Genomic DNA, 122,917 nt, shown 5'->3' with positions numbered 1-122,917 from the left:
ATGATGGAGTAAATGCTCATTTTTAATCCTTTAACCCTGATCTAGAACATTAAACTCACATAACACCTGATTTTGATCTGTTAAACATGCCGTGAAACAATCTAATGGGATTCCAAACGGTTTTTAGTAAACACAGACATCTGGAAAGCGCATAAATATGCAGCGACAACATGCACACGCCTGCAGTTTTATCAAAGGCTGTGGACGGAGACAGATGGCTTTGAGCGGGACGCGTGCGCGCGCGCGCCGCTGATAAGACGAGAGCTCTAAATCAGCGGTTATCTCGCGCGGACCGCAGCAGCGTGCTAATGGTCATCACAGCGCGCTCACGGCGAGCTGACAGCAAACCTTTAGCTGCGCTCAAACACGCTCCAGGGAGAAGAAACGGCCAGAGAACCAGAGCCTAGATTTCACAAATCCATACAGTTTAGGCTTATGTAATCAGGCAATTACTGGTAAATCACAGGGTGGTTAACCAGCGTAATTTGCATCAGTTAAAGACCTGAGTACTAGCATTATTTTAAATGTAGGGTACAACGGGGCTAAAGGCCCCCCGGGGTAAAAGCCGCCTTTGATATTATTTCCTCTAAACCACTAGATGGCACAAAAACGTGGCACTTTCCAAAACATTTGCTTTTTAAGATGCACGTGCAAATTTGTCTGATCCTTGACGCGATCGCGGGCAGTAGTGCAAAGTTGATTCTGTGCTTACTTGATCTAATATTTGATGCTTTAAAAAATGTTGTAGATTTAAGTAGCAAATTAGAATCGCTAACAATGAATGCATATATTTTGAGAAAAATGTCTTCTTATTGATTTTCAGTTTTGTTTAAGATAATTAAAGCAACAGTTTTAGTTTTAATTTTAATACTTTTAGTTTTAAGTATGTTATTTGAGGTAAAAAGCACCCCTGCTTTTGGGGCTAAAAGGCACAATAAGTAAGATGATAATTAATAGATAGCTGATTTTTCCATTTGCTGACATTGTATTCAGATGGTAAATATCATATATTATGTTGGGTGTCCATCTTAGAGACATTCACAATGTTTAGAATGAAACCATCATATTTAAAAAAAAAAAAATGATATTATTCATATCATATAATATATTTGTTGCTACTACTATAAATCTATGTTAAATTATTATGGGATCTCCTTCAATAATTTCAGAATCTTTACTTTTTAAAATCATTTTGTTTCTGCACTTTAAAATATATTTTTTATATTAACATATTTTAATGACAATATATTTATTGAACAAAAACTAATTCTTTTATTTTTCAAAATAAGCAGAAAATAGTATAAACTTTGCTGAAGTGGTTGTTTTGAACAAGTATTAACTTAGACATGATTTAAAACAAACAAACAAACAAACAAACAAACAAAACAAAAAATAATTTAAAAAAAGTATTAGTTATATTAGTTATACATCAATATTGTGTGCCCTTTTACCCCATGTATGGGGTAAAAGGCCACCCTTGCCACCTAATACATTTATAAAACAAATTAAACAACTTCTGTTGCTCCTTAAATGTGCAATACAAACATATATATTTTTTGCAATTATTTAGGCGCAGTGAACAGCACATTTTTTCTTAAGGTGTGCCTTTAGCCCTGTTGTACCCTACAGTTTAGTCAAAGTTTGTAGTTGACCAAAAATGAATTGTCATCATTTATTCACCCATATATCATTACAAGTGCCTGAATTTTCTTCCAATGAACACAAAAATTATTTTTTTGCTCCGATCTCATTTGTGACCCTGGGCAACAAAACCAGTCATAAAGGTCAGTTATTTTAAATTGAGATTTATACATCATCTGAAAGCTGGTTTGTTAGGATAGGACAATATTTGGCTGAGATACAACTATTTGAAAATCTGTAATCTTAGGTTGCAAAAAAATTGAAATATTGAGAAAATCGCATTTAAAGTTGTCCAAATGAAGTTCTTAGCAATGCAAAGTTTTGATATATTTAGAGTAGGAAATGTACAAAATATCTTAATGGAACATGATCTTAATATCCTAATGGTTTTTAGCATAAAAGAAAAAACAATAATTTTGACCCATACAATGTATTTTTGGCTATTGCTACAAATATACCCGTGCTACTTACAACTGGTTTTGTGGTCCAGGGTCAGATTTGTGGGTAAATGATTCGGTTTGATTCATTCATGTGAATCAGATCAAACTGAATTAATTCAAAACTCTGATTCAATGCTTAATTTGTATAATGTCCTAGAGAAATGTCCATTGTGTAGGATTACTTATGTTAAAATGACTTAGTAAAACATATTTAGATATTGCTGTTTATTAATATGTAGTTTCATACTGATGCATATACATGAAAAATATGTTGCTTCATTGAATTCATTTAGCTGTAAAAAGCTGTAAAAAAAAAAAAAAAAAAAAAAAAAAAAAAAAAAAAAAAATCATGCTTTGATTTTTTGATTTTTTGATTTTATTATTTTTTTTAAATGTAGATTTTATTGTTTGGTTGAAATTATGGTTCCACTGACTGAAAAAAAAAAAACAAAAAAAACAAAAAACAAAACAAACATCAATAAACATTTTGACTCATATTTCAAAGTAAATATATAAATATAATAGCCTATGTGACCCTGGACCACAAAACTAGTCATAAGGGTCAATATATATATATTTTTTAAATTAAGATTTGGAGACTGAGATATAACTATTTGAAAAATTTGTGAAAAATCCAAATATTGAGAAAATCGCCTTTAAAGATATTATTCATCAAAAATTAAGTTTTGATATATTTACGGTAGGAAATTTACAAAATATCTTTATGGAACATGATCTTTATGTAATATCCTAATGATTTTTGGCATAAAAGAAAAAAAATGCTCATTTTGAACCATACAATGTATTGTTGGCCATTGTTACAAACATTCCTGTGCTACTTAAGACTGGTTTTTTGGTCCAGGGTCACATATTGTCAAAAGATCGATAAAATAAACTTTAAGTGAATGGAAAACAGCTGCGTGTATATTCTGCATTACACCTCCTTTTGTATTTGGTGTAAGGAAACTCTATCTATGGATTTGGAATATGAGGCTTAGTAAATGATGACAGAATTATTGCATGAACTTTTCCTGTAATACTGTAACGAGTATCTGTCAGCTCTGAGCTCTCTGATCAGCTCTGATCCTCTGGACTGTCTCTCATAATGCTGAAACAGCTCAGGCTCTAAATAAACGGATGGAGCGACACAGACAAAAATAAATCTGAACACTAGACGCTAGGGACTGGTGGCCAATTAACAGAATAATTAACTGAACTAAGGTCTGTTCAGAAAAAAAGGTCACAGGGCAGCACACTCACATTAAGTGGCTTATAATCGAAGGACCCTCAGATAACAGAGAAAAACGCTGAGGGTTATCGCTCGTTTAATCACTGCATAAGTGCTTTTTCAAGGATTTTTCCAAGTTCAATACAGGCCAAGCTCTGTGGACAGCATCTGTGATGAGCATAAAATCAAATAAAAACATGTTTACAGTAAAATACACACACTGAAATTTGTGGAATTGTTTGAAAACATAACATGAGACTGCTGTGACAGAATCATTTACCAATTCTGTTTGTGCAGTCATAATCCAATAAAAGCATAAACCTAGGATGAATTATAGACAATGGGACCTGGAAACAAGGCACTGGAAATGAAAAAAATGTATTAGTGGAATAGTTCAACCAAAAACGAACATTTGCTGAAACTTAACTCACCCCTCAGGCCATCCAAGATGTAGATGAGGTTGTTTCTTCATAAGATTTGGAGAAATGTAGGATTACATCACTCGCTCAGCAATGGAGTGAACGGGTGCAGTCAGAACTGCTGATAAAACATCACAATAATCCACAATGCACACCATTCCAGTCCATCAATTAATGTCTTCTGAAACCAAAAGCTCAGCGTTTGTAAGAAACAAATCCATCATTTAGGCGTTTTAACTTTAATTGTCACTTCCAGCCAAAACACAAGTCCATAATCTATGATATGCACCAACATATTTGTTAAGAGGTGTTTTGGACTGTTTTTGCATTTAAGTGGTTACTGACCTGTGTCGATTTGTCTCCTGATTCAGACTAGATGACTTTTTCACTGAAGGAAGCTTTATTTTGAATTATGGACTTGTACTTTAGCTAGTAGCAATAAAAAAATCTTAATGATGGACTTGTTTCTTACAAACCCGCAGCTTTTGGCTTCACAAGATATTAACTGATAGACTGGAGTGGTGTGGATTACTTGTGCATTATTGTGATGTTTTTATCAGCTGTTTGGATTCTCATTCTGATGGCACCCATTCACTGCAGAGGCTCCATTGGTGAGCAAGGGATGGAATGCTACATTTCTCCAAGTTGCACAATTAAACAATCCGGTTGGAAAAGAGTTACCTGCTAGAGATTGGTCACGAAGCACCGGTCTGAGGGATTCATATCATGCAGATGCATTTAACCTGAACTCTGATGAAAGGAAACATTGATGAATGCAGTGTAAAAGCCTGCACACCCATAACCATCCAAAAGAACACAACAGCCATCAGATTTCTCCACTTTAATCGATCAGTGGGTTTATATAAGACAAAACCCTAAAACAAAACAAGTGAAAAACATCTCGCAGACAAAGTGAACATTATTTGTCTTCATTACAAAAGAAAGTTAAACTCCGAGTTCATTTCAGAGTCGAAAGCAGCAAATAAACAGACAAATCATGTCAATAAAATAAAGCAACAAAGAAAGCTGAAAGAACTGTTGGGTTTGCCTTCAGCTTCATTCGGGAACCATTTCTAAAGAGAATTTCATCATTTTTAAACACAACAACAAACGCCTTAAACCTACAGTGAGATTTCAATCACATCCATTTCTCCATATGATTCAAAAACACAATTAATTCCTGGGGTTCATAGTCTCATTATCAAAGAAAAGATGCTTAATGAACATTAAAACAAAAATGATTATGAAAATTATATGATTTAATTAATTCCACTTTTAAATCTAGAGTGATCTCATTAGTTTTCATAGGTATTTGTATGTAAAGTACATTTGCAATTTTTACCTTTTAACTAAAATGATGTTAAATAAATGCATTTAATGCATTTTTATCCAAAGCAACTTGTATTGCATTCAATATGCACATTATATCAGTTCATGCATGAAAACATTTACGTGTAATGTTGTAATTTATGTATCTGTGCAATTGTAAAAAATATGTACTAGAGCACTTTACATAACAATACTTAAGAATCTCTAATGAGATCATGTTTATAAATCATAACATCTACTATTTTACTATAAATCTAATGCTTTAAAGTATTAATGTTTTTTTCCGTTAATTTGTAAAATTGCCAAATGCATTAGGGTTCACTAACAATGAATAATTTGATAATGCTTGTAAAATGTAAAGTTCCACCTATTTATTTAGTTCTTTTTTATAGATATATTAAAGTTCTGCAATGCTTCGTCCTTTCATTTCAGGCACCGCTTTGGATGCACAATAAATAATTGCACAAACAATCTTTGTGAACACACACATAAACACACACATACAGACTGAAGACAGATAAAGAACTTAAGAGCACAGCGTGATGAGTGAAGTCTGACAAGCAAGAATCAGATTTCACCAATAAATCAAAAGAAAGTAATAAGAAATTACATTTTGCATGAACAGCATGAGGCCTGATTTAGTACCATTTATTATGTTTTTGTATTTTGACATTATTTTAAGAACAATTAAGCACATTTTCACTACAATTCGCATTACTGCCATGTGCATGAACATTTTTTTATTTAAATCAGCAAAAATCAAAAGCAGTATCAAATACTACCATAACGTAAAAATAATATCATATAATTATAAATAAATCAATCAAAAACATAATTATGAATTTGTACACAATTATAAATAAATAAACAATAAATAAACACATTCACATTAATGTCTAAATTTTTTTTTCAATTTGTAATTTATTTCTTCAAGTCAAGTAAAAGGCAATATAAAACAAATAAAAAAATAAAAAAAAAAACTTTAAAAATATAAATCACATATAAACCTAACACAAATGTAATAATAAATGAATTATAAATAAATATATTAAAAATAAATTACAAAATAATATGAAAATAAGATTAAAATAAGAAATTTTTGACTTTATGAAAATAAATGTCAATGCAAAATATTCAAACAGGCTCCATTTTCTTCATGCAAAATATAATTTCTTACTTTTTCTGTTGATTTTGTGGGTGAAATGTGACCTGAATTTATGCTTGACAGCCTCTGTGAGATTCACTCCAGTTTGAGGACAGAGAAAGTGACAAAGAAGGCAAGAGAATATTTAAAAAACATTAAAACAATTAAAAAAATGTTTTTGTCATTTGCTTCTGCTGATCTGAGTGCCGTTAGAAAAGCTCTCAATGTCCACAGCAGTTTATGAGATCCTTATGCAATTTATACAAACCTAAAAGGTGCGTTCATCCTATAAATACACACACACGCCTCTTTGAGTGTTTGTTAGCCAGTGCATGGCAAGTTCAGCCGTCCATGCGTTAATTATTAATGTGTGTTGTTCTATAAGCTCAGTAGCTTGTCTGCTTCGGGGTAAGTGGGGTACTTCACCGTCTCGATCTTCTCTTTGACTTTATAGGACGGATAGAGGCCGGTGCGTCCCAGTTTGCGGTTGACCCCTTTCGAGTATCCGTCCCAGTGGTTTCCGGCCACTCCGATGACGTCTCCGGGCTCCAGTGGGATGTCCTCTGCAGTGCGCGCCTGGTGCGGGTAGATGGCGATTTGGTTGTGTGCGTTCTGCCCACCGAAGTAGTAGATGTCATCCAAAGAGCGGAAGAAAGCCGAAGCGTCCGGATGAAGAGTCTGCATGATTTCATATGCAACACGACACACCTGATAAAACCAGAAGTACAATGTCACAAAACTGTTGGGCGGGAAAAATGAAGTATACACTGCTATTCAAAAGTTTGGGATCAGGAAGATTTTTCATGTTTTTTAAATACATTTGTTATGCTCATCAAGTGTGCATTTTATTTGATTGAAAATTCAGAAAAAAAACTGTAATACTGTAAAATATTATTGCAATTTAAAATAACAGTCTTCTGTTTTAATATACTTTAAAATATAATTTACTTCTGTGATGCAAAGCTGAATTTTCATCAGCCATTACTCCAGTCTTTAGTGTCACATGATTCTTCAGAAATCATTTTAATATGCTAATTTATTATCAATGTTAGAAGCTGTTGTGCTGCTTAATATTTTTTATGAAAACTGTGATATTTTTTCAGGATTTTTTGATAAATAAAACATTTAAAAGAAGAGCATTTATTTAAAATAGAAATCTTTTGTAACAATATATACTACCGTTCAAAGTTTGGTGTCAGTAATTTATTTTTTTTCTGAAAGAAATAAATACTTTTATTCAGCAAGGATGTTTTAAAGACTTAAATTGTTAGAAAAATAAATAAATGCTGTTCTTTTAACTTTATTCATTTAAAAATACTGAAAAGCATGTCACAGGTTCCAAACTAAATATTAAGCAGCAACAGTTTCCAACACTGATAATAAATCAGCATTTTAGAATGATTTCTGAAGGATCATTTGACACTGAAGACTGGAGTAATGATGCTGAAAATTCAGTTTTGCATCACATAAATAAATTACATTTTAAAGTATATTAAAAAAGAACAATGTTATTTAAAATTAAATTCAATTTTTCTTCTGTATTTTTGTACAAATAAATGCAACCTTTATGAGCATAAGAGACTCGATAGAAAAAAAACATCAAAATTCATACAGATCCCAAACTTTTGAATGGCAGTGTATATATATATATATATATATATATATATATATATATATTTAAAATTAATAATTCCTTTTCTCATTTTAGTTAATCATTGTCATTTAGAACTAGTTTGTCCCTTTGTTTTAATTATTTTTTAATTACATTTGTTGGACGTGGCCACGATTTACTAAAAGAAGGATTTATCACCACAATGAATATATTTTTGTATGTATGTCATGTGCAGGGCTCCGTTAATATGAACTAGCAATAGCAATATATTTTTTTACAGCATTTATTAATTATGTTGTTGTGTTAGTAACATTAATTTTCTGCCACTGCTCTGATTGCAAAACACTGATTTTAAATTGACAAAATGTTCTTTATAAATGAACCTGAGGTCTGTTAAGACCATTAATTCTTTTTGCATTTTGACATTATTGGAATAATAATTAAGCATATTTTCTCAGCAGATTGCATCACTGTAATGTGCCTGTAATGTCTTTTTATGGTTATTAAAAACTAAAACTGAAATTAAAACTATAAAAAAATGTAACTTGAAATATATTTGTATACAATAAATGTTAACTGGAATGAAATTAAAAAACTTTTTATTTCAGCTATGGGAGCCATTTCAGCATTTGTAGTTTTTATTTAGTTTAACTTGAAGTAAAGAAATAAACTGAAACTGACATACTATATGTATGTGTGTGTGTACTTTATTTCAGTTTTTGTTTATTTCAGTACATCAAGTTTTTAGTTTAAAAAAAAACTGATTCAATACTTTAATAAAAACATAACAGTATCTCAATCCTGATACAGAAATAACACCGCATCAACATTTAATTCAAAGTCAAAAAACCTGAAAACATATGTTCATTTTTGTTAGTTACTTCATAAAAATACAATTCTTCATTGTTTGTTCATGTTAGCTCAAGTGATTTTTAAAAATGTATTAGGTAATGTTGAAAGTAACATTTAGATGAACAAAAATGTGTAGTAAAATTGTTCATTGTTTATTCATGTTTACTAATGTACTTACTGTTAACAAATAAAAACTTATTGTGTAAATTGTTACTGATAAAATGAACAGTTATGAATGCACCTGTGAGGAGAAGGTGCAAACCAGGAAGTCAGTCTGGGACAGGAAGTGGATGTCCAGGATGACGCCTCTGAGTGAATTCTCAGTGTATCGGTTATGTAAACTCGCTGACCAAGAGATGGAGTTATCACTGATGAACTCATAGTCTGAGTACCTGAAAAACACACACAAAAAAAAAACCATGTAAATACTAGATGAGGCCAATTTAAGATGTGATTTTTTCCGGTTGATGAGAATTACGATATGTCGAAAAACTCCCATCTCATGTTCTCCCCCAACTTCAAAATCGTCCTATATCACTGTTTTACCTTTTTTGTTAAGGGTGTTTGATCTTCTTTGCATGTTCACTTTGCAAAGACTGTGTCGGTACGTCTGGAGCGATGTAGGATGATTTTGAAATGATTTTTTAAGTTGATGGAGAAAATATGATTAAAGTTTTTCGACATACCCTAACTGTCTTGAACCAGAATACACAGAGTTCAGGGAGAGCAAGACAAGACAAGCATTCGAGATTAAAAAGTATTTAAATTGATTTTTTTTTAATGAAAATAAAATGTTTTCCTTAAAACATAATTTCTTTACGACTAAAGAAAGACAGATACAAACATCTTGGATGACAAGGGGGTGAGTACATTATCTGTACATTTTTTGTTCTGGAAGTGGACTTCTCCTTTAACATCCATAATTTTAATTATAGGGAAAAACTGGTACATTCTGAGTTATTTGCCCAACTATTTTCATTTTTTCACATTTAAAATATTTATTGTGTCTTTGACATTGACAATTAGATTTTAAAGCTTGTGAATTTAAAAATGTATATTTGTGTAATGCAAAGTGAGCTTATGAAATCATGCAAAATATTGATTTTTTTTCATTTTGCTGCATGCAGTGGTAAATTGCAGAGTGCATTTGTGAAAACCTTTGATGCTCTTCGCACTGTTTTTTCAAAACGGTTGTTACATGACCGTTAAAGTACTCATAACTCACTTGGTTTTTGCCTCCTGCAACAGCGAGGGGTCATCGGTGGCCAGATACACTCGTTTTTTATCCACATGGCCGCGTTGAGCCATGTACTGGAACTGTTCCTCCACATGGACCATGTACTCCTCTATGGGGTGAAATGCAGCCTCCGTCCCAACTTTATCTGTCCGCCTGACATGGACACTGTAAGACAGAGACACAAACTGGATTTATCTGCTTCTGTCTAGTGAAACAATTGTGATCACCCCCTCATTTGTTAGGTTATATAGTTTTCTTTAATGCAGTTTTTAGCAGCCATGCAGGTTTTACTCATTTGCATTTTAGTAAAGTGTGAAGGACAGTGTGAATAGTTTAACCAGCTTTGCATGCTCTATTTGGTGCCTCAATGGAAATTGACCTGTAATGCAAACATTTAAGTACAGTGCTAGCAATGTCAAGGTCATGGGTTCGATTACCAGGGAATGCATGAACTGATGAAATGAATACTTTAAATGCAATATAAGTCACTTTGAATAAAAGCATCTGCCAAATATATTGATGATTTATACATTTATCCACTTAAATAAAGTGATGAAGTACCTTTATGCATTTATTTATCATCAAATGCATTATGCATTCACTATTTATGCATTGATCAAACTCAAAAATATATTGCATTCAAGTTGGAAATTTTATCAGTTCATGCATTCCCTGGGGGAAACAAACCCATGACCTCGGCGTTGCTAGCACCTGTCATGTAATGCAACCAAAGGAACAAATGGTAAAAATAAACACTTCTCTTGCAATAAAGAAACTCTGTCTTCTGCTCGACAAGCTCCAAAAAAGCATCAAAAGTTATAAAAACATTTAAATTTTAGACAAGAAGTTTTGTTTTATTTTATTTCTACTTCTGCTGATTGCATTTAGGCTTCAAAATTCATAAAAGCTGAGTTTGTGAAGATTATAACAATGAACAAAACATTTACAAAAAATGAACTTTTGTTGGTGACAGATCTTATTTTCTGCAATGAGCCAAAAGTTTTAAAAACAGGTGCAAAAACAGCAGAAATCAAGTACTTATATAGCAAACTCATTAGTATTTGTCTAATTCTCTCTTTTCAGCTGATCTCTATGCTTCACTATAGATTCACTCTATTATATTATTTAGGTTATTACATTTCACAGTGCTGTCAAGAGACAATGGTGCTTCCTATGGGGCCACAATCATTTCATTCTCATTTATTCTCATTAATTTCATCATGATTGTGAGTCATGTTCATTCTCGTTATCGTGTGTCATCTTTATCTCGCAGTGTTTTATCAGCGTAACACCCACCCATACGCATCCGCCACAGGCACAGATAAAAACAAATACGCACACACGCACGCACGCACACGCAGACAGATGGAAAGAAAGAAATGTAAGACGACAAATAGGACAAGAGATATACCCACCCAATGATGGGGTGTTTAAAGCCCAGTTTGACACAGGTCTCCTGGATCTCCTTCTCTAGCCAGGCCTGAGGACGGACCAGGTATTTGACGAACTGAGACACCCACCAGACGGACGGGTCACCGTGGAGACGCTGCAGTCGGGGGCGCAAGGTCTTCTGGGATAGCGAGCGGGAGGTACGGAGGTCTGGGGTGAAGACTATCCACGATGGGCAACTCCACCACCTGAACGTCCCGGTCGTGAGCCTCACCTGTAAAGAAACGCACAGCAGCATTTTAACGGTTAATACAATATGCAACATGTTGACTTTGTTTCAAACCTTTTCCAGCATCCTAACCAGCACACAAATACAATCACTAATGGTTAAAAGTAATTTTTTAAAAGTCTTTTCTTCAGAAAGCCACAGTTAATTTTCTTAAGGAATTTGTATTTGTGCATACCTTCTTTCTATTTTCTGCCTTAATGGTTTGATGTTTTCTAGTGCATCATAATTTAAAAAAAAAAGAAAAGACTTGCATACCCGTTTCGAAATTTTAATTTGAAACGATTCGCAATACGGAAAGTTCTGCAAAAGATTCCCGCTCCAAAGTCCCAATCTGAATAATGATTCGCGAACCCGCATTTTAGATCAGGACTCGGAGCGCGGATCGAGAATCACTCAATTTGCTAAATTATTACAAAGTTCCGATGTATATCTCAAGTGATTAGCGATACACGAAGTTCCAATCTAAATCAAATGATTCACGAACACTGCTCCAAAGTCTCGCCTTGCGTCCCAACGTGCATACTATCCACCCTATTTGCCCTAAATAGTATTGAAAATTACTACTTTCACATAGAATTTAGGATGGAGGTGTATGAACATTGGGACGCAGGCCCAATCTAAACCAAATGATACGCAATTTGAAGTCCGGATATTAATCAAATGATTCGCAAAACGCGATCCGATTGGAATTCGAAAATGAATGGCTCTTTTAATATGACCTGGTTTTTGCTAGTGAATCGCTTATAATGAATGATTGAAGTCACGAGTTTGAATTAATCGGAGCGGTTCCAGCGTAAATGACTCACTTAATTGATTCGGTTCATCTGTTGCTCTTTTCACATCTTCAGCCATGGTTTTCCAGGCCTTAAATTTTAAAAAGTTAAATTCAAGTACTTCAAGCACTAACTGACTTTTACCTCACAATTCTTACTTTTTGCAGTTCTAATGTTATATCTTATATCTTTTTTTATTATATTAAAAAAAAAGTCAGAATCGTGAGACAAAAGTCAATTACCTTTTGTATTTTTTTTATCCCATGGCAGAAACAGGCTTTCATATAAGGGCGAGTAAATGATGACAACATGTTCATTTTGTCAGCAGGGTGAAAGAACACTGGGTGAAATGATAAATACTCAGTGAAACGGTTCTTTTTTAATTGGATGAAGCATTTTTGTGTATCAAACCTTTGTTGAATAATATACTGAGCTGATTACAATGCATCCCAGGATTGCAGATACATGCAGCACTGCCAAAATGGCCAAAACAAAGCATTTAGCTGCCTACTATGTGGAATGCTGCATTGCCAATGATGCTTTCAAGGTAGAAAGCTCAACAGAATTTGGATGAAAGCCGCAGCATTAGCATCAAGTAGCTCACCCTGGCACTGCTCACTCAACCCATTTATCACCATTTCAAGATGCATGCAAATGTCTGTACACACAACAAACCATCTTTTAAAGCACAACCAATTCGCAATGCATCTAGCCGAGGTGAAAACAAAAAAAAAATGTCCAATTTGCATGAGAAAACTCATGTTTTTTAACAAGAAGGCAGCGGCCGCACCTGAAGACAATCGCTCACTCTTATCAGCATCTGTCTGCATGCACCTGTGTGCTCAAAACAACACCAGCACTGCTGCTAAATGATGAAATATAGAGTCACAAACATGCTTCAGTGCTAAATTATTCTGCATGTGACATAGTTTATTAGCCAGTAACTGTAGGTTGTTTGTGCTAGACAAAAGTGGTAACTTTTGTCCTTTTATTACAATTATAAAAGAGTTCACTGCACAAAATACTTGTTTTTTTAACCTAGTCTGTCCAGTACAAATATCGAAATATTCTTAAATCAACATACATTTATCAAAACTAAGCAAATTTTGCTAATTTTTTCTTGTTTTAATCATAAACTCACTTAATTTTGATACATTTTTCAGAAACGAGATTTAGATCTTCTGTCTGGTTCAGGTTTTTTTTATTAATTTTTAGGGATTTTTTTTCTTGTTTTAAGCATAAAGTAATTTAATTTTGGTAAGGTTTTTCAGAAAACAAGACAGAAACTAACATAAGAGTCATTTTATTTCTTCGTTAAAAATATCTTGATTCAATCATATTAGGATATATATTCTGTACAAATATCTAAAAATTTTTAAATGAAGAGAAATGTACTTGAGAAGCAAAATGACTTAAGATATTACTTCATGTTTTCCTTAAAAGGTGTCTAAATTAAGTGGAAAAAAAATATTTGTCAGTGAGAATAATCTTGTTTTACCACTGAATTTATTTAATTTAATTAATTAATTAATTAATTAATTAATTAATTTATTTCTTATATGTTTAACCACACTAAGAGACATTTTTTTCTTGTATTCAGCTCATGTAATTATGGTAGATTTTTTTTTTTTTTTTAAACAATACTTAATATCTAGTAGACACAGCAGTAATTTTATATCTTAAGTGTATATGATATAGGAATGTAAAGACATTTTTACTGAGAAACAAGACAAAAGTATACATTTTTGATTAAAACAAGAAAAAATTATCTGTCAAAGGGGTCAGAAAAATAATTTTGTTTCCACTTTGAATTAAGTAAATTTTTGTGACCTCACTGCCAGATATTTTTTTTTCTTGTTTTAAGCATAAAGCCATTTAATTTTGGTAAGATTTTTCAGAAAACAAGACATGAAAACATAACAGTCATTTTATTTCTTCATTAAAAATATCTTGATTCAATCATGTAAGGATATATAATCTATACCCAAATATCCAAATATTATTAAATGAATAGAAATTTACTTGAGAAGCAAAACGACTTAAGATACTACTTAATGTTTTCTTTAAAAGGTGTCTAAATTAAGCGGAAAAAAAATATTTGTCAGTGAGAAAAATGTTTACCACTGAATTTATTTTATTTATTTTTATTTATTTTTTAACCACACTAAGAGACATTTTTTTCTTGTTTTAAGCACATGTAATTATGGTAGATTTAAAACAAACAAAACAAACAAACAAAAAAAACAGTACTTAATATCTAGTAGACAAAACAGTAATTTTATATGTATATGATATAGGAATGTAAAGATATTTTTACTGAAAAACAAGACAAAAGTATACATTTTTTATTAAAACAAGAAGAAATATCTGCCAAAGGAGTCGTTGTTTCCACTTTGAATTAAGTTTATTTTTCTGACCTTACTGCCAGATATTTTTTCTTGTTTTAATCATAAACTCACATAATTAAAAAAAGAAAAAATCATAAAACAAGACTAAATATCTCAAGTTATTTTGCTTCCCAAATAAATGTATCTTGATTTAAGAAAGTTTAGACATTTGTACTAGAAAGCAAGACAAAAATGCTACATTTCCAGCTTGAGTTCACTGAATCTTAGTGGATTTTCATGCACTGACGGTAAAAAACACGCTCGACCTGTCACAGGTTTCTCATAAATGTTTGATGCAGATGTCTCCTGTAGCGTTTAACTGCATTAAAGCGTTGCAATCTTTATGTGTGACGATACAAAGTCACCCCTGAGAAATAAAGGCTGATTCGATTTAATGGTGCAGTTTGCGTTACGCGGGGCAGAGGAAGGACGAGAGCGCGAGAGGACGATGGCGAGAGGAAACCAGAGAGACTTTGATCTGCAGAAATATTCCCAAAGCGTTCCGCAGGCGAGTTTCTTCAAAAGTCGCCGGGTTTCGAGTGCCAAGGTGACCCGTTTCAGCGCTCGCACGCAAACAAACCGCTTGTCCCTGGTGCTGGAATGACTGGCTCTGGTCTCGGGGCAGAAGTCTGGACACGTCAGATTAAACAGGTCACTTACCCACAGTCCTTTCACAAACACCCTCCAGAGAAGCACAGAGAGACAAAAAGACACAGTCCAAGAGAAAGAGCTGGAGCAGCAGGAGCTGAGGATGTTTATTCAGTAGATAAACAGTTTTTAGAGGGAGAGCTAAGCTCACAAAAATACAAATCATTCACTCACCCTCAGGCTGCAGTTTTATTTTAAAATCACTTTAAAAGTTCGTTAAAATTCAGTTAAAATATAGATATTTTTCTATTTTACTTTTTATTCTATTTATCCCCTCCCCGGCTTTAAATGCATCGTGCTTTCTGCTGGAGCATCAGTGAATGTTTGAACCTTTTTTAATAGTTGTGTTTGAGTCTCTTAATTGTCCTCAGTGTGAAAAGATGGATCTCAAAATCATACAGTCACTGCTGCACAGGGTTCAAATATGCAAAAGATGCTGGAAAACTAAAGAATCTGCAGGACCTTGAGGATTTTTTTGAAGAGCAGTGCTCAGTTTAACTGTTCAGAATAAACAAGGGACTCACGAACAACCATCACAAAACAAAAAAGTCATAGATCATCCAAGTAACAACACACAGTATTAAGAACCAAGGGTTCCCAAACTTTTGAAAGGGGGTTATTTTAATAATTTTTCAGCTATTTTTTTGTCTTGTGAACTATATGTAAACATCTTTTATGAAAAATATATTTAGGACTACTAAATAGGACAGTACTACATAAAAAATAACATTTTAACAATATCTTTTAACAATAACAATGTCTCTCTTATTTTGTTAAAATTATTCACATTTTCACAGATTCTGCAAGGGGTTCCCAAACTTTTGCATACCATATATATATATATTTGAACACAACTATATATTTATATATTTTTATTATATTATGAATATTATATTTATCATATTTTTTTAATATTAATTTATTTCATTTATTTATATTTTGAATATTTATATTCAGCTGTAATTTATTTAAATTCTTTAAAAATAGTTTATTAATTTTGTTGTGTGTTTGTCATTTTTAGGTTATATATTAGTATTTAGCCATTTTTATTTCAGTTTTATTCATTTTAGGACATTAAGTTTAGTACAACAACTAAATTAAAATGAGAAATGTTTGGCTTTGGCAACTACAATGACATTTTTTTATATTTAATTTTATTTAATTTTATTTCAGTGTTTATATTATTTTAAGTAACTAATATATATATATATATATATATATATATATATATGTGTATATATGTGTATATATGTATATATATATATATATATATATATATATATATATATATATATATATATGTATATATATGTATATATATATATATATATATATATATATATATATATATATGTGTATATATGTATATATATATATATATATATATATATATATATATATACGTATATATATATATATATATATATATATATATAAAAAAATCAATTTTAGTTTTAGTTTTTATCAATCAATCAATCAAATTTTATTTATATAGCGCCTTACAACAACCAAAAAGGTGCCCAGGGCGCTTTCCAGGAGAAAAACAAGACTCACAGTAGACAACAATAAATAGAAACACCAATGTACATAAAACAGCAATCGAGTCAGTGACTATGTATCGAAAGCTTGTCTAAAAAGATGTGTCTTCAACTGTGATTTAAAAACACACAAATCAGTGTTGTTTCGAAGCTGTTCCGGAAGTGCGCTCCACAGCTTTTAGTTTTAGTTAACCTTAATAATCCTGTCACGTTGTTCCAAACCTGTTTTTTTTCCCATTGAAATTAAAAGTAGAAATTTTGAAAAACTAAATGCAGCAATTTTCTTTAAAAAATTAAATATATTAATTAATATTAAAAATATTAAAATATATAATATTAAAAAATATTATATAATATATTATAAATATAATATTTATAATATTATAAAAATATATAAAAATTATAATATTAAAAATATTTACATTTTAGTCTATAAGCTTTTTGAATATTTGTTGTCAATTATAAAATGATTTTCATAAAGTTACAACATGAAGATACAACAGAAAAACAGTAAATAAAACAGAATATTTGAGTACATTTTACAAAATAACCAAATAACTAAATAAATACAAAAAAATTCTGTTTCTACGCTGATTTTTCCCTAGTGTAGTCTTTTGAAGCCATGCAATAGCTTTTGTGTGATGAACAAGCCTAAAAGTCTAAAAGTCAAATATGATTTAAGTTGCACAACTGACAATGAAAGTGTGTTCCTCATATAAACTTAAAATATGAGCTGAAAACAAAATACAGAGGACAAAATTCATATAGACCACTTTTAGTCACTTCTACAACACTTTTCTGGTGTTTTTTTTTAAAAAGAATCTGTCCACATTCACTTTAATTGTTCAGAAAACAGCAGTGTGAACATTGTTAAACATCTTTTTTTGAGTTCTGCAGAATAAATAACGTTTAAAACAACATACGAGCACGTAAATAATGCCACCCTGTTCATTTTTGACTAAACTTTTCTCTCACTTTTTTCTGTCACTTTATTAGAGAAACGAAATGGTTCTGATTAACCTACGAGAACTTGAACCGAGTTTAGAAACACACAAACCGCAAGTTAACCAAGCCCGAACGTGTTGCATAGAAACAGCGGCTTTGTTTTAATCGTTTGTTAAAAAAACAAGTTACGGCGGGTCTGCTAATTACGAGCGTCACAGCTGCAGAACGCGGCTTTGACGTTCTCGACCGCAAACCAACTGACAAGCAGCTCGTTAAAACTCTCCCTAACAATTAGCCCACAACAACAGCGGCCCGCCGGCGGCTGCTCTACGGCCTTTCCACCAGCAAGTGCACATGTGATCGGAGTATGCTTGAAATTTTAATTAGCTAAAGCATGAAATATTTAAGAAAAAAAAAAACTCCCAAGCTGTTCCCAGGCTTATGTAAGAGCACTCGCAGCTCTTTTTTACACTTCTTTCTGGCGGCTGGAAATGGGTTTAGAGGAGAATCCTCAGATAATCTATTCCCTCAACAGATCCTCGCCTGTAATAATTAGGACACAAAGAAGAGAGGAAATTTTCACACGTCCTCATTACACTTAAACATCCGTCTTTTACTAGAGCTTCACACTTTGTCCATTTAGCATTAAGAGCTTTATAGAAGTGGACTCCAGTTCACACAAAGTTTTACAGCAGAAAATGCTGATGCACAAATTAAAAATACAAGCCCTACATACAGCGAATTTCATACACAGTGGTGCTTAATTAACTTAAAAAGGTATACAAATTACATTATAAAAATGCATTGAATACAAGAATACATTTAAAGAAAAGAATGATGTTACTGCAAAGCTAAACTAGCAAAATCTAATGTCACTTTTTTGGTTTCTATATTCAACAATCATTATTTAGATTATGTAGTAAATTAAAAGAAAAATAAAAATTAAATGCAATACTGTTCAAAATGCTTTTTAAAAAAAAAAAAAAAAAAAAAAAAAAAAAAAAAAGACATTAATAGTTTTATTCAACAAGGATGCATTAAATTAACCAAAAATTAACCAAAAGTTACATTAAGAATCCTGAAAAATTTCTACAAAAGCAGCACAACTATTTTCAACATTGCTAGTAATCAGAAATGTTTCTTGAGCAGCAAATCAGCATATTAGACTGGAGTAATGATGCTGAAATTCAGCTTTGATTGCAAGAATAAATTAAATTTTTTTTATATATATTCGCATAGAAAACAATAATTTGAAATGGTAATAATATTTCACAATATTACTGTTTTTACTGCATTTTTAATCAAATAAATGTAGTCTTAGTAAGCAAAATAAACTTTTAAGTAATAATTTAGAAATAGCCAAAATTATATCTATATATATTATTATATGATATTATATGACCTTAAAATACAAATAAAAAATAATACAACAAAAAACAACAAATAAAAATTTAATTAAATTAAAAAAGTATTTAAAAAAACATTACACACTCAGCATGATCAAAACTAACCAAACCAAAACACAAAACATACAACAAAATAAAATAACTAAAAAAGTATGACCTTAAATTGTAAATTACATGTATATACATTAAATTGTAAATTGTAAATTACATATATATATATATTAACGTTTTGTTACTTTAAATAAAATAAATAATAATTGAAAGAAAATAAAAACTAAACAAATGAAACTTAAAATTTAATTTTAGCTAGTTGCTGACATTGTCAGTCTCATTCATAATTTTTTACATTTATTTTAACTTGAAGTACTAAAATAAAAAAAATAAAAAAAAGTTTAAAAAACTTCAAGTGAAAAAACTAAAACTAATAAATAAAAAAATAATAAAACCATATTGACATATTTAAGAAAAATAAGTAAAAATGACAAAAACAGGAAAATTACTAAAACCTAAACTAAAATTAAAGTGATATAGACTTTATTTTTTTTTGTTTTCTTTGGAATAACACACACTTATGAGTAACACATAATGTTACTTCAACAGAAATTAAACAGTCCAATTTAAGGTCATATTGACTTAAGGGTATAAGAAATATTTTCATGTTGAGACCTGCTCATTTCATGCAGAACTGATGCTCACCTGACCAGTGTCCGGTCGTGGCTCCGGATCGATCCGTACAGGTGTCGCTAACGGGCCGGAAGACCGTCTCCCAGCCTTTAGGAGCGTAACGCCAGTTGTGGGACTCGAGGATCAGAACTCTCTGCGTGCCGTAAGCGATCATGAAGCAGTAAACCACGTGATGGAGCTGACAGCCGTATCCACAGCCCTTATTGATGTTACACACCAGCTTACGGGCTTTACTGCAGTCCTGCGGGTTCTGATCCACAAATGAGATACGCAATCACAATTAGGACTGCATTAAGTTGTATCAGTATAGCATGTGCATGTAAAATAAAATTAAATAAATATAAAAAAATATATAAAATAAAATAATCAATTCCTACCAATATAGCATGTGTATCCAAAATAAATAAAAAAAAATAAATAAATACATTTAAAGAAATGAAACAACTTATACATTTAAAAGGACTGCATTTTAGAGTAAGTTAATTTGTACAAATATAGCATGTGCAAAAATAAAATTAAATAAAAATTTAAAAAAAAAAAAATACATTTTAAAATAAATATTAAAAATTATTACACACTCAGCAAGATCTAAATAAAATTTGGGGTTTTGGGTCAGTAAGAATTCAATCTTTAAATTGCATTAACGTGACAATAAATACAGTACTAACAATAACTGTAGTTATCTGGCCAGTAATTATGGTTATCATAATAGATATTTGTGAGAGATGAAGTGATTCTGTGTGTCCAGCAGTGGAAGATTGTAGTTGTTTCCCCTCAGAAACGTTTTTTTTTTTCATTTTTATTGTGCCATTAGAGGAAATGAGCTACGATAATCGAATTGTCTGGCAGCTCTTTCACATTGGTGTTTTTTTTTTGAGTGAAGGCTATATAGATTTTACTCTTAATCCAAATTCAATAGTGTTGGCAGAGAGTTTGCTATGGCAGCAGATAAAGCACTCTCATCTCAAAAAGCCCTCAAACTGCTGCCTGAGCATAAAACAGCAGCAGCATACGCTTACAAAAATATACTGTGATGGTACTATGGTATAGTGATGCTATGAAAATCAGCCATCAGAGAATATTTGATATATACATGCTACTAAATGATAACCAGATTCATAAAATAATATTGTATATATTCAATGCAATATTTCATAAAAAGTTAAAATAAATAAAATAAGATTTATAAAATAAAATGTTAAAAAAATTCAGATAAAATCAAATCAAATAAAATAAAAATTCAGAAAATAAGGTAAAATAAAATCAAATAAATTAAGAAAATAAAATGTGCAGCACTATGGTACAGTAATGGTATGGAAACCAGTGATAAGAGAGTATTTTTTATATACCATGGTACTGAATGATAGCCAGATGCATTAAATAATTTTAAATAAATTCAATTAAATATTTAATAAAAATTCAATAAATTCAGATAAAATAACTTATTTCTTGAACTGCATATCAGCATATTAGACAGGAGTAATGATGCTGAAAATCCAGCTTTGATTACAGGAATAAATTTCATTTTTTTTAAATATTCCCATAGAAAACAGTTATTTGAAATGGTAATAATATTTCACAATATTACTGTTTTTACTGTATTTTTAATCAAATAAATGCAGCCTTAGTGAGCCAAATAGACTTTTAAGTAATGAGTTAGAATTAGCCAAAATCTTATTACAGTTAATTAATAGTCAACTAAACATGTACAGCACGTACAAAAGAAAAACAAACAAAAAACATAACATAACATAAAAATAAAATAAATAAATAAATAAAAAATAAAATATGCAATTTCCCTGGAACAGCAATGACACTGACAAACAAACAAACAAACAAACAAATAAATACATAAATAAAATACTATGGTATATATGGCTTAATATACCATGGTACTGAATGATAACAAAATTCATTTAAATAATATTAAATACATTAAATAAAATATTTAATAAAATAAATTAAAAGTTAAAATAGGATTAAATAAAATTTAAATACTAAAAAAATAAATGAAATAAAGTAAAATAAGTGACAGCATAGAAATGTATTGTGTTACAGAAGACTTTTATGTCAAATAAATTATTGCTGTGAAAAACAGTCTAGTTTAGTCAGGTTAACTCATGAGTTACCATCTAAATCAACTGAAAATTAGTTTGAACAAGCTGCGAGACCAGCTAAACCATCTTAAACTGGCTACTTACACCACATAATCCATAATGAGAAGCTATGTTGTTCTGTTAAATAAAGTGGGATATCTGATGATTCCTTTTGGATTCATTTGATAAAAACAAATTATGCATGATTGAGGTATCAGAGTTGAGATTCACACAAGTTTTTGTGACATAACTTTGAATATATAGACGAAAATGGTTGAATAAATCAACAAAAGTCTGACTTCACTTAATCATACACTCTGATTCATTAGCGGTGGTTGGTAAAGAAAACTCACAAACAACATCAATATTTTCTTTTAGCAGGCTTTTAGTGCGATTAGACTGGCATAAAGTCACAGATCTCAGTATAAAGAGAATGGAGGAAAAAGGGAAACAGCCCTGGAGAGGGACGGCAGATATTTTGCGCTGAGACAAACATATTTATTGCCATTGCTCATTATTTAGGGTTAAACATTCAGTATTAGTTTGTGCTTCAGATATGAACAATTTCCTAAATCAACAAGTGTTGTTGAGGAGAGTGCTGGTACTTTATTAAGTGATCACATGCACAATTTTCAGAAGATTGACACCCTAGTAAAAAGTAATTACATTTATAGTTATAGCAAGTATAGTTCAAGTCTATTAACATATTTACTAACATATCGCTCAAGACTTAATGCTATTGTAATTAAACTTTATTTGGAGTACTACTTGTGCACAATGCATATTTTTTAATATTAAGCCTAAAATATGTTTTAATGTCACTCTTGATAAAGAATGTATGATCTTTAAATAATTTCGGTCTTTAAATGCAAAATATTGTCTAGTGTCTAAAGTATACTTGCAATAGTTTCACTTTAGCACAATATACTTAAGTATATCTTTAGTTGGACTTCAGCAACTTCCACAGAATTAAAGTGCATTAAGTGCAAAATTAGTTGTTTCAATTTAGCAGACTTTATGCCACTTTTTAGTATATTAAAAGTACAAATGCAGGGTATTTTTGTGAAGTACATGATATGTACATGTATTTATAGTATACTTAGCACTAAATAAACGTATTTTAAATACATTTTAGTATATTTATTTTTCACTAGGGCAATTATGTAAAATTATAAAAATTATGTAAAATGCATCAGAAAAAATGCTTTTTAATTCCCAGGGTTTTTTTTTGCGTGATTTTTAAAATAATTATCAGCCAAATCTATTTCACTTTCAAGAAATATTTTCTTGAATTACTCTGTAAAACATTTAATGAATATATTAATAATTCTGAAAAATGTTCACGGTTTTTTGATGTTGGTCAAATAACACGCAGATTAAAATAAATATATTTTTTGATTGTTTTTATTTAAAATTATTTTAGAAAATTATTTACATTTTTTATGATTTAATTATTAAGAAAAGGATAATATTAAGGATTACCCTGTATTGTTTTACCCATATTTTGAATTACACATTGCATTGTGTTTTAGGGTTAAAGGAAATGTTCGAAAACTTAACCAATATTGCACTGGCAAGAAGATTTTTTTTCAATTTTTCTGCATTTTTTCCCCTTCTGGATCAAACCTAATATTTACTATTAATAATTCTACAGCAAGCCTAAAACTACACAGTGCACACAAATATTGGGGAAAAAAAATGAATTTTTTATTGACTATTTTCAGTACTGAATGAAAGAGCTCACTATATATTTATATTTAATAATTGAGATTTTTAGATTGTTTAGACTAGATTTTCATAGTTAGTCAAAAAGACTTCCTCTCAACAAACCATATGATTTGATGACTTCATTTCTGGAGCACAAAGTGTGAGAGAGGAAAAATGTATCATTAATGAATGTTTCCATTAAATATTAAGCAGCCAAAACGGTTTTTAACATTGATAATAAGAAGAATCATTATTAATATTTGAGCACCAAATAAATCAAGGATCATGTGACACTGAAGGCTGGAATAATGATGCTGAAAATTCAGCTTTGCATCAAAAGAATAAATTACATTTTAACATATATTCAAATAAAAAATAGATATTTTGAATTGTAATAATATTTCACAATTTTACATTATTTACTGTATTTTCGGAGGAGTAACAACAGGTGACAGGATTGTGCTGTACCTGCAGGTAGGAGATCCTATTCTGCACCAGGTTGGAGAGATCTCTGGCCTCCTTCTCTCTCCAGTCTCCTGCTCCGTCTGCCTGACTGAGATCGTGCAGGTCTGTCATGATGGTCCTAAAAGAAACACACGGGAGAAGAGTCCTCTATTATCTGACAAAGCACTAATTACAACTGCTGGGTAGTAACTGGTTACCTTTCATATTAATATTTTTGTTAAATTATTTATTTGTGTATTTATTTTTCTTCTTCTTCTGATTTTGGTGTGTCAGAGAAATCCACACCGTGCTGGAAGCACTTAAAATAAATAATATACTTCAAATAAATATATTGGGTGGAAAGTTCTGTTAATATAAATAGTACTGTTAATATAAAAAAGTAAAGTATGTTAAGCAGCATAAACTGTTTGAGGCATCATTTTGAAAAGAACTAACAAACTGAACAAATACTATAATAAATCATAATATCATATAAAAAACATTAAGCTTTTCCATTTGATTTGTCCGCTCTTCGGCCTCCAGTGAGGACTGTGGGATTGAACGGGCAGATCTAAAATCTGATTATTGCTCTAATTTGGCTGTAATTACCAGTCGTTTACAATTACACAATAAATTCACTGCCAGAGAGAGAAAGAGGCAAAGAAAGTGCTGCATCCTTCCGTTTAGCCTTTTATTTTGCAGCATTTTAATGAGGAAAAGAGCAGTGTGGACATTCAGCTCAACATCTCCTTTTGTGTTTCACTCAAGAAATGAAGTAATACAGGTTTGAAATGAGTAACTGATGACTTCATTTGTAGTATTCCTTTAATAAATCAAATAAAATCTCAAAAAGACCAAAACACAATTGAGTTTTAGAGACCAGTAATGAGTTCTGTTAAACCGTCATTTGCTAACTCAAACAGACGAGCATATGCTGAGTTTATGAGGAGTTTAATTATTACTTCATCAATGAGAGACTCCTCAGGGAGCCGTTCGCTGGAAAACAGCACCGCGTTAAATGTGTATCGAACGCTTCTCTTTGTCAAAATGGATAAACAGGTGTGAATGTGCTGATGGAGCGTCTCAGAGACACTGAGATAATGAGATATTGACAGCGTCCCTGTCCGTAATTAGTCTAGCGGGTGATAACTCAAAATTAAGTGCTGCTATATTTCTATTATGCTGCTATTAGTGTCTGGAGCTGCTTCATTATGATGAAACTAGAGACGCACGTCAATTCTTCATCATCCAACTCACCAAAAACAATCCTGAATGTTATTAAAGTCGTCGAGAACATGCTTAACTCATAATTTAGAAGAATGCATAAATAAAGTAGGTTTTGTTTTAAGAACATTAAGATTTTTGACAATTAATTATATATATTTCCAAAAAAATATGAAGCAGTACAACTGTTATCAACATTGATAATAATCAGAAATGTTTCTTGAGCAGCAAATCAGCATATTAGAATGATTTCTGAAGGATCTTGTGACACTAAAGACTGGAGTAATTGTGCTGGAAATTCAGCTTTACATCTCAGAAATAAATTACACTTGACAATATATTCAAAAAGAAAACAGCAATTTTAAATTTTATTAATATTTTGAAATATTACTGTATTTTTAAAATCTAAAATTAATTTTCTATTTCTTTACTTCATTTAAAAGCCTTGTTGCTCAAAAGGCAGAATTATAATAATTTTTATAATGTAAAATAAATTTATAAAAGTATAAATTATAATGTATTATATAATATATATATATATATATATATATATATATATATATATATAAATAATTTTATTGTACATTTTTTTTTAATAATATTTAAAATATTATTATGTATTATTTTACATTATCTATCTAACCATCTATACATAATATACATAGTGAAGTTTTATATACACTGCCGCTTAAAAGTTTGGGATCAGTAAGATTTGTTTTTTTTAAATAAGTCTATTATGCTCATCAAGACTGCATTTATTTGATCAAAAATACAGAAAAAAAACATTAATACTGCAAAATGTTATTACAATATAAAACAATGTTTTTTATTTTAATATACTTTAAAATATAATTTATTCCTGAGATGCAAATCTGAAAGTGTCACATGATCCTTCAGAAATCATTCTAATATGCTGATTGATTATTAGAATTATCAATGTTGGAAACAGTTGTGCTTCCAAATATTTTTTGGAACCTGTGATTCTTTTTTCAGCATTCTTTGATAAATAAGTTAAAAAGAACATTTATTTATTTCTATTTTGAATAAATGCTGTTCTTTTTTAATTTTAATTTAATCTTACTGATCCCAAACTTTTGACCAGCAGTATATATATATATATATATACATACATACAACTTTATAATAATAACTATATAAGAATAACTTCTATATACTATTACTATATGCTATCCTATTTGTTAACTATTATATATATTAAAGTATAGTCAAATAACACCATACTGTATTCTTCAATCTTTAATAAAATAAATATTTACATGGTTGATTAACACTTATCTTATCTTATTTTACATTATTTTTTTTCTTTTTTAAACATTTTTTCTTATTACATTAAAATAATTTAGAGGCAATCAGTGCTATTTTCACAATACAATAAATCTTAATACTTAATAATGCGTCTCGTCTTAGAGCCCAATTTTCTAACTTCATGTCTCATTTGTATTTATTTAGCTTTCTTTAAAAGAATTAAAGACAAATCTTGAATGACACCAGTCAGTCCCCTGAGCAATAAAAGAGCATCGGTGAGCAATGGCATGTTCATACTGTACGTATCTGACCTCTGTTGATGACCGAGGTCCTGCAGCAGCACCTCAGAGTGTTTCTGTCTGTCCGACGGGTCGACGTGACTCAGTTTCTGTATCTCGCTGCGAATAAAATACCATAGCTCTTTCACTCCGTTCTCCACTTTCCTCCGCAGTTCCTCCTGTTCTCGACCCGGACCAACTGACAAAGAGAAGAGAGATACAAAAGTGCTCTAATTAAGCTATAATGTCTGAGCGGCAGCGAAGATAATCACAACTAAACGGCCTCAGTACACAATGCTTCTAGTTGACTTAACAGCTATTACTGTTGACACATGTGTGTTATATAAAAAGGCAGCAGGTAGACTTGTAATAGTCTGTGAGTTTCGAAAGAAAATGTAAAAGGCTGCAATTGCTGTCAGTCTTGCCGAAAGATTTGGACTGTCCTCTTTTTGATTCTGCTTTCATTCGTTTCTCGCTCTACTCTTCTCTTTTTCTGCTCTTATGTAATACGTTCAATTCAGTGCTTTTCAAGAAACTCCTCCTGGGTATAATCTCTCCGGGACGGGTGACCCTGAAGAGGAGCTCTGCTCCAAACTCTAGTGAGCTGTCCTGCTGTATACCACCCACATAGGCAGCATCCTAACTGAGACCGAACCTCATAAGTGACTCATTTAGATGTTTCACAAAAAGTAGGACTCACAATACACATAAAAATACTTAAAATCTAAAATAAAAATATTTATACATAGGATTATTTTAAATTATTTTATATTTTAAATAATTTATATATTTTTTAATTAAATATTTTATTTACTTTTATATATATATATATATATATATATATATATATATAATTTATAAATTGATAAATATAGAAATAATATAAATAACACATTTAATTACCGTTTTATTTTTTCAGCATGTTGAATGAAATGTTAGTATATTTGTAGTTGTATAATTTAGACATATAAAGACATATAAAGACACATATATATATATATATATATATATATATATATGTGTGTGTGTGTGTGTGTGTGTGTGTGTGTGTGTGCGTGTATGTATGTATGTATATAGTTTTCCCTCATTTTTAATTCAGTTTTAGGTTTAGTATTTTAGTACATCAAGTTTAACTAAATAAAAATGAGAAATGTTGCTTTGGCGATTAGCTAGAAAAAAAAAAGTTGAACTATAATTAACTTTTTTATTACAGTTTTTATTACAGTTATATTCAGAACTAAATTATAATACTACAAATCAGGCTTTTATTATAGTTAACTACAGTTAATTATAGTTAATTATAGTTAAACATTTTTTCTAGCTAATTGCCAAAGCAACACTTCTCATTTTTATTTACTCTGACTTGATGTACTAAAATATTAAAACTAAAACTGAGTTAAAAATGAAAATAAGTAATTAAGTAAATAAATAAATAAATAAATGTATAGACATAAAAAATACCAAAAAAATGACAAAAACAGAAAATGTAGCATGAAATAATAATAATAATAATAATAATAATAATAATAATAATAATAATAAATAATAATAATAATAATAATAATAATAATAATTATTATTATTATTATTATTAAAAATAGTAAGAAAATCTATTTTAGGAGCTGTTACAATAACTATTAAAAAATTACTATATTACTTACTATTATTTACTTTGTTTTACTATTGAATTAAGTATTTTAAAAAGTGTCAAGAAAGAAATACCATAGAAAGTATAATAAAAATGTTGCTTTAGTAATTTAAAAGTATTGCAAATAAGGGTTATTAAAGTTATATTCAGATCTATATTATATTACAAATCAGGCTCTTATTATAGTTAACTAAAACCAAAACCACGAAAAACAAAATGAAAATATATTAACTTAAAATAAAATATAAAAATCTTTTTTTTTTCTAGCTATTTGCCAAAGCAATATTTCTATTTTTACTTAGTTTAACTTGATGTACTAAAATACTAAAACTAAAACTGAATGAAAATGAATAAAACTGTATAGACATAAAAAAATGTATAAAAAATGTATAAAGATTTTTTTTTTATAAAAACAGGAAATGTAACATGGAAAAAAATAATTATTCACAATATTAATAAAATCAATTTTAGGAGCTCAATGTTAATAAAATTACTATTAAAATAACTACTAAAATATTCATTTAATACTCAAACATACTGATGAAATTTTTAAATTAGAATTAAAATATTTGAAAATGATACATGCACACACACACACACACACACACACACACACACAGACATGCATACATACTGTAGATACAAATACAATATAGCTAATGCAAGTGCAGTTCTAGTCTAGTGAAGAACCATTTATATAAGTATGGCTATGACTGTGAGGCTTTGTCTTCAGGTGCTGTAGGTGAGCAGCTCACTAGGGTTTTGAGCAGAGCTGCTTTCTCCTCTAATCCTGCTCTCATTACAGCAGAGGTGACCCGAGTGAGACACACAGCATCTCTCTGTCTTTTTATAGGGGTCAGAACACGACGTGAGGCAGCACGATGAGAGACAGGCTCTTTAAGGATGATTCTTATACATCTGTGACCTGTGCTCTTCTGGCCCGGGGTGACGATGATGCTGCTGCTGATGCTGATGATGATGTTGGTAGTTATTTCTGGCTGATCCTGCAGCAAGGAAATTTCCCCCGACCTTGACCCGTTCCCTACCCATGATTATGCATGCAAAGACTTGAATACACACACAAACATCTACCTACACAATGACTCATTCTGTTGTGCATCTACATGGGTGTCGATCTGCAAGTCTAAACCAGAATATAAACAGCTAATTTTTTCAATGCTAAAATACATTATTATATCACAGTTTCATATGCAGCTGTAAGTAAGACATAGGCGGATTTCCCCGAAAAGCATGTCATATACTTGCCAGCACTAAACAGCGCATCTGCAGGGGACTGGAGAGCAGTTTACACATTTTGTGAATTATATTTGAATGAAAGCATTCCAGGCTAATTTGAGGAAACAAAAAGCTATTGATGATGCATCGTTTGTTATTTCTGTCACATAATATTCCAAAGATTAATGTAAAATGCTTACTGGCTGACAAAGCAAATTAAATTGTTGCTAGAAATGTGGGCACAAAAACATGACTCGGTTGCTTAAAAGGCTTAAACTGTTCTGATGGAAGCATATTTATACTCAGAATGCATCAATAATTGTGATAGTTTATTACATTTTTGTCTAATTAATTGCATTACATTAATAAACATACATAACAGCTGTTATAAAAATGCTTAAAATGTAAGAAAATGTGAAACATCCAAATAAAGCATTGCTTTTATTTTATTGCCATTTTTTTTAAAATGGGTTTTTAAATGTTGTAGTTTGTTTCCCAGTAAAATATCTACAAATCTTTGAAATCGGATAAACTTTCCAGAGAAGCAACACTGCATAAAATAAGATTTTTATTATTCTTTTTTAAAATCATGAAAGTGTTTTTTTTCTTGCATTGCATCTAATTGCATATTAGAATGATTTCTGAAGGATCATGTGATGCTGAAGACTTTTGCAACATAGGAATAAATTACATTTTAAAATATATTCAAATAGAAAACATTTGTTTTAAATTGTAAAAATATTTCACAACATTATTGTTTTCACTGTATTTTTAAGGCGAGACACTGCTGGTGATTAGGGTAAAAAAATGAACTAATAGTTATTGCCTTACTTATCCAGTTGATTGATTACATTGATAATTGCAAACATTTTTTTGCATTACAAGTTTTCTAAAATGTTATGTTTAAATATGCAAATGAGACATTATTTACTGAAATGTGCGCTAATTTGCCTACATTTGTCAGTTGCAAAATTCTTGTTTAAGTTTTCTGACATATTAGGGTCAAATATTTTCACAGAAGTAATTTTGGGTATCTCATTTTTGTCACTCCATAATTTAGAAAATACAGAGAACAATATATTTTCACATATTTGGGGGATTTAAAATATTGTATATAATCCCTCTGTAAAAACCTTCAGGATATAGGCAGGAATAAAAAATTAAGGTTTGGTGTGTGTAAGTGCTACTGAAGTTGAGATTTAGGAGAAAGTGTAGGAGAAAAAGCTCATTTTGAGAAAACGGCCTTTAAAAACATGGACTGTAATGTAAATCTGTTGACACAAATAGATAAAGCGCTATAAAAGAAACACATAACAATGGTTTTTGGCTGAAAAAACGAAAAGCCCAAAATATCAAACTTGACAGGTGTATGAAAAAACAGTGTTTTCGCCTGCAGTGCAAAATGACTAACCACAAACCTTTGAACTGCACTGTATCTACAAATCTTTGAAATCAGTCAAATTCAGACAAAAGTCATTAGACTCAGTTTTGTAGAATGTATTGTGAATATAAGTGTATTTATATTTTATTCCACTGGCAGATTCTTCATTAAATTTTTTACTGAAAGTAAAAAAAAAAAAAAGAATTCTACAAAACATGACAAAATGTTCATATTAAAGGAGAAGTCTACTTCCAAAACAAAGATGCACATATAATGTACTCACCCCCTTGTCACCCAAGATGTTCATGTTCTTCGTTCTTCAGTCATAAAGAAATTATTTTTTTTGAGGAAAACATTTCAGGAATTTTCTCCATATAATGGAGAAGACGACATGAACATCTTGGATGGCAAGGGGGTGAGTACATTATATGTGATTCTTTGTTTTGGAAGTGGACTTCTCCTTTAGAGATGCATTCTCTAAAAACAGCTCTTGAAATCATTTACTTAGTGTTTATCCATCCAATGGAAGGCTATGAGTGTTTGGGTTAGGTGTATGGGTGTTAATATATATGGACTCAGTTCGGATGATCTCCGCTCTTACCATCTCCAGATAATCTCTGAAAACTGTGGATCTTCTGTTTGGCTCGGCTTAGCTGTTCCTCGAGAGAGCGCAGTCTTCCTGATGATACCGGCCCATCCGACTGTCCTTCCGGAATCCTGCAAAACACACACGGTTTGTTAGCGAACTCTTTCCACAGCTTAGAGCGTTTGCAAACTCGCGGCGTCCATGAAGAAAGCAATCAGACCGCCAACGCTGTGTAAACAAGCGCAAAACTACAGGCTCCAAATGTTGATTCACTGGAGCCTGATTACCAATTGGCCATGAATAAAATAATCATAAATGTCTGCTGCGATGTTCAATAGCGTTTAGCGCGGTGCATAAATTTGCTGCTTACATTCGTCTAAAGCGTAATTGCTAATTACAGTTTGACTGTTCGTTTCTATTCAGCTGATTTAGATGAAATCACCCCTTAACTAATGAGCCTTTGGGAAACTCTGCATGACACCACCAACTGCTCATTTAACATCACATATTATCATATTGGCCTTATTTTATAACTGAATGTTTACTGAATATTTCCATTTGTTTTCATACGGCAGTAAACGGGTCGATATCTGAAACCACTGAGTAGATTGGATATATTACACATTAATATGGTAATCGTGCATTAATATTAATACTGCTGTTGCATGCATATGCATGAGGGCATATATGCAAAGGAACAAAGATTAGCGTGGAGAAATCAATAGAGCATGTTAGCACAATTTGCAAAAGTGGAGGAGGGAATACTAATTGATTCAAAAGATGCAAAAGAGGCTTTAATTTTAAAGCAAATAACAAAAACAGCCACTGAGGAAACCAAAAGCAAGACATAGGAAAGAAATGACCTAGACTTTTCTATTTAAGAAAGGATTCTGGAAAAAAAAAATGCATCACAGATTACAAATTTATAAAGCAGCACAACTGTTTTCAACAGTGATAATTGCTATGATAATAATACTGAACAGTGATAATAATAATATTTTCTTGAGCAGCAATTCAGTATATTAGAACTAAAGGATCATGTGAAGTAATGATGCTTAAAATATATTTTTACAGTATATAAAACTTTATTTTAAATTGGAATAATATTTCACAATATTACAGTTTTTACTGCATTTTTTGGTTAGCGCTATTGTGAAATAGACAACATTTTAAAAGTATGGCCAAAAGAACTTACTGATCATCCAAAGTGAGCAACATTGGTAGTTTGAAGAGAAAAATCATCTGAAAAAAGTTATGTGGCATGAAATACAATCTGTGCAGAGAGCTATAATGAATAATTAGATTAAGGTTTCTCGAGGCTGCAGCAATATTACGCCAAACAACCTTCCAATTAGATTCACATTACAAAAGTTCCAGGTCTTTAATGCAATAAACCTCCAATTAAGACTTGATAGGAACATTCTAATATTTTACCACATCATTTGGATGCCTTCATGAAGGCGAACGGAGAGCCGTTTCGCTTTAAGCGAAGCACATAACTGTAAGTAAAAGAAAAATGAAAACTCTGGAAGATTAAATTGGCCTTTCAGGTCCTCAAATGTACGAATAAATCCACATTTCATAACATCTGAATTATGTCTCTCTTACTGCAGTTTGCAAAAGAAGTAGGTCGGCCCCCTAAGCAGCTTTGCATCATGATAAATGCGATCTAAAATCCAGTTCACTTTATAAACACCTGCAGATACTAATGAGATCACGTTAGCCATTTACTGTATGTTATGACTGTATAGAGACAAAGTGACAGTTCACTGAAAACTCACCCTCAGGTTGTTCCAAACCCGTGGTAATTTCTTTCGGATGTTGAACACAAAATAAGACATTTTGAAGAATATTGATAACTAAAGAGTTGATAGTCTCCATTGACCTTCATACTAATTTTTCCATACTATGTAAGTCAACGGGGACCATAAACTCCAATATGGTCCAATATGGGACCATAACTAAAAGTTATTAATACTCTTGAAAATAGCTTTTGAAACATCTTTTGAGGAATATATGAATTTCTTTCTTCTGTTGAACACAAAAGAACATATCTTGAAGCATGTGGGTAACTGAACAGTTGATGGTCCCCACTGACTCCATACTATGAAAGTAAATCGTCAACCTCTCAGTTACCAACATTCTTCAAAACATCTTCTTTGGTGTTTAGCACCAGAAACAAACTAACACAAATTTGGAACTTGAGAGTGAGTAAATGACACAATTTAAATTTTTATGTGCGCTATCCCTTTAAATATCTAGGAAACCAGCAGAGAGGAAATTACTCAGACTGCACAGCAAGAGCGGAAAAAAGAGAGAGAAATCAGGAAGTCTGTGGCCCTCAGGTGTTTGCAGTGAAGCTCTTTTCCCTTCGGCCCCTGAACGTTCCTCTAAAGATTACACAAGGACCCTATCAGCCCCCGTCTGGTACCAACTGCTAGATACTCGAAACACACTTCAAAGAGTGCAGATGGTTCAGCGTTCAAGGCTGCAAATATATATCTGCAATATATGCAAATGGCAACTATATATATATATATATATATATATATATACATACATACATACGCAAATGAAAAGTGCCTGAGGACTATTGAATTTAAGTAGAAATGAAACGTTATTAGAGAGCAGAAAAGCTCGGTTCAATTCCATCTAACAAGTGTGAGACACGAGCATCAGAGGAGCAGAACTTCAGAACTGCTGATGGAGAGCAAAACAGAGTCTGATACAGGAGTGAACGGCGGCCAAATGACATTACGGCCAGTGAATTACTGTCAGTCACTGCCACATACAGCGCTCCGAGAGGTAATTACGAGGGTCGCAAGATTAGTCAGGAGGAGAAGATGGAGACCGAAGCCTGAAGATCACACAGATATGACGATGAAAACGAGGCAAGAAGATCTGAATACTGCAAAATGATTAGTGAATATGAACAAACTTCTAATCCTACAGTAAGTGTGCTGTTACTTAAGCAATCAGTCTGAAGGTTTTCACCTGCTGGATGATGAAATAGGTGGAAAAATCCCACAGGCTTGCATTGAAAGAGGAACTACAGCCATATCTACAGACCAGAATACCACAGAGACTTGAGCAGGGACTCTTTTCAATTGAACCAGTAAGAAACCACTCTGAATACCATAGTAACTGCATAACAACATGTTAAAATCATGCAAAACACGCAAGCAAAAGCATTGCAACATGTGACAACCATCCAGAACACCCTAGGAACTGCATAGCAACATATTACAACCATTCAAAACACCCAAGCATTTGTATAGCAATGCTACAACCATCCAGAACACCCTACCAACTGCATAACGTTACAACCACCCAGAACACCCTAGCAATTGCATAACATTACAAATATCCAGAACACCCTAGAAAATGCATAACATTACAACCATCCTTAGCAACTGCATAGCAACATGTTACAACAATCCAGAAAACCCAAGCAACTGTGTAGCCACAAGTTACAACCAGAACACCCCAGCATCTATATAGAAATGTTACAACCATCCCGAACACCCTGGCAGCTGCACAGCTACATTACAACCATCCAAAACACCCAAACAATTGTACAGTGATGCTACAACCTTCCAGAATACCTTAGCAACTGCACAGCAGCATGTTACAACAATCCAGAACACCCTAGCAACTGCACACGTAGCAACAAGTTACACTCATCCAGAACACCACAGTAACTGCACAGCAATGTTACATCCATTCAGAACGCCCTACCAACTGCACAGTAACGTTACAACCATTCAGAACACCCTAGAAACGATGTAGAAACAAGTTACACCCATCCAGAACATCATAGCAACTGCACAACAATGTTGCAACCATTCAGAACACCCTAGCAACTACACAATGTTACTACCATTCAGAACACCCAAGAAACTATGTAGCAACAAGTTACACCCATCCAGAACACCATAGCAACTGCACATCAATGTTACAACCATCCAGAACACCAAAGCTAATGCACAGCAATGTTACAACCATTCAGAACACCCTAGAAACTATGCAGCAACAAGTTACACCCATCCAGAACACCATAGCAACTGCACAGCAATGTTACAACCATCCAGAACACCCTATAACTACGTAGCAACAGGTTACACCCATCCAGAACACCATAGCAACTGCACAGCAATATTACAACCATCCAGAACACCCTAGAAACTACGTAACAAGTTACACCCATCCAAAACACCATAGCAACTGCACAGTAATGTTACAACCATTCAGAACACCCTAGAAACTACGTAGCAACAAGTTACACTCAACCAGAACACCATAGCAATTGCACAGTAAAGTCACAACCAGCCAAAACACCTTAGAAACTACGTAGCAACATGTTACACCCATCCAGAACACCAAAGCAACTGCACAGCAATGTTACAACCATTCAGAACACCCTAGAAACTATGTAGCACAAAGTTACACCCATCCAGACACCACAGCAACTGCACAGCAATGTTACATCCATTCAGAACACCCTACCAACTGCGCAGTAACATTACAACCATTCAGAACACCCAAGCAACTGCACAATAATGTTACAACCATTCAGAACACCCTAGAAACAATGTAGCAACAAGTTACACCCATCCAGAACACCATAGCAACTGCACAGCAATGTTACAACCATTCAGAACACCCTAGAAACTACGTAGCAACAAGTTACACCCATCCAGAACACCACAGCAACTGCAGAGCAATGTTACAACCATTCAGAACACCTTAGCAACTGCATAACAACGTTACAACCATTCAAAACAAACAAATACCTGTATAGCAATGCTAAACTCATCCAGAACACCCAAGCCACAACCATCCCAAAATGTTGTGTCAACACAAAACACAATGAGCTGCAATGAGGATGAACTTTTCTGCTGATAGTCAAAGTCTGGCTGTGCATACTAAGTGCATTGGGCAATATTCTTAATCATAAGAAAGCTTTCAGTGAAGAGAAGCTATTTTATTTTCTCTGTTTATTGTGTGTATTTTTGACGAATTGCTGTGGATGAATGTTTTCCAAAGCTCGGTGGCAATTTTAATTGCACATATAATGATATTGACAGAAAGCACACATATCCTCAGCCAGCCTGAGGGTGTGGAGCGCCGCGTCTCTATGAAACAAATCAACGTTATGATGTGTGGAGGGTGCTTCATAATAATGCACAACACAGACACACACACATGGGCCGTTGTCAGAGACCATTCCATTTCACATCAGCAAAGGCTGGAAACATTTTATTGCTTTAAGCTTCAATTCCCATGTTAATATATCTATCCAGTAGGTTTTTATCATCACTTTATGATAGTAGTATGTGCATGTATAAATTACATAAAACACTATGTGTACCTTCAGGCACTTGGACAGTGCTTTGTTGAGGATATTCCTTTAAGAAAATGTTTTGTTATTTTTAGGAGAAATGGAGGCTCTCAACAACAACATGGGTGCAGTAATACTTAGACTTTATTATTATTATTTTTTTAATAATATAAAAAAAAAAATATATATATATATATATATATATATAATTATTGGTACTATGATAATTCTTTAAAATAGATATACAATAAAATATAAAAAAAAACATATATAGACACATAACAGAAAATAGCAATTATATTTCATAAAATACAACATAAAAATCATAAAATAATATAAATTATTTAATAAATTATATATGTTCTCATAATAATATACAGCACTTATGGTTTTATATTTTTAATGTCTATTTGTATAATATAATAAAATCATACTTATTATCAATAATATAAATATAATTATATCAATATACAAATCATTAATAATATAAAATACAATAAATTTACATGCATAGTCACACACACACATACATATATAATGCATATAATTACTTAATTTGTCACAAAAGCACAAATGCTGCAGGACTGTATGAGCACTAGTCCTAGTGAATCTTTCCTTAGTAAATCTCACTAAATACAGCTGTTTTATAATCAATATTTCTCCAGTCCCATAGGCCAAGGACACTGCTGGATCTATCAGAGATCTGGGGATTGATATTGTGGACCTCCAGGTTTAGAACGGATCAATGGGAGACTGAGACCCGACACGCAACAGCCACGATGGACGATCTGTTTGGAATTAAAGCACAGAAGACATTGATCAGACCGAGATTTATATCTGAAATAGATGCCGCTCCATCAGCCCGACAAAGACAAATGACCAAAGTGGCTCTATTCACTGCTTACGGGCCATAGATTGGCTCTCTGGAGCTGTTTTTGAGGAACGACATGCTACAGACTATCAAATGTAGATTCACGCTTCTCTTACAAAACAGCACTGTGCTGTAATCAACACTTTGCACAATCAGTTAATTGTGGCAGCTGTAATCTGCAATTATTTCTTCAATTACTTTTGGAGTCCTACTTCACTGATGATCCTTTTAAGAAAAACAGCATTTTCTCCAGGTCCTCTGCAAAAACACTTTTTCTCAAACATGTTGCACAATCCTCTGACATTTACTGTGCACCCAACGAAACCGTGAGAGAGCCAAATTTTCCTCAGTCTTCTCTCCTCAGTATAAGCTCTTTATAAACCTTGACTTTTTCCATCAGAACTTCAGAAAACCTTCCTAACGTCTCTCCAGAACATCCTGCAAAACTCCTCACACGCCGTCCTGCCTCAGTCGAGCTCTGAGTCACGCGTCACAAATCTGCTCACCGTCTGCACTGCAAGAACTCGCTGTGCTTCAATAAAAATAGTTACTGAGGGGAAAAGAAATATGATTTCTTATTTTAGCATTTTAATTAAGGTAGGTGAAGTATTAATTAAAATAAGTAAAAATTAAAATAATATTACACTTATTTATGCATTTAGCAGACGCTTTTATCCAAAGCAACGTACAAAAAAAATTAAATAATAACATAATTAAATTAATTATTAAATGTAAAAAATATATAATATTAATTATATATTAAATTAATTATAATATATATTAAATTACTATATCAATAATAATAGTATATGTAATTTTAAGCCTTTGTTGGGAACTACTGACTATTTGGAGGAACATTTATGAACATGGGATTTTTTTTTTTTCTACGGAAGCTTATGTGTTTCCATTTCTCTTGTTCTTTTAGGAGTACAACAGCTGACATTGTATCCAGGGTACTGAACTCACATCAGACAGAATCGGGTCAAACACTGCAAATGCTAGAAAGGCTCTTCGGTGGCAAAACTCACAGCCTTGACACCACAAACCAAACTGTGTCTTAAATATAGTATTCACAAAGAGTACACAATGCATCTTCATGCCAAATGCTTTTGCTAAGACTGTCAGTTGATTAAAAATGTAAATACTTCTATACATCAATATTTACTGAGAAAAAAAATCCCCCAGATGAAGGTAATTTGACAGCATTTCACAATTACAGCAGAGCAAAGCACTGCATAAGATGCTGGGTCAAATTAAAAGTAATTCACACTTAAAAAATGTCTTGAGAACCTTTGTTTTGTTCAATACTGTCAAGCTGCTTTTGAACGCAGGAACATGTCCTGTGAAAATGACTGCGTGTGCTTGTTTCACACTCTAATTTTATATTAAATAAACCATGCAATATTCCTAATAAGCAACACAATGGATTACCTGCAACAAAAGCATCAAACCAGCACTAACCAGCATAAAACAACCCGGTCTCAGCTGGTCTTTCTAGCACAAATGCCAACGTTACAGTTGAGGTCAAAAGTTTACATTCCCCTTTCAGAATCTTCAAAATGTTTATTATTTTACCAAAATAAGAGGGATCATACAAAATGCATGTTATTGTTTATTTAGTACTGACCTGAATAAGATACTTCACATAAAAGATGTCTACATACAGTCCACAAGAGAAAATAATAGTGAATTTATAAAAATGACCCTGGTCAAAAGGTTACATCCCTTTGATTCTTAATATTGTGCTGTTACCAGAATGATCCACAGCTGTGTTTTTTGTTTTGTGATAGTTGTTACGAGTTGCAGTTAAACTGCCTGCTATTCTTCCAAAAAATCCTTCAGGTTCCACAAATTCTTTGGTTTTCCAGCATTTTTGTGTATTTGAACCCATTCCAACAATGACTGTATGATTTTGAGATCCATCTTTTCACACTGAGGACAACTGAGGGACTCATATGCAACCATTAGAGAAGGTTCAAATGCTCACTGATGCTCCAGAAGGAAAAAACATGTATTAAGAGCTAGGGGGTGAAAACTTTTGAAAAGAATGGAGGCACATTTTTCTTATTTTGCCCTGATATCATATTTTTTCATTTAGTACTGCCCTTCACAGACTACAGAAGATAGTTACATGTTTCCCAGAAGACAAAATAAGTTAAATTTACCCTAATCTTCAAAAAAAAAAAACTGTGCTTTGTGTGCATTGTGTTTCCTTCTGGAGTGTTCAAACCTTCTGTTGGATCTCAAAATCATACAGTCATTGTGCACTATATGTAAACATCTTTTATATAAAATATCTTATTTAGGTCAGTACTAAATAAACAATAACATGCATTTTGTATGATCTCTCTTATTTTGGTTACATAATAACATTTTGGAAATATAAACTTTTGACGTCAACTGTAAAAGAATAATTCAGCCAAAAATGAAAATCCTGTTATTATTTTCTAATTCTCATTCTGTTGCAAATAAGTATGCAAATAAGTTATTTTTTTAATCTGTGGATTACAAAAAGAGAATTTTGATGGTGAGAAAATAAAGAAATTGTGACAGAAGCTGTAACAATGGATCATGGCACTTAGAAATTCAGATGATTGAAAAAAAAAACAAAAAAAAACAATATTACCTTTGATGATGCTGTGCTCAAAAAAAAAAAAAAAAAAATATATATATATAAAAAAAAAACTTTACTACATTCACTTCACAAGATTAGGCTTAAATTAATGTCTTGAGAATCATTCAAATGTGAAAATGAGATGAGAATTAAACAGAATTAAACAAATCTGGCTCAGAGGAAGACAGGAATCATGTCTTTGTGGCAGTTTTTCTGCTGATTAAAGGATAATACAAGACTTCTTCACTGTTGTTGAAAGCACAAGTGCTATGAAATCCAACATACTTATATTTTGTGAGAAACTGTGACATGCTACAGCAAAACAGACGCTATTTTTGGAATCAGCACCTATTATTAATATGAATAACATATTTAATTCAGTAAATTAGATGTAAATTGGTGTTATTTGACTGTAAGCGAGCCAGTTTACCGTAGTGACTGAGCCATGCGCCGCAGGTCTTCATTCTGCTGTTTCAGTCGCTCCAACTTGGTGAGGATCTTCGCCAGCTCACGGCTGGAGCGTGGCGCATGTTCGTTGTCTCTCACCAGATGTCCCCCGATATAGAAGAGCAACGTCCCCCAGGCCAGCAGGACCAGCGCTATCCAGCGCCAGGAGCCCGCCCATGGACGCATGCTGCCGCCAAACTCCAGTCACAACTGATGGAAGGCGAGCATGTTGAGTCTGCCGATTAAAGTCGAGGTTAAAAGTGGGGCGTCCAAATGTGGAAGGTCAAAAGAAGCGGTTTGCATCTACGTAGGCACGTCAACACACCGTGGATATTCATGCATCGTGACTCGTCAAGAAGGCAGATCTTCCATTGTGCTTTTGTAGTAGATGAATGTGGCGTTTCTGGCTTTGTTTCACTGGCGTCTCATTGGCTTTGGCGTCTCAGTCCTAAAGTTGGATTCTCTGAATGCATTACGGCTCTAAACAAAGAAAGAGAAAAATATGTTACAGAAAAGTGGTTAGACAGCAGAGAAAAAGCGATCCTGACTGCAAATAATAAAGTGTCACCATATAATTATAGATAGTTAAACTAAGCTAAACTATCATCTTTTAAAAGTGAAGACGAAGGAACAGTTCTGTCATTGACAATAAAGATTAAACATGGTCAAGCAAAATGTGTCTCATTCACTGACATGTTTACATGTATTTATGTGCAGAAAAGGTTTTGATTTCTGTAAAATTCACAACAGGTGCATAATATATATGCACATACATGTTTATAACTTTGTTCTAACATTGATGAATCAGAATTATTATATAAACATTTTGGCTTAAAACACTCTGTTTTCCCAAGGCCAAAAGGAGCCATGATTATATGCAGCTGAAGTATTTAAAACATTTTATCTAAAATAAAATTCAAAATAAAGTTGAGGATCTTTGCTTACGTTTGTATGGCAAACAGTGCAGGTGAGAAATGTAACAAAGCTAAAATGTAATTGCAAACCTTTAAGCAAAGTAGAACAGAAGCACAACTCTCCTTCAATAATAAATGAAGTTGTCTACACTGCAAATGCATAAGCCTGCAACACTGCAAATGTGCAGTGCAACAGAACTAGAATGTTCCTGTTTAAAATCAGCAAAGCTGACTACACTGCAAGAGAGAAATACAACACAAACATGCATCTATGCAACAGTTCAAGTGAATGCAAAAAAACCTAGAATGGTCCCATTCAAATCAGTTAAGTTGCCAACACTGCAACTGATATGCAAAACTACAAGGGAAGCTAGAATGCTGCAGGTGTGTGATCCTGCAACAATGCAACTTTACTAAAATGTTCCTGTTATAATCAAAGCCGTGTACTGCAAACGCTGCAAGAGACTTGGCAAAACTAGAATGTTCCTTTTATAATCAATGAAGCTGTCTACACTTCAGCTGCATAACTGTACAACGCTGCAAGCATGCATTGCAACAAAACTGTCTACATTGTAAATGTGTGATGTCTGCAACACTGCAAATGAGAAATGCAACAAAACTAAAATGTTCCTGTTATAATCAACAAACCTGTGTACACTGCATGCATGCAAATCTGCAACATTGCAAGAAAACATAAATAGAATGTTATAATGACAAGTGTATGTTGACTTGAAACTTGAAATGTTCCTTTTATAAACAATGAAGCTGTCCAAGTTTGATTTTCAGGCTCTTTGTTTATGATGAACAATGCTGTGTTTAGACAACACTTCAAATCCATTGTGAAATCCGAGCCCTAAATCCAAACAATTGTCACAGAGAACAGTGCACACAATGAAGATGAATTGAAAGCATCCAAATACACCTAAAACACACACATAAAAGTGCAGCTCCTCACACCCCTGCCTCAGCACCCAAAAAGATTGATCAAAATGACAATCTCACGACGGTGCAATCTTATGACAGATGTGCGGAGACTCTTAAAACGTCTGGACGCGGCGTTGGTTTGGGAAGCGCTGTCGCTCCTCGCCGCGTACATCTGTCCTGCACTCATTCTCACGTCTGAACTCTTTCATTCTCACAGATTCAGACTCTGACAGGAATGACACATGTGAGACATGCTGTCAAACTTGTGCACTCTAGAAAACCCAGTGTCATCAGTTTCCCTCCAGGAATGAGTGAGTGACACGCTGACAGCGATTTGCTGCAATATTAGCATCAGCAACCACAGGAGATGCAATGCTGCTGAGGAGAGTTTAACTTTATGCAAATTAACAGCGAGTGATGTGGTGGCTACCAGTGGGAATAAGAGGAGCTTTAGGATAAACAAATACGTTCGTGATGCAACATAACTAGAACACTCTCATTATAATGAATAAAGCTGTCTTCTCTGCAACACTGCAAATGCAACAAATCTAGAATTATGCCTTTATAATCAGTGACGCTAATAATAAAGATATCATGTTATTGTTTTATAAAGTGATCTTAGAAAGCATTGCCTGCAAACAGAACTAGGATGTTCCTGCTTTAAACAAGCTGACTACACTGCAAGTGAGAAATGCAATGAAGCTAGAACATTGCTGGTAGAATCAACAAGGCTATCTACACTGCAAGCATTAAACAATACAAAGAAACAACTAGAATGTTAAATTTATAATGCTGTTTTGAATTTCATTGCTCCTTCTACATCAGTGAAGCTGTCTATACTGCAAATGCATGACCCTGCAACACTGCAAACATGCAACTCTGCAACACTGCAAGTGAACAACAAAACTTTTCCTGTTAATTAATTAATAAAGTTGTCTATGCTGAAATTGCATTATTGTGCAGCACTGCAATCATGCAATGCAACAGAACTAGAATGATCCTTTTTAAATCAATGAAGTTTCTAGACTACAAGCATGCACTTGTGCAAACTACAAAACTACAATGTTCCTGTTATCATCAACAATGCACGTATGAAACACTTCGACAATGCAAGATAACAACTGGAGTGTTTCAATTATATTCAGTATCTCTTACTGCAAGCAATGTGAGAGAACTAAAATATTCCTTTCATAATTAGTGAGACTATCTACACTGCAAATGCATGAACCTGCAGCACTGCAATCGGGCAACAAACGCAACTAAATTAGAATGATCCCATTTTAATTAATGAAGTTTCTACACTGCAAGCATGCACCTCCGCAGCACTGCAAGCAAACACAACTAGAATGTTTCTGTTATCAACAGCACTCACCGCAAGTGCATACATTTCAAGCAATTGACAACAAGAATACTCCTTTTATAATCAACTACAAACACAACCATCTACAAACCAATGACACTGCAACAATGCAAGTGTACAATGCAACAAAACCAGACCATTCCTGTTAATCACCAAACGCCGTTTACACTGAGAGCATGCAAACACTTCAAGAGAACACAACAAAACTGAAAGCTGCATGCACTGCAATTGCACAACCATGCAACACTTGCATTCACAAGTGCACAACCATTCACAAGTGCATGACATTGCAACACTGCAAGCAATGCAACAAAACTACAATGCACCCGTTACATTAACATGTCTATACTGCAAGCATGCAGCTGCAATACTGTAAGCCAATGATGCAACAAAACCATTTTACTTTTATAACCAACAACACTTCACAGAGTGATGTGAAAAACGACTAGAATGCTACTTTATAATTAGTAACGCTTTCTACGCTGTATACAATGTACGATGTATGCAAAGCACAGATAGTTCTGTTGATCGTAAAGGGATCATTCTAGTTTTGTTGCATCTCACTTTCAGTGCAAACGGAGCATTAAAGAGAAATATTACAGAGCAGCTGTTAATGCATCTTCACTGAACATTAACAGGACATCAGTTTTCATTAAGAGAGAGAGAAAGACAGAGATGGAGCGAGAGAACACAGTGTGTGGGCACTGAGGGATGATACGTCTGCACAGAGTGAAGTTAAAGGAAGGAACTTGTGTCATCATTTTATCTCCTAATTCCCCTGCAGAAACATCACAGGTGAGTAATTGTGTTTAGTTATATGATCTTTCAGCCACACTGTGCGCTGATCTGAAAGTGAAGTCACATCCGATTTTACTGCCATTTCTCTGATTAGAGACTGGAGGGATTCATTACACCTGCTGATGATAGCATTGTGTTTTCTTCACAGATAATACAAGCCAAACTATGGAAGCCTGTTTCTGGTACAGAATTATGAAAACAAAAAAAAAAGTAATAATAATAATAATAATAATAATAATGATAACTTCCATCTCACAATGCAGAATTTGTTTCTCTGCAAGATAAACTCATAAACAAGCATGCAATGCAACAATACTAAAATCTTTGTTATAATCAACAAAGCTGTCCACACTGCAAGCATGCAATTCTGCAAGTAAACAGAACAAAACTTTTCCTGTTTTAAATAATGAAGTTGTCTATGCTATAGTAGAATGTTTCTGTTATAATCATCGACACTCATTGCAATCATTGAGCAAGGCACCGAACCCCCAACTGCTCCCCAGGCACCGCAGCAATAGCAAAATGGCTGCGCACTGCTCCGGGTGTGTGTTCACGGTGTGTGTGTGTTCACTAATGTGTGTGTGCACTTGGATGGGTTAAATGCAGAGCACAAATTCCGAGTATGGGTCACCATACTTGGCCTCATGTCATGTCCTTTCCTTTTTCCTTTCCTGCAAGATCATGTTATTGCAAGCAATGTGACAGAACTAGAATTCTCCTTTAATAATGAATGACGCTGTCTACATTGCAAACACATGGCACTGTGACAATGCAACAGAACTAGAATGTTATAAATCAACAAAAATTTTACAGTGCAAGCATGAAACTCTGACAAAGTGGTGATGATAGCATTGTGTTTTCTTCACAAATAATACAAACCAAACTATGGAAGCCTGTTTCTACAGAAAATAAATCAATAAATTAATTAATTAATAAATAATAACTTCCATCTCACAATTGGATTTTTTTTTTCTAAAAGATATTAACTATAATGTTTTTTTTTTCAAGCAATTGCAAGTTTATGTATTAGGATTTCACAATTTTCAGAAGTTTACATGTCACAATTCTGTTTTTTGTTTCTGACATGGAATTAAGAATAAAAAAAGGAAATTTTGACTGTCACAGTTGCAAGTTTATCTCTCACAATTTTTACTTTTCTTTTCAGCACTGAGTTTATATCCTGCAATTTAAATTTATATCTTGGATTTATGAGTTTATATCTCAGAATTCTGACCTTGTTTCACAATTGCAGTCATAATTGTAAGGTAAAAGTTGCAATTACATTTTTATTTAATTTTTTTTATCCTGTGGCATAAACAAACATCCAATTTAAACTTCAAGACATAAAATCAAAAAAATCTAAATTGTTAAATAACATCTCTGGTATTATTATTCATTATTCATCAGCCAATGTTATTCTAAAAAGACAAAATGATCATAATCTTTCAAAAATGAATAACATCCTTTAGCTCTGAAATGACTACTTTGCTGACATAATATAAAATTAACTTATAATCAGCCAAATTTCACAAACTAATCAAATCCTGGTGGACAAACTCAACTCTTAACCCTATTAAATATTCTGTTTTACTCTGAAATGCATTACATATTGGAAGCTGAATATGTTGCAAACATCATCTTATGCCGTTTAAACTTAAAACTCACTAAAAAGTGCTTCAAAAGCACCCTGTGAACATCATCCTCTACTCAGGATCGACTGTTTCAGGGTTCTGACAGGAGGAAATGACACAGCAGACTTCAGGAGCTCGAGATGTGCTGAGCTGTGCTTTAGAGCCAAACTGTCAAGTGATCATCTTCCGGATTTTTAGCATCAGGGCTGCAGGTTTATGGAGTCTGATGGGGTTTTATGTTTCCTCAATAAAAAAAAAGGCTAATGAGGACAGAGGAGCAACAGCAGAAACACTTTTCCAGCTTTTACATTTCTGTCAACAGCAGAGCTTTTTGTTCTGCAGGGCCTTGAGATGAGCATAATCTCTTTAAACATGCACATCATTTAAGATTAAGATGCATTTATCAGTGCATTTTTTTTAAAAAAAAAAGCCTCTTCTGGGCACATTTACTTGGCCAAAAATAAAGCTAAAATAGTAATATTGTGAAATATTATTTCAATTTAAAATAACTGTTTTCTAATGTAATATGTGTTAAAATGTCATTTATTCCTTTGATCAAAGCAAAATTTTCAGCATCATTACTCCAGTCTTCAGTGTCACATGATCCTTTAGAAATCTAATATGATTATATGCTGATTAATTAAACATTTCTGATTATTATTAATGTTGAAAACAGGAAACTGTGACATATTTTATTTTTCAGAATTCTTTGATGAATAGAAAGTTCAAAAGAACAGCATTTATTTGAAATAGAACTCTTTTGTAACATTATAAATGTCTTTACTGTCACTTTTGATCAATTTAATGCATCCTTGCTGAATAAAAGTATGAATCCTTTGAATAATAAAACCCCTCATGCAATTTAAACCCAAAAGACTTTAAAAACACTAAAGTCTAATGCACTAATACTTAAATTAAACATTAAAACCATCTCAGCCCATAAAGCTTCAGAAACCTTCAGGCCATGAGACGTTAGAGAAGCTCCTGTTCAGCGGACCCTGTGCATTCTGCCCTCTGTTCCCATCATGCTTTGCTTCCTCAGTAACGCCTCCTCTGACCTTTCAGACTCAAAGCTTCATCATCTTTATAGCACTGCGAAACTGTCATTTACCTGTCAATCACTCATAGGAAAGGTCAATCCAAATGACCTGCTCGAACCACAGCAACGTACGGCTCCCACTGCTGCGGCCCCGAAACCCCACAGAGCCTCGTACATCACACAGCAGTACCTGCCCAGCAACAAACTTCCCAATAAGTGGCAAATGATGCATGCGTGACCTCACCATGAATTACACTTAAGGTCAAAGGTTTGACGGATTACAACAGGAGGAGCGCATCTTTGATGTACAATGTAATGGTGTGTGTGCGCGCGTGTGTGTGTGTGGGTGAGCTACAACGGTCCAGCAAAGGGGAGTGACAATCTAGGACAGGATTCATAAGGGAAATGCTGGACGCTGTTAATCAAACCAGGACATGGGCGCAGGGATCTGCCAGAACCACATTAAAACAAGAACACAAACTCTGTGCTTTTCCTCACAAAACTGGGATAGACTGTAACACTTATACTGTATTGTGAGTTTTCTCCATGAGATCAGGATAGGCTATTAACCTGTTATAGACAATAGAGATTGTCATCAAAACAGCAACTCCAGCTAAATCCTGCTAAACAAAGTCAAACTCTACACTTTTGTCTCATCTTTTCTAATTATAATGCTGATATTTAATCAATATATCTATTATATATAATTTGTAAGTTTTGAAAAGTGTGAATTATCAACAAGACGACAATACGTTTTGACTTACATTAATATTAATTTATTAGTACTACTAATAATACTAGTATCATGAAATTTACACATATGAGCATGTATTTACACATGTATTTATTGAATAATAATAATAATAATAATAATAATAATAATTTTGACAAATTTATTTATTTTTGGTATAAATACTAGTATAAATACTCCTAATAATAACAATAATAACAACAACAAAGTATAATAACAGCAGTTCTGAACATACACATAATTTATATAAAACTTGCATAATATATGACTAATAATAATAATATTGATTATTTACACTCTTGAAATTAATAATAATAATAATAATAATTCACATTTTTAAAGCTAATAATAATATACTGACTTAAATATACTATTTTAAAAAGTATTTACCATTATTACTACTAATAACAATATTAACAATTAAGTATAACAACAGTTTACATTTTTGAACTTAACATGTATTTACCTGCATAATAATAATAATAATAATAATAATAATAATAATGATAACATATTTAATTATTCTTATTACGACTACTTCTATTATTACATTATTGAAAAGCATGTCAGTAAATAATATCAGAATATCAGTTAAAAAAAAAAAAAAAGATAAAAATGTGACATCTTGATGAAATAGAAGAAGAGAAATAGAGATTGAAAGCTACAACAAATTAGAAGATTCTGAGTGAATTTAAAGGGGTCATCGGATGCCCATTTTCCACCAGCTAATATGATTCTTTAGGGTCTTATTGAGAAAACTATAATATACTTTGATTACAATTTGTCAGTGTTTTTTTAAACCTTTTTTTTTTTTTTTTTTTTTCTTTAGAGCGAGCCATTCTGTTGCATGTTCCTTTAAATGCAAATCGGGAGTAAATGATGACGACACAGTGGCGGTCAGACTGTTCTCAGCTCCCTCATTTAGGGCGGGACTAAGGTAAGACGGTCATGTCAATCAACTACTGTGGGAGCAGAAGTTGCGCTAGACTTTAACATTGTCCGTAATTTTGACAGACGGGGTCGTAAAAATTCCATCATAATCTATTATTACCCGTCATTTTAATTTTCATATTTTAATTATAATAACACATTTAAGTGCTTTTATTTTTGTTCACATTTTCATTTTTAATCATGAACCTACAGGGCGACAGTGCAGTGTTTAAAAACAACAAAATATGCAAGGGCTGGGTAAAAACAAACAAACAAACAAACAAACAAACAAAAACAACTGATTTCTCTCGTTTTTTTTATAGATTCTCATTTTAATGAATCACTATCGAATCTTATATCACAGTCGATCTTTTGGTCAGTGCTGTTTTCAGCTGATGAATGAGCAGTACATTGTGCGTCTTCCTTCCAATAAATAGCAAATAGCTAAGTTTTGTGTTACTTTTGATATAAAACAAAGTTTCAGATTTCAAATTCTATTTCATTAGGAAATTTAAGCAATACATGCCGTTTTGGCACTCTTTAATGTGGTGTGATAGATCGTTGTAGCTTCTGTGTACTCGCCTGTGCATAATCAAACGCATAGTAAAACATTCGTGACAGTTTCGTTTTTGTTCTGGATCCAGCGCTCTACTGCTACACTGGAGCGCACTCGCCACCAACTGGACAGGGGTGGGAATTATAGCTACAATTTTACAATAGATCACCCTCAGTGTAATCTGTCAAAATGACAGACGGCCTTCAGATTGTTCCGTCACTGATGAAAAAAAAATTCAGTCAATGACGGACAATTTTCGGTTAACGCAACCTCTGGGTGAGAGTGTCCTTGGTCGGTGTGATGTCACATCCACAAGAAGCTGAGAATGGGCTCATTTGAAAAAGAGGATATTACTTATAAAAAATACCGCTGGGTGGATTTTTACCATTACAGGGTGGTTGTGTACACACACTGCCAACACACATTATTGTTCAAACAACATGTAAAAGTGTGTTGTGCATCTGATGACCCCTTTAAAGAACAATATCAAAGAACAGCTTGCTTTTAAAGGTATGGCATCTTTAAGATTAAAACATTTCAACAGATGCCAAGAAGAAGAAGCCAGAAGCCAAGATGAAAAAGAGAAATATAGAAATCTTTAATTTCCTTTTTACAATGTATATAAAGGCTGAAAACTATTTTTGATAGTTTATGATCACGTTCACACTGACTGTTTTTCTATTTCTTGGAAACCTGCTGCTGACAAGACACAAGGTCTTCTTCTGAAATCACTGATCATCATACAAGATCTCCAGACGATGCTGTTGTACTGTATGATCACACAATCTTAAGCAGATTACAAGATTAAACTCCAGCCTTAAAGTACTGGCAGAGGCGCTGATTCTTCTGGAGAATAATAACGTGAGCCCTGATCTCCATCATGTCCCTAAATGAGACACTTAACATTTGCTCCAGGGTAAACGTCCCTGCAGTAAGAGACTGTCAGTCATGTTAGAAAAGACACCATCAGCTAAATGTCAGAATAACTTGTGTAGCATGACACATAAATCTATAAACTTACTGCCCAGAACTGTGCTGACTCTCAGCACTGCAGTAATGTGAGATAGACTCAAAACATCAAAGTTGAGGATCATTTAGAAATGACTTTAAAATTTGTATTTAAATTTAAATTCTGAACAGTAAGCAGAACTGCAATTTGAAATTGAATATAAGGGAGTAGAATTAAAATAAATGGACATTTAAAAGTAAAAAGAATCTAAAGAATCAAGCTTTTAAACATGTAGAAAAGTTCTATAGGTTCTGTATAAGTTCTATAGAATGATCCACAGAATCATAGAATAATAGAACTAACAATTAACAAACAAATAGACAGATTGATGGATGAATGGATGGATAGATAGATGCGCACACACACACACACACACACACACACACACACACACTCTGTTGCTCTGACTTCTCTAGTGTTGGAAATATGTTGTTTAAGTAACTTAAATATGTTGTTTGCAAACAAGACTCTTAATTAGGACACCAGAGCAAATAATGAGCAGTCAGATGTCTTGTCTTTCATGTCTCACTGTCTCTCGTTCATTAGCATCGTCCAAACATTAGGAAGGCGGAATGCAGCTCCACCTGCTAAGGCCAGATGGGCCCTACAGAACAATGCAGTCAAGGTCAGAAAGCCCAGCACATATCGATCCCGTTCTCAGAGCGCTCAAGCAACAGTTCAGTCGGGTCACACTACCACACCGTGTGCTTTCATCTGTTCTCTGAGCTGAAGGGATTTACACTTACAGGGGCTGGATTTATAAAAAAGAATGGAACAAATCCAAAAAAAGAAAAAAAAAATCCAACAGGAAAGAAAAGTCACAAATGGAATCACTTGCTATTAGAGTTGTTTCTCCAACACAGAAATGAGATGAAACATGAAGGATCCAAAGGAGAAAAATCTGAGAACTAAAATATTTTACTGGGGTTTCATTCATTTGACCATTCATGGACTTATAATGGCATATATAACAAGAGTAATTCATCAAGTTCTTATTCAAAAGTTGAGCTCATCTGGTTGTTTATTGTGAGAGTGACTATCAAACACACAGATCTGCAGTGAAAGGTCACCCGTGGAGAGCAGTAATTTGACATGCTGTCTTTTTTTAATTATCAGAAATGGACTGCAGGGGACAAACTTGACCTTTACTACCTGTGGTACGTAAAGCTCAAGCGCGGCGCTGCGGCGTGTCGTTCTGCGCGTCTCTGCTGTAATGAGCCGCGGTGACAGCTGACCTTTAGCGCTCCGCAGGCTGCCATCACAAAACTCCCAGCAGTCATTTAGTTAAAACAACACATGGGAGTTACATGCTGGAGTGCATTTATGTAGCTGGAGAAATACATGACAGAACCACAAAGTCGGATATTTGTACAGTACTTCACATCTCTGTCTTCAAACCACTAAAGTGTTAAGGTCAGCCACTAGATGTAGGTGAATGAACTGCCTGATATACCTAACTTTATCACAAAATGTAGCGATATTATCAATCCTAAAATGTACGATTTCAGAGAAACATTTCCTCCTAAATGGTGGATAAGTTCAGATAAAATAGCGATTACAAAAAGCATTAATAAAAAATACTTAATGTGCAAAAAATAAATAAAATTCAAATAGTATAAATGTGTTTTCTTGAAATATTACACATTTTATTTATTTAAAAACTTCTACTCTATCTTTCAAAAGTTTGGGGTCCGTAAGATGTTTTTAAAAGAAGCTGTGAAATATTACTTCAATTTAAAATTTAAAACAGTTTTCTATTAGAATATATTTTAAAACATTATTTATTACTGTGGTGGCAAAGTTGAATTCTTAACAGCCACTGCTTAATGTTTTTTTGTGGAAATCATAATACCACAAATTTGTAGGATTCTTTCTTGGATCAATAGAAAGTCTAAACAGCATTTATTTGTAGTATTATTAATGTCTTTACTTTAATGAATTTAATGAATCTTTGCTTAAAAAAAGCATTAATTTCTTATAAAAATTATTAAATATTTAATAATTATTAAAATATTTTTGCTGATAATGTCAGCAGCTATTTTCAGTCATGCAAACTCATATTTCAACAACTATATTTATAATAATAAATATTTTTTTTTTGTATAATTGGCATAATTTTTCCTTATATTTTTAAAGTTTTAGTATTTCTGTTTTCGTTTTATTATATATATATATATATATATATTTTATTTTATATTTTTTTTTTTTTTTTCATTAATTTTTACTTCAGTTTTAGTTATTTAACACATAACACTAAAATGCTAAATGTTCCCTTGGCAACTAGCTGAAATTAAAACTTCGTTTAAAATATTTTATTTGATTTCAGTTCGTGTTTTCCATCTAATTTCAAGTAACAAACACTTTCTTATTTTCATTTTATTTGACTACTATAACTCTGATGCCAGTACCATAAGCTTTGTTTCTTGACCTCAAGTGATACAAAAATCTGTACATTTCAGGCAGCAGAGCAAAACCCGAGAGCAACATTAAACACATGGCTTTAAGCTTAGAATCATAAAGACTAAACACTGACTTTTGTGTAACTGCTTTTTTGTTTGAGAGGCATTTGTCAATTTCTCCCATTCATGTTAATACAAGTGTCCCATCTCACAGATGTACTGCGCCTGCTGTGTCTCGATCTCTTATGAATCACTCAAATCAGAGACATTATAATGAAATAAGACAGTCCTCTCGTACGAACGAGAACAGGAGAAACTGCACCCAGTTTCATAATGTAAAACGGATGAGTTGAAGGAGGCAATCTCCTGTTTGTTTACTCTTGAATGCATGTGAGCTTCAGATGAAACACTTTTCAAAATAACGTCCCATTGACAAACGGCTTCAGAAATTTCACTCTTTCCACATTGAAGATGTGAGCTATATTTTTAAAGGTTGCTTGTTTTTGTATGATTATTTCATTTCATTCTGCCATAGAAACATATGATGTAGACAAGCATAAAATATCATCCAGCACATAAAAACACATACTGTACTAAATGTTTTCCTGAGCACACAGTATCTTTCTTAAGGTCTGTAATGATGAGATGAACGTATTGCAGATTTGCATCTCTGAGCAACTGCAAAAAACGTTAGCACTTTCACACATCAACTTCTTTGCATTGTTTTGAGCAAAGAGTGTCAGAGTAGCAGACTATAAGTACGAAGACATAATCTTATTCTCTGACGTGTTATTAAGACAGAGAGAGACAGAGACCCTTATTTCCCCTTATAATCCTCTTAAAAAGTCTTCTGATTTGACTCTAATATCCTGACCTGTGTGAATACAGCCATTCAGTCCAAATCCAAATCCAAAGACGTCGTGCTTCATTTGCAGCCCTCTAACCACGGCAACACTTACAAAGGACATGCACAGGTCACATTTCATCCTCTAAAGAAAAAAAAAACTAAAAAAATTTTCCTGATCCACGCTCCAAGTTCCCGATCTGAAAAATTATGAACCATAATTTTAGTCCAGGACATTCAATTTGCGAAATGATTCACTAACCCGCTCCCAAGGTCCGATCTAAATTAAACGATTCGCGATATGCGAAGTTCCAGTCTAAGCCAAATGATTCTCGACACGCGATTTAAAGCCCCAATCTGAATCAAATGATTCACGATAAGCGATGAAACTGATTCTGAGTTTCGAAAAGATCCGTTTCACCCATTCGAAATTCGAAAATGAATGGCTTTTTTTTTTTATTTAATCTGGTTTTGCTAATGAATCGCTTGAACTGAACGATTGAAGTCACAAGTTTGAATCAATCGGTGCGGTTCCAGCGTAAATGACTCACTCAATTGATTCGGTTCACCTGTTCCTCTTTTCGCGTCTTTAGCGTGTTTACACATTGTCATTGTGTGTGTGTGTGTGTGTGTGTGTTACTTTAGCTTAATAACAATAAAACTGAATAACATGCAAGTGTGTGTGCTTAAGCAAGTCAGACATACTGTAAGTGGCCATAATAAAATTCAATCTGAACGCTTGAACATTTTAAGACACTCGGTTTGTCTTTCTCTTCCAAGATCTAGGCATACTGGAATTTAAAGAAAACATATAAATAAAACAAAAACAAAAAATATATAAAAAATAAAAATAAAACAAAAACACTTGGATCAATGGAATGAGGAATGTTTGTTATGTTTTATTGATGTTACAGTCTTGCTGTTGCAGCTAACCCAGAATCATGTAGCCATGAACTAGTTCAACTTTACAGCTAACAGCCAAAACATTATCACTAACAACTGGCATGAAAAATATCTATACAGACACGCAATAAACATAATTTAACTTTGATGAGTTCAACTACAAAGTTGGGACTGCCATCACAAAAATAAAGTATAAAAAGTTAACTTTTTTACCTCAAAATTAGTTTTTCTCCTTTAAAATCTCCTGAGTCTGCCACAGGGCTCAACCTCCTCACATGTGACTAAACTGGTGTGTGAAGTTAATTAGGTGATTTGTCATTTTTAAGTGTTACAACTGACCCGTGTTACCTGTCTCCCCTAAACATTTTCTGTAGAAGGGTTTGTTCATTAACTCATTATTATATCTTATGTGTCATTTGTCTTTCCTTTTACAGATTAAACCTGAAGTGACTGTATTTTCAGTACTAGTATAGTGGTGTTCATTACTATTCCCTGCAATCTGGGGTGGGTTTCATTCATCTATGAGCTCTGACCCATCCCTGAACGATGTATCTCTCAGTGTCACACAGAAAGCTTCCTCATCACGTCTCTGAGAACATGAGGAGACACACTAGAGGAGATGTGGCTCTCTTCATCTGTTGACAGGTGATGACAGGACCTGAGCTGACTGCATGAGATGGAGGATTTCCATTCAAGAGTCATGAGAAGGACAGCAGAAACACTCATACTGCTGCCAGAGGATAAAGCTGTGCTCTTGTGTTAAATACACTCCTGCTCTTTGAATTATTCATTTGTTTGTGCTCAGGGCTCACGCTAGGTTCAAACCAAATGTTTGGTTATGATACCAATTGTAAAAATGTTATATTTTTTGTTTGTTTGTTATTTGGAATACACTACGTTTTTTTTTTTTTTTTTACTACATGAAATATTTATATTTGTAATAATGTTTACCTTATGTAATTAATGATATAAGGTTACATAGTTTATTAAATAATATAATATTAAATATATATGCTGCGTGTAAAGCATCTTATTAGATGTGTAAAAACCTGTAGCCAACAAACAAGAAGAAAATGAAGAACTTCAGACATAAATATTAGTGTTACAGTTTTTTACATACTGTTACAGTTATTACAATTATTATTGTATAGAATAGAATAGAATAGAATAGAATAGAATAGAATAGAATAGCAATATATAATCAAATATGATTTTTGGCCAAAACCTGGATTTTTTTTTTTTTTAATCACATTTTTAATCACAATCATATTTGTTTGTTTTTTAATAGGATAAACAAACAAACAAAAACAAACAAATAAATAAATATGATTGTGATTAAAAAAAAAATCCAGGATTTGTCCAAAAATCATATTTGATTATATATCAATATTCAATTCAATTCAATTCAATTCTATTCTATTCTATACACAATCATAATTGTAATAATACTGTTTTACTGTAAACAAAAGTATTTAATAGGATAAAAAACAAACAATTTGTTTAAAGTAAAACAGTATTATTACAATTATTATTGTGTATAGAATAGAATAGAATAGAATAGAATAGAATACTGATATTATATATATATATATATATATATATATATATATTTAAATATGATTTTGGACAAAATCCTGGATTTTTTTTTTAAATCACATTTTTAAAATACAATCACATTTATTTATAAATATTACAGTTACATATGTGTAAAATTAAACAAATGACATGTATAAAATAAAAAATAAAATTCACATTATTGGTATTATTATTGTTATATATTCAAATTGTTGCAGTATTTATATATATTATGATATAAACAAAAATGATTTTTTTGGCAAATGCAGCACAACAAACAAGTACAACAAACGTACAGCTCCCACTATTTTTTTTTATTATTATTTTTTTTTAAATCACATTTTTTTTTGTTTTTTGGCATTTTCCGATTTTTCGATGACAGGATAGTGGAGATACGACAGGAAGTGAGTGGGAGAGAAAGATGTGGTGGGATCAGGAAAGGTCCACGAGGCAGGATTCGATCTCAGGACATCCAAGGTGCAACTACACCATATGTCGGCACACTGCCATCAGCACTGACTTTAATCATGCTTTTTTATCAGAAAAATCAGTTAGCTTTTGTGTTCCACCCAACTTTGGTGCACTTTATCCTTATGCAGAATTGAACTACAAATTGACATTTTAGCGTTGTGTTAAATTATGTACATACAGCAGAATGTGAGATTGCAATCATATTACAACACGGACCATGGCTTAAGCAATTTGTTTTCACCATATACTGTAGTCTAATTTACTGCAGTAGACTCCATTGCTGAAAACACAGGACAGTAAACAGATACAACAGATTCTCATAAACCTCCTGTTCTTGGCTGCAAACGCTGACCAAATCAAATGTTATTACAGAAAACAAGAGAGAGACAGATCCTGTTTTGTCAAGGGCTGTTAAAAACAAACAGCAACAAAACCAGCAGAACCTCGTAATGAAACTCATCCGTTGCCAAAATACAATTTACTCCGTCCACAAAATAAGCCAACTCAACGTAAAATGAGCCGCCTTCAATAGAATTACCCATGAACGGCATTTCCTCCCTAGAGAAACATCTAATAAGAAAAAGAGTGCCTTTAGTGCTTCCCAAATGTTATTGGAGTTTTCTGGAAGGCTGCCCATGAGGGCAGCTGGAGGGGTCAGACATAAAACCAAGGCAGATTGAAAAATCACGCCAATGAAGAACAATGAGGGTGTTCGAGTGAAAAGTGCTGGTTTTGCGATTTCAGTTCTTAGAGTCAAACTCTTTATAAACCCTCCTAGGAGCCTATATTCCAGCACTGATATGAGTTTACATCCATAAACAGTCTAAAACAGTGGATTTTGATGTGAGAGACAACATAGCATGTACCTATTTATTATGCATTATGGCCAGAATTGAAAGTTTAAAACAGCTTTTTGGCTTCGCTGATGGACTAGATTGGTATGGATTACTTGTGGATTATTGTGATGTTTTTATCAGCTGCTTGGAATCTCATTCTGACGGCACCCATTCACTGCAGAGGATCCACTGGTGAGTAAGTGAGCTAAATTTCTCCTACTCTGATGAAGAAACAAACTCATCTACATCTGGGATGGCCTAAGGGGAGGACATTTTTTAGCAAATATTCATTTTTGGCTGAACTATTTAAAGCTCCATGACGCCGGTTCATTTTTTATAACTTGAATGGTTCCTATCGCACGTGTCTCGCGGGCATAAATTCAGAGCAGGAACTCAATTCAGGGTTTCTTTAAAGGGAATGAGCGTGCGGTGTGTGCGACGTCGCTAATGATACGCTGCTGTGCATCCGTCAGGCGTCTGCGTGACAGGTTTGACTGACAGTGACGCGTCACTGCGCACTTTTCCGCCAGACACGCATCACACACGCCCTCATGATTGATGATGTCTATTTATATCAGAACCTCTGCACAGTTTGACACGACCACACACACACACACACACACACACACACACTCAACAGTCCCTCAGCCGCAGTGATTGATGCAGTGCTGATGATTTTCATCTGTTTATCTGATGGAGGAGTATTTAAAGAGGTCATGTAATGAAAAGCTCTTTTGAAATTAGAGTTTAATGGAATAGTTCACACTGAAATGAAAATTTGCTGAAAATATACTCACCCGCAGGCCATCCAAGATGAAGATGAGTTTGTTTCTTCATCAGATTTGGAGAAATGTAGCATTCCATCACTTGCTCACTAATGGATCCTCTGCAGTGAATGGGTGAAGAAATGAGAGTCCAGCACACCACTCCAGTCCTGCAATTAATGTCTTGTTAAGCCAAAAGCTGCAACAAATCCATTATTAGGATGTTTTTAACTTTCACTTCTGGCTGAAATATGAATCCATAATCCAAAATAACACTTCCCCCAGTGAAAAAGTCCACCCCCTTTGGTCTTTCGCATCAAAATCCACCCACACATATTAGTTTAGAGCTGTTTTGAACCGTTTTGGCTTGTAAACGGGGTTTGATTTGTGCAGATTTCTCTCATGATTCAGACCAGACGGAGGAGTAAAGTGTTGTTTTGGATTACGAGCTCATATTTTAGCCGAAAGCAATGGTTTGAAGTTTAAAAACAGCTTAATGATGGAAGTGTTTCTAACAAACATGCATCTTTTGGCTTCACAAAAGGATTGTTTGTGGATTATTGTGATGTTTTTATCAGCTGTTTGGACTCTCATTCTGACGGCACCCATTCACTGCAGAGGATCCACTGGTGAGCAAGTGATGCTACATTTCTCCAACTCTGATGAAGAAACTCATCTACATCTACATCTGGGATGACCTGAGGGTGAGCACATTCAACATATTAAAATTTTTGGGAGAACAATTGATTTAATATTCTATGTAAGCACACTCAAAACAGTTTCACAACGTTGCTTTTTGGTTGTCATAGTGCAAAATGTTCTAATTACTACAACTATGCTGAAATAGAGAAGTCTCAAAGAGACAGTAGTAAAATTACAAGCAAATGGTAACTTAAAGGTCACATAAAGTACTGTAAATGGAACTCAATTATGACTGTTTTAGCTGCAAGAAACCTTGTGTAACATGGTAAGTGGACTTCGGTGAGATTAAATGCTACATGAGAGGAGAAAATGGCTTTTTAAATCAGTAGGTGTTCTGAAGACAAACTCCAGGCTACAGAAGTGCCTGTTCTCGCCTACACTCTCGCTCGGATAATTAAGAAATATCAACTAAACACGCCACTGACTGAACACTTGAATTCAGCCGTCCACTTCCTGACAGCCTGTTCACCCACACATGTAGTTAGTATTCACACAGATCTCAACACGCTAACTGAAGACACACTGAGGTCTGATGCAACATGGACACGCTGCTGCTGCTGACTGACAGCATGTTAATGACAGGTGAAAGTGTGTGGAGATGAATCTGAATCGAGGTGGGCATGACCTTAATTTTGAAAGAGCACTGGGATTTTATAGGAAGTTCAATATATAACATTTGTATTATATAATAATAGTAATTATAAGGGCTTGGTAAAAAAAAAAAAAAAAATTAATTTCTCGAATTTTTATGAAACAATATTGATTCTCCAGTCCCAATAATCGATTAGTGGAGCCTATTTTCAGTTAATGAATGGAACATTGTAGTGTGCATCCCGTCCAATAAATCACAATAAGCTTTGTGCTTTGTTACTTCCGACATGAAACAAAGTCTCAGATTTCAAGTTTCGGTCCATTTTATTACAATACTCAAATAATAAATACTGCATTGGCACTGTTTAATGTGGAGTGAAAGATTGCTGTAGCGCTTCAGTTCAAGAGAAGCGGTTTGTGAACTGACCATCTCCTTCAGTTACAATATGAAATAAACATGATTGAACATCTGAAGGTATGTTAAAAGAAAAAGTACAACTTTCTGAAATCAATACCCTGACTGTAATTGTGCATTTAGTGTTTAATCCGTGAAAAGAAGACAGTATAACTGCTTGTAAACAATAATGTCATGTAGCGTCACCTTTACCTTAGGGGAAAAAAAAAAAAAAAAAAAAAAAAAAAAAAACATATCCCATGACCATAAACCCGTTAGTCAGCTAGAAAAAAATTAACTCTAGAGAGGAGCATTTTGTTAAACATATGCACCACATAACATATTCATTATAATTTTTATTGTTCTTCAATATTTAAGTTTGAATAAATCCGTCAAGTTTTTATGACAGCAATCATTTAAATGTTTACATTTCAAGAAACAAATTGGAGAAATATAATTATGTAATTTAAAGCTAAAGTTAACTTTTAGTTTAGTTAAGTATTATAATTTTAACCTTCAATATTATAGTAATGTAATACTGAGTTTTTGTTTCCCTTGAGAAAACTTCTCATGTATGTACTGTACCTGATAAATATCCAAAATAATCAATATTAAATCGAACCGAATCGCAAGCTTGTAAAGCATAATCAAATCAAATTGCAAATAACAACAACAACAACAACAACATGTGTGTGTAATAGTACTTCGGAGACATCTCTTCTGCTCACCAAGCCTGCATTTATTTCATCCAAAGCACAGCAGAAACATTAAAATATTTTTTTATAATTTTTATAAATATTTTAACTACTTAAAATAACTGATTTCTACTTGAATATAATAAAAAGTAATTTATTCCTGTGATTTTAAAGCTGAATTCGTAGCACCATTACTCCAGTCACATAATCTTTCAGAAATCATTCTAATATTCTGATTTGCTGTTAAAAAAAAAAAAAAATTCATTATTATCATTATGCTGAAAACAGCTGAGCAGATTTTTTCAGGTTTCTTAGATGAATTGAGTTAAGAAGAACAGTGTTTATTTGAAATTAAAATATTTTGTAACATTATAAATGTCAATTTAAAGCATTCTTGCTAAATAAAAGAATTCATTTCTATAATGTTTTCATGAACAAGTTTTTGGTTGTATCTCCTGCTCCTGGTAGAGAGGAAATCTGGAGGCATTGAGTCTCCATCAGAAACATGTGTGTGCGTGTGTGTATTTTTGAAAAGATTTTAAAGAAATCAACAGAGGAAAGACCAGGAGCCCTACTAACACAGTTTCTGTCAGCCTCACACTGAAGCACCACAATCTGCAGGCGAGATGATCGCATATAAACAAGGTTAGGCAAGTGTGTGTGTGTGTGGAGGGCAAGAGGACAAACAGACGCCCACTCTATCTTTCTTCTCTTGCCTACATGTGTCTTGGTCTGCCTTCAGGATTCAAAGTATCTATGGTAAAAGCAGTGATACTACAAACCCTCAACGTTACAGATTGAAATAATTCATCAAATAACACAGCTTCACTCTCATTCAAACAATAAACTGCTAAAGGAATAATTCACCCAAAAATCAACCACATACATGCTTTTTTTGTAGGGCTGGGCGGTAAACAATATCACACTGAAATTGAGGTTAAACAAAGATTTACTCTGAGAGTCACTTTACCAACTTTTCTCCATTTCATTTGAGAAAAACTACTGCCAAATACACACTGAAATTCAAAAATCTTCACGGCAAACAACCAAGTTCAGCTTAACCTGAAGAAATTATGACAGAAATATATTACTGTTGCATACTTAAATGTACTTCTGAAAGTAATAATACTAATATTTTAAAAGGAATATCGTACAACCAAGATAATTTGTACATTCATAATTACATGTATACAGTTCAGTTGTGCACCATCTTATTTGATAAAAAATAAAAAAGTGATGTTTTGTTGTACATTAATTGTGATATTTGATTTAATGACATTTTAAAAGATTGACAAAATTGCTAAAGTTTTATTAATTAATTTCATTAGACACAATGTTTGATGACAATGTATTAAAACATAAAAACACAGAATCCAAAAAAGGAAAGGAAAACGGAAAAAGAAAAAAAAAAGAATTTAGAAAAAAAATAAAATGGATACATATTATTATTATTATTATTATTATTATTATTATTATTACTACTACTACTACTACTACTACTACTATTACTACTACTACTACTACAACTACATGCATAATAAAAATATCAAACAAATAAAAGTTAAAAAAACAACACAAAACGAAAACCAAAAAATGTATTAAAACATAAAACAGAATTAAAAAAAGAAAAAAAGAAAAGGAAAAGAAGAATTTAGGAAAAAGAATTTAGAAAAAAATGAAGTCGATACCTATTATTATTATTTTTACTACATGGATAATAAAAATATAAAACAAATAAAAGTAAAAAAAAAAAAAATTAAATGTTTAACTTAATTTAATTTACTGAATTTCATGCAGCTGTAGATTAAAATATTGCTTTCTCTCAGGAGTTTAATTGTAAAGAAACAAGTTACATTTACATTCATTCTCAATGTCAAACAAACATGCGGAAAGCACTTCAGTAAATGAATAATGTAATAAATATAGATACTGTATGATATGGCAAAATATAGCGATAATATTTCTGGCCATTCTGTCCAGTCCTACTTTTTAGTCATTTAGAAGTTTGATGAGCCATAATGAGAAATTCTGCAGAACTCCTTAACTCAGACAGACTGCCTTCAGTCATCCAGTGTGTGCCGAGCGGTTTCTAACCCACAGCTAACGAGCGGCGCGCGGGAGAACATCCTCCACGAGTCATTAGAGGAGACTGTCATGCAAAGAGGAGGTGAAGAGGCTGACGGTTTAAACAATCATCTTCCTCCAGAGCCGCTGTGAGTATCAAATTCAGACGACACATTCACAGACCACCTGAGAGTATTTTGGAACCAAGGCCGTAGTAAAAACAGCAGTATAAGGAATACTAAGACTAGACACACGCTGTATACCGCTTGTGTTAACCTGAACTAAAAAATACTGTGAAAATATTCCTCATGACCACATTATTTATTTATTTAAATTTGAAGTTTTGAAATTTAAAACTATTGTTACATTACAATATTTAAGTACAATTAAACACATACATTTTTAAATATTTATTTTTGCATTTTTACAAATATTGCATTAGTTTCATTATTTGGTTAGCATATGTTTCATTAGTATTGTCATTTTACATGATTAAAGATCTGAGTTACTTCACCAGCTTCACACCAATTCATTTGAGAAAAACTACTAAATACACACTGAAACTCAAAGATCTTCATGGCAAATCAACAAATTTGGTTTAACTTGAAGAAATTATGACAGAAATATATTACTATTGCAAACTTAAATGTACTTCTCAAAGTAATAATAATAATAATAATAATAATAATAATATTTCACAAGGAACATCATACAACCAAGATCATTTGTACATGTTTACATATTTGACGAAAAAATAAAAATAATACAAATAAATAAACAGCAGTATAAGTAATACCAAGACTAGACACATGTATAGCACTTATGTTAACCAGAACTATAAAATACTGTGAAAATATTCCACATGACCACATTATTCATTTATTTCAATTCAAAGTATTCAAATTTCATTTATTGTTTCCTATCAATATTTATGTACAATTAAATATACATTTTTTTAATATTTATTTTTATATTTTTAAAAATAATTTTATTTGTGTTCATTTAGTTTATTTAAAAATGAACTATTTACATAAACATTTAAATTAACATTAGTATTGTCATTTTACAGTTGTACTGTACAAAAAATATATTTTTTTAATTTTTTGAAATATTACAACAGCAATACTATTTATTTTGATGTTTTTTTTAGAAGTAGTATAAATTATTAATACTTCTAAGACTAAGTTAGACTATAGTAAACAAATAAACAAACAAACAAATGCTAATTTAAATCACGTTTAGTGTTTTACTATTTCATTTTGTGTTAGGGCTGTCAAACGTTAAAACGTGATTAATCGGATACAAAATAAAATAAAAATTTGAGTTTGCCTAATATGTGTCTGTACTGTGTGTAATTATTATTTATATATAAATGTTAGTATTGTCATTTTTCATATTTTATTTTTCATTTTTTCTTGAACAAATATTTTACAGTGAAACATTACAACAGCAATAATATTTATTTAGATTTTTTTTTTTTTGAGTAGTATTAATAATTAATAATACTTCTAAGACTATAGTCATATTGATTTACAATTAAAGTGTTTGTTTTTGTTTTTAATTCAAGGTTCAGTTTCCTTTTGATCTTTTAATTTAAAAGGCCAATTTCAGGTTTAAAAAAGTAAACTAAAACTCGTCATTGAAAACAACACTACCATTTGTTTACCTCTCGGCCTGTTTTGTAGCAATTATCACTATATGAATACGTGATAGCAGCTGAAAAGCTAATCGACAGACAGCTGCTAAATGCTCACGTGTGTGTGAGTGTGAGTGATCCGTGAAGAAAAACAAACAGAGAAACCCACTACAAACACACACAAAGTTAGGCCTAAACAAACAAACAAAAAAACCTAACTGTACTTCACATTTTAAAGGCTTATCCTGACCAGACGGTCAAATAAACCTGTTAGAATTAAAATAAACAGACATCTAACAGCGTTACTCTAAACGACAGCGGTTTTCTCTCATGCTCTCTCACTAGTGAAGGTGATGGCGTATCTAAGGTTACGCGACACGCCGCGCGCATACCGATGCCACTCTTATCTGAGGTGTTTTTGCTGAGGATTCAGCGGGAGAGAGACGCAGCACGGCAGAATGTCAACGACTCACTGCAGCATCACCAAATCCAGCTGCACGCCTCACATCCAGACACCTGCGCAAACCTGCTGCATCTGACCTGCTGATGGACCGAGAACACAAAACTAAACACGTAACACTTAAACCTGAAACATAATGTGCAATAGCACACAAACTCAAAAGCAGCAAGCCTCATTGAATGCTTTATTGCATTCTGAGTGCAGATAATGATGCACTGCAAGCATGTGGTGTGTTCCCACTGTCATTTTTGAACTGAAAAATGAGTTCTTTATGGTAAGGCTGCATGATCATGAAACCAAAATATGATTTAGTGTCATTTAACCTGTGTGTGTATATATATATATATATATATATATATATATACACACTGCATGTCTCCGCAAAAACTCAATTTGTGCAAGCACTGTGCAAGTTTGGATCATTTACATGCATTTGAGAGAAGAGAAGCTTTAAAGGCTCCCTTCAGTTGTCAGCCAAAATAAAAAAAATAAAAGTTTACTGGTTTAACATTTGAAAATGAATATAAAAATTATTATTTTTCGTAAATACTCTAAAATACTCAAAAATACTACATTTTTATTTTAGTGTAATATTACAATAAATTCTTATTTAAATATTTTATTTAGCAATAAAATATTTAAATAACAACAGTACTACAATATTATTTTAAATATTTAATAATATTATATGGAATAATAATGACCTTAGTAATAATAATAATAATTATTATTATTATTATTATTATTATTTTATTATTATATTATTATTATTAATATTATTATTATCTAAATATTTTATTGAACAACAAAATATTACAATACATTTGTATTTAAATATTTTATTTAGCAGTAATAGTTACAACAACAACAACACTACCATAATATTATTTAAAATATTTATTTTAATAATTTGATTAATACTGACCTTAATAATAAAATAATAATAATTATTATTATAATTATAAAGTATTTTAATAATTATTATTATAATTATAAAGTATTTTATATATATATATATATGTATGTATGTATATATATATATATATATATATATATATATATATTTATTGAACAGCAAATTATATAATAATAATAATAATAATAATAAAAAATAAAATTATTATTATTATTATTATTATTATTATTATTATCATCATCATCATCATTACTGTACATATTGACTTAGACTTGTAATAAAACATTTTGGGCTAAATTGTGCAGTTCTACAAACAGCAATAAATAAATAAATGTAAAAAAGCAAATTTAAATAATATTTTTAGTGTTTTACTATTTTATTCTGTTTTAGGACTGTCAAACAATTAATCATGATTAATCGCATACAAAATAAAAGCTTGAGTTTGAGTATTTACATACATTTACATTTACATAATAATTAAACAGTACACACATATATTAGGCAAACTCAATTTTGTATATCGTGATTAATCGTTTGACAACCCTGTTCTGTTTCCTTTTTCATTTTTCAAAACAAAAAAAAACGTGTTCAGCCTCAAATCAAGTCAACACGAAATCAAAACTGAGTACTTTACTACATGTTCCTTCTCTTACTGTAGATGATCCATCAGTGCACATTATTCTACAGAAAAGTCTTCATAATCTTTCATCCAGATGTAATAAACCATTCTGCCTTGTAACGCCTACTTTTCCTAATCCAAACAACTCTCAAAACATAATGCATTTTCTTCTGATCTCAGCAGTAATTTGCCTGATTGTTAAACTGGCGGTTGTGCTGCTGTCAGTAATCACTGCAGGACAAGACTCACAAATCACACAACTTTCTCAGGAGTAGCTGGATGACCTGCATCACAATCTGTGTGTGTGTCTCGTCGTGTTCGGCCCACACACTGCTGATGTCTGAGTCACCAATAACTGGAATTAGAGCGCTTCTCCCATCACTCAACACAGACAGAGCGACAGCTCTGACAGCTAAAGACGTACCTCAGGGCAACAAGAACATCCCTGGAATAAATCGCATCAACAGTTATTTACAGACAATTTACACATCTGAATAACACACACACACATTTGTTTGGCTATCTTAGTCAGGACATTGCATAGATTGATTTTCAATCAGGTTAATGATATTTTCTATCCCCTAACCCAACTACTTTTTGCAAAGACACCAGCTTAGCGGATTTTCTTCAGAAATAAAAATAAATGATATATGTAGACATTTCACAGATTATAATTGATATATTTACACAAAGAATTTTAAACAAGCCATTTTTGCGTCTTATCTGACATGTGATTCTTCTTACATCACTTTCTCTGTAGAACACACATCCAATTCATCTTAGTGAGAAAATGAAAGGAACATTAGATTAACATTTGAACGCTGTCGTCTCATTGATGCTCCCGTTGAATCGCTGCCACGAGTGTTTACCTGCTCTCTCTCGCTTATGCAAATGTTGATCTGAATCCACACGGTTTTAATCAGACACGAGCGCCCACGTCTTCAGCACTTCTAGCGAGGTGAAATGGTAGTTCCTCGGAATCAGGCCTGGGAATAATGAACCTGTTAACGTGCTCGTCCTCCTTGAATTCATTACTTCACAACGCCGCATACTTCCATCTGCCAGGATCTGCGTCATGCTCAATTCCTTGGAACATTTCTGGAATATACTGGCTGATTGAATTCAACTTCGAGTTTTTTTTTTATTTAGTGCTTCTCGCAATGCATTTTGTTTCAAAGCAGCTGTACAGAAAATGCTTGTTTCAGTGTTGCAATTAGTTTAGAGAAGCAAACTGATTTATGATCTCATAACACTAAATTTATTTATTTATTTATTTTGGAGCTGTAAATAAAACAAAGACTACTGGTGTAAATGTATACTATTTCAGTCTTTCCACTACAAAATTTCATGTTATGTTTAATTCAACATTCAAAAAAAAAAAAAAATTGTCGTATTTCTACACTGATAATGATTTTGTGTGTTACAATGTAAATGCGGGAATTGCTACACTGTAAAAAAAAATATCTATTTTTTTTAAGTTCAAAATTTCATGATTACTTTAATCTGTTACTTGTAGTTTTAGTAATTATTTGTGAAATTTAAAACATTTGTGTAGGATTTAAAAAAAATATATTTTTCAAATTGCTACACTAAGAATGATTTTGTGTGTTACAGTATGAACTTAAATTGCTACACTGTAAAAAAAAAAAAAAAAAAAAAAGTTCAAAATTTCATGATTAGTTCAATGTGTTACTTGTAGTTTTTGCAATTATTTGTGAAATTTACTACACTGAGGAACATTTGGTGTTGGAATTATTTTGTAATTGTTACAAATTTACTACAAATTTACAAAGAACCCAAGTATTGTAGGACATTTCACAACAAAAATATAATTCCAGCCTTTTTTACTTCCAAATCTCATCATTAATTCAATGCCACTTGTAGTTTCTTTGTAATTATTTGTGAAATTTTCTAGCAATTTCTGAGTGAAAATAGTTTTAAAGAAATGGCAAGTAGCACAGTGAATTAAATGTGACATTTTAAAGGCAGAAAGATTGAAACACCGTCTTGTATTTTATTTAAAACAGTAAAATGTACTCCAACAATCTTTGTTTTATTTACATACTTGTTTTTCAGTGCACAAACGCATATGCGTTTTTATCTGTAGACACTCAGTCAGTGGGTCGTGTCTATGCTCATCTCGTCTCATTGACTGCGCTGTCCTGTAGATAAATGAACAGACGTATAGCCGCTTGTGTGCTCTGGTCAATGCAGTCTGTGACCGGAATAATAAACACACATACTTACTCACCTATCCTAGTTAGAACACATTTACTTAAGTTAATTTGAGTTAATATGAAATCACAGTCTTTTAAATTAAGATTCTTTCTTATTTTTTTGTATAGTTGAAAAACTGAAATTTTATTAGCTGAAATTCTGAATTAACCATAAAAACGCCACACTACACTCCTTACAAGCCGAATAAAAAACAAACCAACCCAAAACAGACTGAGTCTTTCACCGTATCTCAGCGCATTTACTTTCAATTTACGCTGAGACACACAACATTAGTCTAGAGGTCTGAGACCGGCCTCTCTGCGTCTGTGATCAGCATGTAATGCAGATGAAAGCCAATCAGATCATGTGTGCAGCTGCGGAGAGCGCCGTTACCCATCAGCCCGCACGGATGTGCCTGTCACCTGTAATTGGACTCTATTTAGCATTGCTTTCTACTCTAAGAAAGACCAGGTGTCATACATCTTAGTGTTTTGCTTTCTCTCGTCGTCTCAGACTGTTGCTTTTTCCAGCTTAAATAAACAGGAAAATAAATAAGGCAGGCATTTCAAGAAAGATTTTTTTTGGACTTAATATGTTTCCTTTTTATGAGAATTGGTTCTTATTCATAACTGTTTCAATTAAGTTTCAGTTCAGTGAATTAGAGTTAGAATTAATTTATTTTAGTTTAGTAAATATGAGCTCAAAATCTTTTTCTTCTTTTTTTATTACAATAGAATTTCATGAGATATAACAGAGACAATTAGAACAAAGCTCAAAATAAAATTGAAAGAGGCATCAGCATCACTTTTTTTAAGTGTCAAAATAGGTGCAAAACAGACATGAAAAATTGTATTTAACTAAACTTGACTGAAATTAAAAGAAGACTTAAAAAGGTCAAAAAGGGCCAAAACATAAATGGGAAAGTATAGAATACAATCCATTAATGCTCAACCTCATACAGTGAAATCTCCAAAATCTCTCACAACGCTGCAGTGACGTGTTTTATCAGCACAATCTCTAGCATTTACATACTAGAGGTCAAAAATGAATGTGAAAAGCCATTGAAACTCAAGAGAGAGTTTGGAGAGATAATGTGGTCTATTGAGCACAGAGAATATGAATGTAAAATCTGCTGAGGCGTATGAAAACGAACATGCTCGTATCCTCCGATCATTCATTTGATATCCACTACAGCACAGAACAGCGGTGAGCAGCTCACTTCACTTCTAAAGTGGCCGATAAGAGACTGTTGAGCTCCAGCGCTCGGTTCCACTACATCAGCGCTGAAGCCTGCAAAAAAGACGGCTCGCTATGGATACTTGTGTTTAGTGCATTCATTTGCATACAAGAACAGAGATAGATAAATAAATAAATAAGCAAGCAAAAAAGCGCCAGATTGAATAAAAAGGGTCATGTTTTAATATATTGAGTTGCTGAGCTCTATGAGCGAATTTATGACATTTTCAAATCCTGTTTCCTTTGTTTCTTTTCCTCTCCGTAACAACAAAAAATAGCAGAAAATACAAATACTGAGATGTAAAGTGTACACATATATTTACAGAACAGGGTAAAATGGTTCTACCAGTTCTTTAATTTTATCCATGATAGCATAAAACAACATCTGTATACATCAGTGTTTCTGGTCCACGCTCTGTTATAACGTCACCTTTTGTCCAAACATCACCAAATTTAGCATACTTCCTCATACCCATGCAATGCACAGATCCACCAATTTTTGCCAAATTTGATCATTGCATTCAAGAGTTATGGACCTTTATGTACAACAGCTATAGCCAGAACAATTCTTTAACTTGAAGCAGCCATGCTGATCTTGTTTAAAGGTTTTGATAATTATTATTAAAAAGAAATCTTCCTGCACTGGTTTTCACTGAAATCAGACAATAATCCAAGAACTAACTCATAAAAGTAACAATTAATACAAAAGCAATTATGGCAACATAACAGTTTAATGGACACAAATGGGCAAAATTAAAGTCTGTTCAATTAAGATATAATACACACAAAAATATAACAATTTTTAAATATCAGAAACACAACTGCACCAACTTGTGGCTAATTTACGCTATCTTTTCCAAGATTCAGGGACTAAAAGGCCACTGTTAACTGAAAATCTGATTGGATGACATGAGAACACATGAGAAGAGTAATAGACCAATGAATCTCAACCAGAAAGATCAATAATGTCAAGGGGGCCAATGACTGAATGAACAAAACCAGACAAAAAAGACTGAAGATGTGGAACAAGAAGGATGAGAGTGAGAGAGCAGCAGCATGAGTTGTGGATGTGTTTAAAGCAGATAAAAATACAGCCGGACAGAAATAGATGGACTGATGCAAAGCCAGAGGAAACGAAAGACAGAAGAGAGAAAATAAAAGAAACTCACCAGCTCCTAGAGTAGAGGAATGAATAATGAAGAGAGAATTACACAGAAATCACATGTTATAACAAGTCTCTGTGATCTTCTAGTTAGTAGAGATGGCTCATATATTGGAGGACAACACAGAAACTTAACTTCAATACTCAGTTATTTAGCAGTGAACTGGCCCAAGTTCATTCTAGACTGAGGAATCCAATTCAGTGCTGGATCCAATCAATTATTTCCTGCTAAATATTCTGTTTCACTCTAAAATAAACCACATTATAGAGGACAAATGCTTTGTGACTGTCTAATGTGATTACAGAATCTCAGCTCTTGCCAAAGTTAAGCTGACGAAACACAAAACCTGTATGAAAGCATTCTGGAAAAATGCTTGTTTAGCAATTTTGCACAAATATTGACTGTTTCTCTTCCAATGGGATTAAACTGTATTTAACCCGAATAAAATTGCTAGGCAACTGCGTTCAGGAAGACCAATGTAGCATCTGTCTGAACATAATCAAAACTACAAATGCTCATCATCAAATGTAAAAATGCAGTTAAATCCATGTGAAACACTTATTGTCATAGTGATACATTGGGCAGCTGCTTAAAAGAGTAACAACTTTAGGGTTGTATCCATAGCAACCGGCTTCAAACATTCCAGAGCGGAGAAGAAAAAAAAAAAATGACACTTGAATCTGCTGAATGCATGACTGGTGTTATAAAAAAAAAGCCTTTGGATCTGTGACATAATGTACAGTACAGTACAGACTACAATAAACACTTTACCATGTTGGCTATTTTTGGAATTAGAATATTTTATTGTAATATCTTGATCTTGCATATCTACACTCTTATACATCTAAAGAGTAACCAGGGTTAACTGTCTTGCAACTCTCAGGTCTTTGTGTGACGTTTGAACCTCCTTCTATCTGTCCATCTGTTTATTTATTTATCCGTCTGTGTTTCTATATGTCACTCTGTGGAGTTACAGTACAGCTGTGTACAGCTACAGCATTGCTAGCTGGTTTCTTACTGGCCTCGAGGCATGAGAGCCCACCAGCTGATCTCTCTGATATTCTGCTCTCTAGATATTTATTTTACAGTTCACAGTACGGACAGATGTAAGAAAATATTCTGCTTTCTCTCTTCCTGTTCTAAAATATCCTGTAATTCAGCAGCGAACGACGTGACTGATGAAATAACATCAGAAGAGACTGACCTCATGTTTGGCCTCCTGTTATATTAAGCTCTATCAGATCCGGGTGTTCTACTTTCTGCTGGATGGTTATTGCCGACTTCACCAGGAGAATCAGTCAGTTTTTTGGTGGAGTGACTGATAACAGAACATGAAAGTGCAACATTTAGGTTTGGAACGTGCAAGTCCTATTCATTTTCTCCATAAAGGAACTGATTCTTAACGATAAAATATAAACCTTTCAAGACTCTTCCGAGATGAACTGTAAGGGTGTTAAGTAATGATATATGCTTCTCCTGAAGCCACAAGTCAGTTTTACTTCAAAATCATTCTTTTATCCACCTTATTTTTCAATGCAGAAGTAAGCTGTTTTCTGCAAATGTTCAAGACTTCTGCCGCTGTAGAGAAATAATGAGAAGTATAACAAAGTGCAATAAACAGTAAAACTGTTTGCACTACAAACCAGTGTGTTCATAATTAAGGTAATACATTAAAATAATATGGTAAGACACATCAGTTTGCAATATCAAGCAGCACAACAAGCTGTTTTGTACAGCTAAAAATAGCTGGAAGCAAATGACAGCAGAAGCCTCGTAGGGTGGATGCCGTTTCATTTCCAAACTCCTAATGAAGAACTACTCCAAGAACTATGTTTATTTTTAATATTTTTAAAATAGATTTTATACTTCAAAATCAGTATTGGAGCTGGTTTGGTTCATGGCTTGAAACATTTCAAATCCTTATGGAGAAAATGAATGGGAAAATACTCCTGTAACCAGAAAACCCATTATTTTATAATGTTTAATTGCCAAATTCCTAATAAACAACCACATTACCCATGATCCTGAAAAGTGATTTGTTACCACTGGAATAGAAATCACAAGAAAAGAGATCAGGGAAAAATTATACTTAATTTAATTTTATTTATTTTATAAAATCAGATTCTGTATTTAATTTTTTTTTAATGTCATTTTTGCCTCAGTCATTGATTAAGCAACTGTTTTCAACACTGATGATGATACTACTAATACTACTGCTAATAATAACAATAAGGAATGTTTCTTGATCAGCATATTAGAATGATTTCTGAAGGATCATGTGACACTGAAGACTGGAGTAATGATGCTGAAAATTCAGCTTTGATCACAGAAATAAATTACATTTTACAATAGATTCACATGGAAAATAGTTACTATAAATTGCAATAATATTTCACAATATTGCAGAACAATTACCAGCTTAATGTTTTTTCTTCAGCATAATGTGCATTGATGAACTGGGGTGCGTTTCCCAAAACCAACTATTCCGTTGTTACCAATAGAGTTCAATGGACCTAACCACCATAGTTAGCTAATGATGCTTTTGGGAAACGCACCCCTGGTCAGTTTTGATTTCATGAAGATTTTCAGAGGTTATAGGTTGAAAGTGGCTTTAAAAACAGGATTCTCTCAGTTAAATGTTATGGCTAGGAATTTAACAGAAAAAAAACAAACGTCTTCTTTAAGGAAAGCGTCAGCCTTTCTGTGGGAAAGTTTTCCATACAAATGACTCAAGAAGTCTCTACTGTACACAGACGCTGAATGTGATCCAGGTTCCTCAATTAATCCCAGTTAAGTCGAGCACAGCGATCTGATACAGACATTAATACAAAACTCACCTTACATCCTTCAACTAATCCTAAAGACAATCCTTATCCATGGAGAAGGTTTCAGTGCCGATAAACATCCAAACTAGCAGCCTAATTAAACAAGCGTGAACAAAGGAGAAATAGAGGAGAACAGGAGCATGCAGCAGCTGAAACACTCATGGAAGCAGTTAAAAATAAATCTCTCTAAGCCTTTTAAAATCAATGCGGCTAACCAACTAAAAAAGTCTTATCTGTGGTGGCCTATGACGCAATAATTTTTACACTCTCTAAAAAAAAATGCATGCTTGCCTGTGGATTTTGCATGGTTTAGGGTTTTCCTAGGTTGCTTTTTACTGACCAAAGTCTAAAGAGCTCAACTTCAGGTCTCTGATTCATGGCTCATTTAGAGTCGGAGTGACTGTCAGTGAGGCATCCGAAAGTGAGTTTTGACTGTGTAGCTTGTAGAGCTGTGCTTCTCAAGCTGCAAACTGTTTCAGACAGTTCAGTCTGATTTGGTGCGCTAACTAGTTCACTAAAAAGAATCAGTTCAAAAGAATCACTCCGGTTTGCCTGACGCTCTGGATTGCAAGTAAAAATGTTGCACATAATGTTTTTTTCTTGCACAAACTGATCCTTTCGCTTCATAAGACCTCAATATATCGCCAGGAGCCACGATTTTCATTTTGTCTGGTCTTTATATGCTTTTTTGACTCTCAAAGTGACAGTAACCATTGATTTGCATTTTATGAATCACCAAGGACCACGGTTTCAGCTAAAAAGTCACCTACATCTCGGATGGCCTGATGCTTAAAAAAAATTGACAGCAAATTTTTTATTTTTGAATTTGAAATTTTCAACTATCCCTTTAAAGCGGAGTAAAAGTGAGCTAAAAGTGTAAAAAGCGAGTGGCGCTTCGTTTTGCTCTTTTCATCTGCAGATGAAAGAGGGATTCTGGGATAACCGCAGTTACTTAAAACAGTGAAAGGGCTTTCAAATGCGGCACTTTGAAGAGGAGGGTGAATTAGTAAGATGAATAAGAGTAAGCGCCGCCATGCAGCGATTTCAACTGTTTATTTAAACACATGTAAGAAGATGAGAGTCTTCTGGAAATGTCAAATTTATGGATCAAGACAATCTGCATAATTAAGGCTCATGAGCACAGCGAGAGCTTATCAAAGACATTTTAAAGAAACATTCTGCCTTATTCCAGCTTAAAGCTTAGACTAAATATAAAATTTGGCCTGTGGCTTTACAGTGTATTTAGTGGTATTTGCTAAAGCAAGCATCTAGACGTGAAAGAGCCTCAAATCAAGACATATTTAAGAAATCATAAAGACTTTCGGTTGGGATCTTTTGACTTTAGCCAATAAGCAACAACCCAGGATGCCCTAGCAGTCACGTAGCAACACACTAAAAAAACATTCAAAAAAAATAAAGCGTCATGCTGGGAAAATTTGCATTGTAAACACCATTTTCTTCAGAAGTTGTTAACATTATTAGCGATGCAATGATCAGCGTTATTATGTAAAACTAAAACTATTAAACACATTTGTGTTAATTGAAATTAGGCTGAAATAAAATGTAAATATTAGTTGAAAAACAAACTAAACTCTGTGTTTAAGTTGAATGCTAACATTACTAACTTGAAATAGAAACAAAAACTGAACTAAAGTTAAGACTAAAATGAAATAAATGAAACCTGAATCATAATATTTAAAAGAAATGACAAAAGCATAAAATTATTAAAAGTTAAACTAAAATTTAAATGAAAATTGTACATACAAAAACAAAAGCTACCAATATAAATATAAATATAAATAATTAACATGATCATTTTTATATAATATAATAAAAAGTAATTCATTTACAGAATATATAAATAAATATATATAAACCACTTCATATAAATAATACTACAAAATAAATAAATAAATAAAAATAAACCAATAAACCAATATCAATTTTAATATAATAAAAAGTAAACCAATAAACCAATATTAATTTTAAACCAATATTAATTTTAATATAATAAAAAGTAATTCATTTATAGAATATATAAATAAATATATATAAACCACTTCATATAAATAATACTACAAAAAATAATAATAATAATAAACCAATAAACCAATATTAATTTTAATGACATAATTGATGTATTCCAAAATAAAATTCACATTTTAAAACTGCTGTCTAAATAAACAAAAAATAAATAAAACCTAAATAGTAATATATTTAAAATGACAAAAACCAAACAAAATTTATAAAATGTAAACTAAAATTAAAATAAAAAACTGGACATATAAAAATGGACTCTAATTAAAAATTATAATATAGAAATAATTAATGCAACTATTTTTATATAATAAAAATGGTTATTTGCAAAATATATAAACAAACTGTAATATATAAATATATAAAAACTATAGCACATAAAATTACAGTTACAATAAACCAATATTCATTTTCATGTTATGGGCCATAATAAATGAATGCCAATGTAAGACTGAACGATTTTGTTTGAATAAATGAAAAATAAGACACTAAAAAATAACTGTAATCATTACAACAATTTGAAGAAGGATATTTATTTTGATTTTCTAAAGATTACACTTGACAGTGTTATGAAATTATTAGTGTAAGATTATTTTTATGTAAAGTTGATGGCAAAAGTAATCTAAATGTAAATAAAGAGAAAAAAAGCATGCACAATGAAATATCCTATTCATACAACACATATCACGCATCCCTACATCTTTCCAAGCAACATAATCATGTGCAGTTGCATTCCACTAAAAACATGGCCAGCTCATTGAAAGCAGTGATGAATGCATTACTTGAGTCACCATGTACACTAATGCACACAAACCCAAACATGCATCCCACTCAACTGCTTTCATGTTACGCTGTCATATCCAGTGCACTTTGAATCTCTATGCAAATATCTTCATAATGAGGTCTTAACAAAGCTGTAGAGATAAAGCTGTCCGTACGCTTGACATTAGTTCATTAGTGCTCACGTATAACGAGCCGACGCTGCCGTTCTCCAATGCGTCGCAGTTAAAAGCGTCATTTGAGCAGGAATCTAAATTGTTCTCCCGCACGTTTCCATCACAACACCGATGCTTAATATGCCATATCTCTCCTCAAGCAGGCGGTTTTGCTGCACGGCCTCCCACTCGAAAGCTACTGAAGCTCTGACACGCCGGACGACTCCAGCGGCCCCGGCGCTGTCAGGACGCCTGAATGAGCCTTATTAGGGGCTGTTAGTGCTGAATGTCATGTTTGTACAGCTCTTGTAAGAGGAAATGAGCTCCACTGAGAGAGGGAGACGCTTCTATCAGCGCTTCTCCACAAGCTTTAACAAGGAATTTCTAAAAGTCAGCGGTCCGATCGGAATAACGAGATTCCACTCCAGCTGCCGAAATCACGCGCCGTATTCACAAAGAAAGAAAGAACCCTGATGCAATTCTTCCACTGTATTGTGGACTGGTAGATCGGCATTTAGTGGTTTATTTGAATTAACTATCCTGCATTCATTGTTCCTTAATTTCCAGGGAATGTGTGAACTGATAAAATGTTTAATATGAATGTGGTGTAAATCGCTTTGGATAAAAGCATCTGCCAAATGCATAACTGTAAATTACCTGCTTTTGTTTCTCTGAGATAACATTTGTACATCGAAAAAGCAATTATATGACTGAATCTGCAACAAAATACCAGTTACTGAAACTAAAAGAAAAGCTACACAACAAGATCTAGATATATATATAGATAAAAGAAGAGTTTATCTTTATAGATATAAATTGATTCTTACCTAAACTGCTAAATTGGATGGATGGATGGATATAAAGACGATGGATGGACAGACAGACAAATAGGCAGGTGGATGGATGGACAGATAAATAGACGAACAATGAATGGACAACGGATAGATAGATAGATAGATAGATAGATAGATAGATAGATAGATAGATAGATAGATAGATAGATAGATAGATAGATAGAGACAGGCAGATAGAAGGATGATGGATAGACAGACAGACAAATAGATGGATTGAGGAATGGATGGACAGACAGACAAATGGATGGACGGACAGACAAATAGACAGATGGATGGACGATAAATAGACAAACAATGAATGGACAGACAGACGGACAGATTGACAATGAATGGACGGATGGACAGACAGACAGAAAAACGGATAAATAGATAGATAGATAGATAGATAGATAGATAGATAGATAGATAGATAGATAGATAGATAGATAGATAGATAGATAGATAGATAGATAGATAGATAGATAGACAGATAGATAGAGACAGGCAGATAGAAGGATGATGGATAGACAGACAGACAAATAGATGGATTGAGGGATGGATGGACAGACAGACAAATGGATGGACGGACAGACAAATAGACAGATGGATGGACGATAAATAGACAAACAATGAATGGACAGACAGACGGACAGATTGACAATGAATGGACGGATGGACAGATAGACAGAAAAACTGATTGATGGACAGACAGACAGACAGATAGATAAATAGATTGACAGACAGACAGGCAGACAGAAGGACGCTGGACAGACAGACAGAAAAATAGATCAAATACACAGACTGAGGGATGGATGGACAGACAAATAGACAGATGGACGAATGAATAAATGGACAATGGACGGACAGATAAACAGATGGATAGATAGACAGACAGATGAATGGATGGACAAATAGATGGACGGACGTATAGCTGGATGGATGGTTGGACAGATGGACGGACATATAGACGGACGGACAGACAGACAGAAAGACAGACAGATAGATAGATACACTCTATTCTCACTTTCTATATGCTGTGGCTTGTGCTCTTTGAGGGCTGTTATTGGATGTCAGATGTCAGGGTTATTAAATCATTGCTGATGGACCAATGGAGAGTCAGAACAATATGTGAGAGATCAGGTCGTTGTAATCCAATCACTTCTGATAGAGTCCCTCTGACTGCAGCGTTTGATATTGTCTTATAATACAAGATAAATGAACTTCACCTTTACTGCTGCTCTTCTGTTCCAGCGGAGAGTTTGAACCGATATATGAGCCGAACTGATGAAATCAGACATTGGGGGTCATTAGGACAAAATATTAGAGACTAAAGACAGTATCCATCATTGTGACCATTACTTCAGACTGACTGAGTGTGTACTTGTTGTGGAGTCAATATGTGTTTGAATGAAAAGGATAGTGGGTAGAAAATGAGTATTCTGTCTTCATTTACTCACTTTGTTGTCATGCTGGAAAACTTTTTTCACAAGAGGAACACAAAAGAACATTTAGATGCTGCTCTTTTCCATACATTATAATAATCAGAAATGTTTCTTGAGCAGCAAATCAGCATATTAGAATGATTTCTGAAGGATCATGTGACATTGAAAACTGCAGTAAATGATGCTGAGAATTCAGCTTTGATTACAGCAATCAATTACATTTTACATGTATTCAAATAGAAAATTGTTATTTTAAATGGTAACAATATTTCACAAATTGTATTTTTAATCAAATTAATGCAGAGATTTCTTTCAAAAACATTTAAAAAACAATAAAATAAAATAAATAAATAAATAAAAACTCACCAACGCCAAACTTTTATATGATAGTGTAACGGTAATGTTCTGTTTGCTACCTGCTGAAATTCAAGAATTGGATTGGAATGTAAAAGGCAATCCTAATTCACTACTGAGTGGTGCACAACCCAGAAGTTGTGCTGTTTTTTGGGGGGGCTGTTAAATGAATCTTCTTCCTCCTCAGATGCATGCTGGGAGCAGAGATGAGCAAACACACTGCACTGTGCTCAGTAACAGGTGTCAGCACTCGACAGTAATTACATCAGCGTCAGTCACTCACAGCAATCACACACACCCCGAACCCAACCTCATCCAAATGTCACTCATGTGTGATGACAACAAAACGACAAACACCGGTGCCGATCTGAGACTCAACCGTCAAATCACGCTGAGAATCAATACGGGTGGAACTTCACATGCATTTGTGTGTTTTCAGAGGATCTGATCTGACAGTTCACCGACACGAGATATAAAGCATGAATCTTGATATTGACTGATGCTTATCTCAATATTTATATATTGGCTCTGAAATGGCTTTAAAGGTTGATTTTTCATATTCAGTGGAATCATCATTTCAACCAAAGTGTAGATTAAGTTAGATTTTGCAATAATAAATAAATAATGCACAATGCTTTTACAGCATTTCAACATTTTATGATGTTAAATCTTAAATAAATTAAGATTAATGTAATATGAACAAACGTAAGTTAGTAATGGACATGAAATTTTAAGTTAACATTAGATTAATGAGTTCTATAAAAAATGTTTTTTGTTATTAGTTTATAAATGCAACAGCATTTAATACGGTTAATGAATTTAACATTTTTGTTAAAAGCTGCAAAATATTTAAAGCCAAAAACTTTAAAAAACATTTTCACTCAGAAATTGACAGTAAATTTCATAAATACAAAGAATCTAGTAATACATTGAGTTAAACATGAAATTGACATAAAAGACTAAAAGAGTATTTTCTTATAATATGTAGTCCAGTAATTTAATTTGCTACATCAGTTCTGAATCAATTAATTTATTAAAAATACTTACATTTAACAAGATTTTTGCTACTAAAGTTAAATGAAAGATGCTATTAAAACATCTCTTAATGATCTTACAAATCATTGAGAATAAACTGGAGAAAAAGAGGCATGTAAGAGTGTGTAATTCAGAGGTCTCACTGTCCTTTCATTTTAGCGTGTACCTCTGAGTTATAAAAGGGGTCAAGTGACATTTCTCTGCCAGTAAAAGAGAGAAGAGTGCCTATAAATGAAGTGTGTAACATCTGACAGCATCACATTCATTAAGCTCAGCTTCACACCAACATCATTACGAGGGAAACTGCTAATCAGCTGCTCATGACATGAAATTCAAGACCACACAAACCAGTTTATGCTGTTCTGACAAACACCAGCCTTCAAACAACTGGAACAGAATGTTGGGATTTTCCGAATGTTCTGTTTTAATGTTACAAAAACATATCTGGACTTGCCATGGCAATGATGTAAGCGTTCTAATTCCATAGAAACAAAAGTGTGTGGGGGAGCAATAGGAGAAACATTACCTAACGTTAACTACCTACACCAGCTTAAACTGCTGTGGTTTGTGGGAAAAAATGGCTGATTGTTGGGCAAGTCAAGGGCCTCCGGGTAGAAAAGACAAACTTAACTGTATGATGATCACAAATCAAAAGTCACTAGTAATTAATTTAGTCACACAAAAAAAGAAAACCTAATTTAACAAAAGTATTAAATAAATGAGCAATAAAAACAAAAATATAAATTTTGTATATGGAAAAAACGTTATGCAATGTTAATTTTATTGTGATTACTGGTAACATATTAGCCTTTACTAAACAAAGATAAAAGCTTTTATTATTATTTAATTATTATAAATAAATAAAACTTTATTAAAACAAATAATATGAATACAGTATGTGTATTAGTTTATAAATTAATTAGTGCTGTCAAACGATTAATCACAATTAATTGCATACAAAATAAAAGTTTGTTTACATAATACATGTGTGTGTACATGTATATTTATTATGTGTATATAAACATGTACATACATGTATATATTTTAGAAATACATTATTTTAAAAATTTGTTATATATTAGGGCTGTCAACGATTAATCGCGATTAACTGCATACAAAATAAAAGTTTAAGTTTGCCTAATATATGTGTGTGTACTGTGTATAATTACTATATATATATATATATAAATACAAACACATTCATGTATATATTTAAGAAATATTTTCAAGCATATATTTATTATAATTTTTATAATTTTATATTATATATAAATAAAATTATTTTGTATATTAATAACATATTTCTCATATATATATACACATTAATTTGTGTGTATTTATATATACATAATAATTGCACACAGTACACACACATATATTAGTCAAACTTAAACTTTTATTTTGTATGTGATTAATCGCGATTAATCGTTGACAGCCCTATTATATATACATTTATAAATATATTTATTCATAAGACAAATATATAAATCCTTTTATTTTGGATGCGATTAATCACGATTAATCATTTTAAAGCACTAAAATTAATAGAAGTACTAAAAATGTATCAATAAACAAACCTAAGTTTTGTATACAGAAAAAGTTATGCAATGTTAATTTTATTGTGATTACCGGTAACCTATTATTCTTATAATATTTATTTAATAAAGAATATGAATACACTATATTTATTTAAAACTAATTTATTATAAAACAAAATGTATATTTTTTCTATATGAAAAAAAATGCAGTTTTAATTTTATTGTGATTACTGGTAATGTATTAATCATTATTAAAAAAAGAATATGAATACAGTATATTTAGTATATGGGTACAGTATATTAATGTATTATTTAATAAGTATTATAAACAAACAAACAAATACATAAGTAAACAAGTTAAGTAAATAAAGTAACAAACAAACTTAATATTCGATATGGAATAAGTTAATGTTAATTTTTATATTGGTTACTGGTAACTTAATCAGTGATTAAGTCAATAAAACAAAGAATATGAATACAGTATGTTTTTTCGGTTTATAATTTTATAAAAATGTATCAATAAACAAATCAAATTTTTTATATGGAAATGTAATGTTAATTTTATTGTGATTATGTGCATTTTATTCTAAAATAAATAATATTAATGCAGTATATTTAATAGTTTATAATTTAATATAAGCAATACATAAATAATGTGCATAATCATAATATAAGACCAATAATGCAAAGTGTAAATGTAAAGCAAAGGTTCCGGAATTCAACATGAAAACATGAAGATCTCAATCAGAGCTTTTACATCTAAATTATAAGCATCTGAGTAGGTTAATCATGTTAATTATTGTGTACCGCATATTCAGAGGCTTCATAATTGTTATTAATGATCATGTCTTTCACAGTTCAAGCATGACACTGTGTGCAATACGTCTTTACATGCCTTCATATGACAGATATTTTGCAATGTGAATCTTTGGGGACTTTGCGATTGAATTTAAATCAGGGAAATATGATCCAGTTCCAAAATGATTCTCTGCAGCTTTAGTTTTGTGTAAATAAAATATTGTTGAATTTTGGTTGGCAAATGCAATTAACAAAAGTTTACTGATATAGGAAGTTCAGAAGTTTTGTTATTGTTATGATATAACCAAGGAGTGCCAAATTGCATTTTTTTCCCCAGTTACTCGCCAATATACTAGTAACTTATTACGGATTTGCAACATAATTTGTGTTTTAAATCAAAGAAAGTGTGTGAGTGATTCAAAACACAGACACAGACCTATCAAAGAAGATTCACGGGTCTTCATTACTTCAACCTCAGTGAACAAAAACATCATTTTTTTTATTCATCAAGTTTATTCACAACTCCATTGTGAAATATTTTTCCTATCAAGCCACCAAAACTAATACACCCCTCACATTTCAGCAACATTTTTAGTATATCTTCTTAAGGAACAACACTATAGAAATGAAACTTGAATACATTTTAGAGTAGTCAGTGTGCAACTTGTATAGCAGTGTATATTTACTGTCCGCTGAAGATAACTCAACATACAGCCATTATTGTCAAAATAGCTGGCAACAAAAATGAGTACACCCTAAGTGATAACAGCACTATGTCATTTAACCATGCAAAGCCACATGTCCTATTCATCATGTTCATGTTTTTGTCTGCTTGAAAGGACCATACAAAGTTGTGTATCTTGTATTAAAGCAGTTGAAATTTGGTGCTTTAAGTACAATTCTCTCATACTGACCACTGGATGTTCAACAAGGCACCTCATGGCAAAAAACTCTCTGAAAATTTGAGAATTAGAATTGTCTCCACAAAGATGGCCTAGGCGAGAGTAACAACCTGAAACTGAGCTACAGTATTGTGACCAGAGAAGTTTTCCAAGACGGGTTCCATTCGGAATAGGCCTCGCAAGGGTCGATCAACGAAGCTGAGTGCTCGTTCTGTGCGTCAGGTGCAGAACCTGGCTTCAAAAACAGATGCATGAGTGCTGCCAGCATTGCTTTAGAGGCTGCAGAAGTAGAAGGTCCACTTTTCAGTGCTCAAACCATACGCCGCACACCGCAACAAGTCAGTTTGCATTGGCGTCATCCGAGAAGGAAGCCTCTTCTGAAGCTGGCTTACAAGAAAGCCCGCAAACAGTTTGCTGAAGACAACCTGTCCAAGAGCATGAATTACTGGAACCATGTCCTATGGTCTGATGATACTAAGATGGTGTCCAGCATGTGTGGTGATGCCCTGGTGAGGAGTACTAAGAAAATTGTGTCTCTCCTGCAGTCAAGCATGGTGGTGGCAGCATCATGGTCTGGGGCTGCATGAGTGCTGCTGGTACTGAGAAGCTGCGGTTCATTGATGGGAAAACATGGATTTCATTACGTACTGTACATTTCTAAAGCAGAACATGATGCCTTCCCATCAGAAACTGGGCCGAACGGCAGTTTTCCAACATGATAATGACCCCAAACACACCACCAAGATGACAATTGCCTTGCTGAGGAAGGTGCAAGTGAAGGTGATCTGACCTGAACTCTATTGAGCACCTATGGGGCATCCTCAAACGGAAGGTGGATATCATTAGAGAGGTCATTATAGAGGATTTGAAGAGGATCCCAGCAACAACCTGTGCAGCTCTGGTGAATTCCATGCCCAGAATGATTAAGGCAGTGCTAGATAACAATGGTGCTAACACAAAATACTGACACTTTGGACACAGTTTTGACAAGTTTACTTAGTGTGTACTCACTTTTGTTGCCAGCTGTTTTGACTATAATGGCTGTATGCTAAGTTATTTTTAAGGGACAGTAAATATACATTGCTGGACTACTCTAAAATATATCCAAGTTTCATTTCTATAGTATTTTGTCCCTTGAGAAGATATACTAAAATGATTGCTGAAATGTAAGGGGTGTACTTTTGTGAGATACTGTATATGAAAAATATCAATGTTTATGAATGGTCAATTTTCATCCGCCTTATTTAGTAGGTGTGAAAAAAGTTTCTAGCAGATCTGCTTTATTCAGACGGCCGCTTTAAAGTTCAGGTCTGTCTGATGACACCACAGAGACTCAGTACGATCACTAGACAGACAGATGGGAGCTTCTCTACCTCACTAGATAAAGTCAGCGTGATCCTGGAACAGCGAGTGAACATGAAACAAAGCCCTGGATTTCACTGAGCAGAATCAGCAGGTTTCAGATGAAGAGCGTTTGATGCCACAGACAGCCGTCACATGAGGACATGTGAAACTGCATTAATAATATATGCAACATTAGAGCCTCTAATATCCAATCTGCTGAGGAAACACCTTCAAAACATCAAAAGAGCAAACAGGTCATCTATAATCACCTGCGTCCAGAACAAGGCATGGAAGATCTATCACAAGTCCTCGGTGAATCAAAAATGCCAGGCAAATGTCAGCGGAGCTCGTATAAGTCTGTTTCCGACCTTCACTCTGCGCTAATATGTGCACAGCGCTTTAACGTCACATGAACCCACGCGGCATGAATATGCAGACGTGCAGACGCTCGCACAAAGAAATGTCACTCTAGTGATGTTTCTCGTGTGCCATCAAATCTCTCAGTTGCTGTTTAAAGCTTTTTTCCCAATCCTTTTTTAGGTGGCTGCTGTAAAGCGGTCTTTAGATGTCTTTGACTGCCGTGGCTTTTTGCATTAGGGCTTGGATTTTTAAAGGAATAGTTCAGTCAGAAATAAAAGTTCTGTCAGCATACGGCTCCAGAGTCGTGTGATTTTCTTTCTTCTGTTCAACAAAAAATGAGACATTTCGAAGCATTGCCCTGGTTGCTGCTTTCCGTGCAATTACAAAGAACAGGGAACAGGCTTTCAAGCTTCAAAAATGACATAAAAGCATGATAAAACTCATAATCATTAAAGTGGTACATTTTGTCTTTTGCACCATATTCTGAAGCCATATGGTAGCTTTGTGAGAAAGAGACTATTTTGAAACTACTGAAAAACATTATTAAAACATTCATTAACTGAAATAAAAAAAATTAAACAATTTGATATAAAAGAAAATCTAAAAAAGTTCATATATATGTAAACATTTATTTGTGTGTGTGTGTAATAAAAAAATAATAAAAATAAAAATAAAATAAAATAGAATTTATTTTAAAAAATAAAATAGTAAATAAAATCACATTATTTGTGTTATTTTAATATCATTACTTTACCTTTATAGTGTTTATTCATGGTAAAGTAATGATTAAAATAACACAATGTGATTTATTTACTATTTTATTTTATTTTATTTTATTTTTAAACGTAAAATAATATTTTTTATTATTTATAATTAAATATTTTATTTTATAAAATGAAATAAAATAGTAAATAAATCACATTCTGTGTTATTTTAATATCATTATTTTAGCGTTATAGCATTTATTCACGGTAAAATAATGATATTAAAATAACAGAATGTGATTTATTTACTATTTTATTTTATTTTATTTTATTTATTTTTAAATTTAAAATAATTGTTTTCATAATTTATAGTTCTTTTTCTTATTGGGAGAACAAAGTAAATAATGTGTGAAATTACAATTCATTAAATAAATAAATATATTTAAACATTTATAAATAATATAAAAAAATTCAAATATATATTCATGGTGAGAACAAAATAGATTATAGACATTTATGATTACAAAAAAATCAGGTTATACTTTTTTCTGAGAAAAAAGTTTGTTTATTTACATTACAAACTTTGCAATTAAACATTTATCAAAACTGAATCATTTGATTTATTGAAAAGATTCAATTTCAAATAATGTTTCATTAAAAAAAGTAAAGTTGGTATTTCTCATGACTTTTCTTGTATGACTTACTTTGATCGAATGACTTCAAAAAACTTATATATACAGTGAACAAGTTGTATGGACTATTTTATGAAAGTTTAATGATGTTATTTTTTCACTTTTAAGAAGTTTGAAAGCCTCAGTCCCCAATCATTGAAATAGCATGAAAAAAAGAGCAAACAAATTCTTCAAAATATCTTTTACGTTCCACAAAATAAAGCCAAATGATGACAGTATTCTCATTTTTTAGACAACAATTTCTTCAATTTAGCTCCACAGCAAGTATCTGACATTTCTTCTCAAACTCTTAAGACTCGGCAGCTCTAACAGCACAATTCAAACTCCTCACATCTTTCAGCAGGAAAAAAAAACACAGCTTGCTCAGCCTGTCCTCTATCATTTGACCTGGAGGGGTTTCCCTGCACGAGCGTCGGTCATTTATATTCTTCATCTAATTTTCCCAAGGCCTGCTCCAAACAGACAAACATCTCTGGAGACAAATATCCACACCTGAGCCGACGGCACCACAACGCGCATATGTGAACTCGCTGTGAACATCTATAATATATAAGACAGAACTGACAGCAAATAAAACAAACAACAGAGTGAATGTGCACAAAACGCTCTAAATAAAAGACAATCAATCTGTGACTGCAACCTACAGAACAAAGCCCACATCTAGAGCTCCATCCAGAACGTTCCATTACAGTTAAGCGTCGCCACTGCTGTTTAATGGAGTCATTACGCTCAAATGATGACAGACAGGTGTGCTAGACTGGCTGAGGGCAAAACGGCCACACACACAAGCACACACTCTACAGTATTAATGCAGTTAAGAGATGTGTAAATGCATCATGTGCGTGTGGCTTTGCACAAACAACATCTGTGAAAATGACTGAGTGTCAATAAACAAACATGTCAGTAATCATTTATTTTTAATAATGACATGCAAACTTGTTTGAAGTCGATTGTGATGCATGCGATGACTTTGCTGAATACAGAACTATGAATATAGTAATGATGCTCCAAAAATAACTTTAGTGAGTTGCCAAGGCAACATTTCCATTTTTTTTGTTAAAATGAAATTAACTAAACTAACACAAACATAAAACATAATAAAATAAATAATAATAATAATAATTATTATTATTATTATAAATAATAAAAATAATAATAAACTCTAAATGAATAAATAAATAATAAACTCTAAATTTTTTCAATGTATAAAAGCAGCAAAAAAAACCCCCAGCAAAATTACTCAAATTTAAACTAAGATTAAAACAAAAACAGGAAAATTATGAATATAGTAGTGATGCGCCAAAATCAATCAATTTTAGTTACTTGTCAAAGCAACATTAGCATCTTTTAATAAAACTGAAAATACCTAAACTAAAAATAAAATAAACTAATAATGATAACAATAATAAACACTAAATATGAATAATTTTTAATAAATAAAACCAATAAAACACAATAAAATTACTACAATTATAGTAAAAAGAATTGTGAATATAGCAGTGATGCATCAAAATTAATTTTTAGTGAGCTGCCAAGGTAACTTTTCTTTTTTTCTTAACATAATAAATATCTAAATTAAAAAAAATCTTAATAATAATAAACACAAAATACATTTTTTAAATAAAAAAATAAATAAATAAAATCACACAACAAAATGACTAAAACGTAAACTAAAATTAAAATGAAAACAGGAAAATTATGAATATGCACTAAAATGAAATTTAGTTACTTGCCAAAGCAACATTTTTTTACTAAAACTGAAAATAACTTAACTAAAAATAAATAAATAAATATCAATATCAATATCTTTAAATGCATAAAACCAATAAAACACACAACAAAATTACTAAAATAAACTGAAAACAGAAAAAATTATGAATATAGTAGCAATGCACCAAAATTATTTTTTCTACCAAAACTGAAACCAAAAGAGTAATAATCAATGAATTGCTCAAAACTATTTAATAATCAACACTCAAATGAAAACTTTGCAAATAAAGCAGCTTTATATCAACGTTTTAATTATAATTAAATTAATTACCAACTTTTTAATTTTAAAACATAATTATGTTTCTACTCCTTAAATGGTGGCTGTAAAAATGATCCATTTTAATATACATAAAGTAATAGCAACAACAGGTTGAAATATAATGAATATGTAATATAATACATATATTTAGCAAAATGCTTCCTCTAGAAGCAAATTTAATTTTTTATCCAAACATTCTGTTTGTCGAAATTTCAATGCATAAATAGTTTTAGTAGTATCTCTGACTTACAATTAAACAGTGCAAAAAAAGGCATAGCAAATGATAGTGTATAACAGCTCAGTAAATTTCAGTGAATCGGTTCAGACGGTGCAAACTGGTTTGTGTCATCACAAAGTCTGAAAAAGGCTGAGAAACACTGAGACATCGAGTACGATATATAAAACCCCACACTGCTCAACTTAGATGTATTTTATTTATTCATAAAACTCTCAAGTTGCGCTGCTCCAAACACTCACATCTCACTGCAAATTATTTTAGAAGTCCGTACTTATTTTGCTGAACCTATGGGAGACATTAGAAAACATAATGAAGACTTTTATGATCCCAAACAAGATTACTAAGAGTAAACAGCTTACATTCTGCAGCAAACTACATCTCTGCAAAGATTCAGATGCATTAGAGACTCATTCATTATGCGCTCAAGAACTTTTTTTTAACTCCCAGATAAACCATACGTGCTCAGTATTCAGTGCATCTCCTCTGGAAAGCAGATTTAGGTTGCATCCTAAATGCACTTGTGTGAGGTTCATTTCATAAGAGATCATCAATTTATTCATTAGTTGTCTGAAAGCTCGAGTATGCCGTGCTCCTTTCAATTCTCTGACTGACTTACATTAAACAAAACAACTCATTAGCAATGCACATGTTAAAATCAAATCAAACCACCATCCTGAGACAGATATATGCGCTCTGGTCTCATGATTTAGACAATCTAGTCTAAAGACAATCAATATAGTCAATAAAGGTTGATCTGACAGGTGTAACCAGCAGGTGTCAGTGAGTCACAAAAGGCTTCAGCTAAACTAGTACACAGCTCACGTCAATGTCACATGTTATGAAACTTAACATCTGTTTTATACAATAGATCTCATTTGCCTTCAGAGAAACAAAACATACGACATTTTAAAGACCTGAGAAATCTAAATCAACCCTATTTATGCTCTTTATACATGTTCTGGTTTTGAATCATTATTTTTGACGGTATGGAAGCTCGTTTCTGCCACAGAATAAAAAAGGAAAAGGTAACTGTGACTTTTTTAATATCTCACAATGTGACTTTTTTTTTCCCCCTCAGAATTTTGAGATATCATCTCACAATAGCAAGGGGAAAAAAGTCAGAATTACAAGACAAAAATGGCCTTTTTATCTTTTTTTATTTTGCGGCAGAAAAAATACTGAATTACAAGATATAAACTCAGAATTTTTAGATATAAACTTCGCCATTGTGAGAAACTCGGATTTGTGAAATATAAGCTCAGAAATGTGAGATATAAAATCAGAATTGTAGGTTATAAACTCAGAATTGTGAGATATAAACTTGGAATTGTGAAATATAAACTCAGAATTTTGAGATATAAACTTGGAAATGAGAGATATAAAATGAGAATTGTAAGATATCAAATTGGAATTCTAAGAAATAAATTTGAAATTGTGAGATATAAACTTGAAATTGTGAGATATAAACTAGGAATTGTATGATATAAAGTTGGAATTGTGAAAAATAAACTCTGAATTTTGAGATATAACTTTGAAAATGTGAGATATAAAATTGGAATTGTAAGACATAAACGGAATTGTGAGATATAAACTTACTAGTGAAATAAACGCAGAAATGTGAAATATAAACGTGGAATTTTGAGGTATAAACCTGGAACTGTGAGATATAAAATGAGAATTGTAAGATATAAAATTGGAATTGTGAGATATAAACTTGTAACTGTGAAATATAAACTGAATTTTGAGATATAAACTTGGAACTGTGAGATATAAACATGGAATTGTGATATAAACTCAGAATTGTGAGATAAACTCGGAATTGTGAGGTATGAACTCAGAATGGTGAGATATAAACTTGTAATTTTGAAATATAAACTCAAAATTTTGAGATATAAACTTGGAACTGTGAGATATAAACATGGAATTGTGAGATAAACTTGGAATTGTGAAATATAAACTTGGAATTGTAATGAAATAACATCAGAATTTGAGATATAAACAGAATTGTGAGATATAAACTCAGAAATGCAGGAAACAAAGTCAAATTTATGAGTTTTTATCTCACAATTCTGACTTTTATTTCTCAGAACTGTGAGAAAATGGTTGCAAAACATATTAATTACCTTTATTTTCCTTTTTTTATTCGGTGGTGGAAAAAGGCTTCCATGTGTCAGTGCACATTCTGAAGAAAAAGGTCTGACTACAAATTGTTTGTTAAATTGTAAGAACTCCCTCTGCCTGTAAAATAACTTTTCTTTTCATCTGACATCATGAATACTGTACTTTCCAACTCCATCCTCCAAACCACAGATTTAATATCTGCTGTGAAACATAATTTTCATGATCCAATCAATTCCTAATGAATAAAATAAAGTTCCACCCGGAGGGTTTCTTAAATAGGTCACGTTACAGAAGTTAACATAGAAAGGGGTGCACAATAAAATACAGTAAACAATTCCTGCACAATACATCACTACAAATTACTACACCACACATGCAGCAGTTGAATTTATACTGAAGAACAAAAGCTTGTGCTTAGATAGATAGATAGATAGATAGATAGATAGACAGATAGACAGATAGACTTCTCTCTATTTTTTCCACACTTCACTAAAACAAGTGTTTATATACCACAGTAAACACAGTAAATTCTAACCATAGCCATCAAGCCATTTGGCTGTAAACAAAAGCCACACACCATACAGTGCTGAAATAAAACCCTTAAACAGCTTCTCCAGACATCAACATGTTTTATCCATCATGTTATTCACATGAGATTCTCTGCAACAGGCCGTCTGATGATATACAGGCTGTGTTTTAAACCCTACAAACTGCATCAGACGCATAGACTCATAAAATGTTGCTGACTTAGAAGTGTTTATCATGATGCCCAAAAATGCTACACGTACACATATGATGCCCACAACTGCTGTTGATTTGGAATACGTCCGTTTTTATGTTCAAAAATGCTTCGAACACTTCTGATGTCCAAACTAGCGCTGACTTATAGCGCGACTATGTTTATGTCCAAAATTTCTGTTGGATTGGAACACGTCCATATGAATCCCGAAAACGTTGCAGGCTATGAAGTGCATGACCGAAAACGCTGCATGCATCTCAACGCCGCGTGTGTGTTTATCTCCAGACATGCTGCACGCGCGTCTAGGTTTGAGACGCGTTTAGCGCGCTGCTGCAAACGCGTTTATTTACATAGACAAACAGACTCACGTACCGGAAAACCCCGCCGCCGCCGCTCCGGAGGAAGATGCGCTCGGGAGGAAGATCCAGAAGGATGGAGGAGAGGAGCGCGTGTGTGAGATGAAATCAGCGGACGGACACACACATACACTGAACAGCATCACGGGCTGCGCGCTGCGTACTGCGCATGTCAGCGCCGCACCGACCATCTACCGGCAGATCATCATTCACGGGACCCGCTCTCTGTCACTGGAGGTCTCTGGAGAATATAAAACAGACAGAAAACACGGAAACTGTGAACTTTTTTTTTCTTTAACAATCTCATGACACCTCTTACTGTGAACTAATTTCTAACCTTCCAACTACTGATCTCCGAAGCAGTAAATAGCATGTACAAATGTTGCTTTTTTTGAAAGTTAATAAAGTGTTACTGAGGAAATCTAGCTTTTTATCATGTAGGTCCAAGGTTAAAACCTGTTATATACTATTAAACATTACTAATTAAATTAATTTCAATTATTTTATTTTATTTTATTATTTTATTATTTTATTTTATTTTATTTTATTATTATTTAACCAGGTAATTTAATACATTTATTTAAGCTTCATTTCATGGGGGAATTAATTAAAAATAATAATTTTAAATATTAAAAATGCAAATAAATAAATAAATAAATAAATAAAATAATTTAAGCAGAGTATAGACTGTATAAAAAGCAGACCAAGCAAAATAATTAAAAGAAAGAAAAACTGGTAGATATTAAAGTCTGATTTTAGCATTTTTAACATTAACAGAAAATGTAAGAGCAGCATGATATAAAACATCTGCTTTCAAGGGTACCTTTACAGACACATCTGTACAACATCTCCATAAATAAATATAGTAAGGATGGTCATTCAGAACAGGTGTGTTTTGGAAGACAAAGACAAAGAGGGTCAGATAAGGTAAAAAGAAAAAAATAGGAACAAAAATAAAAAAATAAATAAAACAAGCCCAGATTTTATGTTCACCTGCAAATGTGCTAGACGTGCAGAAAAAGATTCATCAAGTAAAATATCAGAATCTGTATTAGGTCTGTATTCCTTTAGGAAAACACACTGTATCATATAAGCTGTTTTTTTTGGAATATAACTGGTTTGTTAGTGGTCCAAAGTGGTCTATACCTTCTCTAAACCAGTTTGGTCAATTATCTCAGGCCCCAGTGAGAGAAAAGTACAAATAATTAGGACAAATAGGACAAAAAAAAAAAAGTCCCACCTGCTGTCTGATCACTATGAGCACACGATCATTTAGTTTGAACAGAAACTGAGATTAAATAATATATATATATATATATATATATATATATATATCACAAACATGTTGAGATTCAGTCTGTAATCGAGTCAAATTGGCCTGTGGCAAAGCTGCAGTTTCAGACCTTTAACAAGGCAAATATGTTTATATTTCATAAGATTGTGCTGATTGCTTGAAACTGAAAACCTGCCAGAACTAGCAAACAGCACAAAGGACAGCAGCTCGCTTCATCCACGTAGATCATCATCCATTAAAGAGCACAACTCAACGCAAAGCATATTTTTCATCAGAATGGGTTTGCAGCACACAGGGGACACTTTCTTCTGAATTCACTTGTACTACACTATTTCAGAGAAAAAAATGCCTGTAACCACATATTCCTTATTTACTGAAGTCTAAGAACCAGGTAAAATTCAGCTTTGCTGCAAATTAATCAAAGTACAAATCAGAAAAAAAGCTGAAACATCTTTTTTTATTATTATTTTATCAGCCATTTAAAGAGCAACATTCTCAAGTCTAAGAACCTTTTACATTACTGCAAATTAGACAAGTACAAATCTGAAAAATAATCGAGCTGAAATAACATGCAACTATTTATTTTTTTATTTTATTTTACCAGCTATTTATTTAAAAGCAACAATCTTAATCAAACTCTTCCTTATTTACTGAATTTATTTTATTTTATTTTACCAGCCATTTAAAGACCAACATTCTCAAGTCTAAGAACCTTTTACATTACTGCAAATCAAACAAGTACAAATCTGAAAAATAATCAAAGTGAAATACCATGCAACCTTTTTTTTTGAAACATCAGTGCATTATTTATCATATTACTTATTTTATCATTTTATTTTGTTAATTCTTTACTTTATTTTATTTTATTTTATTTTATTATTATTATTAGATATTTATTTAAAAGCAATATTCTTCTTCACACTTTTCCTTATTTACTGAAGTCTAATATTTTATTTTAATCTGTGTTACTTTTATTTAAAAACAACATTCTTTGTCACACTTTTCCATATTTACTAAAGTGTAATATTTTATTTTATTTTATATTTTATTTTATTTTATTTACCAGCTATTTATTTAAAAGCAACATTCAGAAAGTTGAAACATCTATTTTATTTTATCAGTCATTTAAAGATCAACATTCTCAAGTCTAAGAACCTTTTACATTACTGCAAATCAAACAAGCACAATTCTGAAAAATAATCGAGCTAATATACAATGCAACTATTTATTTTATTTAATTTTTTTTGAAACATCAGTGCATTATTTATTATATTATTTATTTTATTATTTACCAACTATTTATTTTAAAAGAAAATTCTTTATCACACTTTTCCTTATTTATTGAAGTTTAACATTTATTTTATTTTATTTTATTTTACCAGCTATTTATTTAAAAGCAACAATCTTAATCACACTCTTCCTTATTTACTGAAGTTTATTTTATTTTATTTACTAGCTATTTATTCAAAAGCAACGTTCTTCATCACACTTTCCATTTTTACTGAAGTTTAATATTTTATTTGATTTTACCAGCTATTTGTTTAAAAGCATAATTCTTTATCACACTCTTCCTTATTTACTTAAGTCTAAGAACCATATACATTAGTGCAAATTAGTCAAACATATATACCTAAAAAAAAAGATTGATCAGTTGCATCTATTTATTTTCAAAAGGTGATCAGCACATCAATTTATTTTCTTATTTTATTTTTTATTTTATAATATTATTTTATTTTACCAGCTATTTATTTAAAAGTAACATTCTGAATAGTTTTTTCCTCTAATTACTTAAATATATTTATATATAAAAATATTTTACTTATTTATTTATTTATTTATTTATTTATTTTTACCATTTATTTTAGAGTAACAAGGCATGGCATCTATACCTTAAAAAATAACAATAATAAACTGTAAATACAACAGATTGTATCTATGTAACCTTTTTATGATTTTTAGAGTGCTAAAACTTGAATAATTGCCTTTATATAGTGATCTCTTGATAGTTCAGTCAGAAATTCTGCAGCAGGATTGCAAACTGTGCTCCGCTCATATTTACATACTGCCATCTACTGTTCACATAGTCACTTCACATTTACCACAGTAACAGATTTTTACACATGCAGCATGTTGACAAACGATTACAGATTGCATTAACATGTGTAACATTGAATTTACATGCACGAGATTCATGTAACCACAGAACTGAAACAATGATGAAATGAAAACATGAATCTTCTGGTCTCCGCTGTCTTACACTAAGACTCTTGTAATACATTTCCAGCCATTTTCATTCAGCTGAATAATGAAGAGACTAAACTGAGTCTAATTTTAACAGTTATTCTTTCTAAGTGTTAACACGCTGTCAGAGGTCTGCTTTTAGACAAATGAACCCCCTCATTTGCACTCTGTGGGATCACAGCCTCATAAATAATGAAAATCAGTGCAAATGCAAATAGTGCGCAGGATGAAGCAGAAATAATCTAATAGAAAACATGTTCCGTTGAGAAATGTCAGATTAATTAACATTTATAACCTGGAATTAAACCTGATTCTGTCAGTAAGATGCACTGGCATAATCATCTCCATCAGAGGGGGGGTAAATAAGTCAATAATACCTTAAGTGTGAAGCAAAAAGCTCATAAAAGATAAAAAAAAAAAAAAAAAAACCCAATCTTATGTAGTGAACTAAACTGAATTACTACCGAGCTACTAAAGAAAATGAAACATAATAATGGCCTTTCTAAAAAAAAAAAAAAAAAAACAGGCAACACAAGAATGTGTGAACAAGCTAAATTTAAAGTAAAATATGGCATTTAATAGTATCACATTCATCAGCTGAAGACATATGCGTGTTTCCTCTACATTTATTTAAAAATAGAATGAATATAACAGATATGGAAGCAATTTTCATGCACTAGCTCATATAAAGAGGTGTCAGTAATGAATACTGTCGATTTGACTGACATTAACATGATTCAGTGACTCGGTGGGGTTGAACAATATAAGTGTCGTGGTAAATTACACAGGTGTAGCTGTATTTTCTGACTAATGCAGCTGATTCTATATATAGGACTATGATCGCAGGCTCATTGATTGCAAGCAATTGGCTTCTTGCGGGTTGCCATGGTGATATGCGCTGCCGTGCACCGCTCCCCTCCGCCTGCAGATGGCAGCAGTGTATATGAGATATATGAGGACAAATTATTTCATCTGTGTGAAATATCAAACCTACAGTAGAAAGTGTGCAGAAAGCATCCCAAAGTCATATGAATAAATACAGAAATAATGAAAAGGTTTATTTATTTAAAATATTATATATATGCCTCTTGATCGTAAGTAATAGTGGCCATAATATATTAAATATATTAAAATTTTATATACATACATGTATACATACATTCGTATATTTAGCTTTATATGCAGTTTTATTATATGCAATAATAGTGTCATTTTAGTATCACAGATTTTAATTTTTTGTTTCAGTTTTAGTTATTTCAGTACATTAAGTTAAACTAAATTAAAATCTGAAATGTTGCCTTGACAAGTGGCTGATTTTTTTTATTTGTCAATATTTAATTTCAAATAACATTTTCTTTTTTAAAATTTTTGTTTTTATTTTAGTTTTAGGTAACTATAATAACCCTAATAGTAGGTTACAGTGTCCTCTAAAATACTTTAGCCACACATTAAGTAAAATGTTACTTGCACTCAAAAAAATAACTAGTTCAGTTAATTTAATAAAATTACACTTTTCCATGCAATTAATTTAGGTTCATACAACAAGACTAAAACAAGTTCAATGAAACAAATAATGTTTAGCTGGCTCAACACAACATTTTTTTTTAATTTAACTTGATTAAATCTTGTATGTATCTGAACTAATTGCGCAGAAGAGTATTTACTTAAAGGGGTCATTGGAATGCAAAGTTCACTTTTACATGTTGTTTGAACATTAATGTGTTCATGCATTTGAATTAATCTGTAAAAATAATATCCCCTTTTTCAAATCGAGCCATTCTCAGATGCCTGTCGGTGTGGCGTCACAGCGACAGAGGCCGCTCCCACTATAGTTGATTGACATGAGCATCTTACCTAAGATCAGCTGTAACAGTCCGACCTCCATTGTTTCGATGCCGGAGCAGGGATGTAAGTTAGACAAGAATATCTCAGATTGAGCGATCGAGGTGTTGTGCTGCTGGATGTAATAATGAACATAGTGGTCGTCATTTACTCCCGACATCTGAGCCACTGAAGATGCGGTGGATTACGTTTGTTTGTGAAGGGAATGCGCCTCCCGATCTACATATATCCGTCTATGTTCGCGCAAATCATTTGTGATCCAGCTTCACTTACAGCAGTAGTGAGTATTAGGGTATTTTAATGAATCTTTGCGATCGCCTTTCATAATAACGCGCGGCTAAAGTAAACAGGCTCGTCACTCCACAGAGAAAAGAGAGGGGCTGGACGAGCAGAGATCATTAACATTTAAAGCAACCTCGACCAGAACAGGATGATTTTTGCAAAGCTTATTTTGACAAGGTAAAAAGGGTGTTGTTTTACACTACCATTGAGAATTTTTAACCAAAGTATATTATAGACTTTTCATTAAGACCCTAAAGAATCATACAACTTGTGGAAAATGGGCATCAGACGACCCCTTTAATTTAATTAAGTTCACCGGACAAGCTATTTTTTTTAATAATTAGCAAAAACACATGTTGGCATGTTAATCTCATTCATAGTCGTAATATACCATAAGCACTGAGCAAAGAAGACTGATCTCAGAACTGGCATTAGCACAGTTTTTGCTCACTGCATGAATCATGAAATCAATGAGGCTTCCAGCACCCTATATGAGCGCTACTCTTTTGCACAGTGGTAGCCTCAAAATTTTTTCAAATCTCTTCTAAATCTCAAAAATAACTCACCATGGTTAGGTTACATGTATAAGAACTCTAACATATAATATTCTTTCATTAAAAACACTTAAAATGACCATTTTTGCCTACATATTTCCCTCTAAATGCGACCCAATGCAACATCCACTTTTCATTTAGTTGTGTCAACAAAAATGAATCATGTAGTTTCAACACAAAATGATTAAGCTCAATATATATATTTTTTTTTTTACAAATTTAAGTAAACTGAACATAATGGTTAGATAAGAAAATGTAAAAAAAATGTAGTTGTTTCTGCTAATTTTAACCAAGTAATTTGAACAAGCATTAAAAATTGTGTGTGTGTGTGCTAAAAGTAAAAAAATCATATGTGCTATTTTTTCTTGGGTTAATATTTTGTTATATGATGCAATTTGTATTGTTTGATTGATTGATTGGAAAAATGGGTTCTAGTGTTGCATACATAAGCCACAAAGACTACAAAGATCAGGAATAAAAGCAGAATGAACGATTGTGTGTTTGCAAATGACTTCGCACACTAAAATAGTGCTAGCTGTGACATACACATTACAGACTCAAACAACGCACTTCAAGACATGCTTCACTCTCACTCTTGTGCATAAAAACATCACGCTGTGAGATAAAGTCCAACCAAAAGATGAATTCACCATATAAATATGATCTATTATTTACCAGCAGAGAACGAAAAGAATGTAGCCCCGTGAAAGGACATATTTTCATGTCTATAGCAGTCTCTTATTTATATAAAAAGATAGGAGAAAAGGAGAAAACACTATGCCTATGATGCTTTTCTCTTCACTGATTCACAGTCAAATATAAAAGGAGTCATGGATTTATTTTTATTATTTTATATGGTCCTTGAGGTTTACTTATAATGTTACTTATAAAGTTGTTTTTGCACACACACACACACAAAACATAAATATGTGGAAAAAATATTATTTTCAACCCTCATTCTGACCCTTTAAAATAAGGTCCTTTAAGGCTTTTTAATAATCAGCCACTGTTATGATTGGCTAACCTCATTGCATAGGAAGCAGTGTCAACGCCCCTTGCTGTTGCATATGAGTGTTTTGACAACATGACCAAAATAAAACAGTCATTTCCAGACAAAGCATTATGAAATCATTTGCTTACGGTTTGTGATGCAGCCTCCTGTAATTTCTCACTGTAAAAAACAATTTGTTGAGTCAACTTAAAATAGTTTGTTACCTGGTTGCCTTAACATTTTAAGTTCAGTCAACTCCAAAAAAGTTTATTTAACTTGAAATGTTAAGTGACAACTTAGATATCTGAGTTGATTCAACTTAAAATTTTAAGGCAGCTGGGTTACTTACCCAGCTTTTAAGTTTAACAAACACAAATATCTAAGTTGTTACTTTGTACAACTTGACTAAACTTATTTGAGTTGACTGAACTAAAAATTTTAAGGCAGCAGGGTAATTATTTTAAGCTGACTCAACAAATTGTGTTTTTTTGTTTTTTTACAGTGAGGGGGCTGCCTTTGAGCAACTGAAGTGATTTAAATGGCTCTACATAGGCACTAACACACGAATGTTGAGTAAATTAGTCCATATTTTTATTACAGTGAATTATATTTTATCAGTACTTTCTTTAAGAACAGAATAAAATGCCTACTCTTTTCTCGTTTTCCAGTACAAATAAACATTCTTTAATCAAGAACATATTTACTTGAGAAGCAAACTGACATTAGATATTTATAATACTTACAAAAATTAAGTGTTTTTACTTTTTTTTACTTTTTTTTTTAAGCAAAAACTGACTTATTTTTCATACTTTTTTTTTTTTTTAGAAAACAAAACTTAATATAGTCATTTTGCTTCTCAAGTAAATGCATCTTGATTTAGGTAAGCTTAGGTATTTGTGCTGGAAAGCAAGACAAAAATACTAAGTAGGATAATCATTTTTTTTATAATAATAATAATATTTTTTTTTTTTTGGAGTGTATAAACATTTTTTTCATCTGCTATCTTGGAAAGAGTTTCTGGCGATGCATTACAGGGTTGTCTTCTCCAAGAAGGATAAATGTAATGCTAGCGTAAACTAGACATTTTGACAACGTTTGGAACAGGATCACAGCTTAAAATGCTGTCTGGTAGACTTTGGACTGTTGTGGTGTCAAAGTACTGTAGCTACTGAAATCAATGCAGAAGAAATAGCCTTTGTTCAAACTAATGTTATATTCATCAGAAATCCAGTGTAAAACACACTTGCTATGACATTGAAACGTGTCCTGAAAAGGTATGAAACAACCAATGCTTGAATCTAACCGATGAATGAAACATGATTGTGTCACAAATGAGACAAGACAGGAGACCATAAATCATCCACAGCTATAAATCAATGTTTCTGACAGGTTTAACACAACTGTAGCATATTTACAGTGAACCAGAAACACATTAAAAGTGAAGCTCTTTTCTGAGAAAAGACCATGCATTGTCTGTCACTATAGCCACTAGAGGGAGCTGTTGAGCCGTATTTTACTCACAATTCACACTGCATTATTTTCTAAACTGGTGTCGACTATATGACTTCCACTAATTTGATTTTTCTTGAGTTGTTTTCAACCTGTCAGATTTCACCCTGCGTTTATATACCACTAGATATCATACTCGTGTGGTCTGCACCTATGTAATCCAGCTGGCCTGATAAAGCTAAGGTTAGTTACCACGGCTCTTATCGCTAAAGTCCAGGTTCAGTCCCTCGAGTAGCCTTCTCAGTGTTAGAGCATTATAAAAAAATCCTCCAGAATGCCTTGGGAATCTATCGTGGATTTCAGCCAGAGCCAGACAAGAACAAGGACTAGCAGAATGACAGTTTTCTGCCGTTCTGTGTGGTCTTGTATAGTGCAACGTTATAGACAGATCCATCACAGACTCTGAGTTTATCTATAAGGATTTCATTTTATCCTGTATAAAATGAGATATTGGAAGTTTCTGGACTCACTGTAGCCTATTCTAAGTTCTCTGGGGGAAAATAAAAGACAAGAATCGTTGAAAGACTTGTGTAAAATGTGTACATTTTCTGTTATCCACTTTATTTGCAACATGGAAGTTAGCTCTTTCTGTTAATATGCCAGACTTAAAATAATAACAAATACCAGTTTGCAATATTAGGCAGTATAGGCCTAATACTACTATTTTTGTACAGCTAAAATAACAAGATGTTTGTACAAGATGTTCATGTCTTTCTGTCTTCAGTCGTAAAGAAATTATGGTTTTTGAGGAAAACATTTCAGGATTTTTCTCCATATAATGGACTTCACTGGTGCCCTGATTTTGAACTTCCAAAATGCTGTTTAAAATCAGCTTCAAAGGGCTCTTAACAATCCCAGCAGAGAAAGAAGGGTCTTATCCATAGACCCATACAATATGGATGTAGTGTCTGTGATGTCACCTGTAGGTTTCTCAAGAGCATTTTTGAAGCTCTTAGTTGGTGAGAGTCGGTCATCGGCATCTTGAAATTGCGTCACTGCACGTCACTCCCAGATAATTGAAAATGGGCAAAGATGGGTGGAGCTGGCTGCTAAAACCACGCCCACCTAACGTGACGGTGGTGACAGCAGCTGCAATCCACCTGTCACTCAAGTGGCCACGCCCTAAATTATGCAGAACTTTAAGGCTTAATATAAATTAAATAGATTAAACAGAGTTATAAAAAATTCACCCCCCTCACAGTTGACATGAAGGACAAAAATAGCTATACAGACCAAAACCACTTTATGTACCAGGCTGTAAACATATTTTTTTCTGCTGTAAAGTTGGGCATTTTAACATGGGGAGTCTATGAGATTGACTCCCTTTTGGGGCCAGTCTCTAGCAGCCAGTCGAATCTTTAATGTGACTTGGGAAGAACGAGTCGTCTCAGGGAGTGATTTGTTCAGTTGCGCATGCGCAACATACTGTTAGGTTCTGTACTGGAATTAGTTCACCTGTTTCAAGTCTTCTGGTTTTTCAAGTTGATCGTTCATCTTATGGGGCTGTCACGTGATGAACGAACGACTCAAACCCGAAAACTTGTCAGATAAGAGGTGAGGTGAGCTCATCATAGACTAAAGACCCAGGTAAACAATGAATGAATCTTTTCTGTTTCTTATAGCATTATAGTTTTGTCTTGTTTGTAGTGTGATCGACGTTTGTGTAAGCAGTAGATGTGTTAGTGAAGTAACACGTAACATTTTAATTATATTTTGCTAAAATGAACGAAATGGCTCGAAAAAAGATTAGTTCATTTTGCTGGAGACTCAAAGGTCCGAGTTGGTAAAATCCGAACTTCCCATGACTACTACGAATAACATGTAAGTTCACCGTCTGTGTACTGAGTATGGCGAAAGACTCCATCTTATTTTCTCCTACAACTTGAGAGGAGGACATTGTTGTACCTCTTTGTTTGTGAACAGCGTTTACAAACTTACTTGCGCTTTCTTAGTCTTTGCGTGTTCGCTTTGTAAACACTGGGTCTGTAGTTCCACCTACGTTCTGCATGACCTTTCGACGTGATTCAATAGTATGTAGTGTTGTGAACGCGCATCCCAGAGCCTGTGCTACACAAGCTTTTGTGCTTAAAAAGCATAACAAATTTTATTTTCCGAAAAAAATTACAGATTGTTTCGACTCTCGCCCACTAAGAGCTTCAAAAACGCTCTTCAGAAACCTACGAGTGACATCACGGACACTATGTCCATATATTTTACAGTCTACGAATAAGACCCTTCTTCCTCGGCTGGGATCGTTTAGAGTCCTTTGAAGCTGCATTTAAACTACATTTTGGAAGTTAAAAATCGGGGCACCAATGAAGTTCATTATATGAAGAAAAATCCTGAAATGTTTTCCTCAAAAACCATAATTTCTTCACGACTGAAGACAGAAAGACATGAACATCTTGGATGACAAGGGGGTGAGTAAATTATTTGTGAATTGTTGTTCTGGAAGTGGCATTCTCCTTTAAGCCGGGCTCACATTACAAGATTTTTAGCCCGATTTTCCCCTCGCGAGAATTGGAGCAAAAATCTTGTCGAGCACCTCAATCGGTCCTGATGTTCGGCTCAGATTATCTGGTAATTTGAGGCGTTCACAGATCGAATCTTTCTCCTCCTAGTCTGCTTGCACACAAATCGGGGCCACCCCGATTAATATCAAACATGTTTAATATTTAGGATTTTAAATCGGGATGATGACGGCTATATGATTACATCAGCACTTTCACAACAGCCATATAATGCAAAGGTTTATACTGACAAATACATTTTTACACAATTATAAAGCATTTGATCAGACTGTTAAAACTAAATGTTGCACACTACATAAGAATGTGATTTAGTCCTGTTGCATATGCAACACAACTATTGCTTTTACAATCTATTTATAAAAAATGTTGAGCAATATTTACACTTAATGCTATTGTTTAACATAAACAGTATGCTATTGTTTGAGACACACCCAGACATACTCAGAATCAGAAAAAGCATAAGAAAATGCAATAATACAAATGCAAGACTCCAGAAACATTAGAGATTTGGAAGTAGGTTAACTCATTAGCAGAAACAGGTGTGATGGTAACTATGGCAACTACTCTGTACTGAGGTGAGACTAGCAAAACTGAGAGGAGCGCCGGGTGTCGACATTACAATTATGAGTAAACACATTCTTAAACGCATCTGCATGGGAGAGAATGTGTTTATACAATTATACCATGCTGATACAATAAGGGTTCAGAAGAACAACTAGTCACTGTGAGGTTAATGACAGATATTCAGAGTTTTGTCTGTGTTGTAAATAAATAGTACTAAATAAATAAATAGTACTAAACAACACAATACAAAACACAGAGAACACACCTGTAAAATCATTATGAAAAAAATCTTCCTATTACCCTAATACTTGTGACCTTTTTTTAAGAATGCACATTCTGTTTTAAACCAATTTTAGATTTTCTTGTCATCGGAAACTGTGATTGGCTACCTTACATGTCAATCAGACTCTTCTTGTCTAAATGGGTGATTCTTGGGAAAGAAAAATAGCAAGAATTTATGACAATAGTCGAAAGTCTGACAACACAAGACGGATGTCCCAGCAGAACAAGAGCCATTACTGAGTCTGTCAAGAGCAAATAACAAGGACAATGAAGGACACAAAGACAAAAACAAGTGGAGAAATAAATAATATACATGGTAGATGTAACACACCTGACACGGGACAAATGCAGCGGAGAAGAGGAGAAAAAGAACAAGAGACAGAAAAGACAGAAAAGCACTGGAATATCTTCTTGTGAACTAATCTCACTGAATCATTTATAGAAGATGAAGATGAACAGGATGGGAGATGAACCTTTTGGGAAGAAAAGTCACTCTTTAACATCTAAATAGTTTGTCCTAGACAGAAGTGAAATTGCAAATGCAGTCTTCTGCAATCTCAAATGTTTCTTCTAAAAAAAAGTATTCTCAGTATTCTCACTGTATCTTCTCTAGAGTTTCAGAAGTAATCTGAACAATGTCTCAAACTGGGCTTAGATTTGATAGGATACCAAAGTCACTCTTTCTGCATATGGCAAATGACAAATAATGTAATGAAAATATAATTCATATGGTTTATTTGGTAAACAAGCTGTTGCAGGATGCTTTGATACTCAAGGGTTATGAAATATTAGCGGATGAACGGCTCACGCATGAATTAACTGATGAACAAAAGCCATGTCGTCACACTATTCAGTGATGACGGGCATTTGCAAACTCCAAATGTTGAAAAGACCTTTTGTTTCAACTGCATTACTAACTGGATAAAAATGTATTTGTGTTTGCCTGTGCAAGAAACAATGCCGTAATTCTTTCTATGCAGTTTTGAAGTCTTTGTATTTATTTGCAAGCCCTTTAATGAAGTAATGAATAAAAATGTCTAAAATACACAAAATAAGTTCATTTTGGGGAGAGTTTTTACATTTCTGAAAGAAAGTAATACTTCTGTTTAGCAAGGATGCATTACATTGATTGAATGCTGTTCTTTTGATTTTTTTCCCATCAAAGAATCTTGAAAAATAAAACGTGTCATGGTTTTTACAAGAGTATGAAGCAGCACAACTGTTTATCATAATGATCAGAAATGTTTCTTGAGCAGCAAATCAGCATGTTAGAATGATTTCTGAAGGATCATGTGACACTAAAGACTGGAGTAATGATGCTGAAAACACAGCTTTGATCACAGGAATTAATTACAATCTACAACATTTCACATAGAAAACAGTTATTTTAAATTGTAATAATATTTCACAATATTACTGTTTTTACAGTATTTTTAAATGCAGGCTGTGCGCAGAAGAGACTTCTTTTAAAAATATAAAAAATGCTGAATGTTAGTGTTCGTATACCACTAATAAATTTATTCCAGGTCGAAATCCCAAATGTGGATGTGAATTTATTTCAAGTAGAGTGGATATCATGAATATGCAGGCTGGTGGATTTAACTTCAAGCTCGACTTGCTCATTCTCTGTTCAAACATCGAACAGGACAGAGAGTCCGACTGTGACACCTTGAATCTGCAGAGAGGATCTTTGATCACATCTGCTCCTCAGAGGAGACGCCGTGTTCTCACGCCCAGAGTCACTGCACAGTGTCGTTAACATCAAAGGATGGGAAAACATGTTTAATCAATTTCCTCTCGCTCTCTCTCTCTCTCTCCTGTTCTATGAAAAATAAAAACTTTGGCTTTGTTAGCTGCACTTGAAGTCCTGACTCAAAAGGTCTGAAGAGGTCAAGTTTTTCCTGTAGCAGAGTTCACATCTAGCAGAGTAATTACTTCTAACGGTTCAAAAAAAAACATACAGCAAATCGCTTGGGGAAGCTCTCAAATCATTGTTCAGCTTCACCTTCGAATCTCAGCAGTGGAAAAGAAGCCCAGCTGAACGCTCATTAACTAGCGTTTGGTAACCTGTATCAGATAGGAGACAGCTGCGGTTATTTTTGTCTTTGAGATCTCTGAGTAATTACTCTGGAGTTTGCCTGTTATATTGAGTAGAATATAAGAGGATTTCGAAAGAAATAGAGGCAGAAGTTTTGTTTGCAGTATGCAATCTCTGAAAAAGCTAAATCTTATAAAGAGATGTGACATTTCATACTGGAAGAAGCACAAACGTGTGGGATTTGAGGTGTAATACTCCAATTACAAAACTCAAAATAACACTGTGCCCATGCTAAAGAAAAAACTCCAGTGAGCTGCATAGAAAAGCATTGCAAGATATCATATACAAATGCTCTCAAAGATGAAATACCATTTATATTACCCAGTACTGGCACACGGAACCTCTTTTATGCTTATTAAAGGAATGTATCACCATAAAATGAAAATTTGGTGAAAATATACTCAGCCTCAGGCCATCCAAGATGTAGAGGAGTTTGTTTCTTTATCAGATTTGGAGAAATGTAGCATTCCATCACTTGCTCACCAATGGATTCTCTGCAGTGAAAGGGTGATGGATTAATGATGGATTTGTTTTTTATAAATGCGCAGCTTTTGGCTTCTCAAGATGTTAAAGGAGAAGTCCACTTCCAGAACAACAATTTACAAATAATCTACTCACCACCTTGTCATCCAAGATGTTCATGTCTTTCTGTGTTCAGTCGTAAAGAAATTATGTTTTTTAAGGAAAGCATTTGAGGATTTTCTCCATATAATGGACTTCAGGTGTGTCCCCGATTTTGCAAAATGCCGTTTAAATGCAGCTTCAAATGGTTCTAAGCGATCCCAGCCGAGGAGGAAGGGTCTTATCTCGGGAAACGATCTGTCATTTTTTTTTTGAAAAAATAAAAATTTGTATACTTTTTAAGCACAAAAGTTTGTGTAGCACTTGCTCTGGGATGCACGTCCACAACGCTACATACTATGGAATCACGTCTAAGTTCATCGTCAGTGTACTCCGGCTCAGAAAGGTAGGATATGGTGAAAAACTACATCTCATTTTTTCCTACAACTTCAGAATCGTCCGACATCGTTGTACCTTTTTGTTTGTAAACAGCGTTTGACTTACTTGCACTTCCTTAGTCTTTGCGCGTTCGCTTTGTAAACACTAGGTCCTTAGTTGCGCCTACGTCGCGTGTGACCTTTCGACATGTAGTATGTAGCGTCGTGGATGCGCATCCCAGAGCTAGTGCTACATTAGCTTTTGTGCTTAAAAAGTATACAAATTTTTATTTTTTTAAAAAAAAAAGACAGATCGTTTCGCTAGATAAGACCCTTCTTCCTCAGCTGGGATCGTTTAGAGTCCTTTGAAGCGGCATTTAAACTACATTTTGGAAGTTCAAAATCGGCGGCACAATTGAAGTCTATTATATGGAGAAAAATCCTGAAATGCTTTCCTCAAAAACCATAATTTCTTTACGACTGAAGACAGAAAGACATGAACATCTTGGATGACAAGGGGGGTTAGTAAATTATTTGTAAATTGTTGCTCTGGAAGTGGAGTTCTCCTTTAACTGATAGACTGGAGTGGTGTGGATTATTGTGATGTTTTTATCAGCTGTTTGGACTCTCATTCTGACGGCACCCATTCACTGCAGAGGATCCATTGGTGAGCAAGTGATGAAATGCTACATTTCTCTAAATTTGATGAAGAAACAAACTCATCTACATCTTTGATGACCTGAGGGTGAATAAAATTTCAGCTAATTTTCATTTTTGGGTGACATGTTAATGTCAAACTCTATGGAATGTATTGTGAATTGAGCATCACATCTGATTCATGTGAGATGCTATTTATGTGGTGTCCGCTTAAGAAGGCGATTTCAAATTAGTCACTTTTCAGGTTTCATTTCAGTTAGTATGCTGCCTTAGAAGGCAGTTGCCTATGTAGGGAGTAGACAGCAAGGGAACTCACTAGGGAAATCACAGAACTCAAACCAATTAAAGTAGTACTTCAGTATCAGACAGAGAGCGAACAAATGTTGTATTTTGAGTGGCTGGGCTGTAAAGCCTCTTGATGATCAATACTCTCTCTCTCTCAGTTATCATATGTCTCTCTCTCTCTCTCTCTGGTAGACAGCAGTTTGACAGCATCTCATCAGTAAGGCTAACCACAGTCTCAACATTGACATGAACTAACACTCCTCCATTCAAGGACACCAAAACACATACAAAATACATCATGTTATGATAAATACATTATATAAATACAGTACATATATATTGTACTATTTCAGGAAGTACAGATGCTGTTTATACTGAACAAATGCGGCTCACCAAGGCTGCATTTATTTTATGAATTTTACCAATTTTATTTTATTAATTTTCTATTTGAAGATATTTAGAAATTTAATTTATTCCTGTGATGCAGTGCTGAATTTTCAGCATCATTACCCCAATCTTCAGTGTCCATGCTCCTTCAATAATCATTCTAATATGCTGATTTGCTGCTCAAGAAACATTTCTGATTTTTATCAGTGTTGAAAACAGTTGTGCTGCCAAATAGTTTTATGGAAAATGTGATACATTTTTATTTCCAGGATTCTTTGATGAATAAAAAGTACAAAAGAATAGCATTTATTTTAAATGAGAAATCTTTTGTAACATTATAAATGCTATGCATCCTTGCTAAAAAAAAAAATTTTTTTTTTTTTTTTAAAAAAAAAAAGACAGCAAATATAATTTTTGATTTTTTTTACTAGTGGGTACAGGATACTATAGTTAATTTATATAAGTGAGGATAGCAAAATAAAGTAAACTGTGATATATTATACCCAAACATTCTTAATACAGTGGACTATCAGTAAAATTAATAAAAAATTTGGAACCAAAAATTATTCAGACACTTTGACAAACCATGTTTTGCTTAAGTGTTTTTTCTTTAATTACTAATGTAACCTTTTTACACAACAGACTGAACAAAATTAAGCATTGCTTGGTAATTGGTTGACCTAAATTGGTATTATCTAATTGTGTACTTAAATTTAACAGCTGACTGCTTACAGCTATTCAACCTAATTCATTTGTGAGACTGTCTAACAGAAGGATGCCATTATCAAGATGAATTTGTTCTGACACAGTTTAACTCTGAGTTCTTGTCATATTTTATTATAATTTTCTAAACTATAGCAAATAAACTGTGATAATGTGAGAAATGTTGAAGGTTTCTGAATTAATTTTGGTTTGACTGTACATACAGGATGTCTAAGAAGCAAGACATTACAGAGGTTTTAAAAGCAGAAATGTACAGCTTGTAATTTTATGTTGTCATACTGCATGTTTTTCTATAGTAAGTGCTATACTGCTATGTTTTCTAAGAAAGAAAGAAAGAAAGAAAGAAAGAAAGAAAAAGAGGGACCTTAATTGCCTATTTTGATGTAGTTAATAAGAAGTTTGTGATAGACATACCAAAGAATGTTCTTTGGATTGCAGTCAACATAATGATGACATACAGTATGATGTAATATAATGACTTACTGTGCATGAAATGAACATATAGGTTTTCCTCTGCAGCGTTCTGCAGCAGCCGCAGGAGGGTCAAACGCTGAGCCGCCGTGACGTTTCTGCTGATTTTGCATGACAAGATCTCCACAGCACTCACCTCTCACTGCTGAGAGCTGCTGTTCGCGCTTCACCTGAGATCAGTCACTGCAGAGGACAGACAGAAACAGTGATTAACATGAGCTTATTAAAACTGCATGTGCATGATTAATTAAAAACATGCTGCTTATTATGCTGTTTTAAACAGATGGAGTTTCCAATTACCACTACCCAATTAACAGGATGTGAAATATAGTCACTTTATTTGTTGTTCTTATACATTTTAATTAATTTTTAAAAATGCTAATTTAATTTACTGAACATTTTAATCAATTTTATTGACATGTATAAACATGTATAAAATTTATGTAATTGTTTTTACATGATTTTAAAATTAATTTATATATAAATGTATCTTTTTCCAAATAAATTGTACTTTTACAGTGTATTTTAGGAACTTTCTGTTCGTTTATACAAATTACATTTTTAAATGTTTATTTTAGTGGGACTTTAACTCATCAAAATTATATGAATAATTTTTTTTTAAATAAATAAATAAAGTATGGAGAGTATGGGGCATGGAGGACCAAAACTAACTAACTAACTAACTAACTAACTAACTAACCAACAACTAACTAACTATTTAACTGACTAACTAACTATTAGTTTACTTTAACTCATCAAAATAAGTTGAATTTATATGAATATTTTTTTTATTGGAAAAATCATATTTTACTATATGTATACTGTACATATTCAATAGTATTTTAAAAAAATTACACACATAATTACATTTTTAAGTAATTACCAGTTTGAATTCTCCCATTCATCAACACTCAATTTCAGTTGATTTTACACACATCCACAAACTTTCTACAGTATATTTTCTGAGAACTTTGTTTAATTTATTTTCTCCCTTAAAGTTCCATACAGTTTTTTTCACAGTTATTCTCTGTGAATCCTGAATTTACAGTCATGAGAGGCATGTTCCGTGTGAGTGCGATATTGAAAGTTTTCTCCAAGGACAGAGCATCAAATGTCAGGCAAACGTCGGGGATGTTATAACCTTCATCTCTCCTGTGGCAGGTCAGTTTGTAGAGGATTCAGGTGTAAATCCTGAGGCTTACGGCCGTGAGCTGTGACGACCCCGCTGAACCGCTGCCGCCCATCACTTCACACGCGTTTACTGATTTACTCTGGCGCTACAGCTCAGTCCTGCTCCTTCAAACCACGTTTCCTGGCACAACCATGCAGAAATAACAGCATTGATTTCATCTCGCCATCCGCCCACTATCGTGTTTACACCTCACCCGCATGACCTGCGACCCGTGTGACTGCTCGCGGAACAACACAGCTGAAATAGCATGTGGAGTCACATCGCTGAAGTAAAACAATCATTAGACAGATGCATCCACCTCTTCAAGAGCCTCCATCACACCGCAGCCCTCCTGCTCTTCCTCCTGTTAATGTACTGTATTCCTGCAAAACACTGGCATAAAATAGCATAATTAATATGAATTCTACAGTAGGCCTATCTCTGTTTTCACTAGCAGTGTTTTTTTTAGACAGTTCAAAAAGTATTTCCATTTTTGTGAATTCTGTCATCTAAAGTACAGTATAATATGTCAGTATCATCATATTTTTCCAATATCTGTCGGGACATAGATTCAGACAAACAAGTGTTTTTAGAACTTTAATAAATGCTGCAAGAAGTCATATGGTAAAATTCATTTCAAAATTATGAATCAATAACTCCGTCAATTGTGACAACATACCCCAAAAGATCAACATGTGTTCAATGAACCATTTTTTTTAATCCTGTTAAAAATAAATACAAATAAATACTTACAAACACAAATAATTATACATATTTATGATTATGAATATAAACATGTCTACATATATTTATTAGATTTATTATATGTATATATAAATTATAAATATTTACAAATATACATTTTTAATTTTTCACTTTATTTTTTAGCCAAGAATGTATTTTGATAATATGCCCACACAAACTTTGACAACTAGCCCCAGCCTGACATACAATCAAAGCTTTTCTAGACAAACAAACAAATAACTGAAGTATGGAGAGTATGGACCAAGAAGGAGCAAAACTAACTAACTAACTAACTATAGTATGGAGAGTATGAGCATGGAGGATCAAAACTAACTAACTAAATTATGGAGAGTATGAAGCATGGAGGACCAAAACTAACTAACTAACTAACTAACTAACAAGTATGGAGATTATGGTGCATGGAGGTCCAAAACTACCTAACTAACAAACTAACTAACTAACTAACTAACTTAATAGAGTATGGAGCATGGATGACCAAAACTAAGTAACTTATTAACTAAATAAATAAAGAATGGAGAGTATAGAGCAACAAACGAACTAACTAAAACTAACTAACTAATTAACAAACAAGTATGGAGATTATGGTGCATGGAGGTCCAAAACTACCTAACTAACTAACTAACTAACTAACTAACTAACTAACTAACTAACTTAATAGAGAATGGAGCATGGATGACCAAAACTAAGTAACTTATTAACTAAATAAATAAAGAATGGAGAGTATAGAGCAACAAACTAACTAACTAATTAAAACAAACTAACTCACTAACTAACTAACTGTATGGAGAGTATGGAGCATGGAAGACCAAAACTAACTAACTAACGAACTAACTAATTAACTATCTGTATGGAGAGTATGGAGCATGGAGGACCAAAAAACTAACTAACTAACTAACTAACTAACTAACTAACTGACTAACTGACTAACTAACTAAGTATGGAGATTATGGTGCATGGAGGTCCAAAACTAAGTAACTAACTTATTAACTAAGTATGGAGCATGGAGGACCAAAACTAACTAAATAAATAAAGTATGGAGAGTATGAAGTATGGAGGACCAAAACTAACTAACTAACTAGAGTATAGAGCATGGAGGGCCAAAACTAAACTAAATAAACTAAGTAAATAAAGAATGGAGAGTATGGAGCAACAAAACTAATTAACTAACTTACTAACTAACTAACCAACTAACTAACTAACCAACTAACTAACTAATAAATGCAACCACAAATATTCAAATAGTAATTTAATATTAGTTGGTAAAGAATGGTGCATAAAACTAAAAGATCAGCTTAGGATGCATTACATTTTCGGGAAATAGTGTGTTATTTGGTCAAACTGTAAAAAGATTAACAGCCGGTAGAAAAAATGTGTAATTTTAATACAAATGAATATTTTCAGATATTTTAATTTATTTTGACTTTAATACATAATTACAATATAAAATATTTATCTCAAACTGCATATATAAAATACATACAGTAGGACAAGGTTTGTTGTATTTGGTGAAATAGTTGGCTGTTTTGTAGTGCTGCTCTTAACTGGTGTCAGGTGTTATTGTAATGAATAGCAGCACTGCGACGATGCTCCTAAAAGCAAACCTCTGCTCTGTTTCACGCTGAGCATCTCTGTGCTGCAGTAATGATACCAATTAAACAAATTATCCCAGCCATTATCAGTAGTGTGCAGTACCGCTGCCAGCCGGCCCACGCCGCTCGCCTACTCCTTCATTATTGCTCTTCTTAGACTTGTATTAATAGTAAGCACAGAGTACATGGAGTGCTTTGTTTTCATGCGTGCCTCTGTGACTTTCAAACAAACCTACAGATGAGAAAGATATATGGACTTTGCTATTGACTCTTGATCTCCTGCCGAAGCCATCTGTGCAGTTTTCTGAACTTCTCTTCACACTTCTCACAATTATTATTCGTTTAGAAATAAAGCACACAGAGTACAGCTCAAATTTAATTAAAATGCTGGATAAAACTGCCATAATTGTTGCTGTGTGGTTGGTAAGATGTTCTGCTGGTTTTTAGCACATTGCTGCAACAATTTTCATAACCTATTTTATCATCTGTCTGAAAAAAGTGCCAGTTAGGTGACTTAATAAAGCAACAGCACACACTCATACAGATAGTATTAGTAGTACAAATAGTAGGAGTATATATATATATATATTTTTTTTTTTTACTAAAGTTTTTAACAAAGTTTGTTGATTTAAAAAGTACAGATAACACAAAAATGAGAAAAAATACAAATAACATTTTGTGTCTATAAAGGATCATTCTCATTACTATATATTAATTGCATAATGTACTATCTTAACACTTATATTACAATAATTGTCATTAAATAAAATGCAACCATATAAACAACATTTGAATTATCTTTTTTTTTTTACAAATTTAAAAACATTAAAAATGAACACTTTTTAATTTACCTTTATTTCTTCATGATTTTTTTGAGAAATGCACTCATAAAGACATAACATTTATTTATTTAAAATATAATATTATTTCTTTTAGATTTCTTCGAGACATTCTCTCGTAACTGACTCATTTGCAGTCTTACAGTATTGTAGCTTCTCATATATGATATTGTCAGATGTGAAAGGATCAGACATCTCTCTTCTTGTGTGTGGTGTGTGTGTGTGTGTGTGTGTCTTATATGATTCCAGCTTGACATTTCTGTCTCCGTACTTCAGCCGAAAACTAAATGAAAAGAGATTGGAGAGGACAGATGTGATATGAGGTGAAAAGCATTCGAGAAACGTGTGGATCAGATACAGAACTGAACAGTGACCCATCATGCTTTGCTGACACACCACAACATTGAGATGTATCACTATCTGGCATCACTGTTACTATAGTTTGTTGGTAAGATTACTGATTTAACCAAACCAGAGTAATATCAAGAATATCAAGAAATCAGAATCAACTATATTTATTTCTTCTGCATTTTACAGCAATGAAAATTTGCTGTAGGATTTACTTTGACACAAAACACAATAAAAATAAATAAATAAATAAATAAAATTAAAATTTATTTATAACATTTTTTAAAAAAATTTAATAAATTAACAAAACAATAAAAAGTAAAAAAAAAAAAAAAAAAAAAAAAAAAAAAAAAAAAAAGATTTTTGATTACTAAATATTCACAAATATATATTTGAATATACAGTGAATATTTACATGTATTACGTATTAAAATAAATATTGTTTCAAATATTATAATAATTCACTATTAAATATTTAAAAATTATATATATATATATATATATATATATATATATATATGTGTGTGTGTGTGTGTGTGTGTGTGTGTGTGTGTGTGTTGGTAAGTTAATAAGACATTTCACAAAAATGCACTCTAATAATAAAACTAAAAAAATTAATAATTAATTAATTTACATTTTTGGATTAACTGATTGATCTGTGTATATAATTTAAAATATTTTATTCATTTAATATCAAATATTCACAAATAAATACATTTGAATATATATTAAATATAATATATATTAAACATAGTCAATATTACTTAAAATTACTTTTTTCCAAATATTCAAAAATGTACTTAAAATATATATAAATATAATAAATATTCAAATAAACAAAACAAATTAAATAAATAAAAATAAACGGACTATATATATATATATATATATATATATATATATATATATATATATATATATATATATATATATATATATATAATTAAATAAATATATAATTAAATATCCAAAATGTATTATTTCAAATAATTTATTTTAATATGAAATATAAAAATTGTTCTAAATGTATAAATAAATATAATTCAAATATAAATAAATATTATTTCATATTTTTGCCTTTGCAATCAAAATGCAAGGCTATGTATTTTTTTTATATAGATGTACATAAAATATATCAAATATTCCAATAAATACTCATTTCATATTTTTGTCTTTGCGATCTAAATTCAAGCTTTCTCCAGACTTGCACTTCCCCCGAGATGTCATGTAACGAGGTTGGCCTGATTGATTAAGCTTGTCCAGCAGTTATTGAGCCATCAGTACATGTGTGAGTCTGACACATGTACTGCAGACGCACTGCTTGCGGCTCAATACGTTCGCTAGATTTTGAAGGGTTTGTTAACAAAGTCGCACCCCAATGTGCTGTAAAACGTGCCTGCGATTTTGGGATTGCTGGAGTTTAAATAAAAAACACCAACAGAGCTTCAACAACAGCAGAGTGTGTGAGAAACACAAAACCTTGTGATTCTGAAACATCATCTCCCCGACGGCCTGTTCTCCTCATCTCAACGTCAACAACTTCAGCCCCAGACGCTCGGCGCCTCATCCACCGCAGGCTGGCGACTCTGTGAGAGCTTTACAATGACAGACTGTGATGTTTGCCTCAGTTTGAAGTATTCCCATCTTTCTGAAGACTTCAGGTTAGTGAAGGAAGCCGCGTGTACGTCTCACTCCTTTCTTGGGGAATCCCACGACAGCGGCTGTTTAAAACACACCAAAACAAGAACAGCGTCTCTGTGAGTAAGGTCTGCAGATAAACCTCTGCAAAAAGAGAAGAGATTCACAAATCAAAGGTTTTGGCCTTTACTCATTTGCAGAAACTGTGTTTTGGCCTCATTATGACCTGAGAATCAGACAAATTAATTAAACCTTACATTGCCACTTTAGAAAAAAAACTGGGGTCAATAAGATTTTTTAATGTTTTTGAAAGAAGTCTCTTCTGCTCACCAAGGCTGCATTTATTTGATCAAATATTGTGAAATATTATTAGAAATTATAATAACTGTTTTATATTGTAATACACTGTAAAATGTAATTTATTTTTATAATGCAAAGCTGAATTTTCAGCATTGTTACTTGTCACATGATCTTCAGAAATCATTCTAATATGATGATTTGCTGCTCAAGAAACATTTCTGATTATTATCATATTTTTAAATTGCTAGTAAATTTCACAAATAAATACAAATGCAATATTTTGAAGTGTAAAAATGAAAAACAGCACTTTACTTTAAATTAAAAATAAATATATAAAAATAAATAAGAAATTAATAAGAAATATATATATATATATTATAATTTATATAATTAATTTAATTTTATTAATGTTTTATAACATTTTATTTATTTAATATGAAATATTCAATATCTATATAATTTCAAATATTTTAGAATATTTTATTTAATATCACATTTAAAAAATGCATGTAGTTGGGAAAAATGTTCATATATTAAATATTACTTTAAAATATTTTTTATTTGCAATAAAAATGCAAGCTTATATATATATATATATATATATATATTTGTAAAAATTGTCTCTGCATTCAAAATGCCACATGATCCTTCAGAAATCACTCTAATAAGCTGATTTGCTTCTCAAGAAACATTTCGGATTATTATCATTGTTGAAAACAGTTGTGCTGCTTCATATTTTCATGGAAACCATAATACATTTTATTTTCAAGGATTCTTTGATGAACAGAAAGTTCAAAAGAACAGCATTTCATTGTAATAGAAATCTTTTGTAACATTATAAATGTCTTTAATGCCACTTTTGATAAATTTAATACTTCCTTACTGAATAAAAGTATTAATTTCTTTCCAAAATCTATTGAAGAGGAGTTCCAAACCTTATAAACAGCATTTCCTGAAACTAATCAGTTGAAACAACTAGTTTTAAACTAGCTGATGTCTACAAACACAGTTTAGCAGATAATATATGCAGGTGTTTGCATGCAGGTGTTTCTAAATGTACAGCAGCTGAAAAGCATATTCAATCATTTCAACCCTACTGACGTCCAACTTTACAGCTCTAATAACTCAAGAACAGCTTCTGCTTTTTAAAGCTCTTTTAATGACATGTTCCTGCCACCGTACAAACATCTATTAAAATGTCCTTGATGTGATGTGTTTATGGAATATTAGCATTGCTGTGTAACTCTCTAAAGTAAGCAGCATATTTTATTCCTCATCTGAACTAAACTAACAGAACAGGATCAGAAAGTGTCTTGTTTGACACATGGACACGTTTTTTGGGTGGTACCAAGCACTGGACATATATACATTGACATTTGGCAGATGCGACTTAGATTGCATTCGTTGTACAAATATCAGTTCTTGCCTTTCCCTGGGAATCTAACTCATGCCCTTGATGTTGCACATATCATACTTTACTATACTATAGTTGAATTTATAAAAATAACCCTGGTTAAAAGTTTACATACGCTTGATTCTTAATACTGTGTTGTTACCTGTTTTTTTTTTTTTGTTTTTTGTTTTTTTTTGTTTAGTAATAGTTGTTTGTTTATGAGTCCCTTGTTTGTCTTGAACAGTTAAACTGCCTGCTGTTCTTCAGAAAAATCCTTCAGGTCCCACAAATTATTTGGTTTTCCAGGATTTGTGTATTTGAACCCTTTCCAACAATGACTGTGTGATTTTAAGATCCATCTTTTAACACTGAGGACAACTGAAGGACATATGCAATTATTACAGGTGGTTCAAATGCTCACTGATGCTCCAGAAGGAAACATGATGCATTAAGAGCCGGGAAGTGTAAACCTTTTGAATTTGAAGATCAGTGTAAATTTAACTTGTCTTCTGGAAAACATGTACGTATCTTCTGTAGCCTCTGAAGGGCAGTACTAAATGAAAAAATATATATATTATATTTAGACACAATAAGAAAAATGTATACATCTTCTTTCTTTTTAAAAGTTTTTACCCCTGGCTCTTAAAGCGGTCATCGGATGCCCATTTTCCACAAGTTGATATGATTCTTTAGGGTCTTAATGAAAGTCTATAACATGCTTTGGTTAAAATTTCTCAATGGTAGTGTAAAAAACACCTTTTTTACCTTGCCAAAATCAGCTCTGCAAAAATCATCCTGTTCTGGTCGAGGCTGCTTTAAATGTTAATGAGCTCTGCTTGCCCCGCCCCTCTCTTCTCTTTGTGGAGTGACGAGCCTGTTTACTTTAGCCACGTTTAGCCACTAAACTTGCTAACTAGCACATTGTTAGAAAAGGCGATCGCAAAGATTCATAAAAAACCCTTATACTCACTTCTGCTGTAAGTGAAGCTGGATCATAAATGCTTTGTGCAAACATAGACGCATTTATGTAGATCAGGAGGTGCATTCCCTTCACAAACAAACGTAATCCACTGCATCTTCAGCGGCTCAGATGTCAGGAGTAAATGATGACCACTATGTTCATTATTACATCCAGCAACACAACACCTCAATCGCTCAATCTGAGATATTCTTGTCTAACTTACATCCCTGCTCCGGCATCAAAACAATGGAGGTCGGACTGTTACAGCTGATCTGAGGTAAGATGCTCATGTCAATCAACTATCGTGGGAGCAGCCAGTGTGACACCACAGGCATCTGAGAATAGCTTGATTTGGGGAAAAAGGGGATATTATTTTTACAGAATAATTAAAAACTACTGCATGCACTGCCAACACACATTAATGTTCAAACAACATGTAAAAGTGAACTTTGCATCCGAAGACCCCTTTATTGCATGGTTTTTCCTTCTGGAGCATCAGTGAGTGTTTGAACCTTCTGTAACAGTTGCATATGAGTCCCTCACTTGTCCTCAGTGTGAAAAGATGGATCTCAAAATCATACAGTCATTGTTGGAAAGGGTTCAAATACACAAAAATGCTGGAAAACCAAAGAATTTTTGTGACCTGAAGGATTTTTCTGAAGAACAGCAGGCAGTTTAACTGTTCAGGACAAATAAGGGACTCATGAACAACTATCACTAAAAAAAAAAACACAGCTGTGGATCATTCAGGTAACAACACAGTATTAAGATTCAAGGGGATGTAAACTTTTGAACTGGGTCATTTTTATAAACTCAACTATTATTTTTTCTCATGGAATATATGTAAACATTTTTTATGTGAAATATCTTATTCAAGTCAGTACTAAATAAACAATAACATGCATTTTGAATGAGCCATCTTATTTTATTGTATCCCTCTTATATATATTAAATTAGTTTTAATTTTTGTTTACTGTTTTAACTGTACTTAAAGTTGTAGTAATTTTTCATACATTTTATTTTTTTTTTTTTTTTTTTTTTACTTAACTATAATTATCCTGATCTAGTGTATAGGGGATCAAACCTCTATATTTATTTATGTCCGTATTTAAATATTGCCACATTTATTTCAACTTTGTTTAACTTATTGCTGCGTATTTATTCTTCATTCTACAGTAACACCTGTGCATTTCTCATTCTGTAGTGTTTCATAAGGATTCGTTTGGGATTGTTCTCTACATGATGCACCACTTAAGTTTTGAAATGTTAACTTTTCCCTTTTGAAGTCCCAGTAACTCCAGCCGGCGTGTGGAGAGCGTGAGCTGATTCAAAAAGCTGAAAGTTCTCACCATGAAGCATCTCATGAAGACCTCAGCAGAGAGAATCAAACGCTGCCGTCACGTTCCTCCTGGGAAGGTCGAACTTATGGGTTTGGACTTCGCTGGGTAATTTCATATTCCTTTCATTTCATATTCCTTTCTCTTTTCACTTCAAAGACAGCTTTTTAGCAGTTGAACAACAAAATATAGAGAGAAAGATGAACATCAGGTGAGTCAATGACTCAGAGTTTAAGGTTTACATTCAATTCATGAGTCTGAATTTAAATGGAGGACCTCAACAGGAGGTTAAAACATGACAGGAAGAGGAATTTTCATGACAGAAGAATTTATGAAAGCCTGATTCTTTATTTTCTCAGAATTGTGAGTTCTGCGTTTACATCTCACAATTATATTTTTTTTTCTTCTGTCACAAAATAGATAATTGCAACTTTTTATCTCATAACTTGCAATTGTTTATCTCTCGCAATTTTCAGAATTTGCAAAATTGTGAAACATAAACTTGCTTGAATTGTGAGAGAAAAAGTTGCAATGACCTTTTTAAAATGTTTTATCCCACAGCAGAAATGTCTTACCTGTTTTGTTGGAGGTTTCCAAGCATTCTGGGAAAGTGTTCTCATATGCAGCCTAGTTTGTGATTCCAGTTCGCGCCCGCGAGCATGTGCGAGTGAAATGCAGACGGCAATGCGGGAGAGGTGCGTCTGACTCCGGGCTACTTTTACATTGTTGCCTAGCGGTTGTGCTCTATTAAATGCTCTATTTAATGTTTGGTTTTGTGCTGAAAATCCTACTGGTATATTTGCATGTTAATGATAGGAATCTATCCTTTGATGTGATTGGTTACAGCCTTTGGGAAACTAGAGTTTTAAGAAGAAAATACTCAGCAATGGTGCTGATTAATGGACTGGGACATGGTTTGTCTAAAAGCATATTAAAAACACCACATAGACAAATAAACAACATAAAACAGGGGGACTTTAACTCTTGCAATTCTGGCAATTTTTTAATATTATTAATGTTAATATCAAACAATCATAAAAAGCATGCACATTCTAAAACTAGGAGCATTATAAAAAGAAGAAAAAAAGCAAAAATAAATTCACTGCAACCTTGAATACTGAAGACATTACTTCATAAGAACGTATCAATGTTTTCACCATCACAAGTAAAGTATATAGTGTGTAGTAGAAATACACTACTATTCAAAAGTTTGAGAAAAATTAGATTCTACAAAAAAAAAAAAGTTTTCTCCTGAAAACTAATAATTTACGGCTGTTATTAAAGGAAAAAGTCAATCTAGTGACTCAGGAACACTGAAAGCCAAATGCTCAGTGTGAGTCTTGGGATGTGAATTGTGTCTTATGTTATTCTTTCCACCTGTTTGTGAGTCTCTACATGCTTACAAAGATATTTCCTGATGTACTGCTGCAATTCCAATCAATTTCCTTTCTTACTGCACAAATAGAATAATTCGAGCTTTAATAATAAAGCAGGGAATGGTGGTTTTATCATAGTTCATTACTGGAGCGGATGACGGTCAGAGCTGTTGTGTTTGACAGGGTTTTGTTGGTGACAAATATTATTGTTATTTACCAAATATTATTTATTATCAAAGTAAATGAAAATGAACTTGAAAATGTTCATACTGAAATATATGAAGTGTTCATACTTTTTGATTGAACACTTGAATTTGAATAAATGCATTTTGAAAATATGATATTTAAATATTAAACCAATATGCAATAATATATGTAATATAAATACAATTAAATAAATGAAAATAGTTAATAATAAACTACGCCATGATTTTTATCACATTTTATTTCTTTCCTATATTACTATATTTTTGACTGACAAATATGCATCACATTAAGTTTATTAATTTATGTTAAAGAAAAACATGTTTTGTATATATTCAATATATACCTATTACATATATATTCAAATACATAAATCATAAAAAAATTCTGAACATTTTTTAAATAACCAAAGATAGAGAAATGATTAATCAAAACACACTCAAGTACAAATTACCTGATGAAGCAGAGATAAATTAATTTAAGTTTCCATCAATAAATTTAGTCTGCTGTCACAGAAGAGAAAATTAGTCATTAAAAAAACTTTAAAACCTAATTAGCCAGCATTTTA

At 32.7% G+C, this 122,917-nt stretch overlaps 1 protein-coding gene across 1 annotated transcript; it reads right to left on the bottom strand.

Moving 5' to 3' along the window:
* Positions 1–4,554: 4,554 nt before the first annotated feature.
* fut8b (fucosyltransferase 8b (alpha (1,6) fucosyltransferase)) lies at positions 4,555–92,929 on the bottom strand. Its single transcript, XM_051138524.1, is given in 12 exon segments — positions 4,555–6,909; positions 8,907–9,057; positions 9,891–10,067; positions 11,318–11,460; positions 11,462–11,565; positions 19,974–20,211; positions 24,233–24,347; positions 27,010–27,175; positions 31,843–31,958; positions 41,084–41,335; positions 41,426–41,580; positions 92,796–92,929. Coding segments are annotated over 10 exon segments (1,743 nt in total). The 5' UTR covers positions 41,287–41,335; positions 41,426–41,580; positions 92,796–92,929; the 3' UTR covers positions 4,555–6,579.
* Between the last annotated feature and the right edge of the window lie 29,988 nt (positions 92,930–122,917).

This window comes from Labeo rohita, chromosome 20 (assembly GCF_022985175.1).
Source record: "Labeo rohita strain BAU-BD-2019 chromosome 20, IGBB_LRoh.1.0, whole genome shotgun sequence".
NCBI classification, from domain to species: Eukaryota; Metazoa; Chordata; class Actinopteri; order Cypriniformes; family Cyprinidae; genus Labeo; species Labeo rohita.
This window is presented reverse-complemented; position numbering and strand designations above follow the sequence as displayed.